The sequence below is a fragment of the Aquarana catesbeiana genome, linkage group LG06 (assembly GCF_042186555.1).
Source record: "Aquarana catesbeiana isolate 2022-GZ linkage group LG06, ASM4218655v1, whole genome shotgun sequence".
NCBI classification, from domain to species: domain Eukaryota; kingdom Metazoa; phylum Chordata; class Amphibia; order Anura; family Ranidae; genus Aquarana; species Aquarana catesbeiana.
Window position 1 is genome coordinate 69,224,166 of NC_133329.1, and position 139,285 is coordinate 69,363,450.

General features: G+C 45.2%; 1 protein-coding gene across 1 annotated transcript; it reads left to right on the forward strand.

Moving 5' to 3' along the window:
* Window positions 1-42,943: 42,943 nt before the first annotated feature.
* On the forward strand, window positions 42,944-120,035 carry LOC141148594 (uncharacterized). Its single transcript, XM_073636190.1, has 11 exons — window positions 42,944-43,133; window positions 44,394-44,480; window positions 45,459-45,542; window positions 49,614-49,694; window positions 50,962-51,048; window positions 57,071-57,154; window positions 75,127-75,453; window positions 77,865-77,936; window positions 88,403-88,486; window positions 103,729-104,058; window positions 119,407-120,035. Exons 7-11 carry the CDS (start codon window positions 75,159-75,161, stop codon window positions 119,517-119,519), a joined length of 894 nt encoding a protein of 297 aa, XP_073492291.1. The 5' UTR covers window positions 42,944-43,133; window positions 44,394-44,480; window positions 45,459-45,542; window positions 49,614-49,694; window positions 50,962-51,048; window positions 57,071-57,154; window positions 75,127-75,158; the 3' UTR covers window positions 119,520-120,035.
* The last annotated feature ends 19,250 nt before the right edge of the window (window positions 120,036-139,285 follow it).

Below are 139,285 nucleotides of genomic sequence, written 5' to 3' on the forward strand. Positions count from 1 at the left end.
AACAGGGGCGTGTAATTACAATTTTTGATGCAATACTTTGCAGCAGGGCTCGTTCCTGCGTTCCAACTAGAGTGTCTGTGAGGGGTTGCAGTGTTGTGGCACCAGCACCAGTGCCTAAGGCCCAATTTTTCAGCCCTTGTTTAACAGGGGCATGTAATTACAATTCTTGATCTAATATTTCACAGCAGGGCCCATTTCTGCACCCACTAAGAGTGAGTGAGGACTTACAGTGTTGTGGCACCACCACCACCACCAAAGGCCCAGTTTTTCTGCCCCTGTTCAACAGGGGCATGTAATTACAATTCTTGATCTAATATTTCACAGCAGGGCCCTGTGAGGGCTTACAGTGTTGTGGCCACAACAACACCTAAGGCCCAAATTTCTGCTGAGTATATAGGGCAGGCCCCTACTTTCAAACATCTAACTTACAAACGACTCCTACTTGCAAACGGAAGGAGACAACAGGAAGTGAGATGAAATCTACCCCTAGGAAGGGAAATTCTCTCCTGTAAGAGTTAATATGGGAAAAACATTTCTCCTTTCCACTGATGATTTCCAATCCTTGTTCCACAAAAAACCCCAAATTTTCAAAAAACATTTGTCATTGGGACAAAAAGTGAGGTGAAATCTTCTGAAGAGGAGGAAAGACAGCAAAACAAATGTCACAGGGGTGATAACCCTTCCCTATGTTTTCCAAAAAGCTTAAAAAAGATTTTTTGGCTGGAGCTAAACACGTTAAAAATGTACCCGTTCAAAATTACAAACAGATTCTACTTAACAACAAACCTACAGTCATTGTCTTGTTTGCACTGCCTGTATACTGCTGTTCAGAGTATATAGGGCCTGGTGGCCCCACACCTCTCCTTATTTTATTTTGGGTGCGGGGTTCCCCTTAATATCCATACAAGACCCAAAGGGCCTGGTAATGGACTGGGGGTTACCCATGCCGTTTGTCTCACTGATTTTCATCCATATTGCCAGGACCCGACATTACATTAAACCCGCAAGCAGTTTTAAATGAGATTTTTTCCTTTAAAAATGACATTTGGTGCAGGGACTGTTCTAAACACGGGAAACACGCGCCACTTTACAGGCATACTATAGACACCCCCCAGGTACGATATTTAAAGGAATATTTCACTTTTTTTTTTTTTTTTTTTAAGCATCATTAAAATCACTGCTCCCGAAAAAACGGCCGTTTTTAAAAGTTTTTTTTGCATCGATACATGTCCCCTGGGGTAGGACCCGGGTCCCCAAACCCTTTTTAGGACAATACCATGCAAATTAGCCTTTAAAATGAGCACTTTTGATTTTGAACGTTCGAGTCCCATAGACGTCAATGGGGTTCTAACGTTCGTGCGAATTTTCGGTCTGTTCCCAGGTTCTGATGCGAACCGAACCGGGGGGTGTTCGGCTCATCCCTAGTGGTGATGTGTTCCAATATGAATAGAAAGTATGGTCAAGGCAAATAGAGTAAAATTACCAAGGCAATAATAGTGTATCATCAACGTTTGGATGTAAACAATGCTTAACCCAAGGAAGCCAGAGTTTCTCAAATTGACCAATTCGATCTCTTTAGATTGCTTCCATTTTAGCGTGAATAAGAGCTTTATTAGTTCTGTGTATGGTTTCAGCTAGAATTAAATATTGAGTTTTCCATGCCTTAGCATGCGGCTGTAAGGAGCAGTAAAAGAAGACAAAATTAATTCTGTGTGGTCCCATCAGGTTTCAGGTTTAATAGGGCTGTAGCAGGATTGGGCTATATAGGTGTATCAAAGATTTTGGAGGCAAAATCAAAAACTGCCTTCCAGAATTTATGGGCAATTGGGCAATCCCATAAAATAAGCACCAAACAATTTCAAAGGGTAGAGAGAACTGTTCTCAGCAGTGTTAATTTTTACATCAAATTTCAATTTAGTTTTAGTTATAGTCTTTTGACCAGGGGCGGGCCGTCCATTAAGGGCGCACGGGCGCTGTCCCCCCATCCATGCGTCCAGCCCCTTTCAGGACACCGGCGCTTGGATTCCAGAGGCTCTAATAGGCTTTAATATAGGGTGGCCTCGGGTCGCAGAGAGTGCGCTCTGATCCCACCCAGGTGTGTTACAACAGCGAATGAATGTTCGCTGTTGTAGCACTGATCCTCCTCTCGGCCAATCAGGAAGCCGGTTTTGACACCGGTCACCCGATTGGCTGAAAGGACAGGCGATCCTATTGGACGCCTAGGAGGATGAGGGGAGGAGCTGGAAGCCGCCATGGAGAAGAGGACATGGAGCCGCATTTAACCCTTTCTTTGGCCGCTAGCGGCTGAAAAGTGCTGCTAAAATGACAGTAAAGCGCCGCGCATTACTGCTAACGCAGCCGCGCTGTGAGTGTGAAAGAGGTCTATATGATAGCTCCTTTTTAACAAGTAGTTTTCAAATGTAGCCAAAACTGGAATGCCAATATTTATCTCACATCATTTTCCTGCCTGACAATCAAGACAACTGCAGACCCGGCACCAGAATGAAGCTGAGGAGAAGATGTCACCACTGGTGAGGGAACACGGGGAGGTATTTGCAGACTTTATTTTTGCTGAAGGAAAAACTCTAGTCACACAACCAAGTGCACAATTGAAATATATACAAGTTTACTGTTTACCAGCGGAGTTTTATTAATGCATGCCAATCTTAAACACTCTTAAACACTCTTTCTGCATTCTGCAGAAAGAGTGTTTAAGCTCATAAACGCGTTGAATAAAGTGTTTACAGAAAGCCTGAGGATACCTTGTATTGAATCTATATATGTATCACAGTTCTGCTCTCTTTCAGCGCACAGACCAACTGGGATTAGCAATCGCGTCCCAGAAAGACAGGAGAGCTGCTCAGAGAGATCTGGGACTCAGCAGGCTCCTGTGTACAGCACAGTTCGTCCAGCATCAGTCCACCGGACATTAGATACTGGTCTGGAGCCAGTGACAGCAGTCACCCAAAGTAACTCACACATTACCAGCCCACACGGTACAAAGGACCTCAGACCGACCATAGACAAGCAGACCAGAGACCAGAGGCGGCTCTCCAATTAGGCAAATTAGGCGATTGCCTTAGGCCTCGCACTCATAGGGGCCCCGCGATCACCTAATTTGCCTGACCCGTGTGTGTGTGAGTGGCAGGGAATATCTCCCGGTCAGTGTCCCCAAGCTAGTGGGATGAGCGAACACTACAGCGCTGCTATATGACCAGCACCGCACCGACCTGAAGTCTCCTCTCTCTGCCTCCCTCGGCACTCTCCAGCGCCCCCTCTCTGTGTCCTCGAGGCTCCAGCGCTGCCTGAGAACAGATTATACAGGCGGAGCTGTCGGCCACTGCTGAACCCAGGAGGGATGGATGCAAGCACGGACATGCAGGAGTTTTGTCAGGTGTGGAGGGAGGTGAGCTGGCAGCTTTATGGGAACACTTGCGACTTGTATGCAGGGGCTTGAGATGGGTGAGGGGACGGTGAGAGCAGTGTCTGCAGCACAATAGGAGGCCAGTCCTGGTGCTGTGCTGCTAACTTCAGTTGATCTATGCATGCCACTGCAAATTGGTCTCTGCAGTGCTGGAGCAATAAATTAGGGGTCATTCACACCATATACCACTTTTATACCATCTGCAACCCTCTCATGTCATACTACCCCAATACTTCCCACCGCCATACACTTCGCACTCCTCTCATATACATACTACCCCCCATATACACTCCGCACTCCTCCCATGTACATACTACCCCCCATATACACTCCGCACTCCTCTCATGTACATACTACCCCCCCACATACACTCCGCACTCCTCTCATGTACATACTACCCCCCATATACACTCCGCACTCCTCTCATGTACATACTACCCCCCCACATACACTCCGCACTCCTCTCATGTACATACTACCCCCCACATACACTCCGCATTCCTCTCATGTATACATACTACCCCCCACATACGCTTCGCACTCCTCTCATGTACATACTACCCCCATATACACTCCGCACTCCTCTCATGTACATACTACCCCCCACATACACTCCACACTGCTCTTATGTACATACTACCCACCTATATACACTCTGTACTACTCTCATGTACATACTACCCCCCACATACACTCCACACTGCTCTCATATACATACTACCCCCCATATACACTCCACACTCCTCTCATGTACATACTACCCCCCACATACACTCTGCACCCCTCTCATATACATACTACCTGCTGTCATACCCTCCGTTTTCCTCTCCTACACATGTTTACCACCATCGTAAAGTGCCATCATAAAAGCATCATGGACAAAGTAATGCACTGGGGCCCCTACTAGGGAGATGGTGACCTGTGGCATACACAGCGCACTGCAGAAAACAGTGAGTGTGGCTAAATTATGCTACATATTAGGCATGGCTTTTTGGTCCAATTAGAAATTTTAGTCTGATTATATTAATTTTTTACAATTTTTTTAAAAACAAAAATTAAGTTTTTTGGTGAGTTTTTTGGTTTCTTTGGTGAGATATCAGGGGTCTAAACAGACCCCTGAAGTCTCACTTTTGACACAGAGAAAGGGACTGAGGACACACATTCCCCAGTCCCTTTCTCTGTAGCCTCAGCTGCACTGCAAATGAATGAACAGGAGACAGAGGCTCCTGTTAATTCATAAACTGAAGCAGAGAAAACAGTTTATTATGCTTCAGTTATGAATGAACACAGTGAGTGATCAGTACCGATCACTCACTGTGTTCATTTAGAAAAGGAAGGGACTGGTAAATGACATATTTATCAGCCCCTTTTCCTGAAGATCCCCCAGTCTGCGGGAGAGAAGAGGAGGGAAGCCGACAGAGCTGTGGGGGGGGGGGCACACAATTATTATTTTTTCGCTTTAATTATTTTTCCCATCATGGGCATGAGTGGGGCCTCATGCCTAAGTTTTGCCTAAGGCCTCGCAAAGCCTAGAGCCGCCTCTGCCAGAGACTCAGGCAGAGAACAAGCTGCACAGCAGCATAAGATTGGTAAATATCAACAATCTAATACAGAAAGCATATTGACTGCCTGTTATGATTCTTTCTCTGTTGCTTAATAATGTTGCTACTCTTAGAAGTGCTCCCCCTGTAGTCCCATTAAAGGATTACACCCAGGGTTTTCTTTTTAGCTGGAACTTGGTGGAACTCCACCACCTCTGGCTCAGGTCTTCTGCTTCCTACTCACCACCATCACAGCTTGTCTCCTAATAACTTCCAAAGATCAGATCTCCAGAGCAGCTCCCACTGAGTTCAGGATGGGGAAAAAGGAGGTGCAGGTGCCCAGGGTACAGTGTAGATGCTGACACCCTCACTGGATGATCTCCCTGCTCTTTTTGTGGACTGAATGGTGTCAGCCCTGCACAGTAGTCTTTTACTAAACAATTCAATCCCTCCCACTCTCCTCATCTCTACAGCATACAGACTGATTGTTCTAATTATTATAGTCCAAGAGAAGATATAGAAGAGCTAATTGTCTTTGAGATAACACAGGAAATATACACGAGACACACAACATCTCTGAATTGCTGACATGAACAACAGCAATTTTTTTTTCTTTTTTTGCATGTATCAAACAGGTATTATAACATGTTTCCAATAATACATTCAACATGGAGAAAGTGAGTAAGTAAGAGAAGTTCATTGTTAACCACTTAAGGACCGCCTCACGCCGATTTACATCGGCAAGGCGGCACGGGCAGGCAGAATCACGTAGAGGCGGTCCTCTTTTGTCCCCCGGCGATCGGAGGTGAGGGGGAGGCCATCCATTCGTGGCCCCCCCCTCGCGATCGCCACCGGCCAATCAGAACATTCCTTTGCTGCTGTATGCTATACAGCAGCAAAGGAAATTATGTCATCTCTCTTCGGCTCGGTATTTTCCGTTGCGGTGCCGAGGAGAGAAGACATCAATATGCACAACACACACACACTCAGTAGAACATGCCAGGCACACAAAACACCCCCGATCCCCCCCAATCGCCCCCCGATCACCCCCCAATCACCCCTCCCCCCCCCCCCCCTGTCACACTGACACCAAGCAGTTTTTTTTTTTTTTCTGAATACTGCATGGTGTCATTTTGTGACAGTAAGTAACCTAATAAAGATTTAACCCCTTGATCACCCCCTGTCGCCAGTGTCGCTAAACGATCATTTTTCTGATCGCTGTATTAGTGTCGCTGGTGACGCTAGTTAGGGAGGTAAATATTTAGGTTCACCGTCAGCGTTTTATAGCGACAGGGACCCCATATACTATCTAATAAATGTTTTAACCCCTTGATTGCCCCCTAGTTAACCCTTTCACCACTGATCACCGTATAATTGTTACGGGTGATGCTGGTTAGTTCGTTTATTTTTATAGTGTCAGGGCACCCGCCGTTTATTACCGAATAAAGGTTTAGCCCCCTGATCGCCCGCCGGTGATATGCGTCGCCCCAGGCAGCGTCAGATTAGCGCCAGTACCGCTAACACCCACACACGCAGCATACACCTCCCTTAGTGGTATAGTATCTGAACTGATCAATATCTGATCCGATCAGATCTATACTAGCGTCCCCAGCAGTTTAGGGTTCCCAAAAACGCAGTGTTAGCGGGATCAGCCCAGATACCTGCTAGCACCTGCGTTTTGCCCCTCCGCCCGGCCCGGCCCACCCAAGTGCAGTATCGATCGATCACTGTCACTTACAAAACACTAAACGCATAACTGCAGCGTTTGCAGAGTCAGGCCTGATCCCTGCGATCGCTAACAGTTTTTTTGGTAGCATTTTGGTGAACTGGAAAGCACCAGCCCCAGGCAGTGTCAGGTTAGCGCCAGTACCGCTAACACCCACGCACGCACCGTACACCTCCCTTAGTGGTATAGTATCTGAACGGATCAATATCTGATCCGATCAGATCTATACTAGCGTCCCCAGCAGTTTAGGGTTCCCAAAAACGCAGTGTTAGCGGGATCAGCCCAGATACCTGCTAGCACCTGCGTTTTGCCCCTCCGCCTGGCCCAGCCCACCCAAGTGCAGTATCGATCGATCACTGACACTTACAAAACACTAAACGCATAACTGCAGCGTTTGCAGAGTCAGGCCTGATCCCTGCGATCGCTAACAGTTTTTTTGGTAGCGTTTTGGTGAACTGGCAAGCATCAGCGGCCTAGTACACCCCGGTCGTAGTCAAACCAGCACTGCAGTAACACTTGGTGACGTGGCGAGTCCCATAAGTGCAGTTCAAGCTGGTGAGTTGGCAAGCACAAGTAGTGTCCCGCTGCCACCAAGAAGAAGACAAACACAGGTCCGTCGTGCCCATAATGCCCTTCCTGCTGCATTCGCCAATCCTAATTGGGAACCCACCACTTCTGCAGCGCCCGTACTTCCCCCATTCACATCCACAACCAAATGCAGTCGGCTGCATGAGAGGCATTTTTATGTCCTCCCGAGTACCCCTACCCAACGAACCCCCCCAAAAAAGATGTCGTGTCTGCAGCAAGCGCGGATATAGGCATGACACACACTATTATTGTCCCTCCTGTCCTGACTAGGGATGAGCTTCGAGTTCGAGTCGAACTCATGTTCGACACGAACATTGGCTGTTCGCAAGTTCGCCGAACAGCGAACAATTTGGGGTGTTCGCGGCAAATTCGAATGCCGCGGAACACCCTTTAAAAGTCTATGGGAGAAATCAAAAGTGCTAATTTTAAAGGCTAATATGCAAGTTATTGTCATAAAAAGTGTTTGGGGACCTGGGTCCTGCCCCAGGGGACATCGATCAATGCAAAAAAAAGTTTTAAAAACGGCCGTTTTTTCAGGAGCAGTGATTTTAATAATGCTTAAAGTCAAACAATAAAAGTGTAATATTCCTTTAAATTTAGTACCTGGGGTGTGTCTATAGTATGCCTGTAAAGGGGCGCATGTTTCCTGTGTTTAGAACAGTCTGACAGCAAAATGACATTTCGAAGGAAAAAAAGCCATTTAAAACTACCCGCGGCTATTGCATTGCCAACAATACACATAGAAGTTCATTGATAAAAAACGGCATGGGAATTCCCCACAGGGCAACCCCGAACCAAAATTGAAAAAAAAAAAGATGTGGGGGTCCCCCTAAATTCCATACCAGGCCCTTCAGGTCTGGTATGGATATTAAGGGGAACCCCGGCCAAAATTAAAAAAAAAAATGACGTGGGGTTCCCCCTAAATTCCATACCAGACCCTTCAGGTCTGGTATGGATTTTAAGGGGAACCCCGCGCCAAAAAAAAAAAAAAAAAAACGGCGTGGGGTCCCCCCAAAAATCCATACCAGACCCTTATCCGAGCACGCAACCTGGCAGGCCGCAGGAAAAGAGGGGGGGACGAGAGTGCGGCCCCCCCCCTCCTGAACCGTACCAGGCCACATGCCCTCAACATTGGGAGGGTGCTTTGGGGTAGCCCCCCAAAACACCTTGTCCCCATGTTGATGAGGACAAGGGCCTCATCCCCACAACCCTGGCCGGTGGTTGTGGGGGTCTGCGGGCGGGGGGCTTATCGGAATCTGGAAGCCCCCTTTAACAAGGGGACCCCCAGATCCCGCCCCCCCCTGTGTGAAATGGTAAGGGGGTACTCACCCCTACCATTTCACTAAAAAAACTGTCAAAAATGTTAAAAATGACAAGAGACAGTTTTTGACAATTCCTTTATTTAAATGCTTCTTCTTTCTTCTTTCTTCCTTCATCTTCTTCTGGTTCTTCTGGCTCTTCTGGTTCTTCCTCCGGCGTTCTCGTCCAGCATCTCCTCCGCGGCGTCTTCTATCTTCTTCTCCTCAGGCCGCTCCGCACCCATGGCATGAGGGGAGGCTCCCGCTCTTCTCTTCATCTTCTTCTTCATCCTCTTCTCTTCTTCCTTCTTCCTTCTTCTCCTCTTCATTTTCTTCTCCGGGCCGCTCCGCATTCATGCTGTCATGAAGGGAGGCTCCCGCTGTGTGACGGCGTCTCTTCGTCTGACGGCTCTTAAATAACGGGGGGCGGGGCCACCCGGTGACCCCGCCCCCCTCTGACGCACGGGACATGACGGGACTTCAATGTGGCATTCCCCGTGACGTCACAGGGAAGTCCCGTCAAGTCACTGTGCGTCAGAGGGGGGCGGGGTCACTGGGTGGCCCCGCCCCCCGTTATTTAAGAGCCGTCAGACGAAGAGACGCCGTCACACAGCGGGAGCCTCCCTTCATGACAGCATGAATGCGGAGCGGCCCGGAGAAGAAAATGAAGAGGAGAAGAAGGAAGAAGAGAAGAGGATGAAGAAGAAGATGCGAACACCGTTAAAGTCTATGGGACACGAACATGAATAATCAAAAGTGCTAATTTTAAAGGCTAATATGCAAGTTATTGTCATAAAAAGTGTTTGGGGACCCGGGTCCTGCCCCAGGGGACATGGATCAATGCAAAAAAAAGTTTTAAAAACGGCCGTTTTTTCAGGAGCAGTGATTTTAATAATGCTTAAAGTGTCCTGTTCGCATGTTCTGGTGCGAACCGAACAGGGGGGTGTTCGGCTCATCCCTAGTCGTGACAATCCTGGTCTTTGCATTGGTGAATGTTTTGAACGCTACCATTCACTAGTTGAGTATTAGCGTAGGGTACAGCATTGCACAGACTAGGACACACTTTCACAGGGTCTCCCAAGATGCCATCGCATTTTGAGAGACCCGAACCTGGAACCGGTTACAGTTATAAAAGTTAGTTACAAAAAAAGTGTAAAAATAAATAAATAAATATATATAAAATTTTAAAAAATTGTTGTCGTTTCATTGTTCTCTCTCTCTCTATTCTCTCTATTGTTCTGCTCTTTTTTATTGTATTCTATTCTGCAATGTTTTATTGTTATTATGTTTTATCATGTTTGCTTTTCAGGTATGCAATTTTTTATACTTTACTGTTTAATGTGTTTTATTGTTAACCATTTTTTTGTCTTCAGGTACGCCATTCACGACTTTGAGTGGTTATACCAGAATGATGCCTGCAGGTTTAGGTATCATCTTGGTATCATTCTTTTCAGCCAGCGGTCGGCTTTCATGTAAAAGCAATCCTAGCGGCTAATTAGCCTCTAGACTGCTTTTACAAGCCGTGGGAGGGAATGACCCCCCCCACCATCTTCCGTGTTTTTCTCTGGCTCTCCTGTCTCAACAGGGAACCTGAGAATGCAGCCGGTGATTCAGCCAGCTGACCATAGAGCTGATCAGAGACCAGAGTGGCTCCAAACATCTCTATGGCCTAAGAAACCAGAAGCTACGAGCATTTCATGACTTAGATTTTGCCGGATGTAAATAGCGCCATTGGGAAAGCATTTTATCACACCGATCTCGGTGTGGTCAGATGCTTTGAGGGCAGAGGAGAGATCTAGGGTCTAATAGACCCCAATTTTTTCAAAAAAAAGTACCTGTCACTACCTATTGCTATCATAGGGGATATTTACATTCCCCCAGATAACAATAAAAATGATTAAAAAAAAATGAAAGGAACAGTTTAAAAATAAGATAAAAAAGCAAAAAAATAATAAAGAAAAAAAAAAAAAAAAGCACCCCTGTCGCCCCCTGCTTTCGCGCTAAGGCGAACGCAAGCGGCGGTCTGTCGTCAAACGTAAACTGCAATTGCACCATGCATGTGAGGTATCACCGCGAAGGTCAGATCGAGGGCAGTAATTTTTGCAGTAGACCTCCTCTGTAAATCTAAAGTGGTAACCTGTAAAGGCTTTTAAAGGCTTTTAAAAATGTATTTATTTTGTTGCCACTGCACGTTTGTGCGCAATTGTAAAGCATGTCATGTTTGGTATCCATGTACTCGGCCTAAGATCATCTTTTTTATTTTATCAAACATTTGGGCAATATAGTGTGTTTTAGTGCATTAAAATTTAAAAAAGTGTTTTTTTTCCCAAAAAAATGTGTTTGAAAAATCGCTGCGCAAATACTGTGTGAAAAAAAAATGAAACACCCACCATTTTAATCTGTAGGGCATTTGCTTTAAAAAAATATATAATGTTTGGGGGTTCAAAGTAATTTTCTTGCAAAAAAAAAAAACTTTTTCATGTAATCAAAAAGTGTCAGAAAGGGCTTTGTCTTCAAGTGGTTAGAAGAGTGGGTGATGTGTGACATAAGCTTCTAAATTTTGTGCATAAAATGCCAGGGCAGTTCAAAACCCCCCCATATGACCCCATTTTGGAAAGTAGACACCCCAAGCTATTTGCTGAGAGTCATGTCGAGTCCATGGAATATTTTATATTGTGACACAAGTTGCGGGAAAGAGACAATTTTTTTTTTTTTTTTTTTTGCACAAAGTTGTCACTAAATGATATATTGCTCAAACATGCCAAGGGAATATGTGAAATTACACCCCAAAATACATTCTGTTGCTTCTCCTGAGTACAGGGGTACCACATGTGTGAGACTTTTTGGGAGCCTAGCCGCGTACGGGACCCCGAAAACCAAGCATCGTCTTCAGGCTTTCTTAGGGCGTAAATTTTTGATTTCACTCTCACTGCCTATCACAGTTTCGGAGGCCATGGAATGCCCAGGTGGCACAAAACCCCCCCAAATTACCCCATTTTGGAAAGTAGACACCCCAAGCTATTTGCTGAGAGGTATAGCGAGTATTTTGCAGACCTCACTTTTTGTCACAAAGTTTTGAAATTTGAAAAAAGAAAAAAAAAATGTTTTTCCTTGTCTTTCTTCATTTTCAAAAACAAATGAGAGCTGCAAAATACTCACCATGCCTCTCAGCAAATAGCTTGGGGTGTCTACTTTCCAAAATGGGGTCATTTGGGGGGGTTTGTGCCACCTGGGCATTCCATGGCCTCCGAAACTGTGATAGGCAGTGAACAGTGAAATAAAAAATTTACACCCTTAGAAATCCTGAAGGCGGTGATTGGTTTTCGGGGCCCCGTACGCGGCTAGGCTCCCAAAAAGTCCCACACATGTGGTATAGGCTCCTTAAATGAACGCTTGGGGGAGTGGGTTGACTCCCATTTACAACCAATAGCCACTAGCCTCCCTGGTTACATAAAAGATACAAATGATTTGTTGAATAAACTCCAAAATATCAAATGGGAAAACAACTTTAGATGGATCAGCTGTGATGTGATGAGTTTATACTCTAGCATCCCACACCACCTGGGGATCCAGGTAGTCATTTACTTTCTTAGAAAAAAGGGTAAAACCTCCCTGATACTTCAGGAGTTTATTGTGCAAGCTGTAGAGTACCTTTTAACACACAATTTTTTTATGTTCGACGGGGACTATTTTCTCCAGAAATGCGGGGCCTCCATGGGAGCCAAGTTTTCCCCCTCACTGGCCAATATTTATATGGGCTGGTGGGAGAGGTCCCGCATCTTTGAACCAGATAGTCCCCGCCGTAAAGACACCGTCTTTTTCTGTCGCTTTATAGACGACTTATTGTTCATTACATCAGATGGAGAGGCAGATTTCTACAGATGGCTTACATACTTTAATGACAATTCACTTAATTTGAAGTTCACTGGAAACCTGCAGGTCAGCTCCATAGATTTTTTGGATGTGAAACTGACAGGCTCTGGAGACACTATCCAATCCAGTTTGTATAGAAAACCTCTCAGTGGCAACACTCTACTCAGAGCCGACTCTGCACACCCTAAACATACTATCACAGGCATACCATATAGCCAGTTCTTGAGGTTAAAGCGTCTATGTAGTTCCCCTGGAGTTTTTGAAGCAGAGGCCGAAAAAATGGCGCATTGCTTTAAAGCTCGAGGTTACAAAGATACATCTATATTAAAAGCACTCAATACAGTAAAATCTATCCCAAGGTCCACGCTTCTAAATAAGAAACCACATAGAAAAATCCAATATAAAAGAGAAACATCCCCTAGGACTCCAGTCTTTTCCACTCCATACAGTACAGAATTTAACACAATAAAGAAAATCATTGTGAAACATCTTCCGGTACTGTACAATGACCCAATATACAACAACATCCTCTCCAAAGGGATCAAGAGCTGAAGCTGAAGGAGGAGCCTGGTAATGGCTCTGTGCACGGCGTGAGGATCCTGAGAACCCTCTCCCTGCAGCTGAGAGGAATGATCGGCCTGATGAGAAGGTGTAGGTAGCTTCCCTCCCCGCCCCCCCTGCTCATCACTCACTGAGCTGTCTTGTGGTGTAAGCCAGAGGAAGTTTGTACCTGCGTCTGACTGCAACAAGCTGTAGTGAGCGTCCCTTTTTGTCCCAACTTCAACAACAACTAAAAGATAAGTACCGTATGTTTTTTTTTTTTTTTGGCTTTTTTTCTATTGCAATTGTCTTGAAGTGAAAAGGCAAAGGAAAAGTAATAGAACAAAAGAAAGGGAAAGAACATATTGAAATAAAACGAAATAAAATGGAATAAAAAGCGAAAGTAAATGAAAGTAAATGAAGGCGAAAGAGCTGAAAAAGTAGAACCAAGTGAGCTAAGAAAAACAATAAAAACAGGGGGGGGAACAGGGGAGAAGGAGAAGGTGAATGAGAGACAAGCCAACGGAAGAGTTGTCTCCCAGCCCCCACCTGCTTGCTGCTGCTGCTGCTGCAGTAGCTCCCTTTCTTGTGATCTGTTTTTTTGTTTTTTTTTTTGGTCTTTTTTTGTTTTTGTTTTTTGCAAATGGTATTAACTATAGGCTCGATAGTATAAACTATAGAATAAGAAGAAATTTCATAGTAACAAAATGTGGAACATATAAGCTCATACTGGAACTATACTGCTGAATATATAAATCATCTTGCTGAATACTTGAATTCGATTGCATTATACCGCTAAAACATTTGAATTATTTTTATGAGCACCTGGGCCCTCATGCACATGGGCTGTTGGGAGAACGTTGTGAAAACGCCAGTGTCTTTGCAGTGACTTATTTTTTATTTTTATTTTTTTTTACTTTTTTCAGCGTTTTTGCAATAGCGTCTTGGAGCATTTTTGAGCGTTTTTTTTTTTTCCTCCTCTTTTGGCTCTTTTCTATTGCAATCGTCTTGAAGTGAACAAGCAGGGGAAAAGGCGAAAGAGCTGAAAAAGTAGAATCAAGTGAGCTAAGAAAAACAATAAAAACAGGGGGGGGGGGGGGAACAGGGGAGAAGAGAAGGAGAAGGTGAAAGAAAGACAAGCCAACGGAAGAGTTGTCTCCCAGCCCCCACCTGCCTGCTGCTGCTGCTGCAGCAGTATCTCCCTTTCTTGTGAATTTTTTTTTTTTTTTTGCAAATGGTACTAATTATAGGCTTGATAGTACAAACTATAGAATAAGAAGAAATTTCATAGTAACAAAAATGTGGAACATATAAGCTTATACTGGAACTATATTGCTGAATATATAAATCATCTTGCTGAATACTTGAATTAGATTGCATTATATCGCTAAAACATTTGAATTATCTTGCTGAGCACCTGGGCCCCCATGCACACGGGCTGCTGGAAAAGCGCTGTGAAGACGCCGGTGTCTTTGCAGTGACTTTTTTTTTTTTTTAACTTTTTCCATCTTTTTTCAGCATTTTTGCAATAGCGTTTTTGAGCGCTTTTTTTTTTTTCAGCTTAAGAACGCTTAAACAATTGAACAGCACCAAGGAATGCTTAATGTATTTAAGGTAGTAACATAACTTCTGGAAAACGGGGACTACTCATATCTCATTAATTATTTCTATTATTGGATTGTGGGGAGGATGTCGGGTATGAGAACGGAATAAACGAAATATTAGTAAAAATAAGTCAATTTAAAAAGGCTGGGAGATTTTTTCATCATTAAGAGACCCCAATCAAGGGGTATTCTGGAAGGCAGCTTTAAAGATCTTATAAATCCAGCCATAGAAACAAACATGAAGGGGAAAACAACAAGAAGTGCGGGAGCAATACCGAAATCACCTAGGACCAGCCTAGCCCAAGTCCAGGCCCTATGAACAGGTATATACAGCAAGGAATCGGAGAAGGAGAGAAACAAGTGGGTTCAAAGGGCAGACAAATAGATACAAAAGAGAAGGACAACAAGGATAAAAAAGGCCAGTATAAAGTACAAACAGAAACCAGCCACCTCTCAGAACCCAGAATGGAGCCAGAAATGGGAGAGGAAGACAGAGGAAAGGAGGAAGGACAACAAGGGCCACAGTTGCCAACAAAACAGGATATGGAAAAAATGTTCGCGGCACTACAGAATTCCCTAAAAGCAGAGATGTCAACACTCCATAAAGATATGGGATATATGTTAAACAGAGTGGAAGAAGTAGAGATCAAAGTAGACCTACATAAAAAAAACATAAAGGAACTAGAAGACGAAATAAAGAAATTAAAACGGGAACAACAGGAACAATCATATAAAATAGAAGAGCAAGAAAATAGAGATAAAAAGAAAAACTTGAGAATACGTGGGTTACCGGAAACAGAACAAGCAGAAAATCTAATAGAAAAAATGAACAATCTCTTCAACCAAATCTTGGGAAAGGAAACAACTAACACAATAGGAATAGAAAGTGTCTTTCGAGTAAAAAAACCTCAAAGGTTCGCAAGGGAAACACCTAGAGATGTAATCGTACGCTTTGAAAAATGGGAAGAAAAAAAACAGATCTGGATAAACCTAAAGAGGAAAACACAAATAGAGTTTGCGGGAGGTAAATTACAAATATTTCAAGACTTATCTCAAGAAACGTTGAAAAGACGACGGATACTAAAGCCATTATTAGAAATCCTCCGGGAGCAAGAAATTCAATACAACTGGGGTTTTCCAGCATGTCTAATAGCAAGGAAAAACGGAATAAGTGCAAGGCTAAGACATGTGGAGGAGATTCCGGACTTTTGCAACAAACTAGAAATCCCCTCCCCAAAACTGGAAAAATACGCAAATAGTCAGGAGCGAATAACGGCAAGAGGTGACCTACAGTGGCAAGTAAATTCAAGGATCAGACATCAAGATGTGGACTCTCGAGGAAATTAATATCTGAGAAAATACCACACAACGGTGCAAGGGGCCTTAGAGTGGAAAGGGGGGGGGGGCTGGGGTTGATGGGATGGGAAAAAAGGAAAGTGAAAGGATTGGTAAAACACAACAAAAATGCAGGGAGAGGGAGACAGGGACTCACGGAGTGGACAGGGGGTCGCCCTATTAGTGCTTAGGCAGGGGGGGAATAGGGTGTCTTACAGAGCTCCGCCTCACAATAAATAGAGCAGAGGGGGCAGAGCGTGCCCCACAAAACAAAGTAAAACGCTCTCAGCTCTAGAGAATATGGGGGTAAAAAACCCATATCAGAAAAAAGGGAGGGGGAGGGTGGGAGGAGGGAGGGGAGGGGGAGGGAGGGTGGGGAGGGAGAGGTCTGAGTCACATGAGTGGTTACATAGGCACACCTATTCTGAGACAAGAGATGAGGAGACCCCGTGCGTCCGCTGGGTGTCCCCTCCATCCGGTCTCCTAGGGGGACCGCGTGGGGGGGAGGGCCAGGGGACGGGCGGGGAAGAAAAGGCACAAGAATGGAAAACGTAAACAGCATAAAAATAATCTCTTACAATGTCCGAGGACTAAATTCCCCAGGGAAGAGAAACATCATCCTCCGAGAACTAGAAAAAAGTAAAGCAGAAATAATTTTCCTACAGGAGACGCATATAACCCAAAACTCAAGCGCCAAAATTTATTCAAGAAACATACCAACATGGTATCAAGGAGACTCGCCAATAAGAAGGGCCAAAGGAGTAGCCATCGGTATAGGGAAAAATGTACGTTTTCTAATAGATCAAAGGAAAATAGACCCGGAGGGTCGATATCTTTTTATTAAGATACAAGAATATTTAAAAAAAGCAAACTTACCAAAACTAAAAATAGACCAACTAGAAGAATTGGAAAAAAATATTACGCATGAAGAGGTAAAACTGGCATTAAATGAAACTCCCGTAGGAAAAAGCCCAGGACCAGACGGGTTTACGGTCAAATACTATAAAAAATTTGAAGAACAGCTGACTCCAAAACTATTAGAATATATGAATTCCTTAGGGGAAGATGAAGAAATAAGAAGTGAATCGTTATTAGCTCATATTACAATACTACCAAAAGAAGGGAAAGACAAAGTTAACTGCTCAAGCTACAGGCCAATAGCCCTATTGAACGCTGATACGAAGGTGTACTCCAAGATCCTGGCCACTAGGATAAAAAAACTAATCCCACTGTGGATCAACCCGGACCAAACTGGTTTTGTCCCGGGGAGAGAGGGGCGGGACAACAGCCTAAAATCATTATTGATGTTGCACAAAAAGGTGCAGAATGAGACCCCAGTTCTATTCCTGTCATTGGATGCAGAAAAAGCATTTGACAGGGTAGACTGGGGTTTCATGATGGATACATTGCGGCACTTGGGTATTGGGACAAAAATGATGAAGTGGATAACAAATTTGTATAATGGCCCGACAGCAGTCGTAAAAGTAAACGGTAGACTCTCTCCAAAAATTAGGATGCAGAATGGAACACGGCAAGGCTGTCCACTGTCTCCACTATTATATGTATTGGCCTTAGAACCACTATTAGCAACACTCCGCAATAACAAAGAGGTAGAAGGAGCGAAACTAGGAGGAAAAGAGCATAAGATCGCTGCCTACGCGGACGACATCTTGTTGTACGTATCCAACCCAAGAGTGTCACTCCCAAATATACTGAAAGAAATTAAAAAATACGGAGAACTGTCAAACTTCAAAATTAATCCAATAAAAACGGAAATATTAAACATAGGTCTAGAGAAAAAGGAAGTTCAGTTTCTACAAAAAGAATTCCCATTCACTTGGGTAAAAGAACTAAATTACCTTGGAATTAAAATAACTCCTAGAGTCGAAAAAATTTATCAGGCAAACTTTATTCCACTGATCAATGAGGTCAAAGAAGAAATGAAAAAGTTAAGAATACAGCCACTTTCATGGATTGGAAGAATAAATATGTTTAAGATGACGATATTACCTAAAATAAACTACAGATTACAGATGTTACCAGTAAAAATCCCGCAGAGCTTTTTTAAAATAATTAAAACAATCCTGCTAAAATACATATGGCTTAATAAAAAACCAAGAATTAAATACACGCTGATCACAAGGAAAAAGAAGCATGGGGGTCTTGCCCTCCCAGATATAAGTAGGTACTATAAAGCCATAGTTTTAACACGAATGTTAGAGTGGACAAATGAGAAAAATGAAAAAAAATGGGTGGAAATGGAAAACACAATAAGTGGAGCCACACTACATAAGAATATTTGGATTCCACGGAAATATAGAATATTGGACACCGACACGCACGAAATAACAAAAAATGTATTTAAAATTTGGGACACCATTCACTTAAAGAATGAATGGAAATATAATTGACCACTATTAGCACTCACAGGATCAAATCTCTTCACCCCTGGGAGGGAAATATTTGAAATCCAAGGAATAGGTAACCCACGACTGAAAGATATCACTAGAAATGGCAAAATAAGAACACGAGTAGAAATAGAGGAAAGGAATGGATGGAAGATGAATGAATGGAATTATACTCAACTAAGGCACCTAGTAAGCACAATACCACACTCACTGAGAGATGAAACAAAATTAACTGCATTGGAAAAGCTATGTAGCAATGAAACACCATTAAAAAACGGAACATCAAAAATTTATAGTATACTGACAGATTTGGAAGCACAAGAAAGACCAGAATATATAAATCAATGGGAAAAAGAAATGAATTTAAAAATAGATAACCAAAAAGTGGAAAAAATGATAGAAATGGGATATAATAAGGCTTGGGACATGAAGACCATAGAAATGAATTATAAACTAGTATCAAGATGGTATATGACCCCAGTAAGAATACACAGATTCCATCAAGATAGAACCTCTTTGTGTTGGAGAAAATGTGGCCAAATAGCAACGATCACACACATATGGTGGGAATGCCCAATAATAATGGAGTACTGGAAGGAAGTGTTAAATAACATAAATGAAATAACTGGAGAAGAAATAGAACAAAATATCTGGACTTGCCTCTTCCATATCTACAATAAACCTAAGAAACAATATAGAAAATCAATAATACCTAACCTCCTGAATGCGGCCAAGGCCTTAATTCCCAAGAATTGGCTAAAAAGTGGAAAACCAGACATTAGAAACTGGCTAAAGGAAATAGATTATCACTACAAAATGGAAGGAGGAGAGAAAGGGGATAATAGTAGATGGGAAAGTTGGAAAAACTACAAAGTCTCGGATATTTATTTAGATAGGATAAAAGAAAGAACAGGTGCAGAGCCAAGTGGATAAATAAATAACATAAAGGAACGGACCAGACACAGGGGAGGGGGAGGGGGGCGGACGAGGGCGAGGGGGGGCGGGGGGAAATAAGAGGGACTGAGAGAGACTAAGATAATAATAGGGTTTATAATTATAGAAGGCGTTTTGTCGCCGGTTTTTAAAAATATTTAAGAATATCCTAGAAGGAAATAATAATAAAGATGTGACGGAAACAATCCACAATGATGTGAAAAAGGAGAAGAGATAAAGTTTGACACATAAAGTTGAAATAATGTCTCTCGGAAAACTTTCGCTGAAGTGGATAAGAAAAAAAAAACAAAAAAAACAAAAAAACAAAGGGATCAAGGTTGTTTCTCGCAAAGCACCCACGCTGGAACGCTCACTGTCTCCCAGCCTATTTACAACCAAACGTACCAAAACAAATTGGCTTAATTTCACAGGCAATTTTAAATGTGGAATAAAAACTTGCAATTACTGCGGGTACATCAAAACCGGACAACACATAAGATCATGCAGCAGCCAAAAAGAGTTTTTGATCCCCGCTTTTATAAACTGCAACACCAAATTTGTGGTGTATATCATTACATGCACCAGCTGCCAGGTACAATATGTTGGACGCACAACACGACGTCTCAGGGACAGGCTACATGATCACCTGTATAACATTGAGAAAGATATTTTAACAAATGTATCAAAACACTGGATTTTCACACACCACAAAAACACCTCCAGTTTAGTTATCCAAGGGATTGAGAAAATCAGGACACCAGTGAGGGGAGGAGACAGTTTTCAGATATTGTGTAAACGAGAAGTCCTTTGGATATTCTCATTAGACACTAGAATCCCACGGGGGTTAAACTTTGAGTGGGACGTTTCACATTTCTATGAATAATATTTCTGATAGACATGTTCAGCAATATATCTGCACCTCTGTCCTCTCACCTCTCCTTCTAGCCATCCACTTACCCACTAACCCCAATTAAAAATTGCATAAGAGCTTGAATTACAACGATCCAATAGCTTGGTCTCGTATAGTCTGGCTTAAATATTCCTTCTCTTCTTTTTTCAAAACAGAACCTTCATGAGGTTCTTGTATTCACTTTTTTACATGGATGAACGATTGGAGATATATCTATACACTCATACCAAAAGGACACTATGGGTTATATTCACCGACTTTTGGTTTGTCCGTTTAGTTACTTATTCTTCATCTCCAATCGGACACCATTGTTCAATGGTAGCTGTAAGCAAGCTACAACACCAGTTTCATAGGAATAGCCCTCATAATTTTGAACGCATAAGTCCATTTTTTACTTTCATAGGGCCCATATATACACCATCCTATACTGGTGGTTGTAGCGAGCAAAGAGGTACACCGTCCACATGTCTATCTAGTCACTCATCCACTAGAATTGGTATTTACTTAGAAACATGTCAATCAGGCCCGGACTGGGACAAAAAATAGGCCCGGGCATTTTAGGCTGAGCAGCCCATTTTGTATTTTTTTTAATACAGATCAGGGAAGCATGAAATGTTTGTTATTTAACCAACAATGAATCTATCTATCTATGGTCACCGCTGCCACCCCCTACTCAGGTGCCTAACCCCTTTTCGGGCGCCGGGCGCCTAAATTACAGCGGCGGAGGTGTTTTTTGAAAGCACCTGATTAGAGCCATAGGCTCTAATATATTAGAGCCATAGGCTCTAATAGGCGTCCAAAAAGTTGAACAGCGGGGCGCCATTCTGGGCGTTTGCTGTTCACTCAGCGTTGTGTCATTTGATATCCTAACACTGAACCGCTTCTTAGCCAATCAGGTGCTCGGGTCTGTTATCTGTCTGTCACCTGAATGGCTGACATGACAGGTGCTGTGATTGGACGGCGCCTATCAGGCGTCCAATCATAGCAGAGGATGGGAGAAGACATCAAGCGTGGAGGACATCGCCACCGTGACCCGCTGCCCCACCGAGACAGGTAAGTGGCGGGCGGGGGGTGCACACTGGCAGAAATTGGTGGGCACAGTAGCGGCAGTTGATGGGCACACTGGCAGCAGTTGATGGGTACAGTGGCAGCAGTTGATGGGTACAGTGGCAGCAGTTGATGGGTACAGTGGCTGCGTTTGATGGCACAGTGGCGGCAATTGATGGGCACAGTGGCGGCAATTGATGGGCACAGTGGCGGCAATTGATGGGCACAGTGGCAGCTTTGATGGGCACACTGGCAGCAGTTGATGGGTACTGTGGCTGCGTTTGATGGCACAGTGGCGGCAATTGATGGGCACAGTGGCGGCAATTGATGGGCACAGTGACTGTGTTTGATGGGCACAGTGGCTGCGTTTGATGGGCATAGAGGCTGCGTTTGATGGGCACAGTGGCTGCGTTTGATGGGCATAGAGGCTGCGTTTGATGGCACAGTGGCGGCGTTGATTTGATTTTCTTTTTTTTCAGTTTGTTTGCGCCCCCCCAAAATTTTGAGCACCAGCTGCCACTGGTTCAGATTAGGATCTAAATACACCTAAGCTCACCCCTGCCAAGGGGAATGCTGCAGCTGGTTTTAAGGCTTCAGCCCGGGTTCACACTACTGCGGTGTGAGACACCACGTGTAATTCGCACAGGAATCACAGCACGTTCCTGTGTGAATTACATGTGGTGTCTCTGGGGTGTGATTTGAGCCATGGATTTGTATGGCTCAAATTGCACTGCATTCACATCAAACTGGTACAGAACCCTTTATTGTCCACACCAGAATCAGAATGCATGGATGTTCACACCCATGCGATCTGATTTGGGAAACTGCGCTGCGTTTTGCAAATCGATTTCCGGGTGTTTTTAACTTGACATACACTTTGCAATTGTTTCACATGGACAGGTTGCGATTTTAGATGCAGTGCTGAAACCACAGCAAATTTGCTGTGAATTCGCACCACATCTAGCGTGAACCCAGGCTAAGAGATAACAGTGAATTTTAGGGCACATTAAAAATATATTACCCACAATTCTATATAATATAATCTAAAAGGTGTCCTGAATTTAAAGTGTACGTATGATTTTTTGCTAACACTGAACTTACCCAGCCAGCTAGTACTAAATATATCACAATTACAAACAGAAAAGAAAAAAAAAAGCATATATACACTTTAAATTCAGGACACCTTTTGGGCCCAAGAACTGTCCGTCTCTCACACAATGTTTTACACCTGCATTTACACACAGCATGATGAGAGCATGATTTGGTCTGGTTAGTGGTCTCTTTTACACAGTAAGAGTGATGCTGAACTACCTACTACTACTACATGAGTGCTCTCATCATGCTGTGTGTAAAACAAATTTTTTTTGCAAAGAGGCAGGCTGGCATCACTTACTTTCTAGCAGTCTTGTCCAGGCCCTGATATCTGTGGCTGCAGATACACCTTTCCGACATCAGGCAGAAGGGGATTCCTCCAGGCAGCTCCTCCCCCTTCATGGTCACCTGACCCCTTCATTTCCGCCCCCTGCACTGAATAGTAGGACGGCCGCGGAGCTGACCGTGGTGAGGCCGGGTGAGCGGCTCCGACCCACTGAGCAGCCCAGATGCCTTGGGAGTGGGGACTGGTGACCCCGGCCAGATAGACATGGATGCGGCCCTCTCCGCGGAGCCGGCCGTGGAGAGGCCGGCAGCGCGTGAGCAGGGCCGGCTCAAGCAGCTGCCCAGGAAGTCAGTCAGGCCCGATATTGACATGTGGACCGGCAGCCCCGGCCCACCGGGCATATGCCCGGTGTGCCCTATGGCCAGTCCAGGCCTGATGTCAATTTTAATGCCATACCTCAGATGGATGAGGGGGACGATAACACAATTAGACGTGACATTTTTCTTCTTTACCTCATATAGTTCTGCCCATACATATGAAGACGGTACACCAAGAGATGAGATTGCTTCAAAACAATATGCTCAGTAAACGTTTATCTTATTGTTTAACCACAGTGAATGTTACCAGGTTGATAAACATATGCTTTTAAAGATATATTTTTGAGAGTTTGAGCCACGTAATTATTAGTGCATGATATGTTTTATTATCGTTTACTTCTTGTACATGTATTATAAGCTCGACAGGTATATATGTAGGAGATTGTATGGGAAATATATACTCACATACAGATCATTTATTGATCGTACTTTTCAGTTAAGACACAAACACATGGTTCAGTTTTTATTTCACTTTATTTTATATATATTCTATATATACTTTCACGATGATAGATATATATACATACACATGCACTTTTCACGTTTTATGTTGATTTCCACTTTATTTTTCATTTTCACTTTTTAGATTTACGATACACATAAATGCACATATACATGCATTTACAAAACACTTTTTTCTCCTTGTGGATTTCAAATTATTAAAAAAGCACCCATACACCATATATACATACACCTTGTTTGCATTTGAAATCTGGTAGATTTCATATAAGGTCATAAAAGTTATGCAAACACTGTCACAGATCTTCACATGTAAGACCTTGTCGTTTACAAAACACAGTGGTTTTCACTGTGTCTTTTCATAACCACCTTTATAACATCCTCATTTATATAATATTTTCATAACATTTGTAAACCGAGTAGAAATATGACATCTTTCACACTATGCCGTGCCTGTTGGGCCATACGGCTCACATATACCTGCATTCATTTATATAATGGTTTACATGTTTTTACGTCTAAGCGTCAGTTTTAGCACCCATCTCAGTCCCATGGAAAGATAGGAAACTTTATATCTCCCTAACTTTCCTTCTTCAAAAGACTTTTAAAGCAATATAAACTTTTTATTTATGGATATTTTTGTATTGTCTATAGGAACATCTTGTCTGCACATTCACATCTTCAATAAACACTCCACCATAAAACACACACCCAATTAACTCCATGTTAAGATGCCATACAATCTAACGATCAGCTGTTTAGAGTTATACAATTAGTATGGGGTCATGTGTGAGACGTATAATGTGTATATAAGTGGCCTTCATTGTTGTACAAACCAGCTATGAGTAAGCGCTCTATGGGAGCGTGAAACGCTTCAACGGTTATGCTGTATCATTACAACAGAGCAATGTACGCATTTTAAATCATGTCATTTTTTCAATAAAGAAGATTTTACCTTTATTATTCCAATCTGGAGTGCGGCAGTCCAGATTTTTCATTGCACCTATACCATGTGGTATCCCCATACTCAGGAGAAGCAGCTAAATGTATTTTGGGGTGCAATTCCACATATGCCCATGGCCTGTGTGAGCAATATATCATTTAGTGACAACTTTGTGCAAAAAAAAAAAAAAAAGTGTCACTTTCCCGCAACTTGTGTCAAAATATAACATATTCCATGGACTCAATATGCCTCTCAGCAAATAGCTTGGGGTGTCTACTTTCCAAAATGGGCTCATTTGGCGGGGGGTTTGTGCCATCTGGGCATTCCATGGCCCTCGAAACTGTGATAGGCAGTGAAGAGTGAAATAAAAAATTTACACCCTTAGAAATCTTGAAGGCGGTGATTGGATTTCGGGGCCCCGTACGCGGCTAGGCTCCCAAAAAGTCCCACACATGTGGTATCCCCATACTCAGGAGAAGCAGCAGAATGTATTTTGGGGTGCAATTCCACATATGCCCATGGCCTGTGTGAGCAATATATCATTTAGTGGCAACTTTTTGTACATTTTTTTTTTTTTTTGTCATTATTCAATCACTTAGGACAAAAAAAAATAAATATTCAATGGGTTCAACATGCCTCTCAGCAATTTCCTTGGGGTGTCTACTTTCCAAAATGGTCATTTGGGGAGGTTTTGTACTGCCCTGCCATTTTAGCACCTCAAGAATTGACATAGGCAGTCATAAACTAAAAGCTGTGTAAATTCCAGAAAATGTACCCTAGTTTGTAGACGCTATAACTTTTGCGCAAACCAATAAATATACGCTTATTGACATTTTTTTTACCAAAGACATGTGGCCGAATACATTTTGGCCTAAATGTATGACTAAAATTGAGTTTATTGGGTTTTTTTATAACAAAAAGTAGAAAATATCATTTTTTTTCAAAATTTTCGTCTTTTTCCATTTATAGCGCAAAAAATAAAAACCGCAGAGGTGATCAAATACCATCAAAAGAAAGCTCTATTTGTGGGAAGAAAAGGACGCAAATTTCGTTTGGGTACAGCATTGCATGACCGCGCAATTAGCAGTTAAAGCGACGCAGTGCCAAATTGGAAAAAGACCTCTGGTCCTTAGGCAGCATTATTATTATTATTATTATTCAGGATTTATATAGCGCCAACAGTTTACGCAGCGCTTTACAATATAAAAGGGAGACAATACAGTTATAATACAATACAATAGGATTAAGAGGGCCCTGCTCAGAAGAGCTTACAATCTAATAGGGTGGGGCAGGTGGTACAAAAGGTTGTAACTGTGGGGAATGAGCTGGTGGAAGTGGTAGGAGATTAGTTGGAGACGTGATAGGCTTTCCTGAGGAGATGAGTTTTCAGTGATTGCCTGAAGGTAGCAAGAGTAGGGGATAGCCGGATAGATGGAGGTAGCGAGTTCCAGAGGATGGGAGAGGCTCTGGAGAAATCCTGGAGATGAGCATGGGAGGAGGAGATGAGAGAGCTTGAAAGCAGGAGGTCTTGAGAAGAGCGGAGAGGTCGATTTGGGTGATATTTGGAGACAAGATTAGTGATGTAGCTTGGGGCAGAGTTGTGAATGGCTTTGTATGTTGTTGTTAGAATTTTGAATTTAATTCGCTGGGTGATTGGGAGCCAGTGTAGGGATTGAAGTAGAGGGTTGGCAGACACTGAGCAGTTGGTAAGGTGGATAAGTCTGGCAGCAGCATTCATGATAGACTGAAGAGGGGATAGCCTATGGAGCGGTAGGCCAATGAGAAGGGAGTTGCAATAGTCAAGGCGAGAGATAACAAGGGAGTGAATGAGGAGCTTGGTGGTTTCATTTGTTAAAAAAGGGCGAATTTTAGAGATGTTACGGAGGTGAATTCTACAAACTTTTGACAGCGATTGGATTTGAGGCTGAAATGACAAGTCAGAGTCTAGGATTACACCGAGGACCCTGGCGTGAGGGGAGGAACTGATGGTTGCATTGTTGATTTTGATGGAAAAGTCATGGAGGGGGGCACGGGCGGGGGGGAATATTAATAGCTCAGTTTTATAGAGATTTAGTTTAAGGAAGTGGTGCGACATCCATGCTGATATGTCAGTTAGTAAGTTAGTAATGCGAGAGGAGACTGAAGGAGTGAGGTGAGGAGTAGACAGATAGATTTGGGTGTCATCAGCGTATAAGTGGTATTGGAAGCCATGGGCAGTTATTAGGTGACCAAGGGAGGAGGTGTAGATAGAGAAGAGAAGGGGTCCAAGAACCGAGCCTTGGGGGACCCCCACAGAAAGGGGCAATAGAGAGGAGGAGACAGAGTTGTAGGTGACACTGAAGGAGCGCTGTGATAAATAGCCAGAGAACCAGGACAGAGCAGAATCTCGGAGGCCAAGGGAATGTAGTTTATTGAGAAGGAGCGGGTGGTCAACAGTATCAAAGGTCGCAGAGAGGTCAAGTAGTAGGAGTATGGAGTACTGGCTGTTGGTTTTAGCAGTGAGTTTTAGTAAGGTAGTTTCCGTGGAGTGCTGCGAGCGAAAGCCAGACTGTAAGGGATCAAGAAGGTTATTTTCATTGAGGTAGGAACTAAGACGGTTGTAGACTAAGCGTTCTAGAAGTTTAGAGGTGAATGGGAGTAATGAGATGGGTCTTAAGTTGTTCAGGTCGGTAGGGTCCAGTGAGGGCTTTTTAAGAATGGGAGTGATCTGTGCATGTTTTAGAGGGGAGGGGAAAATGCCACTAGAAAGGGAGAGATTGAAGATGTGGGTGAGGGAGCATAGGATAGAAGAAGAGGGTGACCGTAGTAGTTGTGAGGAAACACGATCCAAGGGACAATTGGTTAGGTGGGCATCCGAGAAAATTTTTGTAACCTCTTCCGTAGTAGCCAATTCAAAAGAGGAGAGTGTTGAATGTGCTGCTGGGCAAGGTATGATGGGTGGGGAAGACGTACGCACAGTGGAGATGTCCTCACGAATTGCATCGATCTTGTCTTTGAAGTGATTGGCAATCTCTTGGGCAGTGAGTGAGTTAGTGGGTAGAGGGGGTGGTGGACGAAGCAGAGAGTTAAAGGTTGAGAAGAGCCGACGGGGACTGGATGACAAGGAATTATTAAGAGAGACAAAGTAGGCTTGTTCGGCAGCATGGAGGCATGAATTGTATTTTAGAAGGGCAGATTTATATAGGGTGAAGTCTTGCAGGCATTTGGTTTTACGCCACAGTCGTTCAAGAGCACGGCAATGTCTCTTGAGATTTCTAGTGTTGTCAGTTTGCCAGGGTTGTAACGGTCGGGGCCTAATTCTGCGTGTGGTTAGAGGAGCAAGTGCATCTAGTGATGATGAGAGTGAACTGTTGTAGACAGAAGTGGCCAGGTCAGGACAGGACAGGGGAGAGATTATGTCATAGTAGTGGCGAAGGTGGCGAAGGTTTCTACAAGTAATTGTTTGCTGCTTGGAGGGATGGGTGGTTGGAGGCAAGGATACAGTGAAAGTAATGAGGTTGTGATCAGATAGAGGAAAGGGGGTGTTGGTGAGGTTGCCAGGGTTGCAGAGATGGGAGAATACAAGGTCAAGGGTATTACCATTGGAGTGAGTGGAAGTATGTGTCCATTGGGTTAGGTCAAAAGATGAGGTTAAGTTGAGAAGTTTAGCTGTAGTTGGGCTGTTGACATTGACAGGAATGTTAAAGTCACCAAGAATAATGGTGGGTATTTCAGAGGAGAGAAAGTAGGGTAGCCAGGCAGCAAAGTCATCAATGAAGCGCGATACCGGTCCTGGAGGCCTATAAATTGCTGCAATCCTCAGGGAAATGGGAGAAAACAGACGAATACAGTGCATCTCGAAAGAAGAGAGGGATAGGGAGGGAGGGACAGTAAGGACTTGGAAGGTGCTTTGTGGGGACAGAAGGAAGCCAACTCCACCTCCTTTCTGTCTGTTGGGTCTGGAGGAGTGAGTCCAATGGAAACCACCATGGGAGAGGGCAGCAGGAGAAGCTGAGTCAAAATTTTGCAGCCAGGTTTCTGTTATGGCGAGTATGTTCAAGCCATGAGAGATGAAGAGATCATGTACAGATGTTAGCTTGTTACAGATGGAGCGGGCGTTCCAAAGGGCGCATGAGATTGGTGGGGTGCTTTGAGGAAGCAGGGGGATAGAAATTAAACTGAGTGGATTGCGGTGGTTGCCAGAGGGGGAGGGGTATTGGATATGTGGCTTGCATTTGGAAAATGGCGGACCAGGATTAGGAGAAATGTCACCTGAGACTAGGAGAAGGAGGAGGGTGAGGAAGGCAAGGTGGGAGTGGGATGTGCATGAGCGCATGTGTCTAGTGGCCCTGGTGTTTATGTCAGCATGTGGGTGCAGCAACTGCAGGAGATGGGTGCCATAGTAGGGAGAGGGTAGGAGTGAGGGTGATATGTGCATGCTGCAGGGAAGAGAGGAGGGGTAGAGTAAAGATAATTTGAGGATAGAAGACACCAATGTGAGAAGGAAGAGAATAAGGAGCATGTTAGTGGATAGAGAGTGGGAAACTAACCTAATATAAAATAAATTTCAAAGGTGGTTTGCTTGTCGTCTTGCAGAGTGGAGCAGAGTTCCTGTTGATCATGCAGCTTTAGTTATCCTGCTTTCATTAAACTGCGTCGGTGAAACTGCGCATCACTCGTGACAGAGCCACTCAGGAAAGAGCCATGATGTCTGCGCCATGCCCCTGTCTGCGCCACCCCATAAGCTGCCATAAATTTATAGACAGACTAAGCTGGGATGCATTTCTCAGTTGGTCCGGGGCTGAAGTGGTTAAAAGGGAAAAGAAAGTGATAAAACCAATGCCACTTATAACTTTATTAGCACGGATGACAGAAAAAAAAGGCTTGATCTCATCTCTATAAGGTCAACTTACGAGATCATATCGAGATGAGGGTGTTAGCCCGGGCAGAAGAGGGTGGGAGCTAGATATAGGGGATATTTCAGATGAAACTTGGCAAATAAGATTAGAAAGGGTACCCCTAGTTTCATTATCACCAGCACAATGTCTGACCCAATTATTTATAATTTATAGGGTATATAGAACACCGGTCAAACTATTTAAGTGGGCTAGGCGTGAATACTCGGACTGCCCACTGTGCCAAAAATCACCTGCTGATTTACTACATATGTTGTGGAATTGTCCTAAACTGGCAAAATATTGGTGGTGAATACAATTAATGAAATATTTAATACATATATCCATAAAGACCCTAAAACTTGCCTGCTGGGCTACCTTGATGAAGAACTTATGCCCCATGAGATTCTGATACCAGTTAGCAGACTACTGTTTATGGCACGAAAGCTAATTGCCCTAAGGTGGATATCTCCAAGTGCACCTTCCTTTGAGGAATGGCGCCTTCATGTAAACGACAATATTCTGAAGGAACAACAGATCTATTGTAACAGAGGCATACCCAATTACTTGTACAAACTGTGGAAGCCATGGAACTCGGTTCCACGGTTAGCCCCATCCTCATTGGTTTTGCTGATCTTTAGAAGGGTGGGCAAGTATAATTATAGATAGTAAAATTGGTACTAGACAAAAAATGGAGGTAGAGGGCAAAATCAGCGGGGAGAGAAGAATCTACTGACTTAAGCAACCAGCAGAGGTAACTTTTCACATAGGTACAGATGCATAGAATACTATAGTGGGCAGGAAATGGAACAACTAACTAATAATAACTATTACTAACTATTAAATTATAGATATTGGAACTTCTTTTTAAACTTGGCTGTTAGTTAACGTAACTAATGCACATTTATGCTAAGTTAGAAATGATCAGAAATAATGAATGTCGCATCTAAACGAAGGGAACGTAACAAAATTAATAATAATATAAATGTTTTTTTATTATTATTATTATTATTATTATTATTTATTATTGATTTGTTACATTCCATTCCTTTAGATGAGGCATTCGTTATCTCGGATAATTCCTAAATTCGGATAAATTCATATTTTTTATGTTCTCTAACAGGCAAATTTGAAAGGAAATTCCAATACCTATAATTTAATAGTTAGTTATTGTTAATTAGTTAGTTAATTATTATTATTTCGGATATAAAATTTTTCGAATTTTTGTTCTTTCGGATTTTCGTTACATGGGACAGGGCACGTGACAGGGGACATTACATGGGACAGGGCACATGACAGGGGACATTACATGGGACAGGGGACATGACAGGGGACATTACATGGGCCAGGGGACATTACATGGGACAGGGCACGTGACAGGGGACATTACATGGGACAGGGCACATGACAGGGGACATAACATGGGACAGGGCACGTGACAGGAGACATTACATGGGACAGGGCACATTACATTGACCAAGGCACATGATAGTGGACATTATATGTGGCAGGGCACGTGACAGGGGACATTACATAGGACAGGGCACATTACATGGGACATTACATGGGACAGGACACATGACAGGGGACAGGGGACATTACATGGGACAGGGCACATGACAGGGGACATTACATGGGACAGGGGACATGACAGGGGACATTAAATGGGACAGGGGACATTACATGGGACAGGGCACATGACAGGGGACATTACATGGGACAGGGGACATTACATGGGACAGGGCACATGACAGGACATTACATGGGACAGGGCACATGACAGGGGACATTACATGGGACAGGGGACATTAAATGGGACCGGGGACATTACATAGGACAGGGCACATTACATGGGACATTACATGGGACAGGACACATGACAGGGGACATTACATGGGACAGGGGACATTACATGGGACAGGGCACATGACAGGACATTACATGGGACAGGGCACATGACAGGGGACAATACATGGGACAGGGGACATGACAGGGGACATTACATGGGACAGGGGACATTACATGGGACAGGGCACATGACAGGGGACATTACATGGGACAGGGGACATTACATGGGACAGGGCACATGACAGGACATTACATGGGACAGGGCACATGACAGGGGACATTACATGGGACAGGGCACATTGCATGGGACAGGGGACATTACATGGGACAGGGGACATGACAGGGGCAATTACATGGGACAGGGGACATTACATGGGAAAGGGCACATGACAGGGGACATTACATGGGACAGGGCATGTGACAGGGGACATTACATGGGCAGGGCACGTGACAGGGGCCATTACATGGGACAGGGGACATTACATGGGAAAGGGCACATGACAGGGGATATTACATGGGACAGGGCACGTGACAGGGGACATTACATGGGGCAGGGCACGTGACAGGGGACATTACATGGAACAGGGGACATTACATGGGACAGGGGACATTACATGGGACAGGGGACATGAGAGGGGACATTACATGGGACAGGGGACATTACATTGGACAGGGCACGTGACAGGGGACATTACATTGGACAGGGCACGTGACAGGGGACATTACATGGGAAAGGGCACGTGACAGGGGACATTACATGGGACAGGGCACATGACAGGGGACATAACATGGGACAGCGCACGTGACAGGGGACATTACATGGGACAGGGCACATTACATTGACCAAGGCACATGATAGTGGACATTATATGTGGCAGGGCACGTGACAGGGGACATTACATAGGACAGGGCACATTACATGGGACATTACAATGGACAGGACACATGACAGGGGACATTACATGGGACAGGGGACATTACATGGGACAGGGCATATGACAGGACATTACATGGGACAGGGCACATGACAGGGGACATTACATGGGACAGGGGACATGACAGGGGACATTACATGGGACAGGGGACATTACATGGGACAGGGCACATGACAGGGGACATTACATGGGACAGGGCACATGACAGGGGACATTACATGGGACAGGGCACATTTCATGGGACAGGGGACATGACAGGGGCCATTACATGGGACAGGGGACATTACATGGGAAAGGGCACATGACAGGGGACATTACATGGGACAGGGCATGTGACAGGGGACATTACATGGGCAGGGCACGTGACAGGGGCCATTACATGGGACAGGGGACATTACATGGGAAAGGGCACATGACAGGGGATATTACATGGGACAGGGCACGTGACAGGGGACATTACATGGGGCAGGGCACGTGACAGGGGACATTACATGGGACAGGGGACATTACATGGGACATTACATGGGACAGGGGACATTACATGGGACAGGGGACATGACAGGATACATTACATGGGACAGGGGACATTACATGGGACAGGGCACGTGACAGGGGACATTACATGGGAAAGGGCACGTGACAGGGGACATTACATGGGACAGGGCACATGACAGGGGACATTACATGGGACAGGGCACATTACGTTGACCAAGGCACATGACAGTGGACATTACATAGGACCGGACACATTACATGGGACATTGCATGAGACAGGGCACATGACAGGGGACATTGCATGGGACAGGGCACATGACAGGGGACATTACATGGGACAGGGCACATGACAGGGGACATTACATGGGACAGGGGACATGACAATGGACATTACATGGGACAGGGGACATTACATGGGACAGGGCACATGACAGGGGACATTACATGAGACAGGGCACATTGCATGGAACAGGGCACATGACAGTGGACATTACATGGGGCAGGGCACGTGACAGGGGACATTACATGGGACAGGGCACATTGCATGGGACAGGGGACATTACATGGGAAAGGGCACATGACAGGGGACATTACATGGGACAGGGCACGTGACAGGGGACATTACATGGGACTGGGCACATGACAGGGGACATAACATGGGACAGGGCACGTGACAGGGGACATAACATGGGACAAGGCACGTGACAGGGGACATTACATGGGACAGGGCACATTACATGGGACAGGGCACATTACATGGGACAGGGCACATGACAGGGGACATTACATGGGACAGGGGACATGACAGGGGGCATTACATGGGACAGGGGACATGACAGGGGACATTACATGGGACAGGGGACATTACATGGGACAGGGGACATTACATGGGACAGGGCACGTGACAGGGGACATTACATGGGACAGGGCACATTACATTGACCAAGGCACATGACAGTGGACATTACATGTGACATGGCACATGACAGGGGACATTACATGGGACAGGGCACATTACATGGGACAGGGCACATGACAGGGGACATTACAGGGGACATTACATGGGACAGGGCACATGACAGGGGACATTACATGGGACAGGGCACATGACAGGGGACATTACATGGGACAGGGGACATTACATGGGACAGGGGACATGACAGGGGACATTACATGGGACAGGGGACATTACATGGGACAGGGCATATGACAGTGGACATTACATGGGGAAGGGCACGTGACAGGGGACATTGCATGGGACAGGGCACATTACATGGAACAGGGCACATGACAGTGGACATTACATGGGGAAGGGCACGTGACAGGGGACATTGCATGGGACAGGGCACATTGCATGGGACAGGGCACATTACATGGAACAGGGCACATTACATGGAACAGGGCACATGACAGTGGACATTACATGGGGAAGGGCACGTGACAGGGGACATTGCATGGGACAGGGCACATTACAGGGGACATGACAGGGGCCATTACATGGGACAGGGGACAATACATGGGAATGGGCACATGACAGGGGACATTACATGGGACAGGGCACGTGACAGGGGACATTACATGGGACAGGGCACATTACATGGGACAGGGCACATGACAGGGGACATTACATGGGACAGGGGACATTACATGGGACAGGGGACATAACAGGGGACATTACATGGGACAGGGGACATTACATGGGACAGGGCACATGACAGGGGACATTACATGGGACAGGGGACATTACATGGGACAGGGGACATAACAGGGGACATTACATGGGACAGGGGACATTACATGGGACAGGGCACATGACAGGGGACATTACATGGGACAGGGCACATTGCATGGAACAGGGGACATTACATGGGAAAGGGGACATGACATGGGACAGTGGACATTACATGGGGCAGGGCACGTGACAGGGGACATTACATGGGACAGGGCATATTGCATGGGACAGGGGACATTACATGGGAAAGGGCACATGAAAGGGGACATTACATGGGACAGGGCATGTGACAGGGGACATTACATGGGACAGGGCACGTGACAGGGGACATTACAAGGGACAGGGCACATGACAGGGGACATAACATTGGACAGGGCACGTGACAGGGTACATTACATGGGACAGGGCACATTACATGGGACAGGGCACATGACAGGGGACATTACATGGGACAGGGGACATGACAGGGGACATTACATGGGACAGGGCACATGACAGGGGACATTACATGGGACAGAGGACATTACATGGGACAGGGCACATGACAGGGCACATGACAGGGGACATTACATGGGACAGGGGACATTACATGGGACAGGGCACGTGACAGGGGACATTACATTGGACAAGGGACATTACATTGGACAGGGCACATTACATGGGACAGGGCACATGGTAGGGGACATTACATGGGACAGGGGACATTACATGGGGCAGGGCACATGACAGGGGACATTACATGGGACAGGGCACATGACAGGGGACATTACAGGGGACATTACATGGGACAGGGGACATTACATGGGACAGGGCACATGAAAGGGGAAATTACATGGGACAGGGCACATGACAGGGGATATTACATGGGACAGGGGACATGACACGGGACATGACAGGGGACATGACACGGGACATGACAGGGGACATGACACGGGACATGACAGGGGACATAACATGGGACAGGGCACGTGACAGGGCACATTACATGGGACAGGGCACATGACAGGGGACATAACATGGGACAGGGCACGTGACAGGGGACATAACATGGGACAGGGCACGTGACAGGGGACATTACAGGGGACAGGGCACATTACATTGACCAAGGCACATGACAGTGGACATTACACGTGGCAGGGCACGTGACAGGGGACATTACATGGGACAGGGCACATTACATGGGAAATTACATGGGACAGGGCACATGACAGGGGACATTACAGGGGACATTATATGGTAAAGGGCACATGACAGGGGACATTACATGAGACAGGGGACATGACGTGACATTAAATGGGACAGGAGACATTACATGGGGCAGGGCACATGACAGGGCACATTACATGGAACAGGGCACATTGCATGGAACAGGGCACATTACATGGGACAGGGCACATTACATGGGACAGGGGACATGACAGGGGCCATTACATGGGACAGGGGACATTACATGGAAAAGGGCACATGACAGGGGACATTTCATGTGACAGGGGACATTACATGGGACAGGGCACGTGACAGGGGACATAACATGGGACAGGGCACGTGACAGGGGACATTACATGGGGCAGGGCACGGGACAGGGGACATTACATGGGACAGGGGACTTTACATGGGACAGGGGACTTTACATGGGACAGGGCACATGACAGGGGACATTACATGGGACAGGGGACATTACATGGGACAGGGGACATTACATGGGACAGGGCACATGACAGGGGACATTACATGGGACAGGGCACATGACAGGGGACATTACAGGGGACATGACAGGGGACATTACATGGGACAGGGGACATTACATGGGACAGGGCACGTGACAGGGGACATTACATTGGACAGGGCACATTACATGGGACAGGGCACATTACATGGGACAGGGCACATGGTAGGGGACATTACATGGAACAGGGGACATTACATGGGGCAGGGCACATGACAGGGGACATTACATGGGACAGGGCACATGACAGGGGACATTACAGGGGACATTACATGGGACAGGGGACATTACATGGGACATTACATGGGACAGGGCACATGAAAGGGGACATTACATGGGACAGGGCACATGACAGGGGATATTACATGGGACAGGGGACATGACACGGGACATGACAGGGGACATGACACGGGACATGACAGGGGACATGACACGGGACATGACAGGGGACATAACATGGGACAGGGCACGTGACAGGGGACATTACATGGGACAGGGCACATGACAGGGGACATAACATGGGACAGGGCACGTGACAGGGGACATAACATGGGACAGGGCACGTGACAGGGGACATTACATGGGACAGGGCACATTACATTGACCAAGGCACATGACAGTGGACATTACATGTGGCAGGGCACGTGACAGGGGACATTACATGGGACAGGGCACATTACATGGGAAATTACATGGGACAGGGCACATGACAGGGGACATTACATGAGACAGGGAACATGACGTGACATTAAATGGGACAGGAGACATTACATGGGGCAGGGCACATGACAGGGGACATTACATGGGACAGGGCACATTACATGGGACAGGGCACATTACATGGGACAGGGGACATTACATGGGACAGGGGACATGACAGGGGCCATTACATGGGACAGGGGACATTACATGGGACAGGGCACGTGACAGGGGACATAACATGGGACAGGGCACGTGACAGGGGACATTACATGGGGCAGGGCACGTGACAGGGGACATTACATGGGACAGGGGACATTACATGGGACAGGGGACTTTACATGGGACAGGGGACTTTACATGGGACAGGGCACATGACAGGGGACATTACATGGGACAGGGGACATTACATGGGACAGGGCACATGACAGGGGACATTACATGGGACAGGGCACATGACAGGGGACATTACAGGGGACATGACAGGGGACATTACATGGGATAGGGCACGTGACAGGGGACATTACATGGGACAGGGCACATTACATGGAACAGGGCACATGACAGTGGAAATTACATGGGGCAGGGCACGTGACAGGGGACATTACATGGGACAGGGGACATTGCATGGGACAGGGGACTTTACATGGGACAGGGCACATGACAGGGGACATTACATGGGACAGGGGACATTACATGGGACAGGGGACATTACATGGGACAGGGCACATGACAGGGGACATTACATGGGACAGGGCACATGACAGGGGACATTACAGGGGACATGACAGGGGACATTACATGGGACAGGGGACATGACAGGGGACATTACATGGGACAGGGCACATGACAGGGGACATTACATGGGACAGAGGACATTACATGGGACAGGGCACATGACAGGGCACATGACAGGGGACATTACATGGGACAGGGGACATTACATGGGACAGGGCACGTGACAGGGGACATTACATTGGACAAGGGACATTACATTGGACAGGGCACATTACATGGGACAGGGCACATGGTAGGGGACATTACATGGGACAGGGGACATTACATGGGGCAGGGCACATGACAGGGGACATTACATGGGACAGGGCACATGACAGGGGACATTACAGGGGACATTACATGGGACAGGGGACATTACATGGGACAGGGCACATGAAAGGGGAAATTACATGGGACAGGGCACATGACAGGGGATATTACATGGGACAGGGGACATGACACGGGACATGACAGGGGACATGACACGGGACATGACAGGGGACATGACACGGGACATGACAGGGGACATAACATGGGACAGGGCACGTGACAGGGCACATTACATGGGACAGGGCACATGACAGGGGACATAACATGGGACAGGGCACGTGACAGGGGACATAACATGGGACAGGGCACGTGACAGGGGACATTACAGGGGACAGGGCACATTACATTGACCAAGGCACATGACAGTGGACATTACACGTGGCAGGGCACGTGACAGGGGACATTACATGGGACAGGGCACATTACATGGGAAATTACATGGGACAGGGCACATGACAGGGGACATTACAGGGGACATTATATGGTAAAGGGCACATGACAGGGGACATTACATGAGACAGGGGACATGACGTGACATTAAATGGGACAGGAGACATTACATGGGGCAGGGCACATGACAGGGCACATTACATGGAACAGGGCACATTGCATGGAACAGGGCACATTACATGGGACAGGGCACATTACATGGGACAGGGGACATGACAGGGGCCATTACATGGGACAGGGGACATTACATGGAAAAGGGCACATGACAGGGGACATTTCATGTGACAGGGGACATTACATGGGACAGGGCACGTGACAGGGGACATAACATGGGACAGGGCACGTGACAGGGGACATTACATGGGGCAGGGCACGGGACAGGGGACATTACATGGGACAGGGGACTTTACATGGGACAGGGGACTTTACATGGGACAGGGCACATGACAGGGGACATTACATGGGACAGGGGACATTACATGGGACAGGGGACATTACATGGGACAGGGCACATGACAGGGGACATTACATGGGACAGGGCACATGACAGGGGACATTACAGGGGACATGACAGGGGACATTACATGGGACAGGGGACATTACATGGGACAGGGCACGTGACAGGGGACATTACATTGGACAGGGGACATTACATTGGACAGGGCACATTACATGGGACAGGGCACATTACATGGGACAGGGCACATGGTAGGGGACATTACATGGAACAGGGGACATTACATGGGGCAGGGCACATGACAGGGGACATTACATGGGACAGGGCACATGACAGGGGACATTACAGGGGACATTACATGGGACAGGGGACATTACATGGGACATTACATGGGACAGGGCACATGAAAGGGGACATTACATGGGACAGGGCACATGACAGGGGATATTACATGGGACAGGGGACATGACACGGGACATGACAGGGGACATGACACGGGACATGACAGGGGACATGACACGGGACATGACAGGGGACATAACATGGGACAGGGCACGTGACAGGGGACATTACATGGGACAGGGCACATGACAGGGGACATAACATGGGACAGGGCACGTGACAGGGGACATAACATGGGACAGGGCACGTGACAGGGGACATTACATGGAACAGGGCACATTACATTGACCAAGGCACATGACAGTGGACATTACATGTGGCAGGGCACGTGACAGGGGACATTACATGGGACAGGGCACATTACATGGGAAATTACATGGGACAGGGCACATGACAGGGGACATTTCATGTGACAGGGGACATTACATGGGACAGGGCACGTGACAGGGGACATAACATGGGACAGGGCACGTGACAGGGGACATTACATGGGGCAGGGCACGGGACAGGGGACATTACATGGGACAGGGGACTTTACATGGGACAGGGGACTTTACATGGGACAGGGCACATGACAGGGGACATTACATGGGACAGGGGACATTACATGGGACAGGGGACATTACATGGGACAGGGCACATGACAGGGGACATTACATGGGACAGGGCACATGACAGGGGACATTACAGGGGACATGACAGGGGACATTACATGGGACAGGGGACATTACATGGGACAGGGCACGTGACAGGGGACATTACATTGGACAGGGGACATTACATTGGACAGGGCACATTACATGGGACAGGGCACATTACATGGGACAGGGCACATGGTAGGGGACATTACATGGAACAGGGGACATTACATGGGGCAGGGCACATGACAGGGGACATTACATGGGACAGGGCACATGACAGGGGACATTACAGGGGACATTACATGGGACAGGGGACATTACATGGGACATTACATGGGACAGGGCACATGAAAGGGGACATTACATGGGACAGGGCACATGACAGGGGATATTACATGGGACAGGGGACATGACACGGGACATGACAGGGGACATGACACGGGACATGACAGGGGACATGACACGGGACATGACAGGGGACATAACATGGGACAGGGCACGTGACAGGGGACATTACATGGGACAGGGCACATGACAGGGGACATAACATGGGACAGGGCACGTGACAGGGGACATAACATGGGACAGGGCACGTGACAGGGGACATTACATGGGACAGGGCACATTACATTGACCAAGGCACATGACAGTGGACATTACATGTGGCAGGGCACGTGACAGGGGACATTACATGGGACAGGGCACATTACATGGGAAATTACATGGGACAGGGCACATGACAGGGGACATTACATGAGACAGGGAACATGACGTGACATTAAATGGGACAGGAGACATTACATGGGGCAGGGCACATGACAGGGGACATTACATGGGACAGGGCACATTACATGGGACAGGGCACATTACATGGGACAGGGGACATTACATGGGACAGGGGACATGACAGGGGCCATTACATGGGACAGGGGACATTACATGGGACAGGGCACGTGACAGGGGACATAACATGGGACAGGGCACGTGACAGGGGACATTACATGGGGCAGGGCACGTGACAGGGGACATTACATGGGACAGGGGACATTACATGGGACAGGGGACTTTACATGGGACAGGGGACTTTACATGGGACAGGGCACATGACAGGGGACATTACATGGGACAGGGGACATTACATGGGACAGGGCACATGACAGGGGACATTACATGGGACAGGGCACATGACAGGGGACATTACAGGGGACATGACAGGGGACATTACATGGGATAGGGCACGTGACAGGGGACATTACATGGGACAGGGCACATTACATGGAACAGGGCACATGACAGTGGAAATTACATGGGGCAGGGCACGTGACAGGGGACATTACATGGGACAGGGGACATTGCATGGGACAGGGGACATGACAGGGGACATTACATGGGACAGGGGACATTACATGGGACAGGGTACGTGACAGGGGACATTAAATGGGACAGGGCACATTACATGGGACATTACATGGGACAGGGGACATACATGGAACAGGGCACATGACAGGGCAGATGACATGGCACAGGGCAGATGACATGGGACAGGGGACATGACAGGGGACATTACATGGGACAGGGCACATGACAGGGGACATTACATTGGACAGGGGACATTAAATTGGACAGGGGACATTACATTGGACAGGGGACATGACAGGGGACATTACATGGGACATGACAGGGGACATTACATGGGACAGGGCACATTATATGGGACATTACATTGGACAGGGGACATGACAGGGGACATTACATGGGACATGACAGGGGACATTACATGGGACAGGGCACATTATATGGGACATTACATTGGACAGGGGACATTACATTGGACAGGGGACATTACATGGGACATGACAGGGGACATTACATGGGGCAGGGGACATGACAGGGGACATTACATGGGGCAGGGGACATTACATGGGGCAGGGGACATTACATGGGACAGGGCACATTACATGGGACAGGGGACATTACATGGGGCAGGGGACATGACAGGGGACATTACATGGGACAGGGGACATGACATCGGACAGGGGACACGACATGGGACAGGGGACATGACATGGGACATGACAGGGGACATTACATGGGACTGGGGACATGACATGGAATAGGGCACATGACAGGGGACATTACATGGGACAGGGCACATGACAGGGGACATTACATGGGACAGGGCACATGACAGGGGACATTACATGGGACAGGGCACATTACATGGGGCAGGGCACATGACAGGGGACATTACATGGGACAGGGGACATGACATGGGACAGGGGACATGACATGGGACAGGGCACATGACAGGGGACATGACATGGGACATTACACGGGACAGAGCACATGACAGGGGACATTGAATGGGAAAGGGCACATGACAGGGGACATTACATGGGACAGGGCACATTACATGGGACAGGGCACATGACAGGGGACCTTACATGGGACAGGGGACATTACATGGGACAGGGGACATTGCATGGGACAGGGAACATGACAGGGCACATTACATGGGACAGGGCACATTACATAGGACAGGGCACATTACATGGGGCAGGCCATATTACATGGGACAGGGGACATTACATTGGATAGGGCACATGACAGGGGACAATACATGGGACAGGGCAGATTACAGGGGACAGGGCACATGACAGGGGACATTACATGGGGCAGGCCACATTACATGGGGTAGGGGACATGACAGGGAACATAACATGGGACAGACTGTTGGGCACATTGTGGGGGGACACAGCTGGGCACACTTCAGTACCGGCTTTCTTCTTCTGGCTTCAGAACTAATTTCATATCTCCTCCAGTGGCTTGCTGTTCCCCCCCGGCCCCTCCTATCCTGTCCACCCCAGATGATGTCACATACAACCACTCAAAGGACAGGAGGGGGGGAGGGGCCGGCGGGGAACAGCGCGCTACAGCCAATAGGATGCCAGCTGCTTCCCTGCCTATCTCTGCCTGTGTCTGTGCGATCCTCCTGTCAGCTGCCTGCGACTGACAGTCAGATCGCTGCGGAACCCCTGGGGAACCTCGGTTGAGAACCTCTGGGTCAAACCATTATCGGGAGAAGCTCTCCAATGACATCACTTTGTGTCATGTTTGATGTCGTTCTGTTTGGTTTGAATTATGTGTGGAATATGTTAAACAGTTTAAATACCTACAGTATATCACCAACATATTGCTGACTGGTAACTGTATGGGGTTAATATCTGCAATGACAGTAATTAGTATATGAATTTCTTTATTTCACATCTTCATTTATATTTTCTTCCACACTCCTGCCAAAGAAAACCAATCGGCAAATAAACCCAGAGGAAACTCTACTGAAGATTTAAAGCAACCACTTTTAGAAAACCAAGAAAATAGAGGTATAATGGCTTCATCAACATAATGTCTCTTCAAATTGTAATACACCAGTGTAGCACCCTCCTAGGTAGGTGCTAGAAGAGAGTATAGTTTTTGGGCCTTTCTGCTTACCAGGAAGATTGCCAGGTAAATTTGGATGCTCTCAGGCCTATCAGAGAGCAGGGATCCATTGATGGGGTCTACTCATGGTGCTCAGATGCTGCTCATGTTATCTGAATGTTTGACACTGGTCCAATAGGACGGGGCATATTGGACAGTGGTTGGAAACCTGACAAGTGAGAGCATAGGCGTAGTTATAGCCCTGGCTATTGGCAGAGAAAAGTGCCTCAATGCATGCTGGGTGACTGTATATATGCTAAGGGCACTTGTGCTCGGGGTTTTCGGCTAGAGAGTGGGGTCCCGGGGGGAGGGGGCGGCTGCCCCTCCTCTGTACAGGTTGCCATGTGGCCTCAGGTGGTGGACCTGAGGGCCTGAATCTAAGTAAAGCGGCAACCCAGATGTCCTGCAGAGGTGACTGGAAGGGAGGCGCACTGGGACTGTTCTGTTTCTGCCTACTGTGAGTACAGACCTGTGTCTAGGGGCCTATCCTGTGAGGGCCACCCCTTCAGCTAGTAGAATCAGTGGACGGGTGTCAGCCAAAGGGGATGCTAGTGAGTATCCTGAAGATAAAATATTCAAGTCTGCTGCCAGAGCAAGCAAAGGACTTATGTCTCCCATACGGGTGCAGTATGGTATAGCAGAGTCTGCTACCACATTCATCCTGGTGAGTCCAAGTGAGAGTTGTCCTCATCTGTAAATAGTTCCAGTTGGAGTATCCCACTATTCTCTTCTCCTATCCAAGTTCCAACAATAAATACCAAAAAAAGCAAAGTCCTGGACTGCTTATTGGATAACGAGCGGATGAGAGTACGGTTGGTCGTGTGAAAACACCTAGTAACTGGCTGCAAGATAATCAGAGGGAGGCCCTATGGGGGCAGTGCTACACCAGTTACATGGATAAGCCTAATAGAAGCCCAATAGGCAGCTGAGTGCTTACAGCAGGGTGACAACGTTGCTGCTGATTTTGAAGCAATAGCTTAGCATTTGTGAATTTTATACTTTAATAATAAACATCAAGTGATTTATGTGAATAATAAATAACAAAAAAGTATTATAATTTGGGTTTAGTTTGGAATGGTGACTGTATGTAGTTAATATCTGCAATGACAGTATTTAGTATATAAATGTATTTATTTCACATGTCTTCATTTATATTTTCTTAGACACTCCTGTCAAAGAAAACCAATCGGCAAATAAAACCAGAGAAAACCGACCAGAACATTCAGAGCAACTCCTTCCACTAAACAGAGGTATCGTGGCTTCATCAACTTAAAGGGGAGTTCCACCTGCAAATTTTTTTTTAAAAGTCACCAGCTACAAATACTGTATCTGCTGACTTTTAATAAGGACACTTACCTGTCCAGGGTGGCCACGATGTCTGCCCCCAGAGGCCGATCTGTCCATCGGATCAGGTTCAGGCGCCGCCATTCTAATTAAGGGAGACAGGCAGTGGAGCCTTGCGGCTTCACTGCCCGTTTCCTACTGCGCATGCGCGAGTCGCGGGGCGCTTTGTGAATGGCCGGCTGTCTTCTGGGACACACATTTAGATGGTAGGATCAGAATTTGGTGTAAACAACATGAAAGCATGGATCCATCCTGCCTTGTATCACCGGTTCAGGCTGGTGGTGGTGTAATGGTGGGGGGGGGGGATATTTTCTTGGCACACTTTGGGCCTCTTAGTACCAATTGAGCATCGTTTATACACCACGGCCTACCTGAGTATTGTTGCTGACCATGTCCATCCCTTTATAACTACAGTGTTCCCATCTTCTGATGGCTCCTTCCAGCAGGATAATGCACCAGGTCACAAAGCTCCAATCATCTCACCACTGGACAATGAGATCCCTGTACTCCAATGGCCTCCATAGTCACCAGATCTCAATCCAATAGAGCACCTCTGGCATGCGGTGGAACGGGAGATTGGCATCATGGATGTGCAGCTGACAAATCTGCAGCAACTGCGTATGCTATCATGTCACTATGGAGCAAAATCTCTGAGGAATGTTTCCAACACCTTGTTAAATCTATGCCATGAAGAATGAAGGCAAAAGCGGGTCCAACCCGCTACTAGTAAGGTGTACCTAATAAAGTGGCCGGGAGTGTAATTTGGGTTTAGTTTGGGATGGTAACTGTATGAGGTTAATAACTGCAATGACAGTATTTAGTATATAAATGTATTTATTTTGCAAGCCTTCATTTATGTTTTTTTCTTCATATTCCTGTCAAAGAAAACCAATCTGCAGATACAGCCAGAGGAAACGAACGTGAACATTCAGAGCGGCCGCCTCTCCCTCCGCCTCCGCCAAAGAAAGGTATAGTAGCTTCAGCAACATCATCTCTCCTACAAACTGTAACACACCAAAGAATGGTCAGTTACATAAATAGGAGCCCAATGGACAGCTGAGTGCTTACAGCAGGATGACAACGTTGCTGCTGACTTTGAAGCAATAGCTTAGTGTTTATGAATTTTATATATTAGTAATAATGAAATTAAGTGATTTTATGTATGTATTTATCCCGAGTGGTACCTGTAAAGTAATATCATTTGGGTTAAGTTTGGGATGGTAACTCTATGTAGTTAATATTAGACATGTGCAATTCGTTTTGTTACAAATTCTTTTTTTTGACGAAGTTCGACAAATTCATTAATTCAGATATATTCAAATTAACGAAAAACCGTTTAACAAATTTTTCTGAAATTTTGAAAAAACGAAAATCCGAAATTTGAAAATCTGAACATCCAAAATAATAAACTAACTAATAATAACTATTACTAACTATTAAATTATAGGTATTGGAACTTCTTTTCAAATTTGGCTGTTAGTGAACGTAACGAATGCAAAATTATCCGAAGTTAGGAATTACCGTATATACTCGAGTATAAGTCGAATTTTTCAGCACATTTTTTTGTGCTGAAAGTGCCCCCCTCGACTTATACTCGAGTCAAGCACTTTTCTGCAGCAAAAAATTCCATTTTCTGAACCGACTTTGGGGCCCCGTATCTCAGGGCTACTTGGTGCTAGAAACCCCAAATTTGGTATGCGAACCCAATGGAAATGGTACCACAATATATTCAAAGCTGAAGTTCCTAGCACTAAGTGGCCCCGAGATACGGGGCCCCAAATTTGGTTCGGAAAATGTCATTCTCTGCTGCAGAAAAGTGCTTGACATTTTCTGAACCGATTTTGTGGCCTCATATCTCAGGGCCACTTGGAGCTAGGAACCCCAAATTTGGTGTGTAAACCCAGTGGAACAGGTACCATAACATAGGCAAAGCTGGGGTTCCTAGCACCAAGTGGCCCTGAGATGCGGGGCCCCAAAACTGGTGTGGAAAATGTCATTCTCTGCTGCAGAAAAGTGCTTGACATTTTCTGAACTGATTTTTGGGGCCCTGTATCTCGGGGCCACTTGGTGCTAAAAACCCCAGCTTTGGAAATTTTATGGTGCTAGAGCCACTGGGTTTGCACACCAAATTTGGGGTTCTTAGCACTAAGTGGCCCGAGATACGGGGCCCCAAATTCGGTCAACTGTGTCTATCTGCAGCAATGTCATTTCGGGACCCTTTGGGTTCAGAGACCCCAAATTTTGGCTGCAGCTAGGGGGCATCTAGGAACCCTTAACTACCGAGTTTGAAGTTCAGGGGACCTATGGCTGCAAATGGGCACAGTGAGGCATGCAAATGGGCACAGTGATGCTGCAAATGGGCATTGTTGACCCTCTTTTCCACTTACAGTAGCTGTGCATTTCTCACCCTCGTCTTATACTCGGGTCAATAAGTTTTTCCCATTTTTTTTGTGGTAAATTAGGGCCTCGACTTATACTCGGAACGACTTATACTCGAGTATATACGGTATCCAAAATAAGGAATGCCTCATCTAAACGAAGGGAACGTAACAAAAGCAATAATAATATAAATGTTTTATTATTATTTATTATTAATTTGTTACATTGCATTTGTTTAGATGAGGCATTCGTTATCTCGGATAATTCCTAACTTCGGATAAATTCGTATTTGTTATGTTCACTAACAGGCAATTTTGAAAGGAAATTCCAATACCTATAATTTATAATATATATAAACCCAAACTAGAGTCAAAGCTGCGCTCAGATCTAAAGAAACAAAACCAATGTGGGAGAAAAAAGCTGCCAGCACCTAAAAAAAGTCCAGTATCTGACTCCTAAAGTATGGTAAACAAGCAAAGTGCAGCGCTATAAGTATATATGTGACATAAAAAAATAAGGTCCCACCAAGTGACATAACATCAATCAGTAGATATAAATAAGATCAATCAATAATAAACAAGGAGCTTAGATCACAGATGCATGTGAAAAAGTATATGAGAAAGAGTCCAAAAAAACCATAACCATTAAGATGATATTGAGTCCACAAAAAATAAAAATAAAAAACACCCATCCAGGAGAGATGTGATATGGAGTGTTAGTTATGATAAAAGGTTTTAATAGAATAAAGGAATTGCACTTACAATTTGGTAGAAAAAATGTAGCATGAGAGGTATTTAGACACAGCAGCGGTGTCTCCGTGTACCAGCCAATCCCCAGACGACGTCCTATCGTGACGAAACGCGTAGGGAGGAGCCTACAACGGTGACGTCATCACGTTCTCGGACGGGCTTTGCAGTACAGGAAGTGAATCGCGGTACACGGAGACACCGCTGCTGTGTCTAAATACCTCTCATGCTACATTTTTTCTACCAAATTGTAAGTGCAATTCCTTTATTCTATTAAAACCTTTTATCATACGTTATTGCGCTATGGATGTGTTTTGCTTTCTATTTCCGGTTATGATCGATTGCTAAAGCTACTGGTCCCGCTCTGCACCTGTGGTTTTGGGAGACCATAATCCCTATGCTGGGCGAGACTGCCGTAATAGCAGTCATCGCCGTCTGGTAAGCAGACTCTGCTCACACACTCCTTGGTGGATTATCTACTAACACTCCATATCACATCTCTCCTGGATGGGTGTTTTTTATTTTTATTTTTTGTGGACTCAATATCATCTTAATGGTTATGGTTTTTTTGGACTCTTTCTCATATACTTTTTCACATGCATCTGTGATCTAAGTTCCTTGTTTATTATTGATTGATCTTATTTATATCTACTGATTGATGTTATGTCACTTGGTGGGACCTTATTTTTTTATGTCACATATATACTTATAGCGCTGCACTTTGCTTGTTTACCTATAATTTATAGTTAGTTATTATTAGTTAGTTATTATTTCAGATTTAAAATTTTTCGGATTTTCTTTATTATTTTAGGACTTTCGTTCTTTCAGATTTTCGTTACATGGGACACGGCACATAACATGGAACATGTCAGGGGACATTACATGGGACAGGGCACATGACTGGGGACATTACATGGGACTGGGGACATGACAGGGGACATTACATGGAACAGAGCACATGACAAGGGACATTCCATGGGACAGGGGACATGACAGTGGACATTACAAGGGGCAGGGCACATTACATTGGACAGGGGACATGACAGGAGACATTACATGGGACAGGGCACATAGCAGGGGACATTACATGGGACAGGGCACATTACATGGAACAGGGCACATGACAGGGGACATTACATGGGACAGGGCATATTACATGGAACAGAGCACATGACAGGGCACATGATAGGGCACATGGCAGGGGACATTACATGGGACAGGGGATATGGCAGGGGACATTACATGGGACAGGGGACATTACATGGGGCAGGGCACATTACATGGAACAGGGCACAGGACAGGGGAAATTACATGGGACAGGGCACATTACAGGGAACATTACATGGGGTAGGGGACATGACAGGGAACATTACATGGGAAAGACTTTTGGGCACATTGTGAGGGGACACAGCTGGGCACACTTCAGTATCTCCTCCAGTGGTGTGCTGTCTCCCCCCCCCAGCCCCTCCTATCCTGTCCACCCCTGATGATGTCACATACAACCACTCGAGAAGGACAGGAGGGGAGGAGGAACAGCGCGCTACAGCCAATAGGATGACAGCCGCTTCCCTGCCTATCTCTGCCTGTGTCTGTGCGATCCTCCTGTCAGCTGCCTGCGACTGACAGTCAAATCGCTGTGGAACCCCTGGGGAACCTCGGTTGAGAACCTCTGGGTCAAACCATTATCGGGAGAAGCTCTCCAATTACATCACTTTGCGTCATGTTTGATGTCTTTCTGTTTGGTTTGAATTATGTGTGGAATATGTTATACAGTTTAAATACCTACAGTATATCACCAACATGTTGCTGACTGGTAACTGTATGGGGTTAAAATCTGCAATGACAGTATTTAGTATATGAATTTCTTTATTTCATATGTCTTAATCTATATTTCCTTCCACACTCCTGTCAAAGAAAACCAATCGGCAAATAAATCCAGAGGAAACCCTACTGAAGATTTAAAGCAACCACTTGTAGAAAACCAAGAAAATAGAGGTATAATGGCTTCATCAACATAATGTCTCTTCAAATTGTAACACACCAGTGTAGCACCCTCCTAGGTAGGTGCTACAAGAGAGTATAGTTTTAGGGCCCTTCTGCTTGCCAGGAAGATTGCCAGGTAAATTTAGACGCTCTCTGCCTATCAGGGAGCAGGGATCCATTGATGGGGTCTACTCATGGTGCTCAGATGCTGCTCATGTTATCTGAATGTTTCACACTGGTCCAATAGGACGGGGCATATTGGACAGTGGTTGGAAACCTGACAAGTGAGAGCATAGGCGTAGTTACAGCTCTGGCTATTGGCAGAGGAAAGTGCCTCAATGCATGCTGGGTGACTGTATATATGCTAAGGGCACATGTGCTCGGGGTCTTCGGCTAGAGAGTGGGGACCCAGAGGGAGGGGGCGGCTGCCCCTCCTCTGTACAGGCTGCCATGTTGCCTCTGGTGGTCGACCTGAGGGCATGAATCTGAGAAAAGTGACAACCCAGATGTCCTGCAGAGCTGACTGGAAGGGAGACGCACTGGGACGGTTCTGTTTCTGCCTACTGTGAGTACAGACCCGTGTCTAGGGGCCTGTCCTGTGAGGGCCACCCCTTCAGCTAGTAGAATCAGTGGACAGGTGTCAGCCAAAGGGGAAGCTAGTGAGTGTAGATAAGTCTGCTGCCAGAGCAAGCAAAGGACTTATGTCTCCCATACGGGTGCAGTATGGTATAGCAGAGTCTGCTACCACATTCATCCCGGTGAGGCCAAGTGAGAGTTGTCCTCATCTGTAAATAGTTCCAGTTGGGGTATCCCACTATTCTCTTCTCCTATCCAAATTCCAACAATAAATACAAAAAAAAACAACCCTGGATTGATTATTGGATAACGAGCGGATGAGAGTACGGTTGGTCGTGTGAAAACACCTAGTAACTGGCTGCAAGATAATCAGAGGGAGGCCCAGGGAAGTTCACAAACAGCAATCCCTACGGGGGCAGTGCTACACCAGTTACATGGATAAGCCCAATAGAAGCCCAATAGGCAGCTGAGTGCTTACAGCAGGGTGACAACGTTGCTGCTGATTTTGAAGCAATAGCTTAGTGTTTGTGAATTGTATACATTAATAATAAATTAAGTGATTTTATGTAAATAATAAATAACAAAAAAGTAATGTAATTTGGGTTTAGTTTGGAATGGTGACTGTATGTAGTTAATATCTGCAATGACAGTATTTAGTATATAAATGTATTTATTTCACATGTCTTCATTTATATTTTCTTAGACACTCCTGTCAAAGAAAACCAATCGGCAAATAAAACCAGAGAAAACCGACCTGAACATTCAGAGCAACTCCTTCCACTAAACAGAGGTATCGTGGCTTCATCAACCTAAAGCGGAGTTCCACCCGCAAATTTTTTTTTAAAAGTCAGCAGCTACAAATACTGTATCTGCTGACTTTTAATAAGGACACTTACCTGTCCAGGGTGGCCACGATGTCTGCCCCCAGAGGCCGATCTGTCCATCGGATCAGGTTCAGGCGCCGCCATTCTAATTAAGGGAGACAGGCAGTGGAGCCTTGCGGCTTCACTGCACGTTTCCTACTGCGCATGCGCGAGTCACGGGGCGCTTTGTGAATGGCCGGCTGTCTTCTGGGACACACATTCAGATGGTAGGATCAGAATTTGGTGTGAACAACATGAAAACATGGATCCATCCTGCCTTCTATCACCGGTTCAGGCTGGTGGAGGTGTAATGGTGGGGGGGATATTTTCTTGGCACACTTTGGGCCTCTTAGTACCAATTAAGCATCGTTTAACCACTTGACGACCGCCTCACGCCGATGTACGTCGGCAAAGCGGCACGGACAGGCAAAATCACGTACATGGTACGTGATTTGCCTTCCGCGGGTGGGGGGTCCGATCGGACCCCCCCCCCGGTGCCCGAGGCGGTCGTCTTTTGTCCAGCGGCGATCAGAGGTGAGGGGGAGACCATCTGTTCGTGGCCCCCCCCTCGCGATCGCCGCCGGCCAATCGAATCATTCCTTTGCTGCTGTATGCTAAACAGCAGCAAAGGAAATGATGTCATCTCTCCTCGGCTCGGTAATTTCCGTTCCGGCCCGAGGAGAGAAGACATGTGAGTGAGTGCACAACACACACACACAGTAGAACATGCCAGGCACACAAAACACCCCGATCCCCCCCCCCCCGATCGCCCCCCGATCCCCCCCCAATCACCCCCCCCCCCCTGTCACAAACTGACACCAGCAGTTTTTTTTTTGTTTTGTTTTGTTTTTTTCTGATTACTGCATAGTGTCAGTTTGTGACAGTTACAGTGTTGGGACAGTTACTGTTACCCCCCTTTAGGTCTAGGATACCCCCCTAACCCCCCCTAATAAAGTTTTAACCCCTTGATCACCCCCTGTCACCAGTGTCACTAAGCGATCATTTTTCTGATCGCTGTATTAGTGTCGCTGGTGACGCTAGTTAGGGAGGTAAATATTTAGGTTCGCCGTCAGCGTTTTATAGCGACAGGGACCCCCATATACTACCTAATAAATGTTTTAACCCCTTGATTGCCCCCTAGTTAACCCTTTCACCACTGATCACCGTATAAGTGTTACGGGTGACGCTGGTTAGTTCGTTTATTTTTTATAGTGTCAGGGCACCCGCCGTTTATTACCGAATAAAGGTTTAGCCCCCTGATCGCCCGGCGGTGATATGCGTCGCCCCAGGCAGCGTCAGATTAGCGCCAGTACCGCTAACACCCACGCACGCAGCATACGCCTCCCTTAGTGGTATAGTATCTGTACGGATCGATATCTGATCCGATCAGATCTATACTAGCGTCCCCAGCAGTTTAGGGTTCCCAAAAACGCAGTGTTAGCGGGATCAGCCCAGATACCTGCTAGCACCTGCGTTTTGCCCCTCCGCCCAGCCCACCCAAGTGCAGTATCGATCGATCACTGACACTTACAAAACACTAAACGCATAACTGCAGCGTTCGCAGAGTCAGGCCTGATCCCTGCGATCGCTAACAGTTTTTTTTGGTAGTATTTTGGTGAACTGGCAAGCACCAGCCCCAGGCAGCGTCAGGTTAGCGCCAGTACCGCTAACACCCACGCACGCAGAATACGCCTCCCTTAGTGGTATAGTATCTGAACGGATCAATATCTGATCCGATCAGATCTATACTAGTGTCCCCAGCAGTTTAGGGTTCCCAAAAACGCAGTGTTAGTGGAATCAGCCCAGATATCTGCTAGCACCTGCGTTTTGCCCCTCCGCCCAGCCCAGCCCAGCCCACCCAAGTGCAGTATCGATCGATCACTGACACTTACAAAACACTAAATGCATAACTGCAGCGTTCGCAGAGTCACGCCTGATCCCTGCGATCGCTAACAGTTTTCTTGGTAGCGTTTTGGTGAACTGGCAAGCACCAGCTCCAGGCAGCGTCAGGTTAGCGCCAGTAGCGCTAACACCCACGCACGCACCGTACACCTCCCTTAGTGGTATAGTATCTGAACGGATCAATATCTGATCCGATCAGATCTATACTAGCATCCCCAGCAGTTTAGGGTTCTCACAAACGCAGTGTTAGTGGGATCAGCCCAGATACCTGCTAGCACCTGCGTTTTGCCCCTCCGCCCGGCCCAGCCCACCCAAGTGCAGTATCGATCGATCACTGTCACTTACAAAAGACTAAAACGCATAACTGCAGCGTTCGCAGAGTCAGGCCTGATCCCTGCGATCGCCAACAGATTTTTTGGTAGCGTTTTGGTGAACTGGCAAGCGCCAGCGGCCTAGTACACCCCGGTCGTAGTCAAACCAGCACTGCAGTAACACTTGGTGACGTGGCGAGTCCCATAAGTGCAGTTCAAGCTGGTGAGGTGGCAAGCACAAGTAGTGTCCCGCTGCCACCAAGAAGACAAACACAGGCCCGTCGTGCCCATAGTGCCCTTCCTACTGCATTCGCCAATCCTAATTGGGAACCCACCACTTCTGCAGCGCCCGTACTTCCCCCATTCACATCCCCAACCAAATGCAGTCGGCTGCATGAGAGGCATTTTCTTTATGTCCTCCCGAGTACCCCTACCCAGCGAACCCCCCAATAAAGATGCAGCAAGCGCGGATATAGACGTGACACCCGCTATTATTGTCCCTCCTGTCCTGACAATCCTGGTCTTTGCATTGGTGAATGTTTTGAACGCTACCATTCATTAGTTGAGTATTAGCGTAGGATACAGCATTGCACAGACTAGGCACACTTTCACAGGGTCTCCCAAGATGCCATCGCATTTTGAGAGACCCGAACCTGGAACCGCTTACCGTTATAAAAGTTAGTTACAAAAAAAGTGTAAAAAAAAAAAAAATATATAAAATAAAAAAAAATAGTTGTCGTTTTATTGTTCTCTCTCTCTCTATTCTCTCTATTGTTCTGCTCTTTTTTACTGTATTCTATTCTGCAATGTTTTATTGTTATTATGTTTTATCATGTTTGCTTTTCAGGTATGCAATTTTTTGTACTTTACCGTTTACTGTGCTTTATTGTTAACCATTTTTTTGTCTTCAGGTACGCCATTCACAACTTTGAGTGGTTATACCAGAATGATGCCTGCAGGTTTAGGTATCATCTTGGTATCATTCTTTTCAGCCAGCGGTCGGCTTTCATGTAAAAGCAATCCTAGCGGCTAATTAGCCTCTAGACTGCTTTTACAAGCCGTGGGAGGGAATGCCCCCCCCCCCACCATCTTCCGTGTTTTTCTCTGGCTCTCCTGTCTCAACAGGGAACCTGAAAATGCAGCCGGTGATTCAGCCAGCTGACCATAGAGCTGATCAGAGACCAGAGTGGCTCCAAACATCTCTATGGCCTAAGAAACCGGAAGCTACGAGTATTTTATGACTTAGATTTCGCCGGATGTAAATAGCGCCATTGGGAAATTGGGGAAGCATTTTATCACACCGATCTTGGTGTGGTCAGATGCTTTGAGGGCAGAGGAGAGATCTAGTGTCTAATAGACCCCAATTTTTTCAAAAAAGAGTACCTGTCACTACCTATTGCTATCATAGGGGATATTTACATTCCCCGAGATAACAATAAAAATGATTAAAAAAAAATAAAAATGAAAGGAACAGTTTAAAAATAAGATAAAAAAGCAAAAAAATAATAAAGAAAAAAAAAAAAAAAAAAAAAAAGCACCCCTGTCGCCCCCTGCTCTCGCGCTAAGGCGAACGCAAGCGGCGGTCTGTCGTCAAATGTAAACAGCAATTGCACCATGCATGTGAGGTATCACCGCGACGGTCAGATCGAGTGCAGTAATTTTTGCAGTAGACCTCCTCTGTAAATCTAAAGTGGTAACCTGTAAAGGCTTTTAAAGGCTTTTAAAAATGTATTTATTTTGTTGCCACTGCACGTTTGTGCGCAATTGTAAAGCATGTCATGTTTGGTATCCATGTACTCGGCCTAAGATCATCTTTTTTATTTCATCAAACATTTGGGCAATATAGTGTGTTTTAGTGCATTAAAATTTAAAAAAGTGTGTTTTTTCCCCAAAAAATGCGTTTGAAAAATCGCTGCGCAAATACTGTGTGAAAAAAAAAATGAAACACCCACCATTTTAATCTGTAGGGCATTTGCTTTAAAAAAATATATAATGTTTGGGGGTTCAAAGTAATTTTCTTGCAAAAAAAAAAAAACTTTTTCATGTAAACAATAAGTGTCAGAAAGGGCTTTGTCTTCAAGTGGTTAGAAGAGTGGGTGATGTGTGACATAAGCTTCTAAATGTTGTGCATAAAATGCCAGGACAGTTCAAAACCCCCCCAAATGACCCCATTTTGGAAAGTAGACACCCCAAGCTATTTGCTGAGAGGCATGTCGAGTCCATGGAATATTTTATATTGCGACACAAGTTGCGGGAAAGAGACAAATTTTTTTTTTTTTTTGCACAAAATTGTCACTAAATGATATATTGCTCAAACATGCCATGGGAATATGTGAAATTACACCCCAAAATACATTCTGCTGCTTCTCCTGAGTACGGGGATACCACATGTGTGAGACTTTTTGGGAGCCTAGCCGCGTACGGAACCCCGAAAACCAAGCACCGCCTTCAGGCTTTCTAAGGGCGTGAATTTTTGATTTCTCTCTTGACTGCCTATCACAGTTTCGGAGACCATGGAATGCCCAGGTGGCACAAAACCCCCCCAAATGACCCCATTTTGGAAAGTAGACACCCCAAGCTATTTGATGAGAGGTATAGTGAGTATTTTGCAGACCTCACTTTTTGTCACAAAGTTTTGAAAATTGAAAAATGGGTTCAACATGCCTCTCAGCAATTTCCTTGGGGTGTCTACTTTCCAAAATGGGGTCATTTGGGGGGGTTTTGTACTGCCCTGCCATTTTAGCACCTCAAGAAATGACATAGGCAGTCATAAACTAAAAGCTGTGTAAATTACAGAAAATGTACCCTAGTTTGTAGGCGCTATAACTTTTGCGCAAACCAATAAATATACGCTTATTGACATTTTTTTTACCAAAGACATGTGGCCGAATACATTTTGGCCTAAATGTATGACTAAAATTGAGTTTATTGGATTTTTTTTATAACAAAAAGTAGAAAATATCATTTTTTTTCAAAATTTTCGGTCTTTTTCCATTTATAGCGCAAAAAATAAAAACCGCAGAGGTGATCAAATACCATCAAAAGAAAGCTCTATTTGTGGGAAGAAAAGGACGCAAATTTCGTTTGGGTACAGCATTGCATGACCGCGCAATTAGCAGTTAAAGCGACGCAGTGCCAAATTGGAAAAAGACCTCTGGTCCTTAGGCAGCATAATGGTCCGGGGCTCAAGTGGTTAAACGCCACGGCCTACCTGAGTATTGTTGCTGACCATGTCCATCCCTTTATAACTAAAGTGTCCCCATCTTCTGTTGGCTCCTTCCAGCAGGATAATGCACCATGTCACAAAGCTCCACTCATCTCACCACTGGACAATGAGGTCACTGTACTCCAATGGCCTCCATAGTCACCACATCTCATCCAATAGAACACCTCTGGGATGTGGTGGAACGGGAGATTGGCATCATGGATGTGCAGCTGACAAATCTGCAGCAACTGCGTGATGCTATCATGTCACTATGGACCAAAATCTCTGAGGAATGTTTCCAACACCTTGTTAAATCTATGCCACCAAGAATGAAGGCAAAAGGGGATCCAACCCGCTACTAGCAAGGTGTACCTAATAAAGTGGCCGGGGAGTGTAATTTTGGTTTAGTTTGGGGTGGTAACTGTATGGGGTTAATAACTGCAATGACAGTATTTAGTATATATAGTATATAAATGTATTTATTTTGCATGCCTTCATTTTATGTTTTTTTTCTTCATATTCCTGTCAAAGAAAACAAATCTGCAGATAAAGCCAGAGGAAAAGATCGTGAACATTCAGAGCGGCCGCCTCTCCCTTCGCCTCCGCCAAAGAAAGGTAAAGTAGCTTCAGCAACATCATCTCTCCTACAAACTATAACACACCAAAGAATGGTCAGTTACATAGATAGGAGCCCAATGGGCAGCTGAGTGCTTACAGCAGGATGACAACGTTGCTGCTGACTTTGAAGCAATAGCTTAGTGGTTATGAATTTTATATATTAGTAATAATGAAATTCAAGTGATTTTATGTATGTATTTATCCCCGAGTGGTACCTGTAAAGTAATATCATTTGGGTTTAGTTTGGGATGGTAACTGTATGTAGTTAATATTAGACATGTGCAATTCGTTTAGTTCCGAATTCATTTTTCAACAAAATTCAACAAATTCAATAATTCAGATATCAAATTAACGAAAACCCGTTTAATTTTTCTGAAATTTCGAAAGAACGAAAATCCGAAAATCCAAGATAATAACCTAACTAATAATAACTATTACTGACTATAAAATTATAGGTATTGGAACTTCTTTTCAAAATTGGCTGTTAGTGAACGTAACGAATGGAAATTTATCTGAAGTTAGGAACTATCCGAAGTGCCGCATCTAAAATTTTTTATTATTATTATTTATTATTGATTTGTTACCTTCCATTAGTTTAGATGAGGCATTCGTTATCTCGGATAATTCCTAACTTCGGATATTCGGATTTTTTATGTTCACTAACGGGCAAATTTAAAAGGAAATTCCAATACCTATAATTTAATAGTTAGTTATTATTAGTTAGTTAGTTATTATTTCAGATTTAAACATTTTCGGATTTTCGTCATTTTCAGATTTTAGAATTTGCGGATTTTCTCATCTCGGATTTTTACGAATTATCAAAATAATGAATAAAGCATCCAAACGAATATAACATAACTAATTAAATTTTTTCTGAAGTTACAAATTTATTTGAAATAACTACTTTCAATCATAACAAATAGGGATGGGCCGAACATGCGAACAGACCGTAAGTTTGCGCGAACATTCGAACACCATTAAAGTCTATGGGACTCAAACGTGAGAAATCAAAAGTGCCAATTTTAAAGGCTAATCTGCAAGTTATTGTCCCAAAAAAGGTTTGGGGACCCGGGTCCTGCCCCAGGGGACATGCAAAAGAAAGTTTTAAAAACGGCCATTTTTCTGGGAGCAGTGATTTTAATGATGCTTAAAGTGAAAAAATAAAAGTGAAATATTCCTTTAAATATCGTACCTGAGGGTGTGTATAGTATGCCTGTAAAATGGCGCGTGTTTCCCGGGCTTAGAACAGTCCCTGCACAAAATGACATTTTTAAAGGAATAAAAGTCATTTAATGTACTATGCACCATGTACATCGAAGATGTTTCATCCTCTGCGATGGCTGGATAAGTTCCGTAACCTTACCCTTGTAACGTGGATCAAGAAGAGTTGCTCCCTCTACTTGATCACATGAATCTGAGGGTCCTTTCGCAGGCTTTGCAGGATCAGGGAGGCCATGCAGCGTAAGTTTGCTGAGGCATTCGATCCGGAGTCCTCTGGGTCACTAAGGATGACCTGATCCGCAGCCACCTTCTCCCAGCCACGTACAAGTCCATGGGTTTCTGGGGACTGTAAACGATCCCTTGAAGACTGCTGCTGATGTTGACCTAGGCTCCACCTCCATACTGACACAATCCTCACCCTCCTCCTCCTCTTCCTGTGAGATCAGCGGGCCCACAGGAATACTGTCTGGATAAAGGGAGCCTTGAGAGGTAAGGAAGTCCTCTTCCTCTCTCTGTTCTGCCTCAAGTGCCCTGTGGGGCTGACATCCAACAGGTAGACAAGAGGGACAGTATCACTGATGCATGCACTGTCACTGCTCACCATCCTCGTGGCCTCCTCAAATGGTGACAGGACAGTGTATGCATCCTTGATCGTGAGCCACTGGCGTGGCGAAAAAAAGCCAAGCTCCCCTGACCCTGTCCTGGTGCCATACTCGCACAGGTACTCGTTGATGGCCCTCTGCAGCATGTGCAGCCGCTGAAGCATTGCCAACGCTGAGTTCCACCTGGTGGGCATGTCACAGATGAGGCGGTTCTTGGGCAGGTTGCATTCCTTTTGAAGGTCAGCCAGCCGAGCACTGGCATTATATGACCGGCGGAAATGCCCACAGACTTTCCTGGCCTGCCTCAGGATATCCTGTAAGCCTGTGTACCTGCACAAGAACCGCTGCACCACCAAATTAATGAGGTGAGCCAAACAGGGCACATGGGCGAAGTGTCCCTGTCGGAGCGTGGAGAGGAGGTTGGTGCCATTGTTGCAAACCACCATCCCTGGCTGAAGCTGGCATGGCATCAACCACCTCTGAGCCTGCCCCTGCAGAGCTGACAGAATCTCTGCCCCAGTAGGGCTCCTGTCCCCTAAGTAGACCAACTCAAGCACCGCATGGCATGTTTTTGCTTGAGTGCTTGCATAGCCTCTAGAATGCCTACAGAGCATTCTGAGGACAAATCTACACAGGAAGAGGCTATAGAGGAAGAAGAAGAGGAGGGGGTAGAGGAGAGAGATGTGGCAGAATCACCACTACCAGCATTTTGGAGGCATGGTGGCGGAACAAGCTCCAACAATACTGCACCCTGTCCTGCATCCTTCCCAGCTGCCAGCAGGGTTACCCAGTGTGCCTTGAAAGAAAGGTAACGTCCCTGTCCATGCCTGCTGGACCATGAGTCAGGGGTAATATGCACCTTACCGCTGACCGCCCTGTCCAAAGAGGCCAAGACATTGCCTTCCACATGTTGGTAGAAAGCCGGAATTGCCCACACCAAAGAACTTTTGGAAAAACATGCAGAGTCAGCAGCGCCCGGCACATGCGGAGCTCTGCGGTGTGATGCAGTTGGTTGGCTGCCCTTAAGCTGGCCCCTGGAGGGCATCCTGCCTCATTGGAGATGTGGCTCCTCCTCCTCTCTCTCTTTTATCAGGCACCCAGGAAGAGTCAGTGACCTCATCCTTCCCTTCCCTCCTCGCCACTGGAGCAAACCTGGCAGCATACTGCAGCTGGGGGAACATATCTGCCAGTTTCTTGTCCTTCTTGGGCACCCCCTCTTCTCTTTGGGCTCACGTTACTGCCTTCATCCTCAACCTGGGTACCATCATCAGAGCCTTCAAAATGCTGCGCATCCTCCTGCAGCATGTACCCTACACTGTGGTTGAATAGGTTGGGGGACTCCTCGGGGCATGATGGTGGGGCTAGGGAAGGTGTGACTGATGACATTGAGCCGATGGAAGAGGCCGCTTTGGCAGCTGCATTGGCAGACAAAGTACCCTGAGCCTGGGTGACAGAGGATGAGGAGGATGAGGACAGCTTGTCATCCACTCTACCAACTTTTCTGCATGTTGTGGCTCAACACAGCCAGCTGTCGAAAAAAAGAACAACCGTGCCCCACGGCCATGTGCTGAGGATGCACCGTGTCCATGACCAGCACTGTTTGCTGTAGACACAGAGCCTGCTTGCCCTCTTTTAGTGGCCTGTGAGCGTCTGCCTCTCCTTGGTGGCCTTCCAGACATACTGTACAATTAGATTAGCAAAACAATGCCTGAAGTTTACTAAAAACAGTACACCGGAATGGCCTACAGTAAGGTATAGGCTTGGCTGGACTACAATGCAGTGGATATATATTTTATGAACTATAGCTCAGTGAGTCACCTGCCTGGCTGAAAGTGTCTTTGAACGCCGCACTCAGGCAATGGCCTACAGTCAGGTATAGGCGTGGCTAGACTATATATATATATATATATATATATATATACATACAAGCCTGTATATATATATATATAGTACCTAACCACGAGAATGTGTTTCCAGCGCGATGCCATTGCGCTGGTTCTCAGCGACAGGGTACTGTGCATGTCTTGCTGGCTCGCTCATCGGGAAAGGAAAAATGTGTTTTTTTCCTTTCCCGATGAGCGCCAAGCTTTGCTGACAGGTGTTTGGTATGAATCATGAGGGGGAACGCCACGCCAAATTTTAAATAAAAAAATGGCATGGGTTCCCCTCCAGGAGCATACCAGGCCTTTAGGTCTGGTATGGATTTTAAGGGGAACCCCCTACACCGAAAAAACCGGTGTGGGGGTCCCCCCAAAATCCATACCCTTATCCGAGCACGAAGCCCGGCCGCTGAGGAAAGGGGGTGGGGACGAGCGAGCGCCCCCTTCCTCCTGAATCGTACCAGGCCGCATGCCCTCAACATGGGGGGGTGGGTGCTTCAGGGAAGGGGAGCGCCCTGCGGCCCCCCACCCCAAAGCACCTTGTCCCCATGTTGATAAGGACAAGGGCCTCTTCCCGATAACCCTGGCCATGTCACAAGAGCTATTATGGTCACAAAGTGAGGATGTTGCCTCCGCAATAACTTTCCCTGAATGGTCAGCTTTGAGTTCTGGGAAGACGTCACCCTGTGTGGAGACACACAGTACTGTCGCTGGGACTTTACCAAAAATTACTGGTTCATTACAGACCCCGGCTGGGTCTATGGTGAGCAAGTCGTTGAATTCCTGTGTGCCGCCTGGTATGGGGAGAGACAGATCATTGCTACCCTGCCTGTGGCCAATTATGGCTCTCTTCGCTGATGGCGCTTTGATTGGCCAAAGCATGCGGGTCATAGTGCATGCTTGGCCAATCATCAGCCAGCAATGCACTGCGATGACGCAATGCAAAATGGGCCATGAGGCGCCGCTTGAATTTGGCACGAACGGCCCAATGGTCGAAATTCGGCGAACAAGTGAACAGCCGATGTTCGACTCGAACAGATAGCCCATCCCTAATAACGAATGACCCGAAAAACAAAAGAAAAAAACGTATGAGATGAAAACAAACAAATTTTTCAGCAGTGCATATGTCTAGTTAATATCTGCAATGGCAGTATTTAGCATATGAATTTCTTTATTTCACACAAGTGGCTTCTTCAACATAATCTCTCCTATAAATTGTACCATATATCTAGAGTGCATTCCGTGGTGTACTGTTTCTACTACACTTCTGGTGGTGTACACAGTACAGTGCAGCCGTAGTGCAGTTGCTACTACCATTCTGGTGGTGTATACAGTACACAATACAGTGCAGCCGTAGTGCAGTTGCTACTACTTTTCTGGTGGTGTACACAGTACACAATACAGTGCAGCCGTAGTAGAGTTGCTACTACTTTTCTGGTGGGGTACACAGTACACAATACATTGCAGGCGTAGTACAGTTGCTACTACTTTTCTGGTGCTGTACACAGTACACAATACAGTGTAGTGTGGTGTTGCAAAACAAAATATACATCATGTCCGTAAGGCCACCAAGGAGTGGCAGACGCTCACAGGCCACTAAAAGAGGGCAAGCAGCCTCTGTGTCTACAGTCAACAGTGCTGGTCGTGGACATGGTGCATCCTCTGCAAGTGGCCGTGGGGCACGCTTGTCCTATTCTTCTGCTGCTGGCCATGTTATTGAGCCAGAACATGCAGAAGAGTTAGTGGAGTGGATAACAAAGCCGTTCTCATCCTCCTCATCCTCTGTCACCCAGGCTCATGTTCCACCAGCTGCAGCATACTGCCAATTTTGCTCCAATGACGAGGAGGGAGGGGATGATGAGGTCACTGACTCTACTTGGGTGCCTGATAGAAGAGAGGAGGAGGCGGCACATCTCCAATGAGGCAGGATGCCCTCCAGGGGCCAGCTTAAGAGAAGCCACCCGACTGCATCACACCGCATTTGTGCAGGGCGCTGCTGACTCCCGCGTATTTTGAAAAGTTCTTTGGTGTGGGCCTTTTTTGATACGTGTGCAGCAGATCGCACATTGCTGTTTGCAACATATGTCTGAAGCGTATCAAGCGTGGGCAAAACAGCAGCCGCTTGGGCCCCACATGCTTGACCAGACATATGACGACCTCCCATGCAGTGCATTGGCAATAGCACTTGAAAGACCCACATCAAAGAAAAAGGCGAACTTCTCCTTGCTCCTCATCTGGTATCTCCAACCCCACTATACCTCCAGTCCTCTCAAAAACCTGCACTGAGAGGAATAAAGGTATAGCAATAGTGTCCCAAGTACTTGCAGCCAATCTGCTATCAGTACAGCACCATCTGTTGCTAAACCATAAAAAGAAGTTGCTAAACCATAGTTGCTAAACCATAAAAAGCAATTCCCCAGTTGCTAAACCATAAAAAGAAATTCGGTCCCAGCCATCCACATGCTCAGCGTCTGAATGCTAGCTTGGCCAAATTGCTAGCACTGCAACTGCTGCCTTTTCAGCTGGTAGACTCTGCCCCCTTACGTGAATTTGTGGAATGTGCTGTACCTCAGTGGCAGGTTCCAAAACGCCATTTCTTTTCATGGAAGGCCATTCTGGCTCTCTACCGGCATGTGGAAGGCAATGTTTTGGCCTCGTTGGCCAGGGCGGTCAGCAGTAAGGTACATATTACCGCTGACTCCTGGTCTAGCAGGCATGGGCAGGGATGTTACCTTTCCTTAACTCTGCTGGCAGCTGGGAAGGATGCAGGACAGGGTTCAGTATTGTTGGAGCTTGTTCCGCCACCATGCCTCCAAAATGCTGTGGTTAATTCTGCCACAGCTCTCTCCTCCACCCCCTCCTCTTTTCCTCTTTGGCCTCTTCTGCAGATTTGTCCTCTGAACCATCGGTGCTCCGTAAGCATTCAAGGGGCTACGCAAGCACTCAGGCAAAAAGATGCCATGCAGTGCTTGAGTTAGTCTGCTTAGGGGACAGGAGCCACACTGGGTGTCACGTACCTGGTTGGAGGCCGAAATGCCGAGAGGGCTCCCCTTGCGGCTGAGTGCAGTACACCCCTGAAGTTGGATACAGAGGGTGTAGTGCCCAGAAAAGCACAGGTTGCCAGATGGATTCCAGAGAGAAGAGCTGGTGGGCACCAAAAGGACACCGGGTAACACAGGAAACACAGCTGGGCTAAAGTCTATAAGAATCCTCGGTAATACTTGGCAAGGTGTACACAAGGAAGAGTAGTGGAAGCCAGGCCAGGGGTCAAACACAGTAGATCCGGCAAGAGGAAGAGGCAGGTTGCAGAAACAGGGACAAGCCAAAGGTCTGCTATCAGGAAGCAGGCAGGAACAGGTACTGTAGCAAAGTTCGTAATACAAGCCGGGATCAGGTACTGGAGAGGACAACAAGTCAGTAAATCAAGCCAGAGGGTCAAACCAGGAGAGCAGATCAGACAGGTCAGGAACAAGCCGGGTCACAACAGGAATCCAAATAGTAATTACACAGAGGCTCAGGAACACAGGAAGACTGACAAACCAGCAACTGCAGACACTAGCAGACTTCCTTATATAGGCCCATGTGACCTGCTGGTAGAGATACTGGGTCCTAAAGTGCTTCTCCTGCAAGAGATGCTGGGTCCTAAAGTCCTTCTCCTGCCATAAGTGCTGGTAGAGATGCTGAGTCCTAGAGCCCTTCTCCTGCTGTTGGTTCCTTGACAACTGGCACTATTGCCAGTTCTTCTACGGCCATTTCCCTGACACTGGGGCAGAGATTCTGTCAGCTCTGCAGGGGAAGGCTCAGAGGTGGTTGACACAATGCCAGCTTCAGCCAGGAATGGTTGTATGTGACAATGGCACCAACCTTCTCTCCGCCCTCCGACAGTGACACCTTGACCCATGTTTGGCACATGTCTGGAATTTGGTGGCGCAGCGGTTCTTGAGCAGGTACCCAGGCTGACAGGATCCCCTGAGGCAAGCCAGTAAAGTCTGTGGTCATTTCCGCCGGTCATACGATGCCAGTACTCGGCTGGCTGACATTCAAAGGGAATGCAACCTGCCCACCAACTGCCTCATTTGTGACATGCCCACCAGGTGGAACTCAATGTTGGCAATGCTGCAGCGGCTGCACATGCAGCAGAGGGCCATCAATGAATACCTGTGTGAGTATGGCACCAGAACAGGGTCAGGGGAGCTTGGCTTCCTTTCGACACGCAGTGGCTACTGATCAAGGATGCATAAACTGTCCTGTCACCATTTGAGGAGGCCACGAGGATGGTGAGCAGCAACAATGCATGCATCAGTGATACTGTCCCTCTTGTCTTCCTGTTGGAGCACACACTTCGTGGAATAATGGACAGGGCACTTGAGGCAGAACAGCCGGAGGAAGAGGAGAACTTCCTTACCTCTCAAGACCCCCTTTATCCAGATAGTATTCCAGCGGGCCCGCCAAACACACAGGAAGAAGAGGAGGAGGAGGATTGTGTCAGCATGGACGTGGAGGATAACTCTGCAGCAGTCTTCAAGGGATGGTTTTCAGTCCCCAGAAACCCAAGGAGTTGTACGTGGCTGGGAGGAGATTGTTACGGATCATGTGATCCTTAGTGACCCAGAGGACACAGAATCGAATGCCTCTGCAAACTTACGCTGCATGGCCTCCCTGATTCTGCAAAGCCTGTGAAAGGACCCTGGGATTCGTGGTATCAAGCTGAGGGATCATTACTGGCTGGCGCACAGGATGAAACATCTTCAGGAGGCCTTGAAGAAAGGTTTGTGCAATGCATTTCCAGACCCTGGGAGTTTACCATTTCCTGGTGCTGGACAACGTGCTGCTGAGGCTTTGTTCAGTCAGAGGAAGAGCGGTGGAGAAGGTGGCAGGCTGACCGATGCCGTTAGACAATTTTTCAGTCCTCAGCGCCAAGGTCTGATCGGTTCAAGCAACCACCGCCAGCATCTGCATTACATGGTGCAGGAATATCTAGGGGCAAGAGCAGACTTGGAGACCTTTCTAACAGACCATCCACTGGGTTACTGGGTCTTGAGGATGGACCATTGGCCAGAACTTGCTCAATATGCAATTGAACTACTGGCCTGTCCTGCATCCAGCTTTCTTTCTGAACGAACATTCAGTGCTACTGGAGGGTTTGTAACTGATCATAGAGTGTGCCTGTCCACAGACTTCGTTGATAGGCTCACATTCATAAAAATGAATCAGTCTTGGATCAGCAGCTATCAAGCACCTGATGCTGATGTAACTGATTGAGTTTTCTATCGATGTGAGATCCCCTGAAGACTGCCTATGCTGAGTGACTATCCTATTCCTCAATCTTGATGATGCTAGCTTCCAACAATATTTTTAGTTTAGGGCACCACCATAATTGCCTAAGGCCCAATTTTTCTGCCCCTGTTTAACAGGGGCATGTATTTACAATTTTATTCTAATATTTCACAGCAGGGCCCGTTCCTGCACCCAACAAGAGTATCTGTGAGGGGTTACAGTGTTGTGGCACCACCACCACCCAAGGCCCAATTTTTCTGCCCCTGTTTAACAGGGGCATGTATTTACAATTTTTGATCCAATATTTCACAGCAGGGCCCGTTTCTGCGCTCACCAAGAGTAACTGTAAGGGCTTACAGTGTTCTGGTACCACCAACACCTCAGGCCCAATTTTCTGCAGAGTATATAGGGCAGGCTGTATAGTATATATACTTCTGTTCAGAGTTTATAGTGCCTGGGGGCCCCACGCCTTTTTTTTTTTTAATTTGGATGCGGGGTTCCCCTTAATATCCATACCAGACCCAAAGAGCCTGGTAACAGGCTGGGGGGGGGGGGGCATGCCGTTTTTCTCAATGATTTTCATCTATATTGCCGGGACCCGACAATACATTACAGCCGCAAGCAGTGTTAAATGACTTTCTTTCCTTTTAGAAATGTCATTTTGCTGTGATATTTTTCTAAACACAGGAAAACTGCGCCACTTTACAGGCATACTATAGACACCCCGCAGGCATGATATTTAAGGGAATATTTCATTTTTATTGTTTCACTTTAAGCATTATTAAAATCACTGCCCCCGAAAAAACTCCTGTTTTTAAAACGTTTTTTTTTTGCATTGATATTGATTTTGCATGTCAAATAAAACCAATAAGCAGATAAAACCAGAGAAAGCTGTCCTGAGCATTCAGAGCAACTGATTTCACCAAATAGAGGTATAGTAGCTTCATTAACATAATCTCTCTTAACTGTAACACACCAAAGAATGGTCAGCTATCAAGCCACAAAAAGGAGATGCACACAAAAACTGAAAATTTATATCAAATACTTACCGTAATTTTCCTTTCCTGATGGATTCCATGGCAGCCTACGTATGGGTTTATCCCGCCTCTCTTACCTCATAGAACCCCACTCCCATAAATCTTTGCTTCTAGTCAGAGGCCATGTCTCGTAACTTAGCCTACTCCAGCAGGGAACTCCTGCTGCCATGGAGTCCATCAGGAAAGGAAAATTACGGTAAGTATTTGATATAAATTTTCCGTTTTCCTGACAGACTCCAAGGCAGCCTACGTATGGGAAATAACTAGCCATACACACCCGGGTGGTTTTATAGAAAAGAGGTTTAATTAGCACCGTCAACAGATAAGACATGCAAACCAAAATTAAAGATAAAGAAGCCGGTTCCACGCAATAGTCCTAAATGTGTTAATTGACGACCATGAGTCCGCTTTACAGATTACTTCCGGGGATACATGACGGGAGGCTGCCCACGATGTAGAAACACTCCTGGTAGAATGAGCGGTCACTGCCTCCGGAGGAGCCAGACCCTTAGCCTAATAAGCCCTTTGGATGGCCTGAACAATCCAGGCTGCGATGGTTCTGGAAGAAGCACGCAATCCTTTTGTTTTTTCCATTGTAGTTAATGAACAGATGATCAGACTGCCGAAATGAAGTTGTGGCTTCTAAATATTGTTTTAGAACTTCTCTAACATCTAAAGGATGAATACTAGAGTCTTCAGTTGTCCAGAAAGTTGGAAGAACAATCTCTTGATTCTTGTGGAATACGGATGTTACTTTAGGATTTGATCCTAACATAGGAATCAGGAGTACCCGATCAGGGAAGAAAGTAAGGAATTGCTCCTTGAATCCTAAAGAACCAATCTCGGAGACTCTTTTAGCCGATGTTATTGCTACCAAGAAGACAGCTTTTAGAGAAAGCTCTTTGATTGATAACTGCTCCAAATGTAGTATTTCTCTATCTGAGAAGAAATCCAGGACAAGAGGATGATCCCACTTGGAAAACCTCAGTTTTCTTTGAGGTCTAAGCCTTATTGCTCCTCTGGAAAACTGTCTAGTAAGAGGGTGTCTGGCCCAGGATATGCCAGTGAAGACACAGATTGCAGAAACCTGAACTCTTAAAGAACTAACTGATAAGGACAGATCCAGGCCTGTTTGTAGAAAACCCAGAATATTCTGTATCTTTGGATCAGTACAGGAACCATCAGTGGTGGAAACATAATCTGCAAACTTTGACCAAATTCTTTGGTAAACCCTGTTGGTGCCTGCTCTTCTGGCATTCAGTAGTGTAGCAATGGCTGTACTTGGAAATCCTAGCGCTTCCAGCCTTCCCCTCTCAACCACCAAACCATCAGGTGGATATGGGATGGGCAAGGGTGAAGAGACGTTCCCTGCAACAGGAGATCTGGTCTGGAAGGGACAGGAACTGGATCCCGGTAACTGAGCTGTTTCAGGAGAGGAAACCATGGTCTGTTGGGTCAGTATGGTACAATTGCCACTACTTTGGCTTCTTCCCACCTGAACCTCGATAGAAATCGGAGAATGACCGGAACTGGGGGAAAGGCATAAGCCCTGCGGAACCTCCACTGGTCCGTCAGGGCATCCACTCCGAAGGCCTGGGGACAACGACATCTTGTGTAATATTTCTTCAGTTTGAAGTTGCAAGGGGATGCAAACAGATCTACCTCCGGCATCATTCCCAGAGACAGAACCCAGTTGAAAACCTTGGTGTGGAGAGACCACTTGTTGTCCAGGGATAAACTTGAAAGGAAGTCTGCCTGGACATTTTGAATTCCGGGAAGGTAAACAACTGTCAGATTTGTCAAGTTCACCTGGGCCCAGGACATGATCGGACTTTTTTTCCTTCAATAAGGAGAGACTGCGGGTGCCCTCTTGTCTCTTGATATATGACCCTGCAGTTGTATTGTCCAGCCTTAGGAGAACTGAGGCTCCTGATGTCAAGTGGAGAAAGGCTTGTAGAGCACGGAAGGCAGCTTGGAGCTCCAGAACATTCGAGACTACACCTTGAGATGGGAAATCCCATTTGCTGTGGGCTACCTCTGTTAGACAGAGATCGCCCTAACCTCTGTTGCTGGCATCCATTGTCACTGTGATCCAGGAGACAGGTGCTATTGAATGGCAATTGAGGAGATTTTTCTGCTGCAGCCACGAGGGGAGATTCACCCGCATGGAAGGGGTATTCTGAACAAGATGGTCTCGAGACCCCTATTCCTATTGTTGGAGAAAACCCCTCTGAAAGGGCCGCATCTTTCATTGTGTCCATTTCACCATGGGGACTGTGGCTACCATGGTGCCGATTATCTTGAGACATTGTGAAGCTCTGAGAAGAGATGATGACATTGCAAGATGAATTTTGTCCGGGATCACCGGAATTTTCTATAGAGGCAAGCAGATGGTACTCTTCACTGTGTCAAATTGGGCTCCGAGGAATATTAGAGACTGTGTTGGCTCTAGATGACTTTTCTCCTTGTTCAACAGCCAACCAAACGCTGTCAGGGTAGAAATGACCTGAGCTTGATGTATCAACTGCTGCTCCCTGTCCTGAGAAAGTAAGAGTAGATCCTCTAGATCAGGGGTCTCAAACTGGCGGCCCTCCAGCTGTTGTGAAACTACAAGTCCCATGAGGCATTGCAAGACTGACAGTTACAAGCATGACTCCCACAGGCAGAGGCATGATGGGACTTGTAATTTTGCAACAGCTGGAGGGCCACCAGTTTGAGACCCCTGGTCTAGATAGTAGTGTAACCCGATACCTCTGACCCTGATTAAAGCTACGACAGCCAGTAAGAGCTTCGAAAACACTCGAGGCGATGTTGTAAGCCCGAACGGGAGACATGTAAATTGAAGATGTACTTGGTCCACTGCAAATCGAAGATACTTCTTAAATTCCCTTGCAATCGGAACATGAAAATAAGCATCTTTCAGGTCTATGGAAACAAGCCAGTCTCCTGGTTGTATTGCCTGACGTATTGTTACCCTGTTTCCCCGAAAATATAAACCTAGCGTGACTGTCAGTGATGGCTGCAATATAAGCCAAACCCCCAAATAAGCCCTACCCTGTTTTCCCGAAAATAAGCCCTACCCTGAAAATAAGACCTACAAGAACTTTAACTAGGACTTATTTGGGGGGTAGGGCTTATATTGCAACCATCACCGACAATCACGCTAGGTCTTATTTTCGGGGAAACAGGGTAGCAGTGTTTTCATCTTGAATTTTTCCTTTTTGATGAAGGAGTTTAGGTGGGTCAAATCTATGACTGGCCTCCAGGAGCCATTCTTTTTGAGGACCATAAACAGGGGCGAGTAAACCTCTTGAAATCATTCCTCTGTTGGTACTGGAATGGCGGCGCCTTGAGCCATGAGGGAGCCTGTATATGATAGAAGAACTTGTTTCTTCTCTTCCAAGTGTGGTAGGACTGTGGGAACAAACCGGTGTATGGGTGGACTGCTGAATACCTAAGAATGACCTGAGGAGACTGTTTTGACAGTCCAGAAGTCTCTGATCGAGGCTCCCAGACGTGCTGAAAAAGGAGTAAACGAGCCCCAACTTGCTCCGCCTGGACAGGCTCTATATTAAAAGGACTTGGAAGCTTCCCATCCTCCAGAAGAGGCCGTCTTTGAGGATTTCTGGCCAGAAGGTTGAATTCTCTTCCAGTTCTTTATAAATTCACAGCCAGGCCTGTAGCGGCGGGCATCTCTAGCGCGCTCCGGATCTTGTCTGGGTTGAGCTCTTCTCTGCCCCAAGAGGCGATGGTCCTGGGGTAAGAACCCCGATTTACCCCCCGTAGAATGGGTAATGGCAGAGTCAAGCTAATTCCCAAAGAGGGAGGAGCCCTCAAAGGGAATTCTACACCAAGCCTGTTTAGAGGCAGGGTCTGCAACCCACGGGCGCAGCCACAAGGCGCGCTTAGCTGTGACTGAAGAGAGCATGCCACGTGCCACTAGGCGAATAATATCAAGGGATGCTTCCCCCAGGAATACTGATGCCAGCTTCAGATCATGGACCGGTGAGTTCTTGACCAATTCTTTAGAAACACTTGCTAAAGCTCCATCCATGTCATCCGTCCAGGACTCCATAGCTTTGGACAAGGCTACAAGAGCTAGGGCTTGTTTACAGGCCATACCTGCTGTGATATAGATGCGCTTAAGATAGGTATCGATCTTTCTCTCTAGACCATCTTTGAAAGAAACAGTATCTTCCAGAGAGAGTGTGACATGCCTTACCAACCTCATTAAAGCAGCATCAATGAGAAGAGCTGATTCCAGATGCCTTACCTCTTCACTCTTGAACGGATACATCTTTGCTACTTCGGAAATTAGTAAGTTTTTTCTCTCAACTTTTTCCATTCATCTGAAATAATTTCACCAAGTTCACCCAGAAAGGGGTAACCTGGGCGTTCTTTCTTGAGTTGCTTGAAGTATTTCCTCTGTTTAGAGGGTGCTTCTACTGGCTCTTCCCATCTCAATGTGTCTTTAACCGCTTTGACCAACTGCGGAACCAGGGAGAAATCAAAACCTGCGCCAGGGTCATCCACCTCTGCCTCGCTATCCGAGGATCCACTTAAAGAGGGACTACGTCTAGAGGGACCAGGAGTCCCAGGGTCGACCCCGCCAGGAACTAGTGCTGGAGCAGAAGGAGGAATGGTTGTACGGTCAGGATCCGTTCTGATCAGAGATTCCTGGATCACCTTTATGACCAGAGCATCATCTTGCTGGTCTCCAGCTTCTCTTTCCTATGCAGCTCTAGAATAACATAACTCAGAGGGATTTACCCTCTGGGACCTGAGCTCTACATCCCCAGCAAGCTCTCTTTTCAGGGCGGCTAGAATGGCGGTGAGAATGACGCCCAGACTTGGATCTAAGCTCTTCACTACGACGTCTAGGAGCTGATCTAGGACGCCTGGAACTCGATGATGAATGATGGGGTTGTGATCTAGAATGATCGTTATCCTCGTGTGCTGAAAGCCTATGTTCAGACCTAGAGGGCTAAGGGAAAGAAAAGGAAAAAGAAAATAAACAGGATCCAGGAAAAAAAAACAACCCGAACAGACAAGCAGAAGGAAAAATTCCTTCCTGCAGCGTAAGGGTTGGCCACTGGGGGGGGCGGTGACATGTCCATAGCAGAAAGCTTGGTGACTGAAAAAATCATTCCACAATCAAAAACAGTGTAACACAAGCAAATAAAGACAGCCTGCCAGCAGCAAAGCTCCCTACCTTGTCCACCTCAAATAAGTGCACCGGGAAGCCACCGTTTTGAACATGCAAGACATTCCAAGTAATAGCTGTATCTGACAGCTATTTAAACTTGGCACCGACGATGACGTCACCGCGCCCCCAGCGTGCCCACAATGGGACCGACTGTCGCCCAGTGGAGCTTGCGCACATGTGCGGCCGCCGCCATTTTCCGGAACTGCGCACGCGCGAATCAAGCCTCGATCTCAGACGAGGCTCGCAGATGCGCAGAGAACCCGGAAGAGGCGGGGGACTGGGACGCAGATGGGACGCAGCCGCCATAGAGGCAAGGAAAGCACAGAAAGGAATAACATACCATACATACAAATACTGCTGCTATGTGTATAGAAACAAACAATATACGATAACACCACAGCACGATCCTGATCCAGCCTGACTGAGTGATCACTCGCTGCACGACCGGGCATTTCAAAAGGGGGGCCTCCTGCTAATAGCAAGGATGTTTGGCCAAGTTGCCGCTTGCCTGCCAATGGCAAGGCCAGGAAGCTCTTCATGGCATCACATATGCTGCCCATATCTATCCTGCTAATAACTGGGACTGCTGGACTCCAGAACCGCCATCACAAAATATTCAACCAGGACTGAACCGTATAAACTTTCATAAGGTAAGACACCTTGATCCTAGGAGGAGGACAAAAAAGGAACACATGGTCTCTGACTAGAAGCAAAGATTTATGGGAGTGGGGTCCTATGAGGTATGGGAGGCGGGATTAACCCATACGTTGGCTGCCATAGAGTCTGTCAGGAAAGGATTTGTTACCTTAATACAGAGAAAGCATTAAGGTAAAAACCTTCTACCTTTACAGCCACTTTAAGGTGCAAGTAGAAGTACAAAAAATCAAGTATTTTATATGCTTAAAAGTTTACAACTTTATTGGAAGTGTTACATGTTTACACTTCATTCATGCCACTGCTCAGCAGCACGGTGCGTTTTGCTGCTGTGTGATGACATGTGTTGGCATCCAGTGAGGTGCAGAAAAATACAGACACTGCACAGCACATGATGCCAGAATTGTGATGTTAACCAGGGACATAGAAAACAAATGTTTACTACAGTATCCCACAAAAGTGAGCACACCCCTCACATTTTTGTGAATATTTTATTATATTTTTTCATGTGACAACACTGAAAGTGGTTGTAAACCTAGTTACACCACTTGTACCTACAGGGAAGCCTATAATAAGGCTTCCCTGTAGGTACTGTAAGTATCTCCTAAACCTGCACAGTTTAGGAGATATTTACCATATATATGCTTGCCCTTGACGTCATCGGCGCATGCGCTGTGAAGAAACAGCCCTCCGCGCCGTTTCTTCACTAGCAAGTGCCATGACTGACGGCTCCCGCGCGCATGTGCGGGAGTGACATCACGCAACTCCAGCCAGTCACAAAGCCGGAGTCTGCGGTCTCAGGAGGAAGAGGGGTGAAGATGGATGGGCTTCGTTTGCAGGTAAGTGATACATAATGAGCTAGTACGTGATACAAACTAACCCATTATGCTTTTACTTTGCAGGGGAAAAAAAGAGGAAGTAAAACCGTTTGCAGGCTTTCTTTTGCACCATCTTTAGAAGAGGCTTCTTTCTGGAATGACAGCCATGCAGACCAATTTGATGCAGTGTGCGGCGTATGGTCTGAGCACTGACAGGCTGACCCCCCTCCCCTTCAACCTCTGCAGCAATGCTGGCAGCACTCATATGTCTGTTTCCCAAAGACAACCTCTGGATATGACGCTGAGCACATGCACTCAACTTCTTTGGTCTACCATGGCGAGGCTTGTTCTGAGTGGAAGCTGTCCTGTTAAACTGCTGTATGGTCTTGGCCACCATGCTGCAGCTCAGTTTCAGGGTCTTGGCAATCTTCTTATAGCCTAGGTCATCTAATGTAGAGCATCAAGTCTTTTTTTCAGATCCTCAGAGAGTTCTTTGCCATGAGGTGCCATGTTGAACTTTCAGTGACCAGTATGAGAGAGAGAGTGAGAGTGATAACACCTTATTTAACACACCTGCTCCCCATTCACACCTGAGACCTTGTAACACTAACGAGTCACATGAGACCGGGGAGGGAAAATGGCTTATTGGGCCCAATTTGAGCATTTTCACTTAGGGGTGTACTCACTTTTGTTGCCAGCGGTTTAGACATTAATGGCTGTGTGTTGAGTTACTTTGAGGGGACAGCAAATTTACACTGTTATACAAGCTGTACACTCACTACTTTACATTGTAGCAAAGTGTCATTTTCTTCAGTGTTGTCACATGAAAAGATAGAATGAAAAGATAGAATAAAATATTTACAAAAATGTGAGGGGTGTACTCACTTTTGTGAAATATTGTATGTGCCCTAGCGTTGACCTGCAATTATCCAGTGGGGTAAAATTGTAGGTTGCTGCAGAAAGTAAGAATGAGCCCTAATAGGAAGTTCAACAGGTTTTTTCTTTTTAGAGGGGATATACACTTTTTTTTTGTCTAGTGGATGACTGCAGATTTCTTCACCATATATTCCAACCCAGAATTTACATTATAAAAAAAATAGTTTTTTTATAGAGTTGCACAACCATACCATAAACCATAATATGTAGGTGGTACTGATCATATATGTGATGATGCAAGATGTTCAATTCTTAAATGATTTTATATTGTTTGAATGTTGCAGTGTATTTTTTTGTGTGTTATTCCATACACTGACATTGAGTATGAACTTCTACAGCAAAGCTGCCTGATCCAGTAATTGGAGAAATAATGGTACCAGAACTGATTGAAGGAGAACCTGCCACCCTGAAGTGCAGAATCTACAATTATGAGTGTTTACACAGAATGGAAGGGTATCAAATGCTAGAAAAGAAACCAACAAAGACATATAATAACTTACCTGTAGAAAAAGACAAAACATCTGATGACCCAAAGACCTACATAGCGACCCTAGAATTGGAAGCTGTCCAGATGACAGATGATGGATCAGAATACGAGTTCCGAGTACAATTTTCAGGTGCACGGGATACCATAAAGAAAAGTACAGGCCCAATACAGGTCAAAGGTGAGAAAAACAAACATATTTTATAGAAACCCTGTAGTATTTGTAAAGAAACACCATGCAGAAGTAACATTTGGGTCATTATAAAGCAATTTTGTACTAATAAGACTTAATGTGACCCTGTTACCACAGGGTAACTTACAGCACAAAAAAAAGCTGCCCTGTAAAGGAAGAGGCACTATAATGAACTTTAGTGAGCGTGTTCCTTGAAATACCACTGCTTCACCACTCACCAGCCACCGCAGGCATGCATGTGAATGGTCAGGTGGGTTGCATACCTGCTCCCCCATCACAAGTATATGTATGAGCTGGTGGGAGAAATACTGGGTGCAGTAGGAGGAGCAGATATTCACATACCTGAAAATTTGAAAATACCTGCGGCTGCCACTGTGGAGTTTTAAGATGCAGGTTACTGGGAAAGTAAATATAAAGCCTGTTTGTTTATGGGACCTTTTTTTTATTTTTATTTTTTTTTTTTTTTTTTACTTTCAGTCTCGGTTCACACTGGGGTCGCCGGACTCTGAAGCCCCCCGCACAGCGCGACTTTAGCGCAGCTTTCAAATGACTTCTTTAATAGAAGTCAATGCAAGCCACTCCGAAGTCACACCCAAGTAGTACAGGAACCTTTTTCTAAGTCGGAGCAACCTGAGTCGCTCCAATTAGAATGGTTCCATTGCACCAAATGGAGCGTGACTTGTCGCCTCAGTGTGAACCGAGACTCAACTTTTTAGTATTAATAGAGAAAGACAAAATACAAGAGATTCATTATACAAATATACTGTAACGATTTTTTGTGGTGAAATGGTAATTTTAAGCCAAGTGTCTCTAAACTTTCTAAACAAAGTACCAGTTTACTGTCCTTCAGACTTTAGGGTGGCCGGACTGTGGCCAGTGGCAATAGAAAACTGTCCCAGCAACAGTTGGAGTGGACAATGTCTCAAGCTTGGTGGCCAGTGGGAGTAAAAAAAATATATGCAGTTGTAGTGCCCTGGGGTTTAGTCAGGGAGCTCCTCACAAATTTACTTGCCAAGAATAGTTATCTTGGTGGATTGATAAAGATCTATTGAAATCTCCCTAAACTTGGCCTTGTTGCATTTTTCTCTTCTACCAATAGGTGGCCGGGTACTTGGTGGTACTAGATACGAAAAGGGCAACCCAAGGTCTGGTTATGGGTATGTGGGTGTCCCAGCCAATGGGCAGGGGTTTTCTTTAAGTCCTTGGCCTGCTGGGAGAGCCTATATATACGGGTGAGGTCAGGTGATCCGTGTTCTGTGCCACCCAGACCGCCGTCTGGGTGGATGTGTGTCGTCTGCCCCGGGCTGCTAGGTCAGAGATTGGGCCTATCCCGGGGGGAATCTGGCTGCCAGGCTGTGTGAGGGCCTATCCAGAAGTAAGAGGGCAGTGCAGGGTTGGGACTGTGGCGGTTCTGCCGGCTGGAGAACCTGTCAGTGTCGTTGGAGGTAGAAGAGGAGCTGTCACCATGAAGGGACTAAATCGCCTTGACCAGGGACCACAGTGAGTAACTGAAGCACCAACTGCCCCACCTCTGTACAGGCTGCCATGTGGCCTCAGGTGGTCGACCTGAGGGCCTGAATCTGAGTAAAGCTGCAACCCATATGTCCTGCAGAGCTGACTGGAAGGGAGACACACCAGGAAGGATCTGTTTCTGCCTACTGCGAGTACAGACCTGTGTCTAGGGGCCTGTCCTGTGAGGGCCACCCCTTCAGCTAGTATAGTCAGTGGACGGGTGTCAGCCAAAGGGGATGCTAGTGAGTGTCCTGAAGATAAAATATTAAAGTCTGCTGCCAGAGCAAGCAAAGGACTTATGTCTCCCATACGGATGCAGTATGGTATAGCGGAGAGTCTGCTACCACATTCATCCTGGTGAGGCAAGTGAGAGTTGTCCTCATCTGTAAATAGTTCCAGCTGGGGTATCCCACTATTCTCTTCTCCTATCCAAGTTCCAACAATAAATACCAAAAAAACACCAAAGCCCTGGATTGATTATTGGATAATGAGCGGATGAGAGTATGGTTGGTCGTGTGAAAACACCTAGTAACTGGCTGCAAGATAATTAGAAGGAGGCCCAGGGAATTTCACACACAGCAATCCCTATGGGGGCAGTGCTACACCAGTTATATGGATAAGCCCAATAGACAGCTGAGTGCTTACAGCAGGGTGACAATGTTGCTGCTGATTTTGAAGCAATAGCTTAGTGTTTATGAATTTTATACATTAATAATAAAAAATAAAGTGATTTTATGTAAATAATAAATAACAAAAAGTAATATAATTTGGGTTTAGTTTGGGATGGTAACTATATGGGGTTAATAACTGCAATGACCGTATTTAGTATATAAATGTATTTATTTTGCATGCCTTCATTTGTTTTTTTCTTCATATTCCTGTCAAAGAAAACCAATCTGCAGATAAAGCCAGAGAAAACGATCGTGAACATTCAGAGCGGCCGCCTCCGCCAAAGAAAGGTATAGTAGCTTCAGCAACATCATCTCTCCTACAAACTATAACACACCAAAGAATGGTCAGTTACATAGATAGGAGCCCATTGGGCAGCTGAGTGCTTACAGCAGGATGACAACGTTGCTGCTGACTTTGAAGCAATAGCTTAGTGTTTATGAATTTTATATATTAGTAATAATGAAATTCAAGTGATTTTATGAATGTATTTATCCCCGAGTGGTACCTGTAAAGTAATATCATTTGGGTTTAGTTTGGGATGGTAACTGTATGTAGTTAACCACTTCAGCCCCGGACCATTTGGCTGGCCAAAGACCAGAGTACTTTTTGCGATTCGGCACTGCGTCGCTTTAACTGACAATTGCGCGGTCGTGCGATGTGGTTCCCAAACAAATTTGACGTCCTTTTTTCCCCACAAATAGAGCTTTCTTTTGGTGGGATTTGATCACCCCTGCGGTTTTTATTTTTTGCTCTATAAACAAAAAAATAGCGTAAATTTTGAAAAAAACGCATTATTTCTTACTTTTTGCTATAATAAATATCCCCAAAAAATATATAAAAAAAAATTTTTTTCTTCAGTTTAGGCTGATATGTATTCTTCTACATATTTTTGGTAAAAAAAAAACGCAATAAGCGTTTATTGATAGGTTTGCACAAAAGTTATAGCGTCTACAAAATAGGGGATAGTTTTATGGCATTTTTATTAATAATTTTTTTTAACAGTAATGGCGGCGACCAGCGATTTTTATCGTGACTGCGACATTATGGCGGACACATTGGACACTTTTGGGACCATTCACATTTATACAGCGATCAGTGCGATTAAAAATGCACTGATTACTGTGTAAATGTGACTTGCAGTGAAGGGGTTAACCACTAGGGGGAGCTGTAGGGGTTAAGTGTGTCCTAGGGAGTGATTCTAGCTGGGGGGGGAGGGGCTATGTGTGACACGACACTGATCACCGCTCCTGATCACAGGGAACTGTGATCGGTGTCCTGTCACTAGGCAGAACGGGGAAATGCTTGTTTACATCAGCATTTCCCAGTTCTTCCTCTCCGTGAGACGGTCGCAGGTATCCCCGCAGACATCGAGTCCACGGGACCGCGATTACACTCATGGAGCTTGCGGTGGGCACGCGCACCTGCAAACCACTTCTTAAAGGGCAACATACAGGTACATTAATCTACCTGTACGTGCCCTTCTGCCGACATATATGGGCGTGAGCCGGTCGCTTAAGCGCTTAATATTAGACATGTACAATTCATTTAGTTCCGAATTAGTTTTTCAACTAAATTCGCCAAATTCATTAATTCAGATATATTCAAATCAAGGAAAACCCGTTTAACAAATTTTTTTGAAATTTCGAAAATTCGAAAGAACCAAAATCCGAAATTTGAATATCCGAAAATCCAAAATAATAAACTAACTAATAATAACTATTACTAACTATTAAATTATAGGTATTGGAACTTCTTTTCAAATTTGGCTGTTAGTGAACATAACAAATGTGAATTCATCCAAAGTTAGGAATTATCCAAAATAACGAATTACACATCTAAAGGAAGGGAACGTAAACAAAATCAATAATAATAAAAATTTTTTATTATTATTTATTATTGATTTGTTACATTCCATTTGTTTGGATGAGGCATTCGTTATTACGGATAATTCCTAACTTCGGATAAATTCGTATTTGTTATGTTCACTAACAGCCAAATTTGAAAGGAAATTCCAATACCTATAATTTAATAGTTAGTTATTATTTTGGATTTAAAATATTTCGGATTTTCATTATTATTTTCGGATTTTCGTTACATGTGGCAGAGCACATTACATGGAACAGGGCACATGATAGGGGGCATTACATGAGACAGGGCACATTGCATGGGACAGGGCACATGACAGGGGACGTTACATGGGACATGACAGGGGACGTTACATGGGACAGGGGACATTACATGGGACAGGGGACGTTACATGGGACATGACAGGGGACGTTACATGGGACAGGGGACATTACATGGGACAGGGGACGTTACATGGGACATGACAGGGGACGTTACATGGGACAGGGGACATTACATGGGACAGGGGACGTTACATGGGACATGACAGGGGACATTACATGGGACAGAGCATATTTCATGGGACAGGGCACATGACAGGGGACGTTACATGGGACATGACAGGGGACATTACATGGGACAGGGGACGTTACATGGGACATGACAGGGGACATTACATGGGACAGGGGACGTTACATGGCACATGACAGGGGACGTTACATGGCACATGACAGGGGACGTTACATGGCACATGACAGGGGACGTTACATGGGACATGACAGGGGACATTACATGGGACAGGGGACGTTACATGGGACATGACAGGGGACATTACATGGGACAGGGGACATTACATGGGACAGGGGACGTTACATGGGACATGACAGGGGACGTTACATGGGACATGACAGGGGACGTTACATGGGACATGACAGGGGACGTTACATGGGACATGACAGGGGACGTTACATAGGACATGACAGGGGAAGGTACATGGGACACGACAGGGGACATTACATGGGACAGGGAACATTACATGGGACATGACAGGGGACATTACATGGGACATGACAGGGGACATTACATGGGACATGACAGGGGACATGATAGGGGACGTTACATGGGACATGACAGGGGACGTTACATGGGACATGACAGGGGACGTTACATGGGACATGACAGGGGAAGGTACATGGGACACGACAGGGGACATTACATGGGACAGGGAACATTACATGGGACATGACAGGGGACGTTACATGGGACATGACAGGGGACATTACATGGGACATGACAGGGGACATTACATGGGACATGACAGGGGACATTACATGGGACAGGGAACATTACATGGGACATGACAGGGGACGTTACATGGGACATGACAGGGGACATTACATGGGACATGACAGGGGACATTACATGGGACATGACAGGGGACGTTACATGGGACATGACAGGGGACATGATAGGGGACATTACCCCTATGGGGGCAGTGCTACACCAGTTACATAAGCCCAATAGAAGCCAAATGGGCAGCAGTGCTTACAGCAGGATGACAACGTTGTTGACTTTGAAGCAATAGCTTAGTGTTCACTGGCCACTTTATTAGGTACACCTGTTCAATTGCTTGGTAACACAAATTGCTAATCAACCAATCACATGGCAGCAACTCAATGCATTTAGGTATCTAGACATGGTGAAGACGACTTGCTGAAGTTCAAATCGAGCATCAGAATGGGGAAGAAAGGGGATTTAAAGGGGTTGTAAACCCTCATGTTTTTTCACCTTAATACATCCTATGCATTAAGGTAAAAAACTTCTGACAGTGACCGACCTCCAACCCCCCCCGTTTTACTCACTTGACCCCCTTTGATCCCCCGGCAGAGACGTGCTATACCTCTCTGCCCGGGGTTCTCTGCTCTTGATTGGATAGATTGATAGCAGCGCGGCTATGGATGCCGAATGTTGGACTCGGGAGCGTTCCCGCAATGTAACCCCCCAGGAGAGCGCTTCTTCTAGGGGGTTATACGATGCAGTGAGGAGCTGATAGCACCGCCAGGGGACCCCAGAAGAGGAGGATCGGGGCCACTCTGTTCAAAACGAGCTGCACAGTGGAGGTAAGTATGATATGTTTGTTATTTTAAAGAAAACAAATAAAACACGAAGCTTTACAATCACTTTAGGTGACTTTGAACGTGGCATGGTTGTTGGTGTCAGACGGGCTGGTCTGAGAATTTAAAAAACTGCTGATCTACTGGGATTTTCACACACAACCACACACGACATTACATGGAACAGGGCACACAACCATCTCTCGGGTTTACAGAGAATGGTCCAAAAAAGAGAAAATATCCAGTGAGCTGCGGTTGTGTGGAGGAAAATGCCTTGTTGATGTCAGAGGAGAATGGGCAGACTGGTTCCAGACGATAGAAAGGCAACAGTAACTCAAATAACTACACATTACACCCAAGGTATGCAGAATACCATCTCTGAACACACAACACATTGAACCTTGAAGCAGATGGGCTACAGCAGCAGAAGACCACACCAGGTGCCAATCCTGTCAGCTAAGAACAGGAAACTGAGGCTACAATTCGCACAGGATCACCAAAATTGGATGATAGAAGATTGGAAAAACATTGCCTGGTCTGATGAGTCTGGATTTCAGCTCCGACATTTAGATGGTGGGATCAGAATTTGGCGTAAACAACATGAAAGCATGGATCCATCCTGCCTTGTATCAACGCTTCAGGCTGGTGGAGGTGTAATGGTGTGGGGGATATTTTCTTGGCACACTTTCGGCCTCTTAGTACCAATTGAGCAATTATTTAAACCCCACGACCTACCTGAGTATTGTTGCTGACCATGTCCATCCCTTTATGACTACAGTGTACCCATCTTCTGATGGCTCCTTCCAGCAGGATAATGCTCCATGTCACAAAGCTCCAATCATCTCACCACTGGACAATGAGGTCCCTGTACTCCAATGGCCTCCACACTCACCAGATCTCAATCCAATAGAACACCTCTGGGATGTGGTGGAACGGGAGATTGGCATCATGGATGTGCAGCCGACAAATCTGCAGCAACTGCGTATGCTATCATGTCAATATGGAGCAAAATCTCTGAGGAATGTTTCCAACACCTTGTTAAATCTATGCCACGAAGAATGAAGGCAAAAGGGGATCCAACCCGGTACTAGCAAGGTGTACCTAATAAAGTGGCCGGGGAGTGTAATTTGGGTTTAGTTTGGGATGGTAATGCCCCGTACACACGGTCGGACTTTGTTCGGACATTCTGACAACAAAATCCTCGGATTTTTTCCGACGGATGTTGGCTCAAACTTGTTTTGCCTACACACGGTCACACAAAGTTGTCGGAATTTCCGATCACCAACCACGCGGTGACGTCAATCACGTACGACGAGACTAGAAAAGGCCGGTTCAGAACCAAGCACGGCACCCTTTGGGCTCCTTTTGTTAATCTCGTGTTAGTAAAAGTTTGGTGAGAGACGATTCGCGCTTTTTCAGACTCGTGGCTTTCAGATCGTTTTCTGCCATTCAGTTTGTGCTTGTGGGTTTGTATCTGGTCTTCAGTGCGTGCAGTCAGTTCGTATCGGAGTTTTCTGTGTGATCTTGTCCACTCGTTACTGTTTTTCAGGTCGCTCTTCACAGGCCTTGCTGTTCTTCAGTGCGTTCTGTTACTTCGTTCTGAGGAGCCGACCGTTTTCTAGCCATGTTTCGTATGTTTCGTATACGTACTCCTCGTGGAGTTCGTGCTGTGCGGGGGCTTGGTGTTGGGGTCCTGACCTTGACACAAGTCCAGTCCATGAACAGGGTGGGGAGGAGTTCATGGACCAAGAATTGGTTGCTTCAGCATGACCAGTTCTCTCATATGGCTTTGCTCCGTGAGATCCGTGAGAATAATCCTGATGATTTCAGGAACTTTCTCAGGATGACGGACCCCGTTTTTCACTGTTTGTTGGCTTCGCTGACCCCCTATATCAGCAGGCAGGATACCTGCATGAGGCAAGCCATCACTCCGGAGCAGAGGTTGGTCGCTACCTTGCGGTATTTGGCCACAGGGAGAAGCCTGCAGGACCTCAAGTTCTCGACAGGCATCTCCCCCCAGGCTCTTCTTTGTGGACATTTACTGCTTGTGTTTGTTTTAGCTGACCCTGACAGAAATGTGTGGAGTGCAGAAAATGTCGTGATTGTGTAACCTTATACAAAGCACTGTTGGCTGTTATTTACTAAATGCAAAGACACTTTTCACTACAAGTGCATTTGCAACTGCACTGAAACTGCACTTGTAGTGCAAAGTGGATTTGCCCTTAGGAAATAACCCCCATTTTCTCATAAAACAACAATTACATCACCCCAAAAGTGTTGTAGTGTTGAGACAATAATCCACACATTCTTGATGAACAATCTTTTTAATACCTGCACAATCACATGTGCATTTACCAAAGGTTTTTCTGACAAACCGACATGTTTGTTGTATATCAATTTTTGTGGTGTCATTATCCAAAATCAAAATGTGCATTTTATATAAAACAGGCCTGTGTAAAACCCACAAGAAAGACACAAATCTTGATCTTACAAAGTTCACATTTGGTAGAACTTGAAGGCAATATCAGACATGAGTATTTAGGAACTGTGTTTGATATTGCGTTCAGATGGGGGGAAATCACCCCTGGAAAAGCCAAATTTGGAAGATGCACACAAATTTCACAATGTCAACATGTGCTATCTGCCATCACGGGGGATCAAGGGACATGTTTTGGGGGAGAAAGCCCTTCCTCACCGCTACTTTATTATTGAGGAAGGGGTTGCACCCCCAAAACGCATCCATTGATCTCCCGTGATGGCAGATAGCACATGTTGACACACTGTGTGCATCCTCCAAATTTGGCTTTGGGAAAAATCACAAAAACATTTCGCACATTGTAGCACACAAAAGAAGAAAGTGATTTGGAGGGGTTTTAAACTCGCCCCAAAACATCAATGATGTTTTTATATTTTGGAATAACATCATTGATGTTTTGCTTGATGTTTTCCAATTGTAAATTACACCCCATGATCTCCCCGATCACGATCTGGGCACTTTCGGATGTGAAAGGATCTTCATCCACAACCTCACGATCACCTAAAAAGAGAGGAACCCCAAAATAAATTAGGTCTAAAAAATATGCCGCCATCCATCTCTTATCTGAGCCTGTGGTCGCAGACACTCACCTGTTGTGGTGACTAGTTCCACCACGTCTTCTTCCTCCTGCTCATCTTGTGTTGGGGGGATTTCCCCTTCTTCCAGGGGGGGGGGGGGGCTCTGGTCTCCTCACATGAGGGGTGTCCTCCGAGTCTTTTCTCCCCTATGTAAAACAAAAATGGTATAATTAGCACACAGATATTTGATGGCAGAACTATAAAGATGAAACATTGCTTGGAAGTGGGGTACAATGATCTATTTTAGCAGAGTTCCAACATGTAGCTTTTTTAGTGTCCTTTGTCAAGCTGCAATACTTTACCTGTTTTGTACAAGCTTCACAGATGGAGACCCCCCTATAGTATACACTGGAGCACCTGTGTGGCCCCCCTAATAAAAATGGTGTTCTTGTGTCCCACACTAGTGCTCCAGTGTCAAGATGTGAAAACAGCTGCTGAGTGTCCTCTCCTTACACACAATTTAGTTTGCATTTCATTCTAGTAACAAAGCCATCTACACAACCCAATTCTTTGAAGACAAGTATAGGGCGTCAAAATGGTGGCCAAATGCATATGGCCTAAACAATGGTATTTTATCGTCCGAAATAACAATGTGTGATCCGAACGAATAATGTGCCCATGAACATGAAAGTTGCCATTTTAAACTGTACAACAGTTCCTAAAAGCACATGAAGCAGCACGAACGTAATAAACATAAAGAATAGGAACACAGCACAACTACTTACTTTTTTGCAGCACTCTCCGGATCTTTCTGTACTGCTCATGTTCTCGTAATTTCAGGTCCGACCACCGCTTCCTGAGCTGATCTTTCGATCGTCGTACCCCGAATTTCCGGTGCAGACTCCTGACCACTTTCGCCATGGTCTTGGCCTTTCGGACATTGGGGTTGGGGTAAGGCCCATACTTTCCATCATAGTCAGCCTTCTTCAGGATGTCCACCATCTCCAACATCTCCCCAAAGGACATATTTGAGTCCTTTAATCTCCTTCTGGATCGGGACGTTTCAGGCTCCGGCCTTTCCTCCTCCTCCTCGTTGCTACAATTAGCATGATCCTGCTGTCTATCCGCCATGTGCTCTTCCTCCACTGCGCCGAACGAAAAGGGGCGGGGAATAGACTAGAAAGAACGTCAGGGGCGGGCGGAGTTATACGCATGCGCAGTGTTTATAAATCGTAACGCGCGCGTCTTACGTACGATCTGTGAGCGGAGGAAGGAGCATCGGAGACGCCGATCGTGCTAACGAAGGTAGGATCTAAACTTGGGCCTATACTGCTTCGAAATGGAAGCCTATATTGTAACAAGATTAGGGGAGTTTGGCCTGACATTAGGCTTTGTCTTGTGTTGTGTCTTACAGAGAAAATGGATGGGTTCAACGACCACAATTTCCTGCCCCTGTTCATAGACAAGTACAGGGAGCTGTCCTGTCTGTGGCAAGTGAGACACCCCCACTATAATCACAAACAGAAGAGGCAGGCAGCGCTGGAGAAACTGCTGGAGTTGGTGAAGCCGGTGGTCCCCACAGCAACCATCCCTTATTTGAAAGCTAAAATTGGTGGCCTGAGGAGCACTTATCTTAGGGAGCGCAAGAAGGTCACAGATTCCCAGAGATCAGGAGCTGCAGCAGATGACGTTTATGTCCCCAGGCTGTGGTACTATGAGAGACTGCGATTTCTGTCAGACCACACTGAAGTCAGGGAATCCCTCTCTACTCTTCCTTCCACTCTTCCTTCCACCCCAGCTGAGGCTTCCGATGTCCAACCTGGGCCTTCCAGCCAGGAAGAAGTGGAGGAGCCCAGCTGGAGTCAGGTATAGCATTCTTCTACAGATTTCTGGGCAATAAATAAATGATGTTTACTAGATGTTATTATTGATCATTAATTGCTGATTAAAAAAAGTGCTTTACATATCAATAGACAGTAGTGGGCACCCAAAATTGGGAAAAGAATGAAAACTGCTGGGCTCAGAAGGATAGTCTGTTATATTTGTTAACATTCAATTTGCAGCAGTCAGGAGGTGAAAATTGTGTGTGATTGATGAATAAAAAACTAAAACTATGTCCCTTTTTCATACACAGGAAGACCTCAGCCAGGAGGAGGTTGTGGAATGTGGCAGTCAGGAGGAGGCGGGGATTAGTGGCAGCCAGGAGGAGGCGGGGCTAAGTGTCAGCCAAGAGAAGCCAGGGACAAGTCGCAGCCTGACAGAGTCTCAGGTCCCTCCCCTCCGCCTGCCATATAAAAGGGCCAGGAAGGCCACTCCCAGTCCTGTGCAGGATTCAGCGTACAGGCTGATCCAGGAGGCTTCGGCGTCCCTCCGAGCCTTCCCCAGTCCTGAAGAGGCCTTTGCCTGCATGGCTGCCACAAAATTGCAGGGCATGCAGGAGGGTCAACGCAAGATCTCTGAGGACCTGATTTATAAAGTCCTTCGTAAGGGGGAGAGTGGGGAACTGACACCCAAGACGGATGTCATTGAGATGGACCATCCTCCTCCTCCTCCTCCTGCTGCCACAACTCCACCACCACAGCCAAAGGCTGGAAGGAAGCGTGGAAAGAAGACCTGAGAGTGATGACCCTGGGTTCAGTCTGGTCTGACAGAAGCTGCAGTCTCTCGTATGACCACAGCCTGGGGACACAGATGTCATCTGCTGCTTTCCGGATCTCTGGGACTTCTGGACCAGACTGCCCTCCCTTATGATATGGACTCCTCAGGCCACCAATTTTGCTTTTAAATAGTTGATGTCTGCCGTGGGAGTCCAAGGCTTCGCCCACTTCTGCAGTTTCTCCAGCGTTGCCTCCCTCTTTGTTTAGTTGTGAGCCCTTAATAAAATTTTTTTGGGTAAATTCTACTCTCCTGTGTGTGTTTTCATCCAAAAAGGACAGTATGTTGGTGACGATTCAGGTACATTTCTAAAGTACAATGTGAAATTAACAAGGGACAACAACACCAAACAATCTCCTACAGATTAAATAGAACAACATATTAGTGGTGTTGTGGGAACTTGTCACAAAAAACACACAAACATTTTCGGGAATACAAATCAAAATCACGAAAAAAAATAAAAATAAAAAAGAGAAACACAAAAAAAGAATCTACATTAAAGCCCAAAAAAAAAAAAAATTTTGTTGTCAGATGTGAGAAATCAAAATATATTGAGGGAATCCCGATAAATAGTAACAAAATAAGTTTGTGAGAAGTGTGTGTGAATATGAGCAGCAAAACTACTTAATTCTTGTCACATTATAAAGAAGAAGAGAGTGCGCTGTATTAAACCATTTTGAACATTGCAGTGTGACGAAAGTGCTGTATCCATTCCGAACGCTACGTTTACCAGAACGAGCTGTCCCGTGTCGGAATTTCTTATGAGCATGTGTGGCACTTTGTGCGTCGGAACAGGCCACACACGGTCGGAATTGACGCGATCGGATTTTGTTGTCGGAAAATTTTATCTCCTGCTGTCCAACTTTGTGTGTCGGAAAATCCGATGGAAAATGTCCGATGGCGCCCACACACGGTCGGAATTTCCGACAACACGCTCCGATCGGACATTGTCCATCGGAAAATCCGACCGTGTGTACGGGGCATAACTGTATGGGGTTAATAACTGCAATGACAGTATTTATTATATAAATGTATTTATTTTGCATGCCTTCATTTATGTTTTTTTCTTCATATTCCTGTGAAAGAAAACCAATCTGCAGATACAGCCAGAGGAAACGATTGTGAACATTCAGAGCGGCCGCCTCCCCCTTCGCCTCCGCCAAAGAAAGGTATAGTAGCTTCAGCAACATCATCTCTCCTACAAACTGTAACACACCAAAGAATGGTCAGTTACATAAATAGGAGCCCAATAGGCAGCTGAGTGCTTACAGCAGGATGACAACGTTGCTGCTGACTTTGAAGCAATAGCTTAGTGTTTATGAATTTTATATATTAGTAATAATGAAATTCAAGTGATTTTATGAATGTATTTATCCCGAGTGGTACCTGTAAAGTAATATAATTTGGGTTTAGTTTGGGATGGTGACAGGATGGTGACTGTTAATATTAGACATGTGCAATTCGTTTAGTTCCGAATTCATTTTTTGATGAAATTCGACAAATTCATTAATTCAAATACCGTATTTATCGGTGTATAACACGCACTTTTTTCCCCTTAAAATCAGGGGAAAATCGCAGGTGCGTGTTATACGCCGATCCCCTGCGATCCCGAGCTGTCACATCTTCAAAATCGATGACCACGATTTGAAAATGGCGCCGCCGGCGCCGAAATACACAGAGCCGGTCCTCGGCTCTTCCCGGCGACTCTCGTTCACTTTCGGATCCACTCGTAGTCCCGAGCGGAGCTGTCCGAACCTAATCGGCTAGGTTCGGATAGCTCCGCTCGGGACTACGAGTGGAGCCGAAAGTGAACGAGAGCCGCCGGGAAGAGCTGAGGACCGGCTTTGTGTATTTCGGCGCCAGCGGCGCCATTTTCAAATCGCGGTCGGCGATTTTGAAGCCCAGGATGGCAGGGATAGAGGATCGAAGGCTGCACTGGGGCAAGATTGCACTGGGGAAGGCTGCACTGACAAGGCTGCACTGGGGAAGGCTGCACTGGGGAAGGCTGCACTGACAAGGCTGCACTGGGGAAGGCTGCACTGACAAGGCTGCACTGGGGAAGGCTGCACTGGGGAAGGCTGCACTGACAAGGCTGCACTGACAAGGCTGCACTGGGGAAGGCTGCACTGGGGAAGGCTGCACTGAAAAGGCTGCACTGGGGAAGGCTGCACTGACAAGGCTGCACTGGGGAAGGCTGCACTGATGGGCATTTAAATGTAAGTTTTTTTCCCTTCAACTTCCCTCCTAAAAGTTTTTTTTCCCTTAAAATTCCCTCCTAAATTGGGGTGCGTGTTATACGCCGATAAATACGGTATATTCAAATTGACGAAAACCTGTTTAACAAATTTTCCCGAAAATTCGAAAGAACGAAAATCCAAAAATTTGAAAATCCGAACACACGAAAATCCAAAATAATAAACTAACTAATAACTATTACTAACTATTAAATTATAGGTATTGGAACTTCTTTTCAAATTTGGCTGTTAGTGAACGTAACAAATTCGAATTTATCCGAAGTTATAAATTATCCGAAATAACGAAAGCCGCATCTAAACGAAGGGAATGTAACAATCAATAATGATAAATAATAATAATAAAACAATTTTTATATTATTTTTAATTGATTTGTTACATTCCATTCGTTTAGATCATTTCAGATAAATTCGTATTTGTTATATTAACAGGCAAATTTAAAAGGAAATTCCAATACCTATAATTTATTAGTTATTTATTATTAGTTAGTTGGTTATTATTTCGGATTTAAAAATTTTTGGATTTTCGTTATTATTTTCGGATTTTCGTTCTTTCGGATTTTTGTTATTTTCAGATTTTCGAATTTGCAGATTTCCCCATTTCAGATTTTTATGAATTATCGAAATAATGAATAACGTATCTAAACGATAGACAAAAGAAAGGGTTTCACCATGTCAGATCCAAAAAGTGCAGTTGCCACATCCCTAATATATGATTAAGAAAAAAGGAAATCCCCCTTCATTGGGACTTTAAAGGCAACACATACTTGAGTAATGCAAAAAAAATCGAATTTATTAAGTGTACATAAAAATAATCAATCATGGAGGGGGCGGAGCCGGCAGCCAGAGCTGATGGATGTGTGACACCTAAGCTCTGCTACAACGGGCGACATCGAGCGGCTCACAGCGCATTACAACACCCCTAAAACGACTCTATCAACTCCTTAGGACGTGGGGCACACAGCGGCAGCGATGTCCAAGAGAAAGGACAGAGAAGCACCGAGAAAACTGACAGATTTCTATCCCCTCAGCACGGCCCGGGATTTCCAAGATGGCGCCGGCGCGGAGACCCGCTCGTCAGCCTCCACAGCACAGCCACACAGCCATCCAGTGCCATCCTCGGGTGAGTCAAACGCCAGCGACCACCCGCTGCCATCCTCACCATTTAGCAGCCCTGCCAAACAAAAAAGGAGGATTGGGGAAGGGGATGAGACCCGGGATTACTCAGGGCTAGAGGGAGAAGATATGGAGGAATCCTCTGCTTATACGCAGAAACTAGATGCCTTCCCCACCTCAGGGCAGCCCATATTAGACACCACCATGAAGGAGATGTTACAAACACTAAGAGGGGCCCTCCAGTGCGATATGGCAGCGTTTATGCATACTACTAAACGTGAAGTAGCAGCAGTCTCTACCAGAGTAACATATGTGGAGAAGAAAATGGAAGAATTCACTTTGGCACATAACGAGCTAGTGGATGCACACTTTGATGTTGAGGAAGAGATCAAAACCATGCAACTTAAAATGGCCGAACTCGAAGACAGGGCCCGCAGGAACAACATCAAATTCAGAGGTGTCCCTGAGTCGGTCAAGCCGGCTGAACTTACAGCTTACCTTCAAAAGCTCATGATAACAGTCCTCCCTACACTGGGACCGGCGGACCTAACAATTGACAGAGCCCACAGACTTCCGAAGCCATCTTTCCTGCCTGCTCAGATTCCCAGGGATGTTATCGCACGCATCCACTTCTACCATATAAAAGACCAACTGATGAGGTATGCAAGACAACACCCTGCTCTTCCTGACCCGTTTACCGGGGTTGCATTGTATGCTGACCTGTCACAAGCGACTCTTACGGCACGGCACAACCTAGTACCGATCACCAAAATCCTACGTAACCACAAGGTCATCTATAAGTGGGGCTTCCCAGCCAAGCTAATAGTGGATATGCATAATGAATCACATGCGATCACATCACTTGACAAAGGCCTGGAGATCCTCCGCAAATGGAAATTATTGCCTGAGAATGGTGAACCAGCAGACCCTGACCCGTTACATGGGAGACAAGGCACCCTCAACCGCCAAAGAAGATCCACCCCTCACAAGCCTCCAACCTACTCTTAAGGTACTTGGTACACCAGATATACCCTAATCCTAGTGCCTTCACCCTGCACAACAAGTGTAATGCTCACAGAACAACCGCCCGTTGTTCGGCTGTTTTCTTTTATTTTTCACTTTTTTTTCTTTTTGACCTTCTACTCTAATACCCCAACTCAAGTTACGAGATGTTGTCCGTAACCTGTTCTCCGTGTTTGATGCGATCTATACGTTATAAGATCTCACCAGTTCAAGTTCTTACGGTTCCCGTTACCTCAAGTTTCACTACTCAGCATGCAGTAATGGTGCGGGGAGCTCCCTGCGCGCTGGACTCACCACCTACTTCACCTCCATCGCTCATCTCCACCACCAGAGGGCATAGCCGCACCAGCTACCACCTACATGAACCTTAAACTGATGACCTTCAATGTGAGAGGCCTGAACAGTCCCTACAAGAGAAGAGCCCTTTGGAAAACTGCTATTGAAGCGAACTGTGACATCCTGTGCGCTCAAGAGACTCACTTTTCTAGCACGAAACCACCAAAATGCACTCATCCCAAATTCCAGCAAGTAATCACAGCCAACAACAACACTAAGAAGAATGGAGTCCTAATAGCTATCAGGGACAGATTAACCTTTTCTCTCCTGCAGGTACATGTGGACCCCCGAGGCCGCTTTATCATCCTGGTGGCTGACATGGACCATGTCACCTATACCCTGGTAAACCTGTATGCACCGAATGTGAGATCTCTAAAATTTATTCGTAAAGTACACACGATGGCAAAAAAAATGCAAAAAGGTAGATTAATTGTCTGTGGCGACTTTAACATGGTTATGCATGCGGAGTGGGACACTTCTTCTGTGGCTCTTAGGCAGAGGCCTTCTTTGGGAGCCCTCTGTCATGAGGAACGGCTTTTTGACCCCTGGCGCTGCCTTAGATCCACCGAAAGAGATTATACGCACTTCTCAGCAGTCCATAACAGCTACGCTAGAATTGATTTTTTCCTTACAGACATGCATACGCCACAGAAAGTCCAAACCGCTGACATCCATAACATCACCTGGTCTGATCACGCTCCGGTGACAATTGAGGTTATGGATGACAGCAGGTCCAATCAAAAACCACTGTGGCGCAATAACACATTTCTCCTATCGCAGCCCAAAATTAGGGATGAAATAGCAGAAAAAGTGATTGAGTATTTCAAATTTAACGATACCGGAGAATGCTCCCCAATGACGGTATGGTGTGCTCATAAGGCCTATGCTCGGGGTGTCCTCATTCAGATTGCTTCTAGAGAGAGGAAAAAAAAAATTAACCGCATGTCACAACTCCATGACACTATAGCAGATCTAGAACTGAAACACAAAAATCCCAGTACCAGAACCAACGAGGTTCTTTCCCGGCTAACAACCTGCTGGGAGGAACTGAGGCAGGAACTTAGAGCGGATTACGAAACGTACTTTAAAAAACTAAAACTTACTTACTACTCCCAGAATAACCGCTCGGGAAAACTACTAGCAGCCCAACTAAGGAAAAAACAAGCATGTTCGAACATCGCTCAAATTAGGCATCACATCAACGACACGATATTCCAAAACCCCAAGGACATAGCTAATGTATTTAAAGAATACTATGAATCTTTGTACAACCTTAATAATGACCCCGCAACGCACCAGCCCACAAACGTGGAGATAGACGAGTTCCTTAACGGAATTCGCCTACCTTCAGTGGACCAAACGTCCCTCCACAAACTAAACTCTCCCATTACACAACAAGAAGTAGAAACAGTAATCTCAGCACTACCCATGCATAAATCGCCAGGTGCGGATGGATTCTCCGCCGAATACTACAAAGCACTCACCCAGACCCTCACCCCTGCACTAGTTAAGGTTTTTAATATAGCGGCCACATCAGGCAGCTTCCCCAGAGAGATGCTACAAGCTGTTATAGTCACAATACCGAAAAATGGCAAGGACACCTCACACCCCCAAAACTTTAGACCCATATCCCTCTTAAATTCGGACCTCAAGATCTATGCTAAAATCCTAGCGAATAGATTAAAAGACATCACCCCTTCCCTTATAGGATTGGATCAGGTCGGATTTGTCAAAAGCAGGCAGGCCCCGGATGGAACTAGACGTATGTTGAACCTCCTGAGCATGGCTGAAACCAAAAAAGTACCTAGCATATTCCTGGCCTTAGATGCGGAAAAGGCCTTCGATAGGGTCCACTGGGGTTACCTGTCTAGGACCTTGCACAAATTTGGCATCTCGGGCCTGATCCACTCAGCTATCATGTCTTTATACACGAACCCCACAGCTCAAGTTTATACTTCCACGATGCTCTCAGACCCCTTCAGATTAACCAATGGTACCCGGCAGGGTTGCCCACTCTCGCCAATAATATTCTCCCTAATTATAGAGCCGCTAGCAGAATATGTAAGAGGTGATACTGAGATAGAGGGCATCGACACAGGTCACGAATCCCACAAAATAGGTCTCTTCGCTGATGACATTATCTTAACATTAACTAATCCGATTAAATCCTTACCTGCTATTAACTCCCTCTTACATAAATTTGGTAGTGTTTCCTACTACAAGGTCAACACTAATAAATGCTTTGCATTAACCATCAACATACCTGATAAAACTAAGCCTAGACTAAAGGAAATTTTCCCATGCACCTGGGACCCGCCTTCAATTACATATCTGGGTGTGCAGCTGTCCTCCTCCCCCACCAACATCTACTCGTGTAATTTCCCTCCACTCTTGCTTAAAGTGGAAGCGGAACTAAACCAAATAGGTAAACTTCCACTTACGTGGCTGGGGAGGATAGCTGCATATCAAATGCAAGTAATGCCTAAGCTGCTCTATGTCTTCAGAACCGTTCCAATCCCTGTTCCCCAACAATTCTTTACACACATAGATAAACTACTTAAAAAATTTATATGGGGTGGTAAAAAACCGAGGATAGCATTAGCACAGCTTTACAAACCTAAACACCTAGGCGGAGCTGGCCTCCCCAATGCTCAACTATACTATAAAGCTGCGCTAATGGACCAGATGCGCTACTGGTTCTCATGTCAAACGGACAATAGATGGTCAGATATTGAACGAACAGTGACCCCTGGCCACGATTTGCCAGCACTAGCTACAGCCGTTTGCATCCATCACAAACCCAACATTCCCTCATACCCAGCCATACAAGCTACTATTCAAGCATGGTCCTCTTTAATCAATACCAAGTTCAATGACATTCCAACCTGCAAATTAAGAATACCACTAGCAGCATATGAGTACCTCATACCGAACTTCTCGGCCTTCAGCTGGAAAAAAAAGGGAGTACACTTCTATACTAATGACCTGGATACATTGGATGAACTTGATAAATACAAATTGCTCCAACTAAACCACTACTCACATGCCAATCCGACCCGCCCGATCACAATCCCACAGATTCTATGGGAATTCCTACTCAATAAATCCCCACCTCCTCGAAAAGGCATCTCCTTATTCTACACATTCGCCTCCCCTACCTATCTACATACTAAATCACCTAATATGCATAAGTGGGAACGGGACCTTCAAAGGGAATACCCTCTGCACCAATGGCACACAGCCATAAAATATAACAGCAAATCTTCCTCTTGCATAGACCACTGGGATAACGCGCAAAAATTACTACATAGGTGGTATCTTACACCCTCTCGACTGAACAAGATGAAACCCTCAGTTTCAGCACTATGCTGGAGAGAGTGCCTATCTATAGGCAATCTTATTCACATATTTTGGAGCTGTAAACACATCCAACCGTTCTGGGAGAAAGTCCAATCTCTCATCTACAATGTTACTAACACCCATCGCAAACTTGACCCAGCGCTAACGCTGCTGAGCCTGGGAATTGAAGCTTATCCCCCCCTAATGAGGAAAGTAGTAATCCATATACTATTTGCGGCTCGTATTTCCATAGCAAAAGAATGGCTTTCGCTAGCACCCCCTGAAATAGAAGAAGTTATCTCTAGAGTAAACGCCCAATATACAATGGAAAGAGCTCTTGCCTACTCTAAAGGGGGATCCCCCAATTTCCATAAACAGTGGGAAATTTGGAGATCCTCAAAACATGCCTCCTCACATTCATGAAATCCTCTTACTGATACACTGAAGCACAAGAATGCCTCTGGTGCGATGGTATACTAATAGAACTTCTCAACCTTAACAGGTTGGATACTTACCAAAGAGCTATTAATGGTGGTGGATTGGGTGTGTGGGGATAACTACGCACCCCGCAAATATGTCAACTATGTCAACTATATATCTATGTTCATGTTGTTATAACTCTGAAGTGACAGCACTTGCTACTTACAGACTAACTTCCCGTGGGCCCTTCATAGGCACCACGGCAAGCTACCATACAGATACCCAGCAATAAGCCTAGTCACAGTGTGTACCCAAAGGGGGTGACGGGCTGTACCTCCTACGGAGGTCAAGCATATAATCCAGTTAGTAGCTTGAACACCTGATGTATATTCCTGAACATATATGTAGCAACTGTTGTGTATACAATCTCACCTTGTATAATCTTATAAATGCATATATTGAATGCTATGTAATGTACAAGTGAAATTCAATAAAAATCTATTGTTTAAAAAAAAAAATAAATAAATAAAAAAATAATCAATCATGGGGATGATCGATGGTTAAAAAACATCACAGTTTGTGCAACAAATACATACAAGAAAAACAGAAGAAACAAAAAACAAAAATTTTTTACATGAACAGTATGATAACAAAATAATACTCTCCGGTACTGGGGATTACTATATGCCGGAGAATTTTTTGCATTACCCAAGTGTGTGTTGCATTTAAAGTCCCAATGAAGGGGGATTTCCTTTTTTCTTAATCATCGAATCATCGAAACGAATGGAACGTAATGAATAAAAATTTTTCCGAAGTTACAGATTTATTCGAAATAACTACTTTCGATCATAACGAATGACCTGGAAAAAAAAACAAAAGAACAAATGAGACGAAAACGAACACATTTTTCGGCAGTGCATATGTCTAGTTAATATCTGCAATGACAGTATTTAGCATATGAATTTCTTTATTTCATATAAGTTTGCTTCTTTAGCATAATCTCTCCTATAAATTGTAACATATATCTACAGTGCATTCTGTGGTGTACTGTTTCTACTACACTTCTGGTGGTGTACGCAGTACAATGCAGCCGTAGTGCAGTTGCTACTACTTTTCTGGTGGTGTACACAGCACACAATACAGTGCAGCCATAGTGCAGTTGATACTACTGTTCTGGTGGTGTACACAGTACACAATACTGTGCAACCGTAGTACAGTTGATACTACTGTTCTGGTGGTGTACACAGGACACAATACAGTGTAGTGTGGTGTTGCAAAACAAAATATACATCATGTCTGGAAGGCCACCAAGGAGAGGCAGACTCTCACAGGCCACTAAAAGAGGGCAAGAAGCCTCTGTGTCTACAGTCAACGGTGCTGGTCATGAACATGGTGCATCCTCTTCATGTGGCCGTGGGGCACGCGTGTCCTTTTTTTCTGCTGCTGGCCGTGTTGTTTAGCCAGAACATGCAGAAATGTTGGTGGAGTGCATAACAAAGCCGTCCTCATCCTCTGTCACCCAGGCTCAGAGTAGTTTGCCTTCTTATGCAGCTGCCAAAGTGGCCTATTCCACCGGCTCCTTGTCCACAGTCACTCCTTTCCGTAGCCCCACCATTATGCACAGAGGAGTCCCCTGAACTATTTGACCACAGTGTTGGGTACAAACTGCTGGAGGATGCACAGCGTTTTGAAGCTCCGATGTTGGTTCCCATGTTGAGGAAGGGAGTAACGTGAGCCTAGAGAGAGGGGGTGCCCAAGAAGGACAAGAAACTGGCAGTCATGTTCCACCAGCTGCAGCATACTGCCAAGTTTGCTCCAGTGATGAGAAGGGAGGGGATGATGAGGTCACTGACTCTACTTGGGAGGAGGATGAGGAGGCAGTGGCACAACTACAACGAGGCAGGATGTCCTCTAGGGGGAAGCCACCCTACTGTATCACAACGCAGAGCTCCACAGGTGCAGGGCGCTGCTGACTCCCTGCAGATTTTGAAAAGTTCCTTGGTGTGGGTCTTTTTTGACACATGTGCAGCAGATCGCACTGTTGCTGTTTGCAACCTATGTCTGAAGCGGATCAAGCATGGCCAGAACAGCAACCGCTTGGGCACCACATGCTTGACCAGACATATGATGACCTCCCATGCAGTCTGTTGGCAACAGCACTTGAAAGACCCACATCAAAGAAAAAGGCAGACTTCTCCTTGCTCCTCATCTGGGATCTCCAACCCCACTATACCTCCAGTCCTCTCAAATCCTGCACTGAGAGGAATGAAGGTATAGCAATAGGTGTCCCAAGTACTTGCAGCCAATCTGCTATCAGTACACCACCATCTGATTTTAGCAGGCAAATTTTCCTACCCCAGTTGCTAAACCGTAAAAAGAAATTCGGTCCCAGCCATCCACATGCTCAGCGTCTGAATGCTAGCTTGGCCAAATTGCTAGCACTGCAACTGCTGCCTTTTCAGCTGGTAGACTTGGCCCTGTTTCGTGAATTTGTGGAATGTGCTGTACCTCAGTGGCAGCTTCCAAAACGCCATTTCTTTTCACAGAAGGCCATTCCGGCTCTCTACCGGCATGTGGAAGGCAATGTTTTGGCCTCGTTGGACAGGGCGGTCAGCAGTAAGGTGTATATTACCGCTGACTCCTGGTCTAGCAGGCATGGGCAGGGACGTTACCTTTCCTTCACGGCGCACTGGGTAACTCTGCTGGCAGCTGGGAAGGATGCAGGACAGAGTTCAGTATTGTTGTATTATTGGAGCTTGTTCCACCACCACGCCTCCAAAATGCTAGTGGTGATTCTGCCACTGCTCTCTCCTCCACCCCCTCCTCTTCTTCTTCCTCTATGGCCTCTTCTGCAGATTTGTCCTCTGAACCAGCGGTGCTCCGTAAGCATTCAAGGGGCTACGCAAGTACTAAGACAAAAAGATGCCATGCGGTGCTTGAGTTAGTCTACTTAGGGGACAGTAGCCACACTGGGGCAGAGATTCTGTCAGCTCTGCAGGGGCAGGCTCAGAGGTGGTTCATGCCACGCCAGATTCAGCCAGGAATGGTTGTATGCGACAATGGCACCAACCTTCTCTCCGCCCTCCGACAGGGACACTTGACCGATGTTCCATGTTTGGCACATGTCCTGAATTTGGTGGTGCAGCGGTACTTGAGCAGATACCAAGGTTTACAGGATCTCCTGAGGCAAGCCAGTAAAGTCTGTGGTCCCAAGGAGTTGTACGTGGCTGGGAAGAGGCTGTTACGGATCATGTGATCCTTAGTTACCTAGAGGACTCAGAATCGAATGCCTCTGCAAACTTACGCTGCATGGCCTCCCTAATTCTGCAAAGCCTGCGAAAGGACCCTAGGATTCGTGGTATCAAGGAGAGGGATCATTACTGGCTGGCAACCCTTCTTGATTCATGTTACAAGGGTAAGGTTGCAGAACTCACCCTACCTTCACAGAGGGAGCAGAGGATGAAACATCATCAGGAGGCCTTGAAGAAAGGTTTGTGCAATGCATTTCCAGACCCTAGGAGGTTACCATTTCCTAGTGCTGGACAACGTGTTGCTGAAGTTTCGTTCAGTCAGAAGAAGAGCAGTGGAGAAGGTGGCCAGCTGACCGATGCCGTTAAACAATTTTTCAGTCCTCAGCGTCAAGGTCTGATCGGTTCAAACAACCATCACCAGTGTCTGCATTACATGGTGCAGGAATATCTATGGGCAAGAGCAGACTTGGAGACCTTTCCAACAGACCATCCACTGGGTTACTGGGTCTTGAGGATGGACCACTGGCCAGAACTTGTTCAATATGCAATTGAGCTACTGGCCTGTCCTGCATCCAGCGTTCTTTCTGAACGCATATTCAGTGCTACTGGAGAGTTTGTAACAGATCATAGAGTGCGCCTGTCCACAGACTTCGTTGATAGGCTCACATTTATAAAATGTAATCACTCTTGGATCAGCAGCTATCAAGCACCTGATTCTGATGTAACTGATTGATTTTTTCTTTGGATGTGGGATCCTTATGTGAGATAGGGATGTGGGATGTGAGACTGCCTATGCTGAGTGACTATCCTATTCCTCCTCAATCTTGATGATGCTAGCTTCCAACAATATTTTTGGTTTAAGGCACCACCACCACTGCCTAAGGCCCAATTTTTCTGCCCCTGTTTAACAGGGGCATGTAATTACAATTCTTGATCCAATATTTCACAGCAGGGCCCATTCCTGCGCCCACCAAGAGTAACTGTGAGGGCTTACAGTGTTGTGGCACCACCACCACAACCAAAGGCCCAATTTTTCTGCCCCTGTTTAACAGGGGCATGTAATTACAATTCTTGATCTAATATTTCACAGCAGGGCCCGTTCCTGCGCTCACCAAGAGTAACTGTGAGGGCTTACAGTGTTCTGGTACCACCAACACCTAAGGCCCAATTTTCTATATTCTATATTTCTATATTTTCTAGTATATAGGGCAGGCTGTTTAGTATATATACTTCTGTTCAGAGTATATAGTGCCTGGGGGCCCCCCCACGCCATTTTTTTTTAAATTTTGGTTCCCCTTAATATCCATACCAGACCCAAAGAGCCTGGTAATGGGCTTGGGGGGACCCATGCCATTTTTCTCAATGATTTTCATCTATATATCTGGGACCTGACAATACATTACAGCCGCAAGCAGTTTTAAATGACTTTCTTTCCTTTATGACTTTTTGCTGTGGTATTGTTCTAAACACAGGAAAACTGCACAACTTTGCAGGCATACTATAGACACCCCGCAGGCATGATATCTAATTATTAAAATCACTGCTCCCGAAAAAACGGCCATTTTTAAAACTTTTTTTTGCATTGATACATGTCCCCTGGGGCAGGACCAGGGTCCCCAAACACTTTTTATGACAATGACTTGCATATAAACCTTTAAAATTAGCACTTTTGATTTTTCATGTTCGTGTTCCATAGACTTTAACGGTGTTCGCGTGTTCGAACAAACCTTTTGCATGTTCTTCTGCGAAAACGAACCAGGGGGTGTTTGGCTCCTCCCTAGTATTTAGTATATGGAGTAATTTATTTATTCTAGGTGCCTTTATTTCAATTTTTTTCTTCATATTCCTGTTAAATAAAACCAATAAAATCAGCAGATAAAACCAGAGAAAACTGTCCTGAACATTCAGAGCAACTGCTTTCACCAAATAGAGGTATAGTAGCTTAATTAACATAATCTCTCTTACAAAGTGTAACACACCGAAGAATGGTCAGTTATCAAGCCACAAAAAGGAGATGCACACAAAAGCTACCTTAATACAGAGAAAGCATTAAGGTAAAAACCTTCTACCTTTACCACCACTTTAATGTGCAAGTAGAAGTACAAAAAATCAAGTATTTTAAATGCTTAAAAGTTTACAAATTTATTGGAAGTGCTACATGTTTACATTTTATTCATGCCACTGCTCAGCAGCACGGTGCGTTTTGCTGCTGTGTGATGACATGTGTTGGCATCCAGTGGAGTGCAGAAAAATACAGACACTGCACAGCACATGATGCCAGAATTGTGATGTTAACCAGACACATAGAAAACAAATGTTTTCTACAGTATCTCACAAAAGTGAGTACACCCCTCACATTTTTGTGAATGTTTTATTATATTTTTTCATGTGACAACACTGAAAGTGGTTGTAAACCTAGTTACACCACTTGTACCTACAGGGAAGCCTATAATAAGGCTTCCCTGTAGGTACTGTAAATATCTCCTAAACCTGCATGGTTTAGGAGATATTTACCATATATACGCTTGCCCCCGACATCATCGGCACATGCGCTGTAAAGAAACAGCCCTCCACGCCGTTTCTTCACTAGCAAGTGCCGTGACTGACGAAGAGGGGCGAAGATGGATGCAGCCACCAGCGGAGACAGTGCGGGCTTCGTTTGCAGGTAAGTGTCACATAATGAGCTAGTACGCCATGGAAACTAACCCATTATGCTTTTACTTTGCAGGGGGAAAAAAAAGGAAGTAAAACCCATAGGGTTTACTTCCTCTTGAAGAAATGACACTTTGTTACAATTTAAAGTAGTGAGTGTACAGCTTGTATAACAGTGTGAATTTGCTGTCACCTTAAAATAACTCAACACACAGCCATTAATGTCTAAACCGCTGGCAACAAAAGTGAGTACACCCCTAAGTGAAAATGTCCATATTGGGGCCAAAGTGTCAACATATTGTGTGGCCACTATTATTTTCCAGCACTGCCTTAACCCTCTTGGACATGGAGTTCATCAGAGCTTCACAGGTTGCCACTGAAGTCCTCTTCCACTCCTCCATGACGACATCACGGAGCTGGTTGGATTTTGAAGAATTTGCGCTCCTCCACCTTGCGTTTGAGGATGCGCCACAGATGCTCAATAGGATTTAGGTCCGGAGACATGCTTGGCCAGTCCATCACCTTTTCCCTCAGCTTCTTTAGCAAGGCAGTGGTCATCTTGTAGGTGTTTTTGGGGTCATTATTATGTTGGAAAACTGCCCTGCAGCCAAGTTTTCGAAGGGAGGGGATCATGCTCTGCTTCAGTATGTCACAGTACATGTTGGCACACTTGTATTTGTACTCCTCACCTGGCTGCCGCTACGCCTGACACTATCTGAACCAAATAAGTTTACCTTGGTCTCATCAGACCACAGGACATGGTTCCATTAATCCATGTCCTTAGTAGGGATGAGCCGAACACCCCCCGGTTCGGTTCGCACCAGAACCTGCGAACGGACTGAAAGTTTGCACGAACTTTAGAACCCCATTAAAGTCTATGTCTGCCGCCATACACGCTTGACACTATCTGACCCAAATAAGTTGGTCTCATCAGACCACAGGACATGATTCCAGTAATCCATGTCCTTAGTCTGCTTGTCTTCAGCAAACTGTTTGCAGGCTTTCTTGTGCATCATCTTTAGGAGAGGATTCCTTCTGGGACGACAGCCATGCAGACCAATTTGATGCAGTGTGTGGTGTATGGTCTGAGCACTGACAGGCTGACCCCCCACCCCTTCAACCTCTGCAGCAATGCTGGCAGCACTCATATGTCTATTTCCCAAAGACAACCTCTGGATATGATGCTGAGCACGTGCACTCAAGTTCTTTGGTCGACAATGGCAAGGACTGTTCTGAGTGGAACCTGTCCTGTTAAACTGCTGTATGGTCTTGGCCACCGTGTTGCAGCTCAGTTTCAGGGTCTTGGCAATCTTCTTATAGCCTAGGTCATCTTTATGTAGAGCATCAATTCTTTTTTTCAGATACTCAGATAGTTCTTTGCCATGTTGAACTTTCAGTGACCAGTATGAGAGAGTGAGAGCGATAACACCAAATTTAACACACCTGCTCCCCATTCACATCTCAGACCCTGTAACACTAATGAGTCACGTGAGACCAAGGAGGGAAAATGGCTAATTGGGCCCAATTTGGACATTTTCACTTAGGGGTGTACTCACTTTTGTTGCCAGCGGTTTAGACATTAATGGCTGTGTGTTGAGTTATTTTGAGGGGACAGCAAATTTACACTGTTATACAAGCTGTACACTCACTACTTTACATTGTAGCAAAGTGTCATTTCTTCAGTGTTGTCACATGAAAAGATATAATACAATATTTACAAAAATGTGAGGGGTGTACTCCCTTTTGTGAGATACTGTATATACCCTAGCATTGACCTGCAATTATCCAGTGTGGGAAAATTGTAGGTTGCTGCAGAAAGTAAGAATGAGCCCTAATAGTCTATGGAAGTTCAACAGGTTTTCTCTTTTTAGACCATGAACCATAATATGTAGGTGATACTGATCATATGCATGTGATAATGCAAGATTTTCAATTCTTAAATGATTTTATATTATTTGAATGTTGCAGTGTATTTTTTTGTGTGTTATTCCATACACTGACATTGAGTATGAACTTCTACAGCAAAGCTGCCTGATCCAAAAATTGGAGAAATAATGGTACCAGAACTGATTGAAGGAGAACCTGCCACCCTGAAGTGCAGAATCTACAATTATGAGGAGAGTTTACACAGAATGGAAGGGTATCAAATGCTAGAAAAGAAACCAACAAAGATATATAATAACTTACCTGTAGAAAAAGACAAAACATCTGATGACCCAAAGACCTACATAGCGACCCTAGAATTGGGAGCTGTCCAGATGACAGATGATGGATCAGAATACGAGTTCAGACTACAATTTCCAGGTGCACGGAATCCCATAAAGAAAAGTACAGGCCCAATGCAGGTCAAAGGTGAGAAAAACAAACATATTTCATAGAAACCCTGTAGTATTTGTAAAGGAACACCGTGCAGAAGTAACATTTGGGTCATTATAAAGCAATTTTGTACTAATAAGACTTAATGTGACCCTGTCACCACAGGGTAACTTACAGCACAAAAAAAAGCTGCCCTGTAAAGGAAGAGGCACTATAATGAACTTTTAGTGAGCGTGTTCCTTGAAATACCACTGCTTCACCACTCACCAGCCACCGCAGGCATGCATGTGAATGGTCAGGTGGGTTGAATACCTGCTCCCCCGTCACAAGTATATGTATGAGCTGGTGGGAGAAATACTGGGTGCAGTAGGAGGAGCAGATATTCACATACCTGAAAATTTGAAAATACCTGCGGCTGCCACTGTGGAGTTTTAAGATGCAGGTTACTGGGAAAGTAAATATAAAGCCTGTTTGTTTATGGGACCTTTTTTTTGTTTTTTTGTTTTTTTACTTTCAGTCTCGATTCACACTGGGGCGGCTTCAAAGTCACCGGACTCTGAAGCCACCCCGCATGGTCATTTTAAGCCAAGTGTCTCTAAACTTTCGAAACAAAGTGCCAGTTTACTGTCCTTCAGACTTTAGAGTGGCCGGACTGTGGCCAGTGGGAATAGAAAATGTCTCAGCAACAGTTGGAGTGGACAATGTCTCAAGCCTGGTGGCCAGTGGGAGTAAAAAACTACTACTTCTACATCATTGTTACCCCACTCTGGGTGCAGTTATGCATCTTCACCCTGGGCAAATGACTTTGTCCCAGCACTGTTCACAGGGATACAAGAGATATGAGGGAGGATCTCCAAAATTTAGTCTTATATAGAAAACACAAAAAATATTAGCTTGTTCCTGTCCTATGTGAAACGTGTGTAATAGGCCATTTTAAATTTTTGCACAATTTTGTTCCCGTCATTTTCCAGATTCCATACTATTGGAACCTGGTTGTAACTGATTTCTCGTATCTTGATAACTTGTGTAGATCTCTGTGACTGCCAAGAGTCAAATTTCTTTTTTCCAAATAGACCCAGGAGCTGGCGTTGGTGATCCCATATTCTATGGCTGGAAGGTTTTAGTGTGCCTTAAAGGGCCATGGTGTTCTACCCTTGTGGTTTATGCCTTTGATACGGGCCAGCTTATATACCCACTATTGAAACATTTGGTGTCACCCTAATATATACAGAATACAAAAGGCAGGCACGCCATCGTACCCTCATTTGTGGTGGCACCTGCGTCCGTTATCATGTGATCCTATATTTATTCTTTCCGGCTTCGCTACACCTACCCACCTCCAGTCAGATACTGGTACCTGCTATGTAATACAGCAATATATACCTTGGATGCATGTCCTGATGTATTTGGCTGGCTCCTTTTGATGTCATTAGGGGGTTCCTCCACTTCTGGGGAGTTTTTGTTCTCCTCACATCTCCTTCCCCTATTTGATGCCCCATGTGTGTCTCCTCTTTCCTGATCATCACCGTCCTCTCCTCTGCATTCAAAGTCATTCAGCACCCACCTAATCAGTCCTGAAAAAGAAAGTATAGCTTCCGATTTGATTATAGAGCAACACATTAGCAGCAATTTCATGAATCTCATTGAATGTTGACCTAATTGGTGGACTCCAATATACTCCACAATACACCGTGACTTTTCTTGTCTCCATATTTAGGATTGGGTATCTGTTGACTCTTTGTAGACGAAGGGTGCCTTTTAATTTTTCCCCTTTTTATGTGTTGGTTGTATTTTAAGGTATATACAATAAATTGTTACTTTTTATACATGCTGCCTCATGCTGTGCCGTGTTTTGAGCAGCTGACTTAGTCTCTCCCCTTTTATTCATTACTATTTGGATGTTGGCAAGGTGAGGGTCTTCCTTCCCATAGTCATATATAGAAAACACAAAAAATATTAGCTTGTTCCTGTCCTATGTGAAACTTGTGTAATAGGCCATTTCAAATTTTTGCACAATTTTGTTCCCATAATTTTCCAGATTCCATACAACTGGAACCCGGTTGTAATTGATTTCTCGTATCTTGACAACTTGTGCAGATCACTGTGGCTGCCAAGGGTCAAATTTCCTTTTTACAAATAGTGTAAATATTATCTGTAAAATTTAAAAATTGTATTTATATAAGTTTAAATCAATCAAAAACCGTTCTATATAATGTTCAAAAATAAAAAGAAAAACTGTGCTGCAGAGCAAAAAAGGTCAAAGGTAAAAGCTGCACACAAAATACACCAATATCTGTGTATACCATGAAAAATAAAAAATAAATAAAGTGCGCTAATTATATGAAAATACACACATAGATGTGAATACATGTGGGTAGTAGTAAAAACCACAATCTACTGAGAGCAAGTAAATGACTCCATGAGTGGTAGAAATATATAAGTGCAAAATATAAAAACTCAAATAAAAAGAAGAAACAAAAAATGTGTACATGTGAAGTACAATGATATTAATAGCGTGAAAATCTGAAAATCAAACAAACTCAGTCCATGGGTTCAAACATAAAAAGTTCATCAGTGAAAAAAAGCTTCCATCCACTATACAGCTCAGCAGCAACTAATCCCCCTATGAGTGGATTGACAAAGGAGAGAGATGTGCAGGATGGTGCAAATCCACTGGCGGTGACTCCAATAAGTGAGAAAGTGATAAAGGTGGACTCTTACCCTCCGTGTTGGACCCCCTCCTTGGCAGGGTCTATCAGGCATGCATATTTTTGCCCTCTGCAGGGACCGTGTAATGAGAAGATCTCCCCAGCAGCTGTCAGGAATGTTGTCTCCGATCCAGGCTGGTCCAAGTGAAACGCCTGGAGAGGGGGGAAGGAAAGCTCTCTTGCTCCCAGTGTGGCAAAGGAAAAATCAAAAGAGCGGAGCTCCAATAGTGTAAAAAGTTTTGGAATTTATTCAATAAAAGTACAGACCGCAACGGAGAGTGCACGCTCCGTGAGGTAAAAATACAATTAAAAACAAGCCGGCATATAAGAATCGTAATAACCCGTGCATAACATGGGGCAATCGTGACGGCTTACAACGTAGCCACGCCCTACATGTTTCGTCATTAGTAGACGTCTTCAAAGGGGCACGGGCTACGTGTTAAGCCATCCCCTATATAGTATAACAGTGCACACCAAGCCTCGTTTTCACCTCCGCTCTCAGGGAAGGGAAAACCCAAGCCTCTACCTGGTGCTCCTCAGTGAATGGATGTTGCCAAGGTGACACATAGGACTGAAACTAAACAAAACTTCAGCCACTCCCAGCAGAGCCAATCTCTCGCGCCATCTGGAGGAAGAAGCCCAGTATTACTAGACAATTAATATGTCTTACAGATGCTAATTTGGAACGTAAAACTGACAGAGCAGAAAGGAGAAAATCACTGAATCTCACCAAGAGGCACGATGTGGTGGTTAATAATAATAAAAGTGTAGAAAAAAAATTGTAAATATATATGGAAATGTACGGAAAAGAAACAACGTTCATCTCCGTAAATAAAACCACATTCAAAAAACACATGTATGAAAAAAATATATATATGTATTAGAGTCACACCGTAATAAATGGAGGCCCATCCATGAACGTGAAGAGCACTCGGTATCACAATGATGCGACTAAATCATTATAATGTATAATATTTAAACTTATCACTATGCTCCCATCCTCTCAAAATTCCTGGAAGCCCTAATCGCTAGATCCTCCCAATGTCCCAGAGAGTCAACCAACCAGCAGCATGTGAGGAAGGAATAGATAAGACACCTTTATCCAACCGTTGCTAGGAGCAAAAGTGAATAAATGGAAAGGTGAAAAAAAAAAATTGTGAATGGATGAAAAGATAAAAAATGGATGGAAAAAAAAAATTGTGAATGGATGAAGAGATAAAAAAAAGTGTATGGATGAAAAAAAAAAATTGTGAATGGATGAAGAGATAAAAAAGTGAATGGATGAAAAAAAAAATAAATAAAAATAAAAAAAATTAAAAATAAATAAATAAAAAAAAAATTGTGAATGGATGAAGAGATAAAAAAGGTGTATGGATGAAAAAAAAATTGTGAATGGATGAAGAGATAAAAAAAGTGAATGGATGGAAAAAAAAAATTGTGAATGGATGAAAAGATAAAAAAAGTGAATGGATGAAAAAAAAATTGTGAATGGATGAAGAGATAAAAAAGTGTATGGATGAAAAAAAAAATTGTGAATGGATGAAGAGATAAAAAAGTGGATGGATGAAAAAAAATGGGAATGGATGAAGAGATAAAAAAAGGTGTATGGATGGAAAAAAAAAAATTGTGAATGGATGAAGAGATAAAAAAAGTGAATGGATGAAAAAAAAAATTGTGAATGGATAAAGAGATAAAAAAAGTGTATGGATGAAAAAAAAAATGGGAATGGATGAAGAGATAAAAAAAGGTGTATGGATGGAAAAAAAATTGTGAATGGATGAAGAGATAAAAAAGTGGATGGATGAAAAAAAAAATTGTGAATGGATGAAAAGATAAAAAAAGTGAATGGATGAAAAAAAAAATTGTGACTGGATGAAGAGATAAAAAAAGTGCATGAAAAAAAAATGAAAAAAATGTATACAAAAGAAGGGAAGAAAGGAAAGGAAGCACAGGGCCCAAAGCATCACCTATGAGTTGTCAATGAACACATTCAACTCAATATCAACGTTTAGGCCTAAGGGTCTGAGGGAGCGGATCTTATAAATCCACTACATCTCGAGTTTAGAGATGGCCCGTCTTTTAGATCCCCCTCTCCATGGAAGTTTGAGTTTATCAATGCCCATGAACAAAGTACCGCTAGGATCTTTTTTGTGTTTGTCTAAATAATGTTTGGAGACTGGGTGGCCCAAAAAGCCCCTTCTAATATTTATAATATGTTCCCCCAGTCTAACCTTTAATGATCGGACCGTGCGGCCCACATAGTGGAGCCCACAAGGGCAAGTGAGTAGGTAAACCACATGGGTGGTTGAACGTGTGATAAAAGATTTAATATGGAAATTGAGCGGGGAATTATTGGTAATGAATTGACACACCTTTCTCTCCGTTAAAGCATTAATAGCACAAACCTCGCAATTTTTACATTTGAAATAGCCTGTCATATGTTGAAAGAACATAGGTTTATGAACCGGAGGGTCACATGCAGCAGATACCACCCGTGAACTGATTGAGGGGGCACCCCTAAAGACCAGCTGGGGTCTGTCAGGAAGGGATGGTCCAAGCACGGGATCATTCTTAATAATGTGCCAGTGTTTGTTCAACATCCTCCTGACAGAAAAGTGCTGGCAGGAGTATCTTGTGATCAAGGGATAGACCAGCTGATAGTCCCTCTGTGCCCTGGTTTTATCAGCCAGAAGAGCGTCCCTGTCCAGTGATACAACCTGATTGAGTTTTTCAGTCAGAAACTGCGCTTCATACCCCTTCTCTATAAATCTGTCCGTGAAAACCTTAGACTGAGCAAGAAAGTCAGTATTGGTAGAACAGTTCCTTTTCAGTCGGATGTACTGACTTTTAGGGACAGAGTCCAGCCAAGCTTTATGATGGCAGCTGTCCCTCGGGATAAACGAATTGCGGTCAGTGACCTTGAAATAGGTAGAGGTAAGTAGAGAGTTATTTTCACCTCGTATCTCCAGATCCAGAAAGTGTATTTTTTCCTGGCTGGCCTCATATTTAAAGGATATACCCCTCTCGTTGGAATTGAGTCCATCCATAAAGGAACAGAGAGAGTCATAGGAGCCATCCCATAGGAGGAGGACGTCATCTATGTACCTGGCCCACAGGACCAATTCCGGTCTCCGGTGGGCATAGATGACGTCCTCCTCTCATTTCCCCATAAAAAGGTTCGCCAAGCTGGGGGCAAATTTAGCCCCCATGGCTACCCCCTTAGTCTGGAGATAAAACTGTTTATTATGCCAAAAGAAATTATGTGTAGTGGCATATTCTAAAAGCTCCATAATGAAACGTTTTTGCTTCTTGGGTAGGGAGGCATCCTTATCAAGGAAAAATTTCACCGATTTAATACCCCAGTAATGGGGGATGCTAGTGTATAGAGAAGTGACGGCAGTCACAAGCCAATGCCCTTCTCTATAATTACTAGTCTTGAGTAGATTGATGGTATGTCTAGTGTCCTTAATATATGCTGGCAGAAGTTGTACAAGTGGTTGGAGGAAATTGTCAATGTACTTACCTGCCCTGGAAGTAATGGAATCTATTCCACTAATGATGGGACGACCCGGAGGGTGAATTAGGTCTTTGTGGACTTTGGGCAGGTAGTACATTACTGGGATTCTTGACGCAACCGGGATGAGAAAAGATTTCTCCTTTTTGTTTATAATGCCAGATTGAAAACCATTATCCACAATCCTTTCCAGTTCTTTTTTGAAACGGATTCTGGGATCCGACTTAAGGGGTTGGTAGGTGTCCCTGTCTCCAACAAGTCTCTCCAATTCGTGAAGATAATCTGACTTGTCAAGGACCACTATACCCCCCCTTTGTCGGCTGGCTTTATAACAAGGTCCCTACGTTCACAAAGTGAATTCAGGCCCAACTGTAACTCTCTCGTCATTTTCATTTTCTGAACCTTCAAACGATCGAGATCCCTCAAAAGAACATCCCTGAAGACTCTCAAAGAGGCAGATAAGCCACCCGGAGGGTTAAATAGGGACGCGTTGGCTAGGCCAGACTGTCTGATGGTGTTGAGACCAACAGTTTGGGGGGCAATGGGGTTGGACAGCATATATCTCTTGATGTTTAATTTCCTAATATACTTATGTATGTCCATATAAGTTTCAAATTTATTGAGTGTTTTGGGCGGTACAAACTTGAGTCCTTTGTCTAAAATTGAAATTTCTGTTTCAGTTAGAGATGTTTTGCTCAGGTTAAAAATACCCCTACCGCTTACACCCGCTTTCTTTTTGCCCCTTGATTTCCTCCCCCCTCGTACTCCTCTCTTTTTTCTATGGGTCCTAGATGATTTTGATGGGCTCTTTTTTTTTTTTTTTCATCCATACACTTTTTTTATCTCTTCATCCATTCACAATTTTTTTTTTTTTTTTTTCACCTTTCCATTTATTCACTTTTGCTCCTAGCAACGGTTGGATAAAGGTGTCTTATCTATTCCTTCCTCACATGCTGCTGGTTGGTTGACTCTCTGGGACATTGGGAGGATCTAGCGATTAGGGCTTCCAGGAATTTTGAGAGGATGGGAGCATAGTGATATGTTTAAATATTATACATTATAATGATTTAGTCGCATCATTGTGATACCGAGTGCTCTTCACGTTCATGGATGGGCCTCCATTTATTACGGTGTGACTCTAATACATATATATATTTTTTTCATACATGTGTTTTTTGAATGTGGTTTTATTTACGGAGATGAACGTTGTTTCTTTTCCGTACATTTCCATATATATTTACAATTTTTTTTTCTACACTTTTATTATTATTAACCACCACATCGTGCCTCTTGGTGAGATTCAGTGATTTTCTCCTTTCTGCTCTGTCAGTTTTACGTTCCAAATTAGCATCTGTAAGACATATTAATTGTCTAGTAATACTGGGCTTCTTCCTCCAGATGGCGCGAGAGATTGGCTCTGCTGGGAGTGGCTGAAGTTTTGTTTAGTTTCAGTCCTATGTGTCACCTTGGCAACATCCATTCACTGAGGAGCACCAGGTAGAGGCTTGGGTTTTCCCTTCCCTGAGAGCGGAGGTGAAATTGAGGCTTGGTGTGCACTGTTATACTATATAGGGGATGGCTTAACACGTAGCCCGTGCCCCTTTGAAGACGTCTGCTAATGACGAAACATGTAGGGCGTGGCTACGTTGTAAGCCGTCACGATTGCCCCATGTTATGCACGGGTTATTACGATTCTTATATGCCGGCTTGTTTTTAATTGTATTTTTACCTCACGGAGCGTGCACTCTCCGTTGCGGTCTGTACTTTTATTGAATAAATTCCAAAACTTTTTACACTATTGGAGCTCCGCTCTTTTGATTTTTCCTTTGCCACACTGGGAGCAAGAGAGCTTTCCTTCCCCCCTCTCCAGGCGTTTCACTTGGACCAGCCTGGATCGGAGACAACATTCCTGACAGCTGCTGGGGAGATCTTCTCATTACACAGTCCCTGCAGAGGGCAAAAATATGCATGCCTGATAGACCCTGCCAAGGAGGGGGTCCAACACGGAGGGTAAGAGTCCACCTTTATCACTTTCTCACTTATTGGAGTCACCGTCAGTGGATTTGCACCATCCTGCACATCTCTCTCCTTTGTCAATCCACTCATAGGGGGATTAGTTGCTGCTGAGCTGTATAGTGGATGGAAGCTTTTTTTCACTGATGAACTTTTTATGTTTGAACCCATGGACTGAGTTTGTTTGATTTTCAGATTTTCGTTCTATATAATGTTTTCTTTTTTGGGGGGGAAGGATGTGTTCCAAAGAAGCCAGGCATCTGGTTCTCCTGCTCATCTCCCATGTGCTTCCCTGCTTCCTGTTCTTTTTTGTCAATACTTACAACAGTACCAATGGTAGCAAGGACAGACTGCGTTTTTAATCTATCACAGGGAATACAGGATGCCATGCATAAGCACAGTGAGCCTTGCTGTCTTCTATGACAAGCCCATAGACCAGTGACACTCCCATAGTTCTGTGATATGCTCCTAGTCCATAGTGATTTCATCCACTATCCATTCAGTATGTAGACACCAGAGACACCACTCAAAACAGCTCCTTTGATAAAAAGGAAAAGAGAGGTGGGACTTTAAATGAAGCACACAGAAGCACAAACGCAGGTCAAGTGACCAAAATTCATTTATTTGATATAATCCATGGTATGTAAAAAACATCTTGAGCATCCAACCTCTAAAATGTTGTGGGCATCAAGCCTCTATATAATAAATCATGGATTAATTGTGCATAAAATACACATAAATTACACAATAGGTCATGATCCATTGTCACACAGAGAGCAAAGATAACAATCAATATGCATGTGTACATTTGTTACTGTAATTAGACCCAAAAAAAGCCATGACAATTAGGAGAAAAAATTAAAATAGTAAAAGAGACTTAATGCCATGACAGATACTAATCAACAAGAGACACTCACATGAGTACAGACAAATGGGCTGCGCACCCCATAAAGATGCATAAAAATTGTACGAAGAACCCCCTAACGGGGCTTTAGAGCAGCCAATGAATACAAAGTAAATGGTCAAAACGTAATTTTATTGGTATAAAGGATAGTAAAAAATAAATAAATAGATTCTGACCTATAGAGTCAGGACATGAACTGGATTACAATATAGGATAAGGAAGATAAAAAACACAGCGGACAGTGCCCGTAATTGGGAACAATGTGCAATACAATGTATTTTTGACAACAGGATCATAAATATTGAAATCCTGATGCGTTTCGACCCTAACTGGGTCTTCTTCAGAGGATAATTTTCAACTGTAGGGATATAAGCATATATCAAACAAAATGTAAAACTCAACAGTAACAAACTTACGTATGTAACACAGCATATCTACATAAATTGCATAATTACCAGTCACAAAGTTCCCGATAGTTCAAAGTGTTCATGATGAAAAGGGTATAATCTCTCCTGTGTCTTTGGCCTCCCCAGTGATAGGTCAACTCCTCAGAGAGCGGGTGATAGACCAGACCTGCCTTGCGAGGGATCACGCATATATTACCCCCCACATGGGGGGGGAAGGAAAAACGGACAGCAAAAGGCACACACTGCACCCAAGATGGAGTGACGGTGATGCTGGAATCAGATTGAAAGCAAGAAATAGTTAATTCTCCTAGATAGATGATGGTTCCCCTAATTCAGAGCAGTTTGTTGGTATTAGAGTGTAGGTACAAGGGCATGCGGGGGGCAGAGGTAGGACAATTGGTGATATAGTGAGACAAACGAACAACAAGTCCTCTGCTGCCCTTGCAGAGCCATACAGCGATGGAGGTATTAGAAATATTAGTACTAGCCGTGCACCAGTGCGAGGAACCAATGTATAAAGTGAAGGAGACCAGCCGAAGCTGGAGAGGAAGAAAAAGGATGAAAATAGTGCAGTGATAAAGATGAGAGAGAAAGGTGGCTGAAAATAGAGTGAGGAGTGAAAAAACGGAGTGGTGTGAATAGGATCCTACAACAACACAACAACCCACAGAAAAGTATAGAACAAAACAAAACCAAACAGTGCATGATGCATGGACACCAAAATGATGAATTAGAGTGGTGCAAAAGGTGACAGCTGTGCTTGTTACCTAGTACTGAGGACCGGAAGAACTTAGGTCTTTGCACCACACATGAGGATGGGCAATTCCAAACATTTTGAAAGTACTTACCACTCAATAAGAACAGTGGTTGCATGTATGCATTTGCCAAAGTGAGGAGAGGATCAATGAGCCTCCCCTGAAACTAGATACCTTAAAAGGAAGTGCTAATTAATTACCTCATCAGGTGCGGGTGCTCATCTACTCCCCTCCTCCCTCCCCCTTCACTAAGGGGAAGAGCGACACATGAGTGCGCTCGCTCCATGACCCCCCTGGCGTTCCGGAGGAGAATGAACTCTCGGGTCCCCGTCACTTCCGCCGCAACCGCGCAGGCGCCGTGACGTCATGCGCACGCGTACCAGGTCACGCGCGCGTGCACACGGAGTCCGGAAGGGATCCGGGACGCCACTGGCAGACAAGAAGCGCCCAATCCGAGGTGCTGTCACCTAGTGGGTGTATTCAGGAGACGCAGGGCCCAAGCGTCTCCTCTCTTGTCCTGCCAGGAAGGCATGTGTGGCGCAACCCCGCCCCCTATTGGAAGAGCACAGCCAATCAAGAGGAGACAAATACATAGACAGAGGAGGAAAAAACGGGATGGTTATAAATAGACAAATGACATTCAAAGAGTCCACACCTGCCATCATCAAACACTAACTGGGCATATTGTGTGGAATATGCTAGATCCTTTGTTGGCCATAATGATATACACAGTGCTGTACAATATCACTGTCGCATTCAAGATAATTGTGTAACTACAATAACATAATTCATTTTCATGTTAAATAGAGAATAGAAAGTACTATTGATCATTGATCCTCTCCTCACTTTGGCAAATGCATACATGCAACCACCGTTCTTATTGAGTGGTAAGTACTTTCAAAATGTTTGGAATTGCCCTTCCTCATGTGTGGTGCAGACCACTGCTATTAGAGTATTTCCTTGTAATACCCCTCTTTTATTTAACGATGTCTGATGTTGACATTATACTTTTCAGAACCTTGGGCTAATTGACCTAAGCTCTTCCGGTCCTCAGTACTAGGTAACAAGCACCACTGTCACCTTTTGCCCCCTCTAATTCATCATTTTGGTGTCCATGCATCATGCACTGTTTGGTTTTGTTTTGTTTTGTTCTATACTTTTCTGTTTGTTGTTGTGTTGTTGTAGGGTCCTGTTCACACCACATCGTTTTTTCACTCCTCACTCTATTTTCAGCCACCTTTCTCTCTCATCTTTATCACTGCACTATTTTCATCCTTTTTCTTCCTCTCCAGCTTCGGCTGGTCTCCTTCACTTTATACATTGGTTCCTCGCACTGGTGCACAGCTAGTACTAATATTCCTAATACCTCCATCGCTGTATGGCTCTGCAAGGGCAGCAGAGGACTTGTTGTTCGTTTGTCTCACTATATCACCAATTCACTTATTTCACTCATCTTTTTCACTTCTTGGCTTTCATCGATTTTTCCTGGTCTGCCCTCCCCATTCCTCTCCTGTTCTCTTTCCCCTTCCCCCTCTTCCCCCATTCCCTTCCCCTTTCTTTCCTTCTTTTTCCCCTTCATTTTTGTCGTACCTCTGCCCCCCGCATGCCCTTGTACCTACACTCTAATACCAACAAACTGCTCTGAATTAGGGGAACCATCATCTATCTAGGAGAATTAACTATTTCTTGCTTTCAATCTGATTCCAGCATCACTGTCACTCCATCTTGGGTGCAGTGTGTGCCTTTTGCTGTCCGTTTTTCCTTCTCCCCCCCATGTGGGGGGTAATATATGCGTGATCCCTCGCAAGGCAGGTCTGGTCTATCACCCGCTCTCTGAGGAGTTGACCTATCACTGGGGAGGCCAAAGACACAGGAGAGATTATACCCTTTTCATCATGAACACTTTGAACTATCGGGAACTTTGTGACTGGTAATTATGCAATTTATGTAGATATGCTGTGTTACATACGTAAGTTTGTTACTGTTGAATTTACATTTTGTTTGATATATGCTTATATCCCTACAGTTGACAATTATCCTCTGAAGAAGACCCAGTTAGGGACGAAACGCATCAGGATTTCAATATTTATGATCCTGTTGTCAAAAATACATTGTATTGCACATTGTTCCCAATTATGGGCACTGTCCGCTGTGTTTTTTATCTTCCTTATCCTATATTGTAATCCAGTTCATGTCCTGACTCTATAGGTCAGAATCTATTTATTTGTTTTATACTACCCTTTATACCAATAAAATTACGTTTTGACCATTTACTTTGTATTCATTGGCTGCTCTAAAGCCCCGTACAATTTTTATGCCATGACAGATACTTATGGAGGTAAGTGGAATCATTGAAATCTTGGTATTCCATGATAAGGGAAGATTAGTAATAATCAAAGCTCTCCGCGTTTATCGGTATAGCAACCGCTCATCAGGAGCATACGTCATGGAATGATTCTAAAAAATATTTTTATTAAAAAAAAAAATTATACAGTAAATGAGCAGGAAATGAAAAATGGTTTTGTATAAGAATAGTTTAGTTGTATAAAATTAATTAAAGGTTGTGCATCCAAACTCACGTCTGCATCAGCGATCCAGTGAAACAGCATCCAGAATCGCAGAAAGCTGCAAAGCAATGCCACCGGACGCCAGGGTGATCTGCGGGAATGAGAACAACCGCCATAGGCAAAACCATAGCTGGTGGGTGCAATGAGTGTAGGATGCAGACCCCCATGTGGGAAACCTAGATGGAACAAATCGTAGTGATAGTGTTGATGTGTAAGTGTGAGGAAATGTGAAAAAGAGTGATGTGGTGACAAACGTGGAAATAAGGAGAGCGGGTGGGATAGGAAGGAGTGAAAAAAATGAGAAAGAAATGAGGCCAAGAAAGAACATAAACAATAAAGACTGATGAAAAAGAAAACCAATGACCGGGATGGAGGCGAGCATCCCTTTGGTGCCAGCCTTATTTAAAGTCCCAAATTTACTTTTCCTTTTTTGAATAGCTCCTTTGATATGTGACTTTGGTGGAAGCTGCCATTCAACACAAGGAGTCTCCCCCCCTTACTTCACCAGAACCCTGTGTAGTGATATAATATATACTGGGTGATATGATGTAGAGTGGGTATGATAATCAATTAGTGGTTATTATAATGATGATGTAAGTACTCTTCCGCAGCAACCCAATTCTTCCAGAGAGATGCACTTTATTGACTTCCAACACAGAACAAAGTCCAAAGTCCACAGATGACAAAAAAATCCGACAGAGTAGATATAATTCAGAGTCCCATTTCTTAGGTCTGTGTGTTCACACACAGATAAGCCTAACTTAAACTATAGACTGAATGCCGTGTTATATTCACTAGACACTGAATGGCTGAGCAATTTGATTGGCCGTCTCCATTCAGGCCTTTTATATACTTTAGTCTTTCAGACAGACAACAACTCCCAGCCGTGAACAGCTGTAGTCATAAACCTGTATAGTGTGGTCCCCCCAGTTGAAGTCACGAGCGGTGACGTAACGCGTAGGGCGTGGCCGAGAGCAGACGAAACCGGAAGTCAGTAAGGAGGCGCCTCAGACGCCGCTCCTCAACCTCTTTTTACTGTTATGCTGTTTTTAATTATTTGCAATGTAAGAGACCACTCATATTTTCAATAAATAGTTATTTCATTTAACATACTACACTATTAGAGGCCTCTCTCTCTCCCTTTCCTGTTTATTCCACCGGACTGGTGGAGCCCAGGTGGGCAACCCCCTTCTTTTCCATATCTAATAGGTGCTTTACATCAGGAGAACCGCTACACCACCAGAGAAGCCCTACCTGAATGGCACTATACCACATCTAATAAAGAACCTGTTTTGATGCCCATATTTATTCCATCTAAGGTGAGAGTCCAGAGAGCCCGGTTTCACCGGATCACTACAATTTCAAACATTATTATCATCTCCCTCCTCCATTATATGGTCCCAGTGGAAGAAGCACAATATAAACTTTTGATTTTTTTACAATATTGATGCACAACAGCACTTTTGATGATCACTCATTTATTCTATATTGAGCACTGTATATGATGTTGCACTGGATTTACACTTATAGAACACATTTTATTTATTAATATATTGTGTTTATTATGCTTTGATGTGATAGATTTGAAGCGCAAAATCACTTTACTATTATTATCATGTAGTCATAAACCGCCCCAATTTGCACTCCCGCATATCAACATCAACAAGTCCCCTTAGATATGTGTAATTAGATTAGATTAACAGATACCACCTGAACACCCTTTGAAATGTTCAAATAGACTTGCATAAGATTAACACATCAAAGGGTCTTCAGCTGTCCCCTTGCTATGTTAAAATTCAGTTGGACAAATCAACCATTGTCAATTGAATTCTGGCCTGGTCAATATTGACTGTATGTGTACATACATATAATATAATGTCCCACATAAATCGGTGAACATATTACAACATATACAACACCCTGAAATACTGCACTATAATAAAACGAAAGATTCGCCCCGGGACTTTAAATGAAGTGGGTACTGTTTCCGCCAGTAAATATAACAGTAGTAAATAGAGTATAAGGTTTATTAAAGTAAAATTGTTTACATACATAGATAACACCAACAGTTGCCAATTTAAAAAAGATACATAAACAAGAGGTATTGGTACAAAGCTGTAATGGTAGTCATAGTACACGGGCATCATACTACCCGACTAGTTTTGCGAGATCCAGCTCGCTCTTCAGGGGTGGATGTGTGTAACAATGTACCTAGGATGAAAAATAAGGTAGATATTTTTGGCAATATGGCACAGTATTGATTATAAAGGCACAGGGTAGGAGGGGTCATAGGTCTCCATATTTACCACTGAGCTTGACCATGGCTAACAGGTGTGCAGCTCCAAGAGGTAGCACTGAGCGGTAAGATGATCACTTTACAAATATCATCACAAAAGTATTTATAAAAAAAAATGTATTTTACTTTACAGTTGTGGATGCAATAAAAAACTTAAAGGCATTTTAAATGTTATCCCATGTGTTCATATACACTTGAATTATTTTTTAAATCTTTGCAGGAAAGAACCAGGCTTCACTTCAGAAAGGAAAGAACTGTACAAAATTCCATACAGCAGAAAACAACAAGCCTCAATCATCTGACCAACAACAAACATGCAAACCAGAAAATTAAACCTTAAAAGAAAGTTATGAAAAGCAACCGCAGTATCTTGTGAAAAAAGACAACATTGACACGGACTTAGCACCCGATAGTTTTTCCTCCAAATCAAAGCCAGATGATCAGGCGCAATCCACTAATCTCAATGACACTGAGGAAAAAAACCTTAAACAAAACCTTCCCAATTCCACATATTCAGAAGAGAATGTAGCAGACTCATCTACGAAGATGGAAAAAGACTATAAAGAAGATACTTGTCTAGGAAGTCAAACACCCAACCAAGAAGAAATCACTGACTCCATCTTACCATTAGGCATGACTAAGGGATGTGCCATATTGTGAGGCTCCCCTAATTAACCTTACACTACCTATTACCCTTTTTCTTACCAAATGACCAGACGACACAGTACTTTTTTTGGAGTCGAATGGCCATAGCAGCCTTTTATTATAACAAAATAAAATTACCAACACTTTTTCAAACATATAACTCAATGTATATAAAACATTTTCAATAAAAATTAACCAAATACACATCCTTATAAATTTTTTGATCTAGAGGTCTTTGAAGGCCAATTACAAATTCCACCAACTAGTTGTATCGGTACACCCATGAAAGGCCCCACGCCGTGTATTACGCGAGCTCAGGGACAAGCAGCTACTTCCTTTCAGATACAACCCATTAAACACCATTGTGAGGGAAAGGTCGCCCATACCTCCGTATGGGCCCAACCCCCTCCCAAACCTCCATTATTTTTATCACCACCTTCAAAGACCCCATAGACCTACCACCACAGCACACACACGTGAAACCTTACATGTGTGTCGCCGTCCACAACCGAAAAGCCTGCTGCACCCCATCCTGCAAACCAAGCTGCCACAGGTCGATACCGATAGCATTCAGGTGCATGCCATCCGAGCGCAAAAAACACCACGTTTCCTCCAATTCCCGGTGACGAACCGCTAAACCCCCATTCCTCACAAAAAATTTTGCTACCGCTTTGTTAACTTTTATCCGGGCTCTGTTCAATCCTGCAACAGAGCGAGCCAAACGCCACGCTGTTCTGGCCGCAATATTTGACCATATAAAAATAGTATCCGGGAAGAATGATTGGAGCCACAGCAAATCAAATTTGATGTCCCTGATCAACTCCCTCGCACACCGTAACCCCAGGTCATTCCCCCCCACATGCAGCAAAACCACATCAGGGGGGCGATCCAATCTAGCAAACCGTTGCATTTCCGGAACTACCTTGGACACCAGCATGCCCGGGAATCCAATCCATCGCACTATCCCGTCCCCCCCAGACAAACCCAACAACCTGCCATCCTTCCTAACATCTGCCCTTCTGGCACCCCAATACACATATGAGTGTCCAAGTATCCACACCAAGCAGGTTGCTGAATCTGAAAGAAAAGAAACAGGGAAAAAGGGATAGGGAAAAATAAAACACATCACCCCATCTCCCAAAAAATTGACCCCTTTGAAGACCTAACATGTAACATAAGAAAAAAAGGAGAGAGAGAGGAGACACAACCGTAATCCCCCGTGCCCCCCACTTCCCAAACACGGGATTTAAAGATTCCTTCTTTGTTAGGATTATTATCATTTTTTTTTTTTAAATAAATGCTCATGACAAAGTTGGTATAATCTAAACCTTGATGATTCCCACCGTCCAATACGCTGAACCACTTTATCATCCAAACCCCACCGAACCGCTTTGGTGGCCGCACCAATGCGGAACGTATGAGAAGAATAATCTGCCGCCTGCAAACCCACAGCCCCTAAACATTTTCTACAAAAACGCTTGAAATTGAAAACGGGACACAGCCGTCCCATCCTCATGATGGAAGAAAATCCCCCCGCCAGCCGGCCTAATTCTCCAAAATTCCCCCACAGCCGCCACCGGACATATCGGAGAACCTGGAACCGACCTCAACTCCACCCAAGCCCCTTTTCCCAACTGATCCATCTTGGATCTTCTTAGGAACACCCCCAGAGCATCCCCTTCCAGCCACACATCCTGAAATTCCAAACCACCTTCCCCTTTTTTATTCCTGCTCACCAGCTTACCCACCAGAAAAGCTCTGAAAAAGTAAACACGGCCCGAAACAAACCCACTCAAAACAAGACACGGAAACTTTTTCCAACTGTGCAACCACTTCCCCCAGGACTGCAAAAGAGATTGGGCGTCTGGTATCAGCTGCCGTTCTACCCGCGCGATAACCACGCATAGCACGCCGAACCATAAAAGCCTTAGTAGCATCCCGTTGACCTGCCAACTGAAACATAAAGGCCAACCCAGCCAACTTACGGGACATATAAGAAGCCGATACCCCACTCTCAAAATTCCGGTCTATAAAGTAAAACAGCAAATGTACTCTACCTTCATCATGCCCACACCCCCTACTTCCCGCACCAAAGCATCCCATTCCAACCAAACCTTGCTGTATGCTTTCCAGGTAGCCGCAGAAACCGATCGATGTATCAACAACTATGCAGTGGTCAGCACTGGGGGCGTGACTGGATGTAGATGCCGGAGTGAGAGCATGTGAGTGATCTCTCCCCTAACTTCTAAACTCCTCGCTCCCCTCTCAGGCTCACAAGCTTACCTCCTCCCCCCGGCCGGAGGGACTCATGAATGCCTCAGCGGTGCGGTGCTGAGGGCGGGGATGCTGGTTGTTTGTCACTGAGCCTCTGGAGTCTGGAGTCTATCCTTCTGTGGAGAGTTGGGGTCGAGCGGCCCCACTGGGCTTGTTGCAGCCTTAGGATTTCCCAGCAAGCAGCAGCAGAGGTGAGGAGGAAGATGTCAGCGGTGTGAGAGGTCTCCGTCTATACTCCTCTCACCCTCTGATGGAACGATCTCTGGTGGAAGTCAGAAGGATTGGGAGCACCCTGAAGCCTGGGATACAGTACTGTGAGCTAAATAAGGCACGTTACAAAGCACGGTGTAAAAGAAGAGCGATAGCACCCCCTTCTGGCATTTGCGGGTCATTCGCTATGGCTGGGTGAGAACTTTCTAATTTTTTTTTGGAAAAAGTATGGGGCAGTCTGTTTTTCTTTTAGTTTTCCCCTGACCCCTGGACTGGAAGCCTATGCAGCTGCATAGCATATAGTTACTCATACAGAGGCTCACACAGAGCTCGGTCTCACCCGTGCCCGTATAAACTGGCTTAGGAGCTCAGTGACTGCAGTCGTATTATTGTATCCTCTCCCTGTCGTTTGGGTTGAGATGGATTATCCCTGTTCCTGTTTGGATTGATAATTTGACGGAGAAGTCTCCCTATTGTGGGAAATTCTAAAATCTATCACTCTTCTGTGGCCTCCCTCCCTGACCCCCTTTTTTTCTTCTGGATTATGTCAACACAACGCACTACAAAGGTGAGCCAGGCCGCAGCTGCCAGACTAAAAGAATTTTCACACACACAAGGGCTGCCCTCCCCAAAAAACAGTCAACAGACCCAACACGTCAGCATGCTGTCTAAATTTCAGACGGGAGCTGGCATTTCTAGAAAGAGCTTGGGGCAGGGGCAGGTGACTCTGGCGAAAGGCGCAACCCCCCGGTGAAAGGCGTAACCCCCCCTACTGAAAAATTACCATGTGAAGGGATAGAGGGAGGCCAGGGACAAGGAACATTATTACTTAACACAGACACTGCAGAAGAACCATCATTAAAAGAAATATTGCTAGCAATTAATACCTGCAAAACCGAAATGTCTGACCAACTTAAAACTGTGCGGGAAGAACTGTCACTTATTAGGCAAGACATGCAAAAAGTACGGGAAAGGACTACTGCCCTTGAAGGGAGGGTTAGCCTGGTAGAGGATGATTTGAACCCCCTGAAACGAGAGATGAAATTGATAAAGGATCAGATGGCTAACTATCAGATAAGGATCGATGAAATGGAAAACAGGATGCAAAGGAAGAATATAAGAATAGTAGGACTCCCAGAACGATCTGAAGGCCCAGAACCTACGATTTTTTTGGAAAAATGGTTCAGGGAGTCATTTGGAGATCAGTCCTTCTCACACTTTTTTGCACTAGAGAGAGCCCATAGAGTCCCTTCCAGGCCCCCTCCAGCCAGGTGCCCCTCCTAGACCCCTCTTGGTGAAAATGCTTTATTATAAAGATAAAATGACCATTTTGAATAAAGCCAGGGAGATGGGTAATATACTATTTCATGGCAATAGGGTCTCAATGTACCCCGACTTCTCACCTGATTTGCAAAAAGGGAGGGCCAAGTTCGTAGAGGCTAAACGCAAACTGCAACACTTAAAAGTGGACTACGCTTTATTGTACCCCGCTAGTTCGAGAGTATAAGCCTCAGGGGAGACTGTTTCCTTTGACAACCCGGAGGGGGTGGAGGACTGGATCATATCCTATAAAAGGAGACTGTAATATAGCTGTGTTTTCCCCCTTTTTGTTTTTTCTCTTTTTTTTTTTTTTTTTCTTTTTTCTTTCTCTTTTCTTTTTTGGGTTAAACCACATCACAAGCACAGTGATGGAATAAATAGGGAGTGGAGGAGGGGGGGGGGGGGATTATGTGTGAGGGAGTAATGAGCACATTACCCCCGGTTAATATGGGGTTTGGCGAAGAACTCTCTTTTTGTGTGTTTTTTGTTGTAGGTCTTTGTCTTGTGGTTTTATATGCTGGTTGTATAGAGGTTGGGATGGGGGTGGGTTAGGGAGGGAAGAGGGTAAAGAGATAAGACTAATTGCACTAGTATTACTTAAGATGACAGATATAGGTAACGGTCCCATTAGAATGCCCCCAAGTAGGCCCAAAGGGCAGAAGAATAGGATGTATGAGAGCACGAGTTTGAAGAAGAGTTAAGATTGGTCTGATTGGTACACAGGGGTGTTTGAAATCCATTACAGTTCTGAGGGTGTGCAATATAGGATGGAAGGTTTGATGAAATCACCACAAGATAACCGCGTAACAGAAAAAAGACACTGGTATTTTGTTATAAGCAGGGCTTTTTTTCTCCGAAAATAGGTGCAGGAACTCAACCATGACCCCCCCCCCACACACACACACACACACACACTCTCCAAACTGCATCAAATAGTGGGTGTGGTCACATTTTACGTCAAACAGTGGAAGGGTCTTAAAGGGATTAAAGGGGCATTAAATACCAGGGGTCCATTATGTACAGATCGCACAGTTCATGGGGGAAGTGTTACACACAGATTGCAGAGTTCAGGGGTGCACGACACACAGAGCGCAGAGTTCAGCCTTCTTCCACAGCTGCTTACCTCTGCATCCCCATCCACATTTCACTTTCACCCCTCTTCAGCTCTGACCTCAGCTGGACTTCTGTGATTACAAGTGATAGTGGTGAGCAGGGGTCCTGAGCCAGAGGTGGTTGAACTGAGTTCCACCAAGTTCCAGCTGAAAAAAAGCCCTGGTTATAAGACACATTGAAATTGATTATTATGGCTGGAAACACTTTTATTAATTTGAATTCATGTTCTTGGAATGTGCGGGGAATGGGAGATCCAAAGAAAAAGGTAGCAGTTCTCCTGATTGCAAAAACATATGCGGCAAGTGTACTTTGCTTACAGGAGACACATCTCACAAAAATCACTAGTCCCCAATTAAGGTCGCAGGACTACCCCATACAATTTCACTCAGTTCATACTTCCTACTCCAGAGGGGTGAGTACCTTTATCAGGGTCGGGGTGGCCTTTACCTGTATCCAGACTAAGATAGATGAACAGGGACGATACATTTTCTTATTTTGCAGGATTGAAAACAGAACCTGCATACTGGCAAATGTGTATTTCTTTCTCGAACATCACGGGACACAGAGCCACAGTAATTACTGATGGGTTATATAGGTATCACTGGTGATTGGACACTGGCACACCCTATCAGGAAGTTCAACCCCCTATATAATCCCTCCCCCTGCAGGAAAACCTCAGTTTTTACGCCAGTGTCTTAGGTGATGGACGTGTAAAGATGTGCTGTGCTGAGCTCCAAAGGGAATATCCTATATCCTATACTGGGGCAAGCCAGGCGAACCGGATCCATTCAAAGTGTCCTTTCTAGGCCGAATTGGATGGTACCCGGGCCTCGTGTCCGAAAAAACGAGGTTTTACCTGTAATGCTTCTATTTTTAGAGAGCTGGACCCCGGAAATCAGAAAATGGCTTTAAACCTCCTAATTTCTGGCTGGGTGCTTTACAGGGCCAGAACTGCAGGATCCCCCTATTCGTAGGGGGCCCCAGTCTCTGACGGTTTTTTCAAATGGAGCCCACCGTGAGAGGTGAAGATTGGGTCTGTATAAACTGAACCCTGCGGCTGGATAAGGTAAGAGGAGATTCCAGAGAATTTTCTCATTCTAGTAGGTTTCTCCTTTAAGGTAAATGCATGCTATGCCTATTGTGACCACCGGGGGCTGCCAAGAGCACAAACCTTGTCATGCTGGATTGTCTGTCTCAGTGTTCATGCTGCACATGTTTTTCACAGCGTCTCAGGCTGGCTCCAAGGTAGGATGGATAGGGGGATTTATCATGTTGAATGTTCCCCCCAGGCTAGAGGGAGGCCACAGGGGTCTAGAAAGCGGTTATACCGCTCGGGCACCGCTGCCTCGGCCACCTTTTCTGACCATTGCCGTTTTTTAAGCAGGCTCTTCACTACCAGCTTCTCTCCCTCCTCCCCCTCCCCCAGCCTTCCTCCATAGTATTTCAGGAGAGTCAGCCAGCGCGGGAAGTGCTTGTTTTTTTTCAAAATTCGAGGGGGGGGCGGGACGTCAGCACAGGTGCTTAGACTCCCACTCAGGCCAGCTGCAGGCTGTACAGGTGCACACAGCCTTTGGAGAGACACAGAGCTGACGGTCGCATGTAAGGTGAGACACAGGCATTCTCCTAGCATTTACTGAAGTAACACCAGACTGAGCATTGGGTAGCAAGGCTTTTAGCCAGACTACATCGCTCAGCAGGCAGTGTTCATTTGTCTACCTCACACGTTGTTGCTTTGCACCAGGGCCGATCCTAGGGTCACCGGCGCCTGGGTGCAGAAATATTTCTGGCGCCCCCACATGGGCGTGGTCATCTTACCAACTCCTCCCCTTTACAAATGTTTCTATGGCAACGACTCAAACACAGAGATGCTCTCCTAAGAAGTCTGTTACCCTGGGATCCTCCCATGATCTTTTAACAATAAAAAAATACAGGAAGAACGTACACTAATGAGACCTGGAGGGGGTCTCTCTGATGCACACAGAGATGGCTTCTGTTAGAGAGTCTGTTAGAAAGAGCCCCCAGACATATTACAGGAGATGGTCAGAGACTGCAATCATGGTACAGGAGATGGTCAGAGACTGCAGACATGGTACAGGAGATGATCAGAGACTGCAGACAGGATATAAGAGATGATCAGAGACTGCAGACATACTACAGGAGATGGTCAGAGACTGCAGACATAGTACAGGAGATGGTCAGAGACTGCAGACATAGTACAGGAGATGATCAGAGACTGCAGACAGGATATAAGAGATGATCAGAGACTGCAGACATCAGTGCAGAACCCGCACTAAGTATAAACCCCTACCTCAGTACAGACCTTACTCAGTACAGACCCCCCCCAGGAAAACCCCCCTCCATTAGTAAAGACTCCCCCCAGGACAGATCTCCCCCTCCATTAGTACAGACCCCCACAGGACAAACCACCCCTCCATTAGTACAGACCCCCCAGCACAGACCCCCTCCTCCATTAGGACAGACCCCCCTCCATTAGTACAGACCCCCCATTAGTACAGACCCCCCTTCCATTTGTACAGACCCCCCCTCCATTAGTACAGACCCTCCCCCTCCATTAGTACAGACCCCCTAGGACAGACCCCCCCTCCATTAGTACAGACCCCCCAGGACAGTACCCCCTCTATAAGTACAGACCGCCCCAGGACAGACCCCCCCTCCATTAGTATAGACCCCCCAGGACAGACCCCCCTCCATTAGTACAGACCCCCCCAGGACAGACCCCCCCTCCATTAGTAACGACCCCCCCAGGACAGACCCCCCCTCCATTAGTACAGACCCCCCATTAGTACAGACCCCCCAGGACAGACCCCCCACCATTAGTACAGACCCCCTATCCATTAGTACAGACCTCCCAGGACAGACCCCTCCTTCATTAGTACAGACCCCACAGGAAAGACCCACCTCTATTAGTACAGACCCCCCATTAGTACAGACCCCCCCAGGACAGACCCCCCTCAATTAGTACAGACCCCCCCTCAATTAGTATAGACCCCCCCAGGACAGACCCCCCTCCATTAGTACAGACCCCCCCAGGACAGACCCCCCTCCATTAGTACAGACCCCCAAGGACAGACCCCCCCTTCATTAGTACAGACCCCCCTCCATTAGTGCAAACCCCCCAGGAAAGACCCCCTCTATTAGTACAGACCCCCAGGACAGACCCCCCATTAGTACAGACCCCACCTGGACAGACCCCCCCTCAATTAGTACAGACCCCCCTCAATTAGTATAGACCCCCCAGGACAGACCCCCCTCCATTAGTACAGACCCCCCAAGACAGACCCCCCTCTATTAGTACAGACCCCCAGAACAGACCCCCCTCCATTAGTACAGACCCCAGGACAGAACCCCCCTCCATTAGTACAGATCCCCCAGGACAGAGCCCCCCCTCCATTAGTACAGACCCCCCCATTAGTACAGACCCCCCTCCATTGGTACAGATCCCCCAGGACAGAGCCCCCCTCCATTAGTACAGACCCCCCTTCCATTAGTATAGACCCCCCAGGACAGACCCCCCTCCATTAGTACAGACCCCCCTCCATTAGGGTACGGTAAAAAGACCTGGGCGGTAGCTGGAGAGGAGAGGACAGTTTTCAGCTGCGCCGCCCGGGTGGAGAACAGAGCAGTAAACAGCAGGCAGGAGTGAGAGACACAGAGAGGAGAACGTGTCAGGCACGGACCGCCCCCTGCGTCCCCCCCGCGCGACATCACTGCGCGGCTGGTCTCTCTCCACACAGAGAACAGCTGCTCTGCCTCCATCTCCGGCTGGCTGTTCTCCTTCTCTGACAGGAGGAGGGAGAGGCTTGAGCAGTTAACACAATGGCGCCTTTTCTTCTCAGAACACCGGCGCCGGACACAAACAAGAGGAGGAGGAGGGAACGGAGCACTCTGGCGCTTCAGCGCCCCCACCTCTCTGGCGCTCGGGTGCACTGCACCCCGTGCACCCCGTCTGGGATCGGCCCTGCTTTGCACTATGGGTAGAAGAGGTTCAAGCACCCCAAGAACCAGAGACACTAGGGGATCTCGTTCAGGTTCTGAGGGCCCCTTGTCAGCAGCATCCTCCCCCCCTGCAGGGCCAGGGATAGCTAGCCAGGGAGAGCCGTCGGGGTCAGGGGCTACACCTGCTTCTGGCACTTCAGCCCCTGTATACATTACTCAAGAGGTTTTTTCCTCAACCATTAATGGTTTAGAGGAAAGATTAATGGCCGTGATTATAGCTTCATTCAGTGGAAGAAAACGTACTAGGCCTTCCTCTGTTCCCCAAGACCCTCAGGAAGAGGAGCTCTGGGATAAAGGAGACGAATCCCTTTCAGAGGATCAGGATGGGACGGATGATTCCTCTTCGGAGGAATCAGGTGGAGAGGGACCCTCTGCGACTTCCCAAGAGGAGAAAGTCTTAGTGCAGATCCTTACTGGATTGGTCCGCTCCACATTTAAGTTGCCCGTACCTGAAACGGCTAAAGAATCCTCTTCTGCTTTGGGGTCACTGAAACCTTTCCAAGCAACACAGGCTTTTCCTGTTCATAATTTACGTGAAAAGCTCATTTATTCTGAGTGGGATCACCCAGACAAGCTTTTTTTTCCGCCAAGAAAGTTTTCAACACTTTATCCGATGGAAGAAAAGTTTATTAAAATGTGGGGAATACCGGCCATTGATGCTGCCATTTCCACCGTAAATAATAGCCTGACTTGTCCTGTAGACAATGCTCAGATGCTCAGGGATCCTGTAGATAAAAAGATGGAATCCCTATTGAAGGATGTTTTTTCCTTAGCAGGTTCAGTGGCTCAACCTGCAGTAGCAGTGATTGGAGTCTGTCAATACTTAAGAGACCATGTTAAGCAGGTCATCAAAGTATTACCTGAACAGCAGGCCCAGGGGTTTGCTAACCTTCCAGCGGCCTTATGCTTTGTGGTTGATGCCATTAGAGATTCTATCGTGAAAACCTCCCGTCTTTCACTGGGGTTGGTGCATATACGTAGAATCCTATGGTTGAAAAATTGGTCAGCCGAAGCACCATGTAAGAAGCTCCTGGCGGGGTTTCCATTTCATGGTGAAAGGTTGTTTGGAGAGGACTTGGATAACTATATCAAGAGAATCTCTTGTGGGAAAAGCACTCTCTTACCTGTTAAGAAGAAGAGTAAGCGTCCCTCTTTCAAACGGACTCTTTCCCCAGCGACGGCCGCCTCCTTCTGCGTCCAGAGACAAGAGTCAACCCCGGGGACAAAAGAAGTCCTGGGGGAAGAAGCCTACTAGGCAAAACACTAAGACCTCTGCATGAGGGGGCGCCCCCGCTCACTCGAGTGGGGGGAAGACTGCGACAGTTCTCAGGGCTCTGGCAGGAGGATTTCCAGGACAGATGGGTAATCTCCACGGTAACCTTAGGGTACAAGCTGGAGTTTCAGGAATTTCCCTCTCCTCGGTTCCTCAGATCAGGTGTTCCCAGAGACCCAGAAAGGAAGCAGTCGCTCCTTCTAGCGTTAGAGCGACCTTTGTCGCAGGAGGTCATTATGATGGTTCCCGCAAAGGACCAGGGATTGAGCTTCTATTCCAACCTTTTTATGGTCCAAAAGCCAAATGGGGATGTCAGACCCATTCTGGATTGAAGGGATCTGAACCGATTCTTAAGGATTCAATCCTTCCGCATGGAATCAATTCGGACTGTAGTTCCCACCCTGCAGGGAGGAGAATTTCTGGCATCGATAGACATCAGAGATGCATATCTGCATGTGCCCATTTTTCCTGCTCATCAGAAGTTTCTGCGCTTCGAGGTAGGAGGGCGCCATTTCCAGTTTGTGGCTCTGCCTTTCGGGTTAGCCACTGCACCTCGAGTGTTCACAAAGATCTTGGCTCCTCCTCTGGCCAGATTAAGGGCTTAGGGTATAGCTGTCATAGCATACCTAGACGACCTGCTCTTGATAGACCGGTCGGTAGCCTCTTTGAATGGAAACTTGAGGACCACAGTCAGGGATCTAGAACACCTGGGTTGGATCCTCAACCTAGAAAAGTCTTTCCTAAAACCAGTAAGAAGACTGGAGTATTAAGGTCTGATTATAGATACAAGCCAGGAGAAAATATTTCTACCCCAGGCAAAGATCGCTGCTTTAAGGGAGCTGATTCTGGCAGTCAGGACCAAGAAGTGTCCCTCTGTCCGCCTTTGTATGAGGCTACTAGGGAAGATGGTGTCTTCATTCGAAGCAGTTCCCTATGCTCAGTTTCATTCAAGAATGCTGCAACACAGTATTCTGTCGACCTGGAACAAGAAGGTTCAGGCATTAGACTTTCCGATGCACCTGTTGCATGTGGTGCGTCAGAGCCTCAGTTGGTGGCTCATACCCGAAAACCTGCAGAAGGGGAAATCCTTTCTACCGGTTACCTGGACGATGGTAACAACAGATGCCAGTCTGTCAGGTTGGGGAGCAGTTCTGGAACAGTCTGCGATCCAGGGGCTATGGTCCAAGACCGAGAGGACCTTACCCATCAACATTCTGGAGATCTGGGCGATATATCTAGCCCTAAAAGCCTGGACTATGAGGCTACAGGGTTGTCTGGTCAGGATCCAGTCCGACAATGCCACAGCAGTGGCTTATGTCAATTATCAGGGAGGCACCCGGAGCCGAGCTGCTCAAAAGGAGGTGAACCAGATCTTAGTCTGGGCAGAGATGCATGTGCCATGCATATCAGCAGTTTTCATCCCAGGAATAGAGAACTGGCAGGCGGACTATCTAAGTCGCCAGCAGTTATTTCCAGGGGAATGGTCTCTGCATCCCGACGTCTTTTGGGCCATATGCCAAAGATGGGGGGTTCCAGATGTAGATCTCTTTGTATCTCGATTCAACAAAAAGATAGACAGATTTGTGGCAAGGACAAAAGATCCTCTTGCATGCGGAACGGATGCGTTGGTGATTCCGTGGCATAAGTTCTCACTGATTTACGCATTCCCGCCTATTCTGCTACTGCCACGACTCCTTCGCAGGATCAAGCAGGAAAGGAAGTCGGTACTTCTGGTGGCCCCCGCTTGGCCCAGAGGGACTTGGTATGCAGATATAGAAATAGGATGGCGGTGGGTTCCCCATGGACCCTACCGGTACGCCCAGACCTGTTATCTCAAGGTCCAGTGTTCCATCCTGCCTTACAAACGCTAAATTTGACGGTTTGGCTATTGAGACCCACGTTCTGAAGAGTCGTGGGCTCTCAGGTCCTGTCATATCTACCTTGATTAATGCAAGGAAGCCTGCTTCCAGGATGATTTATCATAGAGTCTGGAAAGCTTATGTGTCCTGGTGTGAATCCAGAGGTTGGCATCCCAGGAAATATGTGATAGGTAGAATTCTTGATTTTCTACAATTAGGATTAGAGATGAAGCTGGCCTTGAGTACCATCAAGGGCCAGGTCTCTGCTTTATCAGTATTATTTCAGCGGCCACTTGCTTCGCATTCTTTGGTTCGAAGCTTTATGCAGGGGGTGATGCGTCTTAATCCTCCGGTTAAAGCGCCCCTAAACCCATGGGACTTGACCTTGGTCCAGGCTGTGTTACAGAAACGGCCTTTTGAACCAATAAGTCAGATTCCTTTGGTCTTGTTGACAAGAAAGTCAATTTTTCTGGTGGTCATCTCTTCTGCTAGAAGAGTTTCAGAATTAGCAGCCCTTTCCTGTAAGGAGCCTTATTTGATTATACACAAGGATAGAGTGGTACTGCGCCCTCATCCTAGTTTTTTACCGAAGGTGGTTTCTGATTTTCATTTAAACCAAGACATTGTTCTGCCTTTCTTTTTTCCAGATCTCTGTTCTCCGGAAGAGAGATCTCTACATTCGTTGGATGTAGTAAGAGCAGTTAAGGCCTATCTCGGGCCAACTGCTCAGATCCGCAAGACGGATGTTTTGTTTGTGCTGCCAGAGGGTCCCGATAGAGGACAGGCAGCGTGAAAAGCTACCATTTCTAAATGGATTTGACAATTGATCATTCAAGCTTACGGATTGAAACAGAAGATTCCTCCGTTTCAGATAAGGGCACATTCCACAAGGGCTATTGGTGCTTCTTGGGCAGTGCATCACCGGGCCTCCATGGCTCAAATCTGCAAGGCCGCAACCTGGTCTTCAGTTCATACATTCACCAGATTCTATCAGGTGGATATGAGAAGGCATGAGGATATCGCCTTTGGGCGTAGTGTGCTGCAGGCAGCGGTACAGGGTCCTCAGGTCTGATTGCACCCTACTTGGTCGTGGTCCCCCCCCTCAGGTAGCATTGCTCTGGGACATCCCATCAGTAATTACTGTGGCTCTGTGTCCCGTGATGTTCGAGAAAGAAAATAGGATTTTTTAAAACAGCTTACCTGTAAAATCCTTTTCTTTCAAAGGACATCACAGGACACAGAGGTCCCGTCCCTCTTCTAATACACTATATTGCTTGGCTACAAAACTGAGGTATCCCTGCAGGGGGAGGGATTATATAGGGGGTTGAACTTCCTGATAGGGTGTGCCAGTGTCCAATCACCAGTGATACCCTATATAACCCATCAGTAATTACTGTGGCTCTGTGTCCCGTGATGTCCTTCGAAAGAAAAGGATTAAGGTAAGCTGATTTAAAAAATCCTATTTCCCCCCCTTTCAACTTATCGATTGATGAACTCACTAAGTTTACTCTGGATAAACCAGGGGTGCCGGTGTTAGTAACAGGGGATTTCAATATGACAATGGACCAGAGTTTAGATAGACTCCCCCCAGGGATATATACAAATAGAACAGCGGATACCAGGCTATCAGAGTTTTTGACAGAAACAGGATTGAAGGATATTTGGAGAATACACAACCCAGGGGCCCGACAATATTCATGTTTCTCCATGACTCACTCTACTCTCTCCAGGATTGATTTAGTCCTGGGAAATGAGGAGATAATGCCACTAATAAAAAATGTGTGTTATAAGCCAAGGGGTCTGTCAGATCACTCTCCTGTGATAGTTTTGCTGGAACTAGGTAAGCGTGATCACCCTGGGGAGTTGAGACTGAGTCCCTTATGGATTGAACTAATGGGGATATTGGGGGCCCTGGGGGAATTTATTGACTTAAATTGGGACACCGCCCCGGCGGGAATAGTTTGGGACACCCTAAAAGCTTTTTTGAGAGGATTGATGATACAGCACATCTCAAAAATTAAGAAGCAGACCAAGGATTGGGAGAGAACAATGGGAGAGAGGGCAGTAATTGCGGAAAAACAATATATTAATAATCCCACACCAGATACACTTGGGAGCTGGATTAAGGAACAACATAATTATTGGCTAATGACTCTTCAGAAGGTAGAGAACAAATTTATTTTTCAAAGACAAACCGCCTTTGGAGAGGGGGAAAGTGTAGGACGGATGTTGGCATAATTAGTTAGAACAAACTCTCCCACATCCACGGTGCCTACGATTACCGTAGATGATGGGATAGTATCCTCAAATACCCCAGAGATAGTGAATAGATTTAGAGAGTACTACGAGGATCTTTATAGACCCCAGCAGGGGGAGATGAGTGAAGAGATGGACTCTTTCTTTGGGGAATTGAAGTTACCTTGTCTTAGTGAAATGGACAGAGACGAGTTGAACCGCCCCATAACATTAGAGGAGATGACTCATATAACTAACGAGATGGCGAGACAGAAATCTCTGGGACCAGATGGCCTTCCAGCCGAGATATATCGGCATTACGGTAAGGTACTGCTCCCTGAGCTGTTGAGGGTCCTGAACAGCTCGAGTGTACAGGGAGAGCTTCCTTCTTCAATGATGTAGTCTCACATTATTATTTTACATAAGGAGGGTAAAGACCCGCTCGATGTACCTCATATAGGCCAATTGCCCTGTTGAATGCCGACATAAGATTTTGGCGAAGGTCTTGGCGGCTAGATTAAACAAAGTAATCTCGAACCTCATCCATCCCGACCAGTCGGGTTTTATACCTGGGAGAACAACAAGCGCTAACATTAGGCGCCTATACTTGAACCTCCAGGTCCCTACGGACGAGGATGGGGAGAGGGCCATCTTGTCTTTGGATGCCGCCAAGGCCTTCGACAGCCTAGAGTGGCAGTACTTGTGGAAGGCCATGGAACTGGCCCAACTGGGTCCGGGTTTCATCGGCTGGGTCAAAATGCTCTATAAAGCACCAGAGGCCAGAGTAAGGGTGAATAGTGAGCAATCAGTCAAGTTTGGACTGGGAAGGTGGACTAGGCAGGGGTGTCCCCTGTCGCCCCTCCTTTTTGCCCTTGCAATTGAACCTCTGGCCATTGCACTTAGGTCATCTGACCAGGTGAGGGGCTTCAGAAGAGGTGATCTGGAAGAGAAAGTTGCACTATATGCAGATGATCTTCTGTTATTCCTAGGGGATATGCAGGATTCCCCTCGGAAGGCTATGAATATCATCAATAGATTTGGTCAAATCTCTGGATTAAAAATAAACTGGGCAAAATCTAGTCTGCTACCAGTAGATTCTCTAGTAGGCCCATTACCTGAGGAGGTAACTCAGATCCCAGTGGTTTTAAATATCTCTAAAGACACTCAACAGTTCACCTCAGATAATATCGACCCATTGCTGATTAAATTTAAGGGAAAAATAAAAATCTGGAAACGCCTGCCATTGTCTGTGTCAGGTCGGTGTAATTTGATCAAAATGATCTGGCTACCCCAGCTCCTTTATGTATTGCACAATTCACCAATTTGGCTTTTCAAAAAATGGTTTCAAAGGATAGAGACCCAGTTTAGGGAAATGATTTGGAAAGGTGGTCCAGCTAAAATTCGGCTAAGTACTCTGCAACTTCAGAAACAGGAAGAAGGAGTAGCGCTCCCACACCCCTTTAGTTACTTTGTGGCGTCACAACTTTAACATTTAGGGGGGTGTAATGTAGAGGTTCATGAAGCAGGAAGAAAGATACTCCTACAAACCACTCCACATGAATCTATACCCAAAGCTTTGGAGGCAGGATCTTTTTTCCCCAAAATTACCAACTTTGAAGCTAATGATGAAAGTTTGGGATACAGCAAAGATAATACTGATTATAGAGGATTTTCGGATCTTACTCCATTGTGGGGAAATAGTAAATTAGGAGAGCTTCAGAAGATAGGGATAATAAAGGAGTTCAAGAGATGCGGTTTAAAATACCTCTTGCAGCTATACCAAAAAGGCATCTTTTAAACTTTCCAGGAACTAAGAGCTCAATATGCCCTGCCGAACAAATCCTTTTTTAAATATTTACAGTTCAGGCATGCATTAGAGGTACAGTTTAGGGGAAGGATTTTAGAATGGAGTGTAATTCCTATACTCCAAAAATGAATTAACTGTGATTCAACGAAAGGTTTAATCTCAAAAGTATATTTACATATTAACAAGGGGAGATTGGACAAGCGAGATCCCCCTAGGTATAGGAGTAAATGGGAAAAAGATTTAGGTAATATATCTGATACCCAGTGGAATAGAATCCTTGAAGTGGCCCCGTTGGTCTCTTTATCCCCGTCGCAGAGGATATCTCACTTATTTTTACTGTACAGAACTTACTATTCTCCCTACAGACTCTTTCAATTCGGCCGCCGGACAGATCCTAGATGCCCTAGGTGCAGGGAATTGGAAGGGGACCTGGTTCATATGTTTTGGAGGTGTCCGAAGCTATTCCAGTGTTGGACGGAGGTGGTGAAAAACATTGACGGGGTATTCAGGACTTCCACGAATTTGGAGCCAAAAAAATGTCTCTTGGGGTTAGAGGAGGCCGAGGGTAAATTAGTTACAACCCAAGTAGCAGTGATAAGATGCTTATTTCAAGCAAGGATCTTGATTGCCCGAAGGTGGCAGTCTACACTACCTCCGTCCAGCGAAGAATGGATAAATAGTGACTCGGTTAAATTGATGATAGGCAACTCCTATCCTCATATTGATTAGTGGTTCCAAATTAATAATATCTACTGCAGTAGGGAACAGACACAAAAGATACGCTCAGCATCTTTCCAAATTACTGTTCTGCTTTATTATGACGCAATTGAAGGTTTTTATGCACATGATTACGTAGGTATCACATTAATATTACAATTGTAGGTTTATGGTAACAAGGGGCGTTACATAGGCAGGCTAATTCTAATCAGGACTCGAAAGAATGTAAACATTTACTGAAAACATTATTAGTGCCGTGTGCACAGTGAGGGCAGAGTGCAATACATACAAAATACAATACAATTATATACAGAACTTACAAATTTCCATTACAGTCTCCCCTCTTTTGATCAATATTTTGATCACTAACCATACCTGCTATCACCTTTAACCTGGAACCTCCACATGCTTAGGTGGAGGTAGTCCTGGCCAAAGAGGCAAAAAAAACTCCATTGTGGAGAAAATAATAGCTGAACAACTTTTTCATTACAAAATGACTTTTCATTGTGAAAAACAAATGATTGATAAGACATATTTACAGAGTACTGGCTGTACACTCCTGTGGCCAGAATGGCCTTCTAGCTTAATTGTTGGCATGCTGACTTATCAGCATATGTAAACACAGACAATTCTACATAAAATGGAAGACGTACAAAAGACAAATATGACTTCAACATGGCTAAACTACTTTTCAAATATATATATATCCCTTACAATTAAAGTAATTGAATCAAAAAGTACCCTAGACTGTGATCACAGGAGGGAAACAAATCAAACAGAGATTTCTTTAATTTAGTCATTTTTGCAGTGTCTGGTGTGGATCCAGGTGACTTTTCCTTCAAGTTTTGCAAAAACTGTACATGAAATAGATGCTGTATTGAGTCTCCAAACATTTCCTTATATATAAATGTCTCTTAACAATCCAAAAGTCACCTGGCTTTAGTTTTAGATCCTTCCAAACTTTTAGGATCTGGAATTAGGGAGAAAACACATCAATGAGTTTGTCAAAAACCTTAAAAGATCAGCAACATTCTCTGTGAGATCCAAATGGAGGACTTCAGCTGCTGAGACAAAATATAAGCAAGTGAGTAACACACTCCCAAACCAAATCCCATAGGGAGAGAGTCCAACATCCCCCTTAGGGGCTTGATAAAATATAAGAAAACATTCAGGCAAAAGTTTTCTAGTTTCTTACTCTACTTTGTCCGCTACATTGTAGACAGTAAGGGGTGTAAAAATAAAACCTCAAAACTTCTAGTAAGGACTCTCCTATAAAAAATGATTTCCTCTGTTACTCTCTGTACTTTCTGGCACTCTGTACTTACAAACTACTTCTGATAACGCTTTTTACTGTGGCCTTTGCAGTAGCATTTGCCACTGGACATCCAAAAAACATGTCCATACAGACAAAATGCATACTCGTAAGATCCTAACTTGGGCATCTGGATATATCTTTTATGTAATCTCTGGGAGGGATGTTCAGCTTTTGGTAACACCTTTGGTAACAGGTAAAACAAGAAGTGCTGTGTTATAAAAACAACTGTGGTGAACCCTGGCTCTATCCCACGCTCATTTACTAAGGCAGCCATAACTGCTTGTGACTCATGACACGGTCCATGTGTCAAGCTGAAGGGAAAAGAGTGGCTGGCAGACATAAATGATCACCTTTTCCAAAGTCCTGTTTCATAAGAAGTTGCCCCCTGTGGACCACTTGTTCTTCTCGTTCTGGGGTCCTTAAAGTTGAATTATTAATCCCAGCTATACTGGGCCAGAACTAGGGTGGAATCTGTGAGTTGCACAGACCCATCAAGTGTCCGGGGCTGTAAATGCAGCATCCTTAGAGTCACCTGGTCTGCTTCCATGTGTGAAAGTTAATATGGCTACCTCAGCAAGAACCTAGAAGGCTGAAAACAGCCAATCAAATTAACTTGGCATGCTTGGTTGGTTTACCTGCCGAAGTAAAAACAAACTTCTGGCCCTTTAAATGGAACCAAAAGCTCTCTATATCTCGACTATCTATATAAATATACACTCTTTTTATAGCTCACAGGCTTTGCTAAAACATGGAGCTCTGCTTCTTGAGCTGGGGAAAAAGGATCCAATGACTTTGAATACAGAGTATCCTTCTGGGTGATAAACTGCATACTCAAATCTACAAAAAATGTAATATCTGGGTCTTCAGGGAGTGTGTCCTGCACTGGGCTCACAGCAGCTGATTCCCACATCAATTTAACACATGTGTCTTTTCCTTTCTTTTGAATAAATGTACGCATTTTTCATTGTTAGATTTGTACATAAACAAACTCATATTTTAAACCTTTCATTAGACAAACATTTAGTTATCTGTATATTTGCTGCACAGAATGTCGGACCATTAAAAATTAAATGTTTGACCAAAACAAATATCTAACTTTGTCTAATAGCACCTTTGCATAAAAGCTGCAGCTCTGATATATCGGGGTGAACCCTTCATTACTGGGTCCAGCTTGCATAAATATATTACAATGGCTTGTTTTCTATCACGCTGTTTGTGTAAGAACTCCAGTTTCATGTTTCAAAAGACAACTTTTTCCTGGCAATATTATAATAAATGATAACAATACCCTGCGGTCATGCAGAGATGTCCATA

What these genes read in the sequence shown, in the direction of transcription:
- LOC141148594 (XM_073636190.1), top strand. Translation starts at nt 75,159, where the DNA reads ATGGTACCAGAACTGATTGAAGGAGAACCTGCCACCCTGAAGTGCAGA. An exon ending in AGGCCCAATACAGGTCAAAG is followed by an intron (nt 75,454 to 77,864) that starts GTGAGAAAAACA and finishes TTCCTGTCAAAG; the next exon opens with AAAACCAATCTGCAGATAAA. An exon ending in TTCGCCTCCGCCAAAGAAAG is followed by an intron (nt 88,487 to 103,728) that starts GTATAGTAGCTT and finishes GAACTTCTACAG; the next exon opens with CAAAGCTGCCTGATCCAAAA.